At 34.5% G+C, this 107,995-nt stretch overlaps 1 protein-coding gene across 3 annotated transcripts; it reads left to right on the top strand.

Moving 5' to 3' along the window:
- Positions 1-42,368: 42,368 nt before the first annotated feature.
- ZC2HC1A (zinc finger C2HC-type containing 1A) lies at positions 42,369-101,594 on the top strand. 3 transcript variants are annotated; one of them, XM_036830481.1, is made up of 11 exons: positions 42,369-42,471; positions 52,037-52,075; positions 57,221-57,294; positions 59,501-59,617; positions 64,260-64,401; positions 66,523-66,671; positions 78,027-78,126; positions 78,753-78,852; positions 88,437-88,553; positions 92,169-92,276; positions 99,007-101,594. In XM_036830481.1, exons 1-11 carry the CDS (start codon positions 42,456-42,458, stop codon positions 99,170-99,172), a joined length of 1,128 nt encoding a protein of 375 aa, XP_036686376.1. In that variant the 5' UTR covers positions 42,369-42,455; the 3' UTR covers positions 99,173-101,594. The 3 variants fall into 3 exon arrangements, with proteins under 3 accessions (XP_036686376.1, XP_036686374.1, XP_036686375.1); XM_036830479.1 differs by lacking the exon at positions 88,437-88,553; XM_036830480.1 differs by lacking the exons at positions 52,037-52,075; positions 88,437-88,553 and having other exon boundaries at positions 42,394-42,471.
- The last annotated feature ends 6,401 nt before the right edge of the window (positions 101,595-107,995 follow it).

Below are 107,995 nucleotides of genomic sequence, written 5' to 3'. Positions count from 1 at the left end.
TTACACATTTCACTTGAGTAGGATGGTGTGACTATTATGACTGTCCCGTTAAATTTCTAAGTTTTCTTTTATCCCACATGCTTTTTGAAATCCATAAAACAATACATAACTGTGAATTTTAAGGGCAAAAAGTTATGTAAAAATAGCTATAGCTAGGGAGTGACAACTTAAACAGAACCTGCTTTCCCAGATGGTCCTAAATAAAATTCGGTAAGTCATCACATTTATTTAGGAAGTATTTAATGAGCTTTTAGTAAGTTTAAGTCTCTGTGTTAGGTGCAGTAAGGAGTAAAATTTTTAAAAAAGACCACAAAATCTTTGACCAATAGAAACTGAAATATATGATGGTGCCCATAGTTTTTCTATCAGTATTCCCAGCCTTCCCCATCACCACTCCATTCCTTGTTATAAGGAACTTTTCTTCTATTCCACTGTCTAATGAGAATTTATTTTTTGCTCAGCTGACTCCCAGGCCTTTGTAACACAAAAGTGGGAGAATAGATCTAGACACAGGTTAGAGTGATAAGAGGAAAAAGGAGAATTTTTTCATGAAGAAACAGGACCACAGTTGTTCTTTATTGGGGGGTAAAACAGTTAATGATTGAAGCAGACAAAAAAATTATCAAGCTAGCATTTTTAAGTCAATTTGTATAATGAAGAGCTAAGAATTAGAGGATTAGAAAAAGCTATGAAACTGAGTTTCCAAAAGCAATTTTTTGGGGTTTGACAAGTAAGAGGCTTCAATGAAGAAACAGAGAACTGTATCAATGCAGTGTGGACAGAAGGACAGAAAAGAGCATTCTTATAGGTTGTTAATTAGATATTCTTTAATATTCTCAAAGAGATACATGTAAATATTGGGAATACTTTTCAATTATTTCTGGTTTTTGGATGATACTTCTTTTGAATGTGGCTCCATACAAAGACAGGGCCACATGGGACCCTAAGGTTTATTAAAGTGTACTAATTTATAATAGTAATGGTAAGCCAAGTACATACATATCTATAAATATCTAAGTATAATGAGTAATAATAGATGAACATGGAATATCCCTTATAGATTCTTGGGGAGAAATGTCACTCAATAGGAAAGTTCATGGGGAACACTGGAATGATTTTTTTTGGAACAGATCTTTATTAGAGTATAATTGCTTCACAATGCTGTGTTAGTTTCTGTTGTACACCAAAGTGAATCAGCCATATGCATATCTATGTCCCCATATCCCCTCCTTCTTGAGCCTCCCTCCCATCCTCCCTATCCCACCCCTCTAGGTCATCACAAAGCACCGAGTTGATTTCCCTGTGCTATGCTGCTGCTTCCCACTAGCTAACTATTTTACATTCAGTAGTGTATATATGTCGATGCTACTCTCACTTTGCTCCAGCTTCTCCCTCCCACCCCGTGTCCTCAAGTCCATTCTCTATGTCTACATCTTTATTCCTGCCCTGCAACTAGGTTCATCGGTACCTTTTTTTTTTTTTTTTTTAGATTCCATATATATGTGTTTGCATACAGTATTGTTTTTCTCTTTCTGACTTACTTCACTCTGTATGACAGATTCTAGGTCCATCCACCTCACTAGAAAAAAATCAATTTTGTTTCTTTTTATGGCTGAGTAATATTCCATTGTATATATGTGCCATATCTTCTTTATCCATTCATCCCTCATTGGACATTTAGGTTGGTTCCATGTACTGGCTATTGTAAATAGTGCTGCAATGAACACTGTGGTACATGTCTCTTTTTGAATTATGGTTTTCTCAGGGTATATGCCCAGTAGTGGGATTGCTGGGTCATATGGTAGTTCTATTTTTAGTTTTTTAAGGAACCTCCATACTGTTCTCCATAGTGGTTGTATCAAATTAAATTCCCACCAACAGTGCAGGAGGGTTCCCTTTTCACCACACCCTTTCCAGCATTTATTGTTTCTAGATTTTTTGATAATGGCCATTCTGACCAGCGTGAGGTGATACCTCATTGTAGTTTTGATTAGCATTTCTCTAATAATTAGTGATGTTGAGCATCTTTTCATGTGCCTCTTGGCCATCTGTATGTCTTCCTTGATGAAATGTCTGTTTAGGTCTTCTGCCCACTTTTTAATTGGATTGTTTGTTTTTTTGATACTGAGCTCCATGAGCTGTTTATATATTTTGGAGATTAATCCTTTGTCTGTTGTTTCATTTGCAAATATTTTCTCACATTCTGAGGGTTGTCTTTTTGTCTTGTTTATGCTTTCCTTTGCTGTGCAAAAGCTTTTAGGTTTAATTAAGTCCTATTTGTTTATTTTTGTTTTCATTTCCATTACTCTAGGAGGTGGGTCAAAGAAGATCTTGCTGTGGCTTATGTCAAAGAGTGTTTTTCCCATGTTTTCCTCTAGGAGTTTTATAGTGTCTGGTCTTACATTTAGGTCTTTAATCCATTTGGAGTTTATTTTTGTGTATGATGTTAGGTAGTGTTCTAATTTCATTCTTTTACATGTAGCTGTCCAGTTTTCCCAGCACCACTAATTGAAGAGGCTGTCTTTTCTCCATTGTATGTTCTTGCCTCCTTTGTCAAAGATTAGGTGACCATATGTGCGTGGGTTTATCTCTGGGCTTTCTATCCTGTTCCATTGATCTATATTTCTGTTTTTGTGCCAGTACCATACTGTCTTGATTACCGTAGCTTTGTGGTATAGTTTGAAGTTGGGGAGCCTGATTCCTCCAACTCCGTTTTTCTTTCTCAAGATTGCTTTGGCTATTTGGGGTCTTTTGTGTTTCCATACAAAGTGTAAAATTTTTTGTTTTAATTTTGTGAAGAATGCCATTGGTAGTTTGATAGGTATTGCACTGAATCTGTAGATTGCTTTGGGTAGTATAGTCATTTTCACAATATTGATTATTCCAACCCAAGGACATGGTATATTTCTCCATCTGTTTATGTCATCTCTGATTTCTTTCATCAGTGTTTTATAATTTTCTGAGTACAAGTCTTTTGACTCCTTAGGCGGGTTTATTCCTAGGTATTTTATTCTTGTTGTTGCGATGGTAAATGGGATTGTTTCCTTAATTTCTCTTTCTGATTTTTCGTTGTTGGTGTATAGTAATGCCAGAGATTTCTGTGCATTAATTTTGTATCCTGCCACCTTACCAAATTCATTGTTTAGTTTAGTAGTTTTCTGGTGGCATCTTTAGGATTTTCTATGTATAGTACCATGTCATCTGCAAACAGTGACAATTTTACTTCTTCTTTTCCAATTTGGATTCCTTTTATTTCCTTTTCTTCCTTGATTGCCGTGGCTAGGACTTCCAAAACTATGTTGAACAAAGGTGACGAGAGTGGACATCCTTGTCTTGTTCTTGGTCTTAGTGGAAATGCTTTCAGTTTTTCACCATTGAGTATGATGCTTGCTGTGGGTTTGTCATATATGGCCTTTATTATGTTGAGGCTGGTTCCCTCTATGACCATTTTCTGGAGAGTTTTTATCATAAATGGGTATTAAATTTTGTCAAAAGCTTTTTTTGTATCTATTGAGATGATCATATGGTTTTTATTCCTTAATTTGTTAATGTGGTGTATCACATTGATTGATTTGCTTGTTTTGAAGAATTCTTACATCCCTGGGATAAATCCCACTTGATCATGGTATATGATTCTTTTAATGTGTTATTGGATTCTGTTTGCTAGTATTTTGTTCAGGATTTTTGCATCTATGTTCATCAGTGATATTGGTCTATAATTTTCTTTTTTTGTGATATCTTTTTCTGGTTTTGGTATCAGGGTGATGGTGGCTTCATAGAATGAATTTGGGAGTGTTTCTCCCTCTGCAATTTTTTGGAAAAGTTTGAGAAGGATCGGTAGTAGCTCTTTTCTAAATGTTTGCTAGAATTCGCCTATTGATATATTTATTCATTGAAGAAAGAGATATTAGACATTCTACATAGAAAACAAAATGACATAAACTGAGGTACAGAGGTAGGAAAACACGGGGTCATATATTTTAAAAGTTATACAAATTAGCTAGAGCACATTCTGAGGAGAGACACCAAGCCAGGTGGAGGAGTAGAAATCTGAGACCCTAAGGAAGGGAACCTGGGAGACCCAGAAGATTATGAAAGTCACTGAGAACTCATGGGTGTGTCTGACAGCTCCTCAGCAGCCGGCAGACCAAGCTCCAAGGGATCACTCATAGGGAAGAGTGTGGGCATTCGGGCATGTCTCAGGCACAAAGACCCTGAGAAACAGTTGGGGTCCATGCCAAAGGGCCTAACATAGAAACAGAAGAATTTTGAAAGTGAGAGTTAAGTTTTTAAAGGCAGGCTAAGGGCTTCAAGATGAAAGCAGACACAAGGACTTATACCAAGGTTAAGAATCCAGCAGCTGAAAAAAACAGACGTCAGAAGAAAAATGAGAAGCAGGAAAGATGCGTGCATCCTGGCAAAGAATCCTGCCTGGCAAAGCAGCTGCTGCTGTCCTTTATTGATGATTTCTACTCATGCCCTGATGTACCCCTCAGTTTCTATAGACACTATATCTCTCAGCTGACAACATGTGGTGCAAGTGTGAGGAAAAAAATGTCTTTTAGCACCATAGGAAGGGGGGAGAAGACTCGATCTTCTCTCAGGGTAATAATAGCTATCATGTTCCAAACATGTGTTGGATGCTTGATTATATTAACCCCATTTCTCACAATTACTCTGAAATATGAGTATACTATTTCCTTATAAATTAGCAACATAAGGCTCAGAGAGGTCAAGTGTCTTGTCCAAGACCACGCAGCTTTTGTGTTGTAAAGCCAAGACTGAAACCTATGTCTATCTTCTCTGACATTTCCCATGTTTTTCAAACTATACCAGAGCTGTCTAATAGAACAATAATACAAGCCAAACATGCAATTTAACATTTTCTAGTAGCCACATTAAAATAAAAAGAAAGCAGTAAGATAAACCAGTATATCTAAAAATATGTCCATTAATATGTAATCAATATAAAAATCAATGATACATTCTTTTTTCATTTTGTTTTGGTGCCAATTCTTCAAAATCCAGTGTCTGTTTTATACACATATCTCAAGTCAGTCTAGCTACATTTCAAGTGGTCTGACTACCATATTGCACATCACAAATTATATACCCTATTCTGCTTTCCAAGGATTAAGCAGAGAAAGGATTCACTTTGGGGACATAGGGGAATAGAGTGTGCCTATATGTGTATAGTTCTTTCTCAGTGATTCTCAAATCTGGCTTCTTGTCAGAATCACCTGGAAAACTTTTAAAACATATTAAGAATGTGGCCCTATTTCCTTCGATTTTGATTTTATTGCAAGGTAATGCCCAGGCATCAATATTCTTTTAACTTTGTTGAAGTAAAATTAAGTAGTAAAAAAAAAGTGCACATAAGTGTGCAGTTGTATGGATTTTTATTAAATGATCACACTCAGGTAACCAGCATCCAGATCAAGGATCGGAACATTCCAACACCTGAGAAACCCCAGTCAGGTTCCCTTCTAGTCACCATGCCCTGCAAAGTGTTACATCTCATGAGACTGATAAAATGGTGAATCCACATCTGCTCTTATAGAACCATCACCTAATACAGGTTGCTCTTCTGCAGGGTTCTAGCCTGGGGTTTGTCAGGTCAACTTGTAGCCCAGAAATAATAAACCTTGTGCTAACCCATCTGTCTTCTAGAGCAGCAGTCCCCAGCCCTTCTGGCACCAGGGACCATTTTGGTGGAAGATAATTTTTCCATGGATAGCGGCGCCGAGGGTTGGGGGGTGGGGATAAGAGGAGGGGATAGTTCAGGTGGTAATGCGAGCGATGGGGAGCTATGGGGAGCGGCAAATGAAGCTTCGTTTTCTTGCCCACTGCTCACCTCCTGCTGTGCGGCCCTGGCCACAGACCGGTACCAGTCCTCGGCCCGGTGGTTGGGGACCCCTGTCCTAGAGGATCTCTACCCGAGAAAACACAGGTCCTTCAAACCACTGTATTCCCTGGTCCATGCAGGTCCAGTTTCCATTCAGTCATGAACCACCGGCTCCGTGTCTGCTCAGCTCTTCTAAGTTGCATGATACTTGATACTCGGCATTTGCTCTTCTCCCCTCCTTTCCTGGATGATCCACCTATTTTCTCACCTGAGTTTCACCTCCCTGATCATCAACAGATCAAATGGACAGCAACTTTGTGAAGCCTGTAACAGTGATTTCAATTTCCTACTGAACAGGCTTAAGTCCCAGCAGGCTTACAACCTTTTCCTTGGTACTTAATTCCCCAAACTTTTGCTCCAGCCCTTCTCATTACTACACACACCCTCTGGTCCTATAAATTCAATTCTTTGGAAACAGCATTTGTTTTCCTAGTCATTTATCTTCTGCAGATTCAAGAGATTTAAAATACATTTCTAAGAAAATTCAAATTTTGTGTGTTCCACAGGTGTTCCCTCATTGGCTTAATCAAGAAAAAAAAAACCAAAAAACTCAATGAAGACATTTCCTAACTCCAGCCAACTTGAGCAAGCATGAAAATGGACTGCATCCTTGAGTCCCATGCTACAGTGAATCCTGAGTAAACAACTTCTTGATGTGTTAAACACCCAGCAGTATTCAGCCTGCTACTTGTTGGAATCACAATTGCTTCACAGTGTTGGGTTTTTTTCCCTGCTCTCAGAACAGTGCCTTGTTGTGCTTCCAGCCCATACAAGAATATTTTGAATGAGTCTGACTTTGCAAAGACAGCATTTGCAGCTGAAAATAGGAAAACATGACCATCTGTTCCTCCCTTCATGGTTCAATCTGACAATATCCTAACACAGCTGTCTTCCTCTTTGACTCCATCCTACTCGGCCCACCTGCCTCATTCCACCAGTTTCTCACTTAAGCTTCTTCACTTACATTTTGTCTCTCCACATTCCTCTCCTCCTACTCACTTATCACTACTTTCCTCTGTTTTATCGCTTCACGATTCTTATAATCTCAGGAGTACCTAATTAATTGCTTGCCATTTTCCATCCTCCCAACCCTAGCTTTTTCCCTCAATCCCTCTGCCTAGCTCTTTCTGCACTCTTTAGCCACTACCTAACTTCATGTGGGAGAAAGAAAAAAGGAAAGGATCTCCATACCTAAGCTTCTAGGATCAACATAAAGTTAGCTGGAAGTATGGAGATAAGCCCTAGGTCCTGGGGAGGGAGAGGGGCATAAGGAAAAGTGACGGGGAGGAATGCATAACTGACACTGGTGGCAAGAGTAATTTTCACCTCTATCACTACAAATTTCCAATGAGTCATATACCAACTATGGGAGAGGTGGTAGAGGATACCAACTGCCACCACCACCAGAAGTCAGAAATTTCACAAGTTCCCCAAATATCAGAGAGACACCTTGAGTTTTCATTTGTCCATTCAGTGGAACTCCCAGTGACTGACAATTTTAGGAAACACTTGGCAAATATACAAAGGAGAGACTGATTTTAATAGCATGGACCCAGAACCTAGACTTCTTACTAAGTAAATGTATGATTTTGCCCAATTTCCTTAACTACTCTGGGTATCAGTTTCTTGTCTGCAAAAGGAAGTAATAATAGCATCTCTTAGGGATGTTGAATAATAGTAGATAAGAAGAATGTTAAAAGGTTGAAATTAGTTAATACATATAAGGCACCGAAAACAGTGCCTGGAATTCAGTATAAATATTAGTTACTAATATTGTTGTTGTGTTGTTTTATGAAATATGTATTTATAGTCTTAGATAACTCAGAGAGAAGAGTTAAATGGCTTTTGCTTCTTTATGGGTAGTGCTATCCAATAGCACAGAGGTTTTACTTATTCACTTACTGAACAAAGATTAATAAGTCCCTTCTACATGAGAGGTACTTTCAGGACGCTTTCTATACAATGGTTTAACCATAGGGATGATCTCCAACCATGTGAAGCTTACAGACGAATAAAACCCAGTTCAGTTGGATGCTAGCAAGTGAAATACTTAGAACATTTACCCTAGTCTACTATAGGAAAGTCAAACTTTGAGGGGCAAAATTTGAACATAAGTACTCATAATGAAATAAAACACGAAGCCATCAGGGACTGACACTAGGAGGACAGGGGGAATCATTGGACAGGCTCAATCATTTGATGACGTTGATTTCTTACTGGCACCTCTGAGAGCTGTTTTCTTTTTAGCCTTCTGATTTAAGTGCAGACAAAATTCCTTTCTCTTGGTTCGCCTTGGTAAAACTGAGACCAGGCAAAGAGTCTGATAAACACCAAGGAAATCAAAAAGAGGAAAAACAGAGAGAGTATAAATTAATTGGGGCTTCCCTGGTGGCGCAGTGGTTGAGAATCTGCCTGCCAATGGAGGGGACACGGGTTCGAGCCCTGGTCTGGGAAGATCCCACATGCCGCGGAGCAGCTGGGCCCGTGAGCCACAATTACTGAGCCTGCGCGTCTGGAGCCTGTGCTCCGCAGCAAGAGAGGCCACGACAGTGAAAGGCCTGCGCACCGCGATGAAGAGTGGCCCCCGCTTGCCGCAACTAGAGAAAGCCCTTGCACAGAAACGAGGACCCAACACAGCCATAAATAAATAAATAAAATTTAAAAAAAAAAAAAAAAAACTGAGAGAAAAAAATAATTGATTTATTAAAGGAAGGTTTCTTATTTTCAATCTAGTTAACTTCAGTTCAAGATCTCCAGGCCCTCCTATTACTCATGAGGTCCTCCCATTACTTATGAGGTCCTCTAAAGAGAGATGAGACACTACCCCAAAAATTCTCCCTTTTCATCTACAGACTTTTTCTCCTATCCCAGTTTCAAGACTGAGACTCCTCTTCCTCTAGTTAGATATATCATGAAAGCTATCTTTAATAAATACCTATTTCCAGCATACAGTATTAATTGTAATATTGATATAACACTCACACATCATTCATACATACTAAAGAAGTATTTTTTGTTGATTTAAAAACAAAATGGACCCGAAGCCCTCAAAATCTCAGCCAGCATATATAGGGGATATGAAGTTATTTACTAAACCAGCAGAGCTGACTTTTAAATTTTTATTGTTGTAAATAATTTTTAAATAAAAAGAATTCTCCTCTTAATCCTAAGCAAGTTCTGTATAATAGACATTCTGATTAATCAAATGTTTTCTATAATTGTCCTTGAATAAATATTTGTGTTAAATAAGACACGTTTCTCAGATAGGAAAATCAAGTTATTTAATAATAATTAAATCATCATTCATCTATCTCAAGGGTAAAATAAAAATATACCTTTATATTTTTCTATATTTCTATTTTCTAATCATATTTCTGTAAATATTGATAAATAATAAGCAATAGATCTCTGCCTCCTGGTGGCCATATGCGGTTCTAAAAGAAAAAATAGCCTGTGTCTCTTAAAATACAGCAAACAGATTCTGTTTTAGAATTTTGTTTAAAAAGCTACTCACTCTGGAAAGCAATGGTGGATCAGCTTGGTACCAAGAAGGGAAAAAGTCAGCAGTGGCAGCCAAGGACATGAGTGCCTTTCAAGGACATTGTGGAGCACAATTCCCCCTGTTCACTCAACTGGCTTGTAAACCATAAATATATGCACATAAATTTGAGTCCTCAGGAAACTAGTTTTGATCAAACTAAAATGTTTGTCTGGTAATTCTAATACATTTGTCACAAATATCTTCCCCTAAGCCTCACAGTCCTAAGGTTACAGTATGATTTGCCTTTGTTACCGTTAGCCAAGTGAAATATTCTTTATATACATTCTCCTGAGGTAAGGTCTCTTGTGTCAATCAGAGATGGCCAGAGAAATGTATGCTTCTTTGTTTGGTTAAGTTCCTTTACTTGGCAATAGAATAAAACCCTTTGGGAAGTATCAAACCTGGCTTGACAGGAACATAGCATTGCTTACTAAAACTATACATTAGAAATGCAGGAGATTTTGTCAAAATAAAAATATGCTGAGGTTATTTTTAAAACTATGATTTAACAAAATCTGAGTCAATTTTTGAAATGTTGCCTCAGTAGAAATAATAGTAAAATATGTTGTATGTCATTTCATTAATAAATATTTAACTTAAATACTTATAAGCTCATGATAAAGAATAATTTTTGAATAGAAGGAGCATGTTTCAAAAGACAATCTTAGCTGCTAAGATTAATTTGTAAATATCTGTAATTCTGAAATTGTTAGATAAATTAACACAAGACTAATTAAGCACCTAAATCACTTTTTTTTTCCAATATGAGGGTTTAGTTGGGAAAGAAAATATTTATGATTTATTCTACATATCTCACAATGTTCCTTTGATTAGTGCTGGTCTGCAAAAGGGAAAGAATAGAATGGCTATCATTTAAACATAAGTAATAAACATAATAACTTAACTGAACCCAAATCACTGAACTGACTTGTATGTAAAATATTTTGTTAAACACTATCAGAATTTTTTGTCTTTTTTTTAGCTATTGTTTTGAAATATAAAAGGATTGCATTATCATAGAAGAATGCCCTCTTATACAATTGAAGAACAATGAATTCATGAGAAGAAATAATATATTTGACATATAAGGGCAAATATTCATTTACTCATGAAGCTCTTTAATATAAACTTTAATTTTAAAAAATGTTAATAGAAATATTTAAATATATATTAAGTAAAAAGTAGTATGATGAACTCCTATCTAGTCATTACCCAGGTTCAACATTATCAGTTCTTGGGGAATCTGGTCTCATCTACACTCCCACACTCTACAACCCAACTGGATTGTTTTGAGGAAGGTCCAGACATCATATAGTTTTAATTTTAAATACTTCAGTTTGCATTTCTAAAATATAAAGACTGTCCTATATATTATTACAGTAGCATTATCGCAACTAAAGAAAAAGAATAACGTCTTCTTATCAAATATTTAGTCACTGTTCCAGTTTACAACTATCTCACAAAATGACTCTATTGTTAGTTTGAATTTGAATTCATAATAGGTCTATATATTATAATTATTGAGAAGTCTCTTGAAGTTCCTTTTTAAATTAATAGCCTTTATTATTTAGAACAGTTTTAAATTTGCAGATTGAGCAGATAGTACAGAGAGTCCCCGTACAAAACTGGAACAGTTTCCCTTATTATTAACATCTTACACTATTATGGCACATTTGTTAGAATTGCGAAACAAATATTGATATATTATTAATAACTAAAGTCCATATATTATTCACATTTCGTAGTTTTTACCTAAAGTCCTTTCTCTGTTCTGGGATTTTATTCAGGATACCACATTATGTATATATATTGTCAGGTCTCCTTAGGCTCTTCTAGCTTGTGGCAGTTTTTCAGACTTATCTGTGTTTTTAATGACTTAATTTTGATGAGTACTGGTCAGGTATTTTGTAAAATATCCCTCAATTGAAATTAGTCTGACGTTTTTCTCAGGATTAGACTCAGGTTCTGGGTTTTGAGGAAGAAGATCACAAAGGTGAAGTGCCATTTTCATTACATCATATCAAAGATACATATTAGCAACATGCTATATATTTGATGTCATGTTGATGTTGACTTTGATTTCCTGGCAGAAGTTCTTTTTGCCAGGTTTCTCCTTTGAAAAGTTATTTTTATTCTTTTCCCTTTCCATACTGTACCCTTTAGAAAGAAGATGTATGATCTTTAGAAAGAAGATGTGTGATCATCATGCACAGCCCACGCTAAAGAGTGGAGAGTGATGTATCCTCTCCTTTAGGGCTAGAGTGTCTGTATAATTTATTTGGAATTCTGCATGGAGTTTTGTCTCTTTTCCCCCATTTATTTATTTATTCAGCATTCATGGACCATATATATTTATTTTATATTTTGGGTTATATTCTAAATAATACAATATATGATACATAACGCAAAACAATACTATTTAGTTTATTACTCAAATAGTTCCAGCTTTGGTCACCGGGGATTCTCTCTGTTGGCTCTTGTGCCCCTTTGCCCTATTCCCACCAATGTGGATTTTTTTTTTTTTAGCGCTTACTTACTTTCTGGGAGTATAAGATGATCCTGGGGTATTTTGTATATTTCCTGCCCAGTCTCAGAATCGGCCATTTCTCCAAGAAGCCCTGGCTCTTTTATTGGAGAAGGGGATTAGAAACTAAGATCTGGTTGCTAAATGTGCACGTTGCTACTATAGTCTCCTCAATTTGCAATAATATTTTTTAAATTTGCATACATTAAAGCTCAAACTTTGTGCTGTAAAGTTCTATGGGTTTTTACAAATGCATAGTGTTATATATGCATTATTGCAATATCATATAGAATAGTTTTGCCACTCTAAAAATCACCTGTGCTTCACCTATTCATCAAGTCCCAGCCCTGAATCCCAAGCAACCACTTAAGTTTTTACTGTATCTATAGTTTTGCCTTTTCCAGAATGACACATAACTGGAATTATATAGTATAGTATTGATACATAGCATTTTCATACTGTCTTCTTTCATTTAGCAATATGCATTTAAGCACTATGCAGTTATCCATGTCTTTTCATGACTTGATAGCTCATTTCTTTTTATAGCTGAGTAATATGCCATTGTATCCAGAGTTTGTTTATCCATTCACTTATTGAAAGTCATCTTGGTGACTTCCAGCTTAGGCAATCATGAATGAAACTCTTGTAAATATTTCTGTGCAGGTTTTTGTGTGGACAAAAATTTTCACCTCAAGTTGGTAGACACCTAAAATCATAATCACTAGATTATATGGCTAAACATACAAGACTATGTTTAGGTTTATAAGAAATTGCCAAACTGTCTTCCAAAATGTTTGTAACATTTTGCCTTCCCACCAGCAATGAATGAGAGTTCCTGGTGTTCTGTGTCCTCATCAGCATTTGGTGTTATAAGTTTTATGAAATGTTGTCATTCTAATAGGCGTGTAGTACTATCTCAACTTCCTAATAAGTTGCAATTCCCTAATAACAAATAATTTTGAGCATCTTTTTATATGCTAATTTACTATCTGTATATCTTCCTTGGTGAGGTGTCTATTCAGATTTATTGCCCATTTTCTAGTTGGATTGGTTGTTTTCTAATTTTTGTTTTAAGAGTTCTTTCTATATTTGGGACAGAAGTCCTTTATTAGACAGGTGTTTTGCAAATATTTTCCCCAATATTTGGCTTCTTTCCCTTCTCTTAACTGTGCCTTTCACAGAACAGAAATCTTTATTTTTAGTAAAGTCCAAATCATGCATAATTGAGTATTTATAATTCTTCTCTCCCCTCCCTTATAACATTGTTGTCATTCATTTCATTTATTCATATGCTATAATCACCCAAAAATTGTTGCTATTACTTGAAGCAGTTACCTATTAAAAATAAGAAAAGTAAAATAATTCTTAACAATAAGAATATAAGTAAAAGATAATATAAATACATGTATTTATTAAATAAATAAAAATAAGTAAAGGAAAATAACTCATTGAGAATAAGAAAAGCAAAAGATTTTCTTTTACCATCACTTATTCCTTCTCTCCCTCATGTTCTTCCTTTCTTTATGTAGATCCAAGTTTTTGACTTTTATCATTTTCTTTCTCTCTGAACTCCTTTAGCTACTGTTTTTCTGAGAAAGTCTTTGTCATTGATTTTTGAAGGATAATTTCACTTGATATAGAATTCTAGGTTAGTATTTGTTCTTCCAACACTTTAAATATCTCATACCACTCTTTTCTTTCTTACACTCTCACTTTCCCATTAAGTAAGATACAGGTTTTTGAATATATACGTGTATATATTTGTTGAATATATACATATATGTATGTACATATGTGTGTGTGTGTATGTGTATATATATATATATATATATACACATACACACCTTTACCTTATCATGTTAAGGAGGTAGCCATCAATTCTTATTTATTTCAGTTTTTTTTTTTAACACAAATTGGCATTTCATGGTTTTCTCAGTCTAAGAAGATGATAGTATTGATATTATTTTTCTCCATTGGGCGTTTAAATTGGTAGGTTTCAATTTATGGTTTTCTAATATTGCCTCCTCCTTACTTCCCTGTAACAAATCCCACTTGGTCATGGTTTATTATTTTTTAATGTGAATAGATTCTGTTTGCTAATACTTTTAAAAAGAAATTTTGGATCAATATCTTTAAGTGAGAATGGTTTCTCATGAAATCTTAATTTTCTGCTAAGTCTGGCAAGGATTTTATTGAATTTTAGAAAATTCACAGTTATCCATGAGTTAGCCTAAGCAATTATCTGAGAGACATGTTGGGCCTTCTTGAGTCAGACCTGAAGCATATCTCGATGAAGTAAAGAAGTTCCACCCACCCTCAATTCTGAGGAAGATTCCAATGTCCAGACATCACTTCCAGGGGTCCTCGTTTTGAAAAACTAAAACTCCCATTTCAAACTCTACAAAATACTGGCGTTTCAATTTCACAAGATATAAATAATATGAAATTATGATGTAAGGTCTGATAAAACCCTCCTTGAAAATAAGGCATAGAGGAGAGGCAGCTTCATGGCCTCACTGAAATAGTCACTCCTTATGACCTAAAAGCTTTGGCTGTGTGTGAAATTAAATATTCAATATGCAATACACTTGAACCACATTACTCAATTTCCCACTTAACAAACAATACCCTCTCAGAGTTAGTATTTGTCCTTAAACTCTCAGCACTGAGAGAACAGTATAAGAATTCACCCACAATAAAAATATTTCTCTATTTTTGTCCAAAATCACAGTTGAAAACACTGAGCAATGTTCCTTATACATCGGCCCTCAGAACAAATTCCTCCTAAAGTTAATATGAGGTCAGAAAGAATGCATTTTCTCAAAACATTAAATACAGTATCTGGTCTGTGGGAAATCTAGCTTGAGACATAAGTGAAACATACAAGACTTGAATAAAACAAAACAAAATAAAACAAGAGCAACAACAACGAACCAGCGATTCACGTAAAGCCAAATAGAAATGGTGAAACTGAAGGGACCACTCTCACCACAAACACGTCTGACCCCAACATTCAAACAACTTCTTTCCCTAATAGGATTCTAGAGTGCACAATTCTACTTAGTATCATTGGCCTTAACCCTAACCTGATTGAATATAAATTGTTTGACCCTTCTTGGGTGCTGCGGACAAAGAATGTCGCCTGCCATTTCAGTAAGCAAAGGATGTTGAGGCCATCAAGGCATCAAGCACTTCAGCTGCCTCTTGTGGTACACCCTGAGGGAAAAAACAGGTTTCCTGCCACCAAGACATCAGCCTCTGCAGTCACCCGCAAAAGTGCACCCTGAGGGAATTCAGGATGGAGGAAAACAGGATACTGGCCCTAGATAATTAAGGTGCATATCAAAAGATTAATTTCAATAAGCTCAGACTCTTGCATCTTCCCGTACATAGAAAAGCACTAAATTCATTAGCTTGAGATGTCTAGGGGTTTTTTTTGTTTTTTTTTTTTTGCAAAAACTCCTGTATATCCTGACTCCTCCCTTAAGTCTTCAGAACAGTCTCTCAGAGCTATCTGAGAGGCTGTATCCCAGGCTTAAGTCCTCGGTAAGTCCACCGAATAAAACATTAATTCTCAACTTTTAGGTTGTGCATTTGTCAGTCAGCAGCGCTCAATAAAGGTTTATTCGTGTCTTAACTGCCAATTAAACCTCCATTTTCCACTTGATTTTTCACTGCACAGCATTTGTGCCCATGGCAGCCGACATAAATAGAACCAAAAGTAGTTGAAAGACACACATCCACAGTCACGGACTTTGAAAGGTTCAAATTTATGGAGTACTAGTGAAATGCATTAAGAATTTTAATCTGAGATTCATAAATTCTCTACATTCTAGAATTTTAATACAGGGATAATATCTCTTAATTGTTCTTATCTACCGCTTCTGCCAGGTTTAAGAAATGTAACGGCTAAATGTAACGTGCTTTCTTTCTCTTCTCCTACCACACTGTACTTCTGTTACCATAATAGCAACATAGCCAACAAATCTCACATCTGAATATTATTATATGCCTTCTGCTAACATGAAAATGGATGCTACTGTACTATTGAAATAGTTTCTTCTTTTCAAATGCCAGGGTAAACTCTGGCTGATTCCAATAAAATGATCTGAATTTTCAAGCACCGCACATGTCAGCACTCCAGTGAAGAACTAGGACAGAAGGGAGTTGTTTCCATTCACACACAGAATCCACAGAGTTGAGCTGACTTGTCTTTTGTACTTAACAAAACCACAAGTGGTGCTATCCTGCTGAGAACCAAAATACTTCCTGCTATTCTTAACAGAATTTAAATTTGTCTCCTGGCTGTCCTGCAGTTATCTTTATCTGTGAGGCAATATACCAAATGGCCCCTGAAGTCCCAGTTTGCCTATTAGGATAGGCTATTTGCTTTGCGGATAGAAAACTGCTTACTTTAAAGAATAACATTATTATTCTTTCCAAATTTTGGTTGAGAATGACCACATTTATTTCATAAAAAAATAACAAAAAAGCATATGATTGAGAATAATATAGGGTTTAGTGAAAGTTTCAGTTACAAATCCACGGAGAATATGTCCCTTGGAAATAAACTCTTATCTACAGTTGCCTCCAAAGATTTACTATCCTGATGATACGGGATAAAATAATATTACAGGTTTGAGGCAATTATTTTGATTTCAATTGTGGTTGAACGTACCCTGTCACATTGCTCTGAAATTGTCACAGATTATTTTGGTAGACTAGTAGACTATAAAAAGAGCCATACAATGAGTATTGCTAGACAAATTATGGGGTATGTTCTCCTTCTTAGCCCCTAATATTATGCAGATAAAAATTAGGCTAAAATGAAATATCAAGGACAACTTTAAGAAAATAAGTGTGCTACAAATGGATAATTTTAAAAGTAAGGAAGCAGGAGAAGCCAGTATATGCTAAAGGTCTCTGTACCTGGTCCTCATAGCAGCCTTGAGTATTGAATCTAGGAGGAGACTAAGATGTATAGAGATTAGTTCTTCCTTCCAAAGCTATCAACTATAAATGGCCTACTGCACACTCAAATTCAGTTCACTTTGTTAGAAATATTCTTGTACATGCTCCACAGAAAGGAATGAAACAGATACTTCTACCCTTGGTATAACGGTTGCATAAGCATCAGGTTTATATTTAGCAGCATCTATTGCTATCATTTCTTCAACTCAATGTCCCCAGTGTCTCCACAACAAACTCAGGCCCTATTACAAGGAATCCAGGGAGGACACTTAAACATACAATAATAGTGCAATAATTTTGGCAATAGGAAACCAACATGATATCCAGTTGATGATCTATTCCTGATTTGTGAAGAATTCATATTTTTGTAGTAGATATATCTCGCTTTGATGGTCTAAAGCATATTAGGAAAAAAATACCCCAACCAAAACCCCCTCCTCTCTTCCCTCAACTTCCTACTGTTAGCATGTGTTTGTTTATTACTTTGTGCATTTGTGTATACATCCATCTTCCAAATTGTAAGTTCCTTTGAGGGCAGCAGCTGTAAAATCTAATTTTGTATTCTTTCTGCTGGAAAGAAAAATCTCTTAGCATACTGCTTGGTGTGTGTATATATATATATATATATATATATATATATATATATATATATATATATATATATACATACACACATATATATGACATTTTTAACATTTACTGATCTAATAGAGTTTAGTTGTTTCAATTTCTATTGCTTCAAAATTTTTGACTCATCTTTATACATACTTTTTTGACTACAACATATAGACTGAAGTAAAAAAACTTTCTACTAATTTTGATGTCTTCTCTTGTTTCTGACCAATGTGTGACATCATGCTTGCTCTTAAATCCTGACAGAGGAAGGATGGGACTTTTTGTGCGTGTGCAAATGAGAATGCTCTTCTCAATCTGAACATATTCACCACTGGTGGTGGTGTGCAGAAGGCAGAGGTATGTTCAATATTAAAAGAGATCGTATTATAGAAATGCAATGATTTCGGTCTAAAAAGTTCAAGGGAAGACCTGGTTGGAAGACATGGTGCTTCGTATATATTATGAAATTTAAAACAGTAAATTTAACATGAACAGAAAATGAATTGGTTCATATTTTCCTGTATACTCCAATTTTGTAAGTTATATTGTAGCATGATCAATGAAGCACATTAACATCCTTTGGGAGAGATACGGGAAGTCAATATTCAATCACAGGCAGCATGATGGATGGTGCACAACATAAGTGATGATACAACAAACTTTTAAAATCATATTTCAAAGCATAGTAGCAAAAAGATATTTTTCCCAATACAAACAGCTTACAAAAGCCATGGCACTGTAAAACTACCTTTTTACTGTGATGGGGGTTACGATATTAACCAAGAATGACACACTTGATAATAAGATACATGGTGAGACGGTTCTGTAACATGAATGGGAATAGATGAGTTCTGGACACTGCAAGGAATATTCATGTGCATTGACTATACATTAAACAAATAAGAAGGGCCTCTTCACTACCTATTATTCTAAATCTAGATCAATAAACCTCTATTTATCACATTGGTCCATAAATTTTATTACATATTCTCTAAATCAAATTGTTAGTACAGACCTCACTTTTGACCAAGATGGTGCAACAGGGACCAGATTACCTTCACATCTTGTACATAATGACAAAAACATTATAACTATTTTTATCCAAATATATTATGGATAAAGCAAAACATTTAAATAATAATCAATGAAATATAATTTGACATTATTATTCTTACCATAGTCTCCTATAAGGTATAATGTGTGTCCTTTTACCTATGTCAGCTTTTAGCAACATAGCTCTTGAATTTTGTTTCTTTCTCTTGCTTAGGCTTTTCAGTATTGAACCCTCCCAGAACCACTCAATTTTTCTGGTATGTTTTTAAAACTATCCTCAGAGCCACACTTATGGCATGTATCATTAAGAGAGAGAAGAAAACTTTAGTAGGGAGGACAAGCTTTAAATTTGTCATATTATTCTAAAAGATACTGCCTCCTGGTTTTCCTCCACGTGTCGAGATAAAGGGATTGTGGAAACATAATTAGGATTTTTATTTTTAAAATTTTAACTCAGTAACTTTGACTTTCCAGGTAGAAAAAGCAACTTTCCTTTCCCAGCATGAATTTTACTGCTAGTTACTGTGTTTCCTAGTAGTAATTCAAATTGATTTACTTAGAAATTTGAATTATCATTAATAACCATCTCACATATAGAATCAGTTACACATATTTTCTGAATCAAATGGTCTTCTTGTTATAAATGCAAGTTTATGTCAAGTGTGACTTTAAAAATACATAATCAAAACCTTTCACAGATTTGAAATTTTATTTTCAAAATAGTTTTACCACCAGGAATAAAAGAACAGATTGAAGTTGATTGTGGCCTCTAGCCTTGAAGAATGGTACTAATAACTGACAGAAATTGGGGAAGCTCTGAAAAGAGAAAGACTTTTGGGAGATTTTGATGCATTTAGTTTTAAGTATATTTTGTTTAAGATCATGATAGGATACTCCAGAGTAAACGTCCTACAGACCATCAGAAATGGGAATGCCTAGAGCTCTGTTAACTCAGCAACTATGTTGACCTTATGATTACTCTTCACATAACCCTGAGAACTAGGCATATGTAAAGTTTTAAAGAACACTTCTTAAATACCTTCTGTACCACCATTGGATTTCTATACTAAAAGTAAAGTATGAAATATATTTCTAAGATCTATCTATAGTCTTGTTAATACCAGGCTCCAATTTTTTTTGTTCTAAAGTAAAAAATAATGAATACAATAATGCTGTAACTATAGCATCTAAGTAACTTTCTCACTTTCCTTCTTCTATTACAAATATTGCCAAAGGTTGCATACTATTTCTACCACACTTTCCTAACATCTATAATCCTTCATTCTTCCTTCAAGTACTCTTTTTTTTTTAAAAATCAAATCTCCATTTCACAGAAAGTTCTCAGATTCTGAAACAACAGAGTACTTTTACAGACCTTAGAAACTCTAAATCATAGCAGAACACAAGTTATTCACTTTATAAGTATCTTTCATTGTTCTTTCTGGGCACAGGCTAAACAATGCTAATTAAAAATGAAAATCAAAAAATTAAAGAATTCTAAGGAACGAAACAAAACTCTTTGCTTAGAAAAAAAAAAAAAACTAAGCTCATGCTAATATGGATAGAAATACATTCAGGAAAAAAAATCTTAATATTACCACTTGAGCACTTGGTAACTACAAAATACTTGATCTTTATTATATTGGGTTGGCCAAAAGGTTCATTTGGGTTTTTCCCTAACATCTATACCTATTTCTCAATAGAGAAATGTATTTCTGTTTCACAAATGAGAACACAGACATAGAGAGATATAGTACTGTTATTTGTGCAAATCATATTGCTAAGTAGCAAAAACAGGATTCAAAAATCAAACCTTTCTCTTAACTGCCAATCATAAATGCCTACCAGAAACTATAAAGTGACAGATAAATGTAGGCACTGCATCCTAGAAACAATAGTAATAATAATTAAAATAAGTAGACACATGGTCCAACCTACAGTTTTTACTTCATTTTTGAAGCCTAAAAATTTACTTTAGCCATGTTTTATATCTTGATCAGAAATAAGATATGTGAAATTCAAATTTTACACGTGTATAAAATGATAATGAAAATTTATTTATTCATAAAAAAAAAGCATGAAAAATCAGCAGATCCAGTAAATAATGGCACTATCAACTCTGGTTACATTATTAAAATATAACAGATAATTCCTGAATATATTAATTTGTTAATAAAGAAAGTAAAATAAACATCCTATAATAATTGTAACTTTAGACTAATATTATGTCATTGCCACTAATAGCTATTTAAATACGTTTTATTTTCCAAAAGAAACATTTTAATTATTTTTTGAGAATCTCTTTTTAAATTATCTATTTCTACAGTCATTTACTTACATCTCAGAATATGATGCAGACAATATAATAAAATGGCCCCAACAGTTGTAACTATTTTACATATATATATAAATTTACATACATATTTATATATACATGTGAATACACATATAATTTCTTTTTGTGTAGTTCCCATACTAGTGCAGTTTCTCCTAGCTAAACCTTAATGAAAAACCACTAGGGGGTGACCAAGCATCATTTCCTTCTCTTCTCTTGCTCTGGTTAATAACATTATTTACATAATATTAACGTTGTATAAATGTTTCACTATAAATTAATTTATTGGTATTTCTGAAGATTTTCCAAGTTACTAGAAACGTTTGAACAAAACTGAATCCAATACAAGTTAGTCACAAGAGGTTTAAGTACTTCCAAATCCCCCATTTTGTTTAGTCTTAAAGCATTCGATTAAACGTTTGCAATCATCTTAAAATCTGAATAAACGTCAAATGTGAACTACGAATTGTTTACTCCACTAGAAGTGGATTTTTTATTCCCTCTAGGTTTATGTATTACTTAAATTAACTACAAGTTTGAAAATAAAATTTGTAACATGAAAACAATGAGGCTTAGGAACATTTCCTAGCATTTGAAAAATTATGTGCTAACATAAAGATAATAAACGATAATAAACAATCTGTTTTGAGAAAATCAATTGGTTGGCATACAGATGAATTTTTGTTTTATTCTAATTTTGACTGAAGTTTATCTTGAGAAACTTTAATAAAAAGTATATTAATAATCACAAATAGAAAAATTATGTCTTTAAAAAGAAATAGTGTTAATAGTTTCAAGTCTCAAAGGTCTGAAGCTTATTAAGAAATTTGGGAAAATATAAATTAAATTATCTATTGACATTTCTGAAACAATGAGCAACTATACAATAAAGAAATCTTTTATTTACAAAAATGGAACGAATATTTATTATTTAAATCAGTGATGACAGAAAGAGGACTGCTTAAAAAAAAAGTACGTACTTGTCAATTCTCCCAGTTTTTGAACCATGAAACAGGCTATTATAAATAAGCAAGCCAATGCCATCCTCTTATTTTCCAGATAGAATGTGCTTCTAGAGTCAAACTACTGAGATTTGAAATCAAGCTTGGTCATTTGCTAATTGTGTGACCTTCAGAAAACTAGTTAACCTCTCTAAGCCACAGTTGGGAGAATAAAGTGTTCCTCACTCATGGGATTGCTCAGTGGGTTAGCTGAGATACTGTGTACGATGCATTAAGCAGTATGCCTGGCACCAAGCTCTGGCTCAATAAATGTAAAATTACTATTACATGAGAAACTCTGCATCTTGATGAGTGGGTTGGACAAAATGCATCATCTTCACAGTACTCCTACCATTGTCTCACAGACAGATTAGTTACTGTTATATACCATCCCTCCTCTCGTATATATCGTATATATCATTTCCTCCTCCCTTAGCTTTCAAATTTTCCCTCACAGGTTCCTCAAAATATACCATTTCAAGGACTTTGGACACAATGTAATATGACAAAATTTTTTGAAATCATAGAATAGAATTGTAATGATTAGAAACCCACACTTAAGGCTTGGCACTATGCTGGATTCAATGAGGGATTGAAGTAGAATATAAAAACATGGTCTTTATCCTTGAAAATGAAAATGAGCTACAGTAGTTGATGGGAGGAGATGGGAGAAGAGGAGAGAGAAGGAGAGGGGAGGAAATTAAATTTCTGTTGTTTTAAGTCACCTAGTTTGTAATAATATTTTTACAGCAGCCCTAGGAAATGGATATAGAAGGACTTCCTTTCAAATCTTCACAGTTAACCAAGAAAGAATACAAAAACGATTATAGTTGGAAAACTAAAAGATTTAGGTAAGAAATGTGTGTACTGAGTGTCGCAGAGAAGAACAAACCTGACTCCATATTGGATCTAATCCTTTAGCTCTAACCTTTGTGCTTGCTCTATTGCCTGTGCTTAGTCATGCTGGCTCTGCACTGTTGTAAAAGAATGTTGCCTATAGCCTGAAATATACAGCCCTATCTCAATATTGGCCTGTTGTGTGGCAAGCAGTATAAGCTTGGACTCAGTAACATGAGTAATGAAAAATTTTGCAGTTGGATAGAGATAGCCTAATTGAAGTGTCAGTGACAGTTGAGTTTTTCAAAGTGCTCCTAGATTTTCTTTGGTTATATTTTTATGTTCACTGTTGGTGACATACAACAGGTAAAATTGTGATTTAACTCACAATTTAAGGTGTTGACTTCTTCACCTGATTTTTCTCTCAATTCCATCACATTTCTAACAGATATATTTGTTCTGGCCCCCTCCTCCCACAAGTGTAGAGGTGGTGGTACATGTGTTACCTGATGAGCCTTTGATCCTATGCTTCTTAGTCCTGTGTGCTGGAAATACAGAGTACTGTTTAATTTCAAGAAAAAACAGAAATTGGAGTTTACATGAGTCTAGTAATAATGAATTATTATGTGCCAGCCATTCTGTTAGGTATGTTCATGTATTGTTTGATTTACTCTTCACCACAACCTTTTGAATACTATTACCACCTCTACTTACAGGTGGAGAAACAGAAACTGATGAAGTTGTCAAAAGTCATTTGATGATAGGAGATAAGATTATGATGCTAATATGGATCTGTCCTTCTCCAGAGACTTAGCAATTAATCAAAATAGCCTTTTATAGATAATATGCCCAACCTTAACAATTTGGCTCAGAGTCAAGGTGTTACTAATAATACTTGAGAATGGCTTTATACTGCCCGATGTAGCAATAAATCAGGCAATATCTCGGTAAGTCTTCAACAAGATGTTTTTGGTTGGACCAAAGCCTAGCAGAGCTATTCCTTCCATAAATGGCTACAGAATACTGCTAGAATCACAAAATGTGATGTTTTCCAATGACATGGATCCTATAGTTAACATTTTTATTTTATGAAGGAAGAAACTGAAGGCAGAGATTGTTCAATGATTTGTTCAAGGATTACATGGCTAGTTAGTAATAAAACTTGGACTAGACTTACTGGAATTCAAAAGGAACAGGATCATTAATGTTGAACATCTTGGCAAACATTTTTAAAAAGTCAAGTCCAAACTACACAGGAGGAACCTTGCATTTATAAGAAATTTTTACTAAATTTTTTATAAAATATTTGAGTTGTGGTAGAAAAGAATATATACCAAGACACCCCTAAATGTAACCACTAGAGAGAAAATTTTATCAAGTAGAAGTTATTCACATGGTTTGTTTCTTCAACCATTTAAAAAATTCATTCTTTTTTTTTTTTAATTGGAGTATAGTTGTTTTATAATGTTGTGTTAGTTTCTGCTGTCCAGCAAAGTGAATCAGCCATACGTATACATATATCCTGTCTTCTTTGTATTTCCATTCCCATTTAGGTCACCACAGAGCACTGAGTAGAGTTCCCAGTGCTATACAGTCTGTTCTCATTAGTTATCTATTTCATACATAGTAGCATATATATGTCAATCCCAATCTCCCAATCTATTACACCCACCCCCACATACCCCCTTGATATCTATACATTTGTTCTCTACATCTGTGTCTCTATTTCTGCTTTGCAAGTAAGTTCATCTATACCATTTTTCTACATTCCACATATATGTGCTAATATACGACATTTGTTTTTCTCTTTCTGACTTACTTCACTCTGTATGACAGTCTCTAGGTCCATCCATGTCTCTGCAAATGGCACTATCTCATTCCTTTTTATGGCCGAGTAATATTCCATTGTATATATGTATCACATCTTCTTTATCCATTTCTCTGTTGATGGACATTTAGGTTGCTTCCAGGTCCTAGCTATTGTAAATAGTGCTGCAATGAACATTGGGGTGCATACGTCTTTTTGAATTATGGTTTTCTCCAGGTATATGCCCAAGAGTGGGATTGTTGAGTCATATGGTAGTTCTACTTTTAGTTTTTTAAGGAATCTCCATACTGTTCTCCATAGTGGTGGTATCAATTTACATTCCCACCAACAGTGTAAGAGGGTTCCCTTTTATCCACACCCTCTCCAGCATTTGTTGTTTGTAGATTTTTTGATGATGGCCATTCTGACCAGTGTGAGGTGATACCTCAGTGTAGTTTTGATTTGCATTTCTCTAATAATTAGTGATGTTGAGCATCTTTTCATGTGTTTGTTGGCTATCTATATGTCTTCTTTGGAGAAATGACTATTTAGGTCTTCTGCCCATTTTTTAATTGGGTTGTTTGGTTTTTTTTGTTATTGAGCTGCATGAGCTGTTTGTATATTTTGGAGATTAATCCCTTTTCAGTTGCTTCATTTGCAAATATTTTCTCCCATTCTGAGGGTTGCCTTTTCGTCTTGTTTATGGTTTCCTTTGCTGTACAAAAGCTTTTAAGTTTAACTAGGTCCCATTTGTTTATTTTTGTTTTTACTTGTATTACTCTAGGAGGTGGGTCAAAAAGATCTTGCTGCAATTTATGTCAAAGAGTGTTCTGCCTATGTTTTCCTCTAAGAGCTTTAGAGTGTCTGGTCTTACATTTAGGTCTTTAATCCATTTTGAGTTTATTTTTGTGTATGGTGTTAGGGAGTGTTCTTATTTCATTCTTTTACATGTAGCTGTCCAGTTTTCCCAACACCACTTACTGAAGAGACTGGTCTTTTCTCCATTGTATATTCTTGCCTCCTTTGGCAAAGATTAGGTGACCATAGGTGCATGGGTTTATCTCTGGGGTTTCTATCCTGTTCCACTGATCTATATAAAAATGCATTCTTAATTCCAACATTTTGTCAAATGGTCAACCAACTTGGTCTGTTATGCTGCTTGAAGAAGCCACAAGTTCATCTTTGACCTAATCTTTGCCTGCTTCCTAGTTTTTGCTATTCTAATTAATGAAGTAAATAAAGAAATTACAAACTGGCATTGTGGTTTGCTGTCATAATTTTTAAAAATTTACATGCAGTCAAACTTTTTTTGTTTGGTATACAGTTCATTGTGGTTTAACACATGTATAGAGTCATGTAACCACCATAACTATCAGAATACAGAATATTTCCATCACCACAAAGTACTCCCTTTTTCCACCTCTTTATACTTACACACTCTCCCCCCCCAACTGTTACTGGCGAGCAACCACTAATGCATTTTCTGTTTCTGTAGACTTAACTTTTCTATATAAAATGAAATAAATAGAATGCAACATTTTAAGACTGGCTTCTCTCACTCAGCCTAATGCCTTTGAGATACAGTCACATTGTTGAGTGTATCAATAGTTGTTCTTTTATATTGCTGAGTAGTATTCCATTTTATTGGGATATCAACAGTTTGTTTATCTATTTTAACTGTTGAAACTTTTGAGTTGTTTCCAGCTTTTGGAAATTATGAATAAAACTGCTACAAAATTCACGTGCAGGATTTTGTTTGAACAAAGTTTTTCATTTATTTAGGATAAATACTTTGGAGTGGGATTGCTAGTGTCAAATGGTTAAATTTATATTTAACATTATAAGTTAACTGCCTAACTTTTTCAGAGTGGCTGTAGCACTTTGCATTCATAAGAACAAAATAGGAGACTTTCCAGTTGCTTTCTTTCCATTCCAGTCCTTAGTAGTGTCGGTTAGTTATTCTTTTAGCCATTCTAAGAAATGTGTAATATTGTGTTGTGGTATCTCACTGTGGTTTGATTTTGCATTTGCCCCATGGGTATTCAGAAATGTATTGTTTAATTTCCAACTACGGGGAAGTGTTTCCATATATCTTTTTTAAAAAATTAATTTCTAATTTAATCTCATTATGGCAGAGATATACTTCGATGATTTCAATTCTTTCAAGTTTCTTAATGTTTTCATATATTGTGGAAAATGCCCCATTTGCCTTGAAAAGAATTTTTCTTTCTGCTGTTCTTGAGTGGAGTATCTACAAATGTCAATTAGTTCCAGCTGATTGGCTCAACTGATTGCTCAAAATTTTTTTTCTTTTTTAGTTTATTTATTTTTGGCTGTGTTGGGTCTTCGTTTCTGTGCAAGGGCTTTTTCCAGTTGCGGCAAGTGGGGTCCACTCTTCATCGCGGTACACGGGCCTCTCACCATCGCGGCCTCTCTTATTGCAGAGCACAGGCTCCAGATGCGCAGGCTCAGCAGCTGTGGCCCACGGGCCTAGTTGCTCCGCGGCATGTGGGATCTTCCCAGACCAGGGCTCGAACCCGTGTCCCCTGCATTGGCAGGCAGATTCTCAACCACTGCGCCACCAGGGAAGCCCGCCTGCTCAACTTTTTAACATTCTTGATGATTGTTTTTTCTACCTGTCCTATTAATTAACAGGAGAAGAAAGCTGAAATCTCCAACTCCAATTTTGAATATCTCTGTTTCTCCTTTCAGTTTTATCAGTATTTGCTTCGTGCATTTTGAAGGTCTTCTGTTAGTGACATAATCTAATTATTGTGTGTTCTTGATGAACTGACCCTTTGATTAATTATGTAATGTCACTCATTTTTTTGTAATTTTCCTTGCTGTGAAGTCTACTTTGCCTGTTGTCAGTATAATACTCAAGCTTTCATGTGATTAGTGTTTTCATGGTTTATCTTTTCCCATCCTTTTAAACTACCATCATTCTATTTAAAGTGGATTTCTTATAAGCAGCATATAGTTGGTTCTCTTTTTTACTGATTATAAGTCTATATTTTAAGTGTTTGTTGAAACCATTTACATTTAATGTAATTATGATATGTTTGTATTTACGTCCACCATTTTATTATTTGTTCTATGTTTGACTCCTCTGTTGTTTGTTTGTCTTTTACATTTCCTGTTCTCTTTTGGATTATTTGAATATTTTTTAGTAGTTCATTTTATTTATTGAGTTTTGACTATAATCATTTGTTCAGTTATTTCAGTTGTTGTTCTAGGCATAATAACGTAAATACTTAGCTTTTTACATTCTACTTAAATTTAATATTTTACCACTTTCAAGTGGAATGTAGAAACCTTACCACTGTAGAGATACCTTTATCCTCTCCCCTTTATGTTGTGATTGTCATTTATATCATATCTACAAACACTGAAAACCCCGTCACAATTTTTGTTCTTTTTTTTTAAAAGTTTTTTTTTTTAATTTTAATTTTTATTTATTTATTTATTTATGGCGGTGTTGAGTCTTCGTTTCTGTGCGAGGGCTTTCTCTAGTTGTGGTAAGTGGGGGCCACTCTTCATCGCGGTGCGTGGGCCTCTCATTATCGCAGCCTCTCTTGTTGCAGAGCACAGGCTCCAGACGCGCAGGCTCAGTAGTTGTGGCTCACGGGCCTAGTTGCTCCGCGGCATGTGGGATCTTCCCAGACCAGGGCTCGAACCTGTGTCCCCTGCATTGGCAGGCAGATTTTCAACCACTGTGCCACCAGGGAAGCCCCACAATTTTTGTTCTTAATCATCGTATATATTTTAAAGAAATTAAGAGGAGAAAATTGTTATATTCACCCAGACCTTTACCACATCTGTTACTTTTCCTGCATTCCTGACCTTCCAGCTTTCCCTCTGATATTATTTCCTTTAGCATCTCTTTTAGAGCAGGTCTGTTGTCCATAAATTCTCCTAGTTTTCCTTCATTTATGAATGTTGTTATTTTTCCTTTGTTCTTGAATAAGAATATTTCTGCTGGATGTGGAATTTTAAGTTGACACATCATTTCTTTAGCACTTTATAATTGTTTTTCTACTGTCTTATGACATCCACGGTTTCTGATGAAAAATCCATAGTCATTTAAATCAGTAGTTCATCTTTTTCTCTGGCTGTTTTCAAGATTCTTTCTTTGCCTGGTTTTCAGTGGTTTGATTATGATTTATTTTCTTTGTCTCTTCTACAATGTTCATTTGATTCTTTTCTATAGTTTCTATTTCTTTCCTGTGATTTTCTATTCTTTCTTTTCAACAGTGCTTTTCCTTATTTCTCAGGACATAGTTTAACAGCTGCTTTAAAGTCTTCAATTATTTTCAGCATCTAGTTCCTCTCAGAGTTATTGTCTGTTGAGTGAGTTTTCCCTTGTAATTTCTCAAAATGTCCCCAGGTTTTGTTTTGTTTGTTTTTTTAAAAAAAATTTATTTTATTATTTTATTTTATTTATTTATGTTTTATGGCTGTGTTGGGACTTTGTTGCTGCACACGGGCTCTTCTCTGGTTGTGGTGAGTGGGAGCTACTCTTCCTTGCGGTGCGTGGGCTTCTCAAAGTGGTGGCTCCTCTTGTTGCAGAGCATGGGCTCTAGGTGCGTGGACTTCAGTAGTTGTGGCACATGGGCTCAGTAGTTGTGGCTCATGGGCTCTAGCGTACAGGCTCAGTAGTTGTGGCGCATGGCACGTGGGATCTTAGTTGCTCCGTGGCACGTGGGATCTTCCCAGACCAGGGCTTGAACTCATGTCCCCTGCATTGGCAGGCAGATTCTTATCCACTGCACCACCAGGGAAGCCCTTCTCATGGTTTTTTTTTTTTTTTTAAATTTATTTATTTATTTATTTTAGCTGTGCTGGGTCTTCATTTCTGTGCGAGGGCTTTCTCCAGTTGTGGCAAGTGGGGGCCACTCTTCATCACGGTGCGCGGGCCTCTCACTATCACGGCCTCTCTTGTTGCGGAGCACAGGCTCCAGACGCGCAGGCTCAGTAGCTGTGGCTCACGGGCCCAGTTGCTCCGCAGCATGTGGGATCTTCCCAGACCAGGGCTCGAACCCATGTCCCCTGCATTGGCAGGCAGATTCTCAACCACTGCGCCACCAGGGAAGCCCTCATGTTTTTTATGTTGAGTAATTTTGACTTCAGTCTCCCCACTCTATCATCCACTTCCAGTGGCTAAGTTGGCCTCCAGAGCCAAGTGGCAAGTGGATAGAGAGAAAAAAAACAAAAGCAATGGGGATTTTCTCCATACTCTTTCAACCACTGTCCCTCTAGTCAGAGAGAAGGAGTCTCTCCTTGAGAGGTATAAGTGCTTTCCTGGCCCCTGCGACTGCCCTGCCACCGTGGAACTGTAGTTTCAGGACTGGAGCTTACCTGAGGGCAGGGCTAAGACAGAAAAAATACCAGTAAAAATAAGAAAGTAAAGTGCCCCCACTCTCTCTATTCCATGACGGTTCCCCTTCTCACTTCTCAAACCAGAAAGACAGTGCTTCTCTTTGTTCTTTTTTTGGTCCATGCTGGTATGCACTTCTGACATTTGGGCTGCCTTCAAGCTCAGGTCAGGAGGTTAAAAAACAAACAAACAAGGAAACCCACTGCCAAATTGCTCATATACCAAGTACTACCTTTCTTCTCTAATCTCCCCTCTGCCGTATATTTCAGATAGCTGTTCCATACCTTCAGTCCAGGGATTTTAGTTGCATTCAGTGGGAGAGACAGGGTGGAATATACTTACTCTATCTTAACCAGTACTGGAGGCTCTTCAAAGTGTTTTAAATCAGAATAAAGCTACTTGGTAAGAAAGATGATTATGTATGTTATATTAAATTTTATGAATGAATATGACTTTTTTTGTTTTAAAACATTCCACACAGGTTAACAACTTATTACTTATAACATTAGTGAAGATTATGAATTGTGTTGGTTAATGATTGAAGTATCTATAGACAAATCTATGAGATAATACAGAACAAAGTGTGGCTTGATTCAAGTTCATAATTCCAGCTAACATTTATTAATACCTACTGTGTACTAAGTGCTTCACCTGAACTTCCAAATTTAATCTACATAATAATTCATGAATTAGCTACTATTACCCATACCTTATAAGTGTGAAATGGGTGCCTCAGAGGAGCTCACTCTATTTTTCAAGGAAACAAAGGGTGCAAATCCAGGTTTGTGGTGCAGGGATAGACTGGCAAACTTTTTCTTAAAGAGCCAGGTAGTAAATATTTTAGGCTTTGCGGGCCATGCAATTTCTGTTGTAAATACTCAACTCTGACACTGTTGAGTGTCAGCTAGAAAATATTATCCAGGAATGGTCACTGATTTTACTACCTTCTGAAATTTCAAGTAATGTTCTTTAATATAAGTACAAAGTTACGTTGAAAGCTGATATCTAGCGAGCAGCCAAATAAAATTTCTGCCTTGAGAAATTGAGAAACAGTAAAGACAATTTAGAGAAGAGAAAAAAGTGAATTCAACTTATCTTTCCCTAGAGAAAACATTTGACTCAATCTGTTTATAAGTTTTTCTAAATCCTATTATTTTCAATGGTATTCATATCTAATTCTATCAATTAAAGATTTTTAGTGCCCTACAATTCATAAAATTTATTAAACTTTACCATATTACTGTGCCTTCTATTGTGTTTATCCTTTTACTTGGAAACATGGTATTATATTTCATTCAATTTTATACCCCATACTCCTACAAGTTAATGTAAAATTAATTAGATGACACTGCTGTTTAAGAGTGAACCATTACACTGAGATGTGAAAAGTCCTGTAAATCATCTGGATATTTTGAAAGTTCTATCCAGATATACATCTAAAACAATAAAGAGTAGATACTTATATTTTCATTTTTAAAATTTGAAGAAGTGATTTGATTTAAAATAGAAATTTCCAATGATAAAAAATGCTATTAATTTATGGTCAGGCTCAGATATCTATTTTAATTTCACCTGTTAAATAAGTTTGTTAAAAATTGTTATTTAAAACCAAAATTTAATAGCTACTTTGTATCTAAATTGGAGAGACTTGTAAAAGAGTCTTCAACTATATCTTTAATATTTTAGTTTCTAAGTTTAGTGACAAAAACTTGTGATTTCAGTGTATTATTCTTTCTTTTTTTTAGGGTTTTCTGGAAATTAAAAAAAAGTTTTATTGAAGTTGATTTATGACGTTGCATTAGTTTCAGGTATATAGTAAAGTCATTCAGTTATACATATATATAAATATATGTATATTCTTTTTTTACATTCTCTTCCATTATAGGTTATTACAAGATATTGAGTATAGTTCCCTGTATTATACAAAACGTACTTGTTGGTTATCTGTTTTATATATAGTAGTGTGTATTTTTTAATCCCAAACTCAGATTATCATACTAAGTGACGTAAGCCAGAAAAAGACAAATATATATTGCTTATATGAGGAATCTAAAAAAAAAAAAAAAAAAAAAGGATACAAATAAACTTATTTACAAAACAGAAATAGGATCACAGACATAGAAAAAAAATGTATGGTTACCAAAGGGGAGGCGGGAAGAGAGATAAATTAGGGATTAATTCAGTGTATTATTCTTTAGACTGGGTTATCATAAATCCACTATATTGTACATGCAGATATTTATGGGAATGGCATACAGGGATTCAAGGAAAAGAGTCTGATTTCCACAAAGTGATCACCATGGAGCATGGGGAAGAGACCCAGCACCAGGGATAAAGTTAATAATTCAGCAGAACTATGTCGTTGGAGTCAGATATGACCAAGAAAATATAAAATCTATAAATTGGCAAAAATCTTGGCCTTCCCACAGAAAAGAGTGTTCAATTTAAGTAAATCTCCAAAGGACAGATTGACTTCAAATAGGTCAATTCTGTTCTAAAGCTGTGTAAACACTGTGATGCTGCTGCAATTTTTAGCCAGACTTCACAGAATTAGTAGGCAAAGTGCTCATTATTCAGTTGGAGCACAAGAAGTAATTTTGAAATTTCTTTCTGTTTTTGTCCCTAAGGAAACACTATAAAGTGTTTGCTGTGAAGATGCTTCATTCTGTGTAAAGGAAACAAATTTTTAAAATCCCAACAAAAACAAAATGTCCCTTTTCATTTTTGCATTTCTAAGGTCCATTTGTAAATATTTAAACTTCATTTTAAATTTCAAAATAAATTTTACTTTATTTTAAATGTCTTGGCTACATTGGTACTACCAGGATATCTTTGTAAATGTTTGTTTGTTCGCTTAAGGTTGAATCTCATGTTGTAGAAAGGTGGTGAAATTTACCCACCAATCTTGTGATAATTAACTCAGTAAGACCTCATTATCTTTATTTTATAATTTCCCTGATACAAATGGTTTGACTTGTTAATAAGCACCAAAACTTTTACTGCTTCATATCTTGCCACAGAAACATTTGTAAAAAACATGACTTTAACAATTCACTTCTAAACAGCAACACAAACTAAAGTGTTACTTTGACAACTATATCTCGTGTATTATTGAAAATACCAAATTTAGCTTTATTTTTCGTTTTGTAAAATATCTTATCATTATAAATTACCAAATGCATACTTTTGTTTCCAGTGAACTTCTCTGCCAATTTCCCTTTCCTTCCATTAGAATTTCCATCCTTTTAATCCTCCAAACTAGTCATCTTTATTTTCTAATTTGCCTTCAATTCTCATGTCCTACCATAAATTGTTTTATAATTCAATTTTAGGAGACAGTTTCCTGAAGAGTCATAATACTTCTTAATATCTGATAAAGAGATCTTGTAACTCGGTTTATTTCTTCTAAGTTGAGGTAACCTTAACTGTCAGAAAGTCATGGAGTTATGGTTAATCTTCAATTATTATAGCCATTTTATTCTAGTCATTGTAAATTACAGTGCCATGCACCTTGTATGTCACATTTTAATTTTTTACTAGTATATCAAAAAAAATGCTGCTATAGACTGAATTGTGTCCCTCCCCCACCCCCAAATTCACATGTTGGAGCCCTAACCCCCCAATGTGACTATATTTGGATGTAGGACCTTTGGGAGGTAATTAAGGTTAAATGAAGTCATAAGAGTGCGGCCCTACCCCAATATTACTGGTGGCCTTATAAGAAGGGAGGAGATCTTTTTGTTTCTGCCATGTAAGAACACAACAAGAAGCTGGTGTCTGCAAGCCATGAAAAGTGTATTCACCAGAATTCAACCCTGCAACCACTCTGATCTCTGACTCCAGCCTCCAGAACTGAGAGAAAATAAGTTTCTTTTTTCCATAGTACCTACCCCAACTATGGTATTTTGTTGTGGCAGCCTGAGTTGACTAATACAATGCTTATACTGTGGAGTCCCACCAATAGTTCTACAATGGAGTTATTGAACCGATAATAAAGTGCTTTACATTTTGTTACTATTTTTCATGGATAATCTACTTAATGTAACCCACTGGTGGCTGGAGTAATTGACAAGGGAAGATTCATAAACTTGTGTCCTGGAGAATGATAATATCAAATATTATAAAACCACACCCTTGGATCTACCAACTCTGTTACCAACAATAAGCTAAACCATCATCATGTTAGGCTTGGGTCATTTCAGTGTCCTTCCAAAAGATCACTCCACTCACTGTCTCTACCAGAGATAGTCATCTTAAATTATACTTTAAAAAAATGTTTCATCCTGTTCAAAAATCATCAAGGCTGAAGAGCCTTCACTGTCTATAAAATAAATTTTAATCCAAAACCCTAGCACTCATGATCCTCTGTAATCTGGGCCCAATTTAAATTTCCCACATATAATAAATGCTCACTAAATACCTGTCTAATTAATTTTCCATCTTCACCATGTTCTCACTGTCCTCTGAACTTGCCCTTATCATTCCTGCTTTTCTGGCCTTGGTTCATCCTGTGATCAACTCCCTACCCAAAATATCTGTCATAATCCTACACATCTTAAAAGAACAAATACAAAATCTATTAACTACAATCCATTTTCCAATTCCAAACCATATGAATATTTCTTCCCTATAACTCCTCTGCCTTTTTGACCTAAACTTTTCATTCCAGCATTGTTCGTGTTCTGTGTGTGAGCATATATTCCTAGCAATTTTTTATATCTTATTAACCCCATCTAGGTTGTAAACTTCTGTAGGGTTTCCATTCTCAGTATCCATTCTTCTTCATTAATTGTTCCCTAGAAACTCAGCCTGAAATAATCGCTCTACTTTGACTATTTAGTACATATTTTCTATAGCTTTCATTTATCCCTTAAATTATATCCAATATGTTATTTGCTATTAGTCATTTATTATTATTATTATACTCTTCACATGTTCTTGCTCAATGAACTAGAATTTAAGTTCCTTGAAGTCACAGGCTTTTATGCTTACAATGCCTAGAACTGAACTATGTAATAATTTGTATAAAAAGAGACACAAAGTTACAGCCTAAAGGGCAAAGGGCCAGAAGTCAGAAGACCTGGGTTCTAGTCCGTGGTTTAGCTAACCAACCATCCATGTTGGGCAATCTTTTAATAAATCTTTCTGGGTCTTTCTAGAGTAAAGTTGTGGAGGAAGATTAAGATATTTTATAGGTTTATTTTTTTTTAATTGGGCCATAGTTTGCTTCTTTCTATGGTGTCCAAATTGAGACACAAAGAGATGAAATATCTACCTCTGAAAAGAGGATGGGAACAAAGGAGAACTCTGACAACTGGAAGCAGCCAATGGGGTATCTGAATAAGGGCAAAGGTTATATAAAGATTTGAATTCTTTCAGAGAATATTCTTGGTTTTACTTTGCTGCTTTCCAGATGTTGGTTACCCAACTACCTGGGTAAGCATAGTGTATTAATCAGGGTTCTCCAGAGAAATAGAACCTATCTATATCTATATCTATATCTATATCTATATCAAGGGAGAAAGAGAAAGAGAGAGAGCTTGATTGATTTTAAGCAATTGGCTTCTGTGGTTGTATAAGCTTGTAAAGGTCAAAATCTGTAGGTCCTTAGGCTGGAGACCCAGGGTAGAATTTCAGTTTGAGTCCAAAGGCACTCTGCTGACAGAATTCCTTCTTAGGGGAGGTAAGCCTTCAACTGATTGGATGAAGCCCACCCACATTATGGAGAGCAATCTGCTTTACTCAAAGATCACCAATTTAAATGTTAATTTCATCTAGAAAACACCTTCACAGAAATATCTAGAGTAATTTTTGACCTAGCCAAATTGACACATAAAACTAACCATCAGATGTAGATTCTGTCATTGAAGGAAATAAAGAATAATTCAGATGGCTTCCATTTACTTCATTCCCATTTATTTCATTCCATGGACAGTTTATGAGTCCTCTCTTTCATGATCTGAGACAGAACAGGAATCCAATGCTTTCCCTTTTGTCATTCTCATCAGACTCAGTGTCATTACTTAGAAAAATCAGTTATGCTACAGTAGATGGATCTCAATTTAGAGAATATATTTACATATTCTAACCCTGCCACTTACTCACACACTATAACTTTGAAAAAGTCACTTACTCTTATGGAATTTCAGTTTCTTTGACATAAAAATGGAAAGAATAACACCTACCTCAAAGGTAGGTTATGAGGATCCCATGAAACTATATGGGAAATGGTCTTCACAGTAACATATTAACCATAACCATTATGTGTTAAATAAAACCTCTCTGCCTACCTAAAAGAACTGTTTTGAAGACCACACCATTCACTCATATCTATTCACTCATTTAGCAAGTATGTACTGAATACCATTGACTGAAATATTAAACCAAGTTTCTCTAAAACAACGTCCTACAAAAATGTAGAGAATTATCAAAAGCACTGAATAAATAGTTGGTATTCTATATAGCTCTTATCAACTCAATTACTACTGGGCATGGGATGCAGTAACTTTTAATAATAGCACTAGGTCATTAAATTGGCATTACTATTTATCTACAAAGGGATCTTAGGTCAGGTTCCCTATAAGCAAGGACTGAGAGGGAGATTCTTGAGGCAGCGATTTGTTAGAGATGACTCCTCTTGAGTGAAGGAAGCAGGTAGGGCAGCAGGGAAGAAGAAAGGTAAGAAAGGATGTGGTCTTATCTGAAGACTGGCCTCAGCTCACCTCGAGTCAAAGGTTAGCCTGTTGTACCCCAGAGTCAGTCAGTCACTGGCTGTGGGCTGCTCCCTAATGATGAGGCCATAACCTTTCAGGGGAAGGAAGTAGCTATGGATTATCAGCCAACATTATTAACAAGTGGGGCTGGATGCACCTTCCAGTGTAAAGGAGATTTGAGAACAGGGCAACAATAACCTTCACTACAAAGGGCCAATGATGTTCATAATAATAACAGATGCACTGCAAAGGTGTTAAGAACTCTCTGAATCCTCTGAACTCTCTGAATCCTTACTGACATCCATATGGTCTTTTATAGTATTCAAATGCTCTGAAAACTGCTGTTCCTTGAATTATATGTAAATTAAATTCCTATGAATACTAAAATTTTATTATATGTAATTTCTCTTTCTTATGAAAATATACATTTTATTATGTTTTGAAAACAGAGCCAGAGGAGATTCTTATTTCTGTTCTGTTGATTATCTGTCAGCTGCTAAGAAACATAAATGTGAATAGGCTTAAGCAACTCTGTTTCTTGGAAACAGCAAGCAAACAATTGTTGGACTCATATGACAAAAGTAGATCAACAATATACCAAACTTACACTTTTGGTATGCATTCTAAGTAGCAAGTAAGTAAATAGAATAATATACTTTCATTGTAAAACTGTAAAAAGCAACTTTTCTAGAAAGACAGGATTGCAAATGTGGGCATTTGTATAAATAGTTAATGGCAGATAATTCTAATAACATGTGTATCCATGATGGAAATTAGAGCTTTAGTTTTTCATTTTTACCTGTTAGTTCTTTAGGCAAAACCAAGTAATCAATGATATTAGTAATTAGCATGTGTTTATAGGGTGAATTCTTATATAACTGTTTCCATTAAAAGGTAGCTGCAAAAACTATAGTATCTAATACTTGTTTTAAGAAACAGAGCCATAAGGCTTTTAAAATCATAAAGAAGTGCCAAGGTATTCATTTAGGTGATTTATAATGGTGATGACATCGTCATCAACGTTATATAATATTTATTTGCAATACTATACAGCATTTTAAAGGAAACTCTTTTAAAGCCTGTGAGAAGCTGCTATGAGTAATAATAAAGCAAGGGGGAAGGACTCAATATTTTTCACTTTTTTTTTTCTGTTTTTCTTCCTCCAGGTGGGAAAAGGAGCACCTAAAAACATTTTGCTTTCCTGGCGACAATAGGCAAAATTGGATAAAGCTGAAATTCACAACGTCTCAAAACATTCTGGGCATTGGTTCTTATCTGAATTTTTAGAGTTACCCCATAACATAAAAGACACTAGAAAAAAATGTTTTTGTTGTCCTCTCCAGTTTGAATCTAAATTGTCTCCATTTTCTTAGGATTTGGTTTGGCTTCACTAACAGAAAAACATGTAAACAAATACCCTCATAATCTAAAGGTGAAGAGAACTTTAATAAAAAATCAAATGCACAATTCATAAAGAAAATATATTGATGGACTTGACAAAATTAAAGTTAAGGATTTCTATGCAATGACAGGCATCATAGACAAAGTTATCAGATATTTGACAAACTAGAAAAAGATTTTTAAACTAATCAAAATCAGCAAGAAGTTAATATCTAGAATATACAAGGAATTTAAAAATCCATAACAAAAAGATGAGATCACAATATAAAATATGGATAAAACTAGGCAATTCATTGAAAGGCAAATCTGAATTAGCAAGTTTATGAAGAGATTCCCAACTCATGATTCCCAGCAGATTGGCAAAAATTAGAGCTAAGCCAGGTATTAATGAGATATAGGAAGATGGGCAGTCTTACACGCTGCTGATGGCAGTGTACAGACGTTGCAGAGAACAGTCTGGGCATACTTACTGGAAATGAATATGGCCCAGTAATCCATTCCACGGATGCATCCCAGAGGAACTTGAGCCCAGGTTCATAAGGGGACAGTCACAAAGATGTTCATTGTACCAGCCGGTTAGAGGCAGCTGGGTGCCCTTCACTGCAGGAATGAGAAAATAAACTGTGGTGTATGCATATGGTAAAATACTTTTCAGCATTCGGAAGCAATAAACTAGTGTTATATACAGCAGCATAGGTGAATCTCTAAATGAATATTTATTTAAAACCAATTACTCTTATAAGCTGTACCACAACATCTAAGACTTAATAATCCATTGAATATATTGTCCTCTATTGTTCTGTATTATGTCTTGCCCAGGCTTCCTTTACTAGATGTTAACTTCCTAGAGACCAAAGAGACTACTTTGGAGCTCCTTGTTGTGCCTAGAACAGTGTTACATATGTAGGAGTATCTCAATAAGTATTTGAACTAATAGATTTTCATCTGAGATTTGGAATTGTGGTGGCAAGAGACAGATAGATGGGATCATAATTGAAGGTTTAAGAAATTCATCCTTTTGCAGCTGGGAATTAGTTTTGAAAGTGGAGGAGAATAGAGGCTCCTTAAGGAATTGGAGTTCTTTCTGGAACTAGAGGAGAAAGAGGTAGAATAATCACTATCACACTGTGAACGGAGTAACCCTCCAATCAATGAAGGCAATGAAGTTTGCTTTAGGATCCTCTCTTTTTCCTTTTCTTAGTGTTTCCTTGTTCAGGACTATTACTATTTTGTCCCTGAACACTTAAAGATTTTGTTTTGCTTCAATCTACAAAATAAAACTAGTAAGACTTAACTCAGAATATGGTTCCTCAGTCTAGAACACTTGTTCGGCCCCTTCTCCCCATTTTTAAGGAAAATATGTCTCTTTTGTTTTTGATGAAAACTGTAATTTTTGTTATGATTACCAAATGTATAAATAAATTTTTATGTATTAAATTGTGGTGGGTCAGTCCCCTGGAGACTGTGGAGGGAAAAAAAAATACCTTACAGAGTGGGTTTAGAAAATGAGTTGGTTTTTCACTGAGATTCAGAATCTCATTTAGCTGTGTTCTGAAAATGATTTGAATGAGGGCCAAAGGATGTCTCTGAAAGGGAAATTGATCTTTGTGTAAGACCCAACAGGAGGTTGGAGCTTTGAAACAAGAAGATATAAGCAGCTTGCTCAGCCCTTTGGAAGGTGCAAATGAGATGTGGATGGGCTCCAGGGAATGGTGGTTGAAGGGAAAGTATTGCAGAGTGTAAAGAATCAGGGATATGATGTAATCAGACAAGTGTGCAATATCTATTTCAGCTACTTGGTAGTTTTTTAATCTGGATCGAGTCAGTAAACATCTCTGAACCTTTCCTTTCTTTTTTGTATGATAGGGAGGTGGGCAGATCTCTAATTCATATTCCTCTATGAATGTTACCATTAGCTAAAAAGATCACTGGAGAGCAAAAGAAAATTATGAACAGATAAAAGCTTAGGAACATAAAGAAGAAACTGAGCTTCATTCATTTTAGTAACTGGATAGTAATGAAATGGGCCTGAAACATAGTAGGTACTCAACAAATATTTGTTGAATGAATGCATCAGAAAAATGGAATAGATCAAGAGGAAGAAAAGCCAGAGGAGAGCATCAAGGCAAAGAGACTCTCAGGCCAGGCATGTAAGACATAGAGGAAGGAACTTAAGAAGGCAGTAAGAAATTGTCCTCTTCACCCAGGGATCAGGACCAGGAAAAGCTGAAGAAGCCAGGGTAGCTGGAGCATGAAAGTGTGGAGAGACCATTACCTGTAGAGATTGACAGGCACATTTTAAAAAGAATTAAGATTCACAGTAGTAATGCCTACACAAATACACCTTAAACAATGAATCTGAATATTTGGATTTACATTTAAGATAATTAGAAAGCAATGTGATGAGTCCCATGAAATTGTCATAGGTATTCAGACAGACTAGAGTTTAAATCCAAGCTACCATTCACTAAGAGTATAAAATATTAGCAAAAAAGTTAATCTCTCTGAGACATCTAGAAATTGAATACTTTAATTCTCAAAAATGAAAATTATAGTGTCTACTTGGTAGAGCTGTTTTGAAGATTAAATAAGTGAATATATGAACAGGACCTAAAACATGCCTAATATGATTTTTTTAAATTGTTACTGTTATTATTATTGTTTTTGCTGTTACTATAGCATTTATGCCCAATAGGGTGTGTATCAGCCAACTCCATTTTTTGGCTTGACTTCAAGAATTTGTGATTTGTAAAGTAAATTGTTTCTTTATTTTTGGTTTTTCTTCCAAGTGTGCTTTTTTCATTCTTAGTGCTCTTTTAAAGCACTTCAATGCCCCCACGAGTCTCACTTCAGCCTTAGCAGCACCAAGGAGAAAGGACCTTTCCACACTCAGTCCAGGGTGACTAAGTGGCAGGAAAGGCTGTGGGCTGGCCCATTAGGCCTAGGATCTCAGATCTCAGAGGAACAAAAGAGCCAGGGCAGAACCAGGGGTAGGGGAGGAGTTGAGACAGGGCTGTCTCATGATTCCATATAAGAGATGGACGGCACCACATTCAAATATACTTAGATCATCTTCCCAATAAGAGATGGTGCTACCCTCGAGCGCTTGTTTACTTGTTTAAAATGCCATCATTGGAGTGGAGAGCAGAACTCTCGCTTCATAAAGGCTACTGGTTCGTAAGATACCTACTTCTAACAGTAGACAAAGTTAGATATAATGTCAAAACTTTGTAACTGAACAGCTTAATAAGAAAATTAATATAAGATTTGTTATGGAAATTACAGTAATACTGATAACTTGCCGAGAGGTATACTGGAGTTACCCGACGATATGGCTTGCTTATCACTGCTAAAATCAAATTTCCAAAGACATTTAGTTCTGGTGAAATGTGTTAAGACTGTTAAGCAGAGGTTTTAGCTAGTTTTGAAGTTACCTTCATCCCCAAGAGGTTTTCACGGAAACAGGCCTCCTTCTGTCCTGTGTAGGTTCGTTCCCGCCTTAAACTCCCTGATCAAGCATAGTTTTGATGTTACCTCATCAGCTGCGAGACCTGCATTCTACTTTAGTTCAAGAATGCTCAAATCTGGGGCCAGGGGAGGCCAAGAGTAGCTGAAGATGAAGGGAGGGCTGGCTTTCACCTCTTTTTGGCCCAAGCTTTCATGCTGAGGAAATTGTTTCTAAGTACTGAGAGGAATCTCAGTTCTACAATCCCAGTTAGAAAGTATGGTTTCTGTAGGAAAAAGGTCCCTTAACTCATAAATCTGTGTGTGAAGATAAAGTCTAGGGAATACACTCAGGTAAAGTGTGACAGTAGCGGGTAACAGAGAGGGTGCGGCTCAGGAGTGTGTAGGACGTGGGCTCTGTTTGCTTGTTTGCCTCAAGTCCTCAGAGAGGGACAGACGGGAATTCAGAACTGCACTGACTGAGGGACTGCGGACGGGAACCCTGAGGTGCTGAGATATTCTGAACAGGAGGATAAGGCGTGAGGAAAAACAAGGCGGGAATCGAACAAAGGCGCCGTTGGACGGCAGGATGCAAACCGAACCGCTCTAGGATTACTCGGAGGACTACCACGAAAGCCTAGAGCCGGGAGGCAGCTGTGCAGCGGCAGCTGGAGGCACTTCACCCCGAGGCCCCGCCCCCCGGAGCTCCGCCCGTTCAGCTCCGGACCAATGGGCGCTCGGAATATTAGCGGGTGGGAGGCGCGGCCGGGTTGCTACAGCCCGAGCTGCGCGCGGCGGCGGCGGCGGCGGCGGCGGCGGCGGCGGCGGCGGCGGCGGCGGCGGCGGCGGCGGCGGCGGCGGCGGCGGCGGCGGCGGCGGCGGCGGCGGCGCGCTGTTGGAGGAGTCTGGCGGAGCTCGAGGCGGTGGCGCCATGGAGTCACTGGAAGGTGAGGAGGTGAAGGGATGCGGGCCGGGCGTCTGGGGGTGGGGTGGCTGTCACGAGGGGCTGCCCTGAACCTCGGTACCGGGGAGGCCAGGGCAGGTCCGGAGAGATGGACCCCGCCGCTCCTCGGAGGCCCGGGGAACAGGCGGGCGTCCTGCAGCCCCAAAGCGGTCGAGCTAATGATCCTCGGGCTGCCCTGGACCTCGGTACCGGGGAGGCCAGGGCAGGTCCGGAGAGATGGACCCCGCCGCTCCTCGGAGGCCCGGGGAACAGGCGGGCGTCCTGCAGCCCCAAAGCGGTCGAGCTAATGATCCTCAGGCTGCCCCTCCTCAGACGGTCTTCACCTGATGCTTACCCACCCCGGGCCTGTTGCTGTCTCTGGTAAACGCCTGCAAATCCCTTCCTACCATTTTCAGGTCTTGCCTGACTCCCTGAGGGTCTTGTTGGTAATCACAGCCTCCGGCCAGATTTTATTTTCCTTGCAAAGTGGACTGTCCGTTAATGTCTACCGTCTCCCCACCGCCAGCCTTTGCTGGAGGCCCGTGGTGTGTCTCCAACCTCGAGCTTCTGATAATTTTCTTGGCCACTTCCCTTGGTTTCCCTAGGTAACCATTTTTCCATTTCTACAGCATCTTCTGTGAGAGGGATGCCAAGAGCATCTCCCAAGGAAGTGTCACTGATCAGCTTTAGAGCCGGGACAATAGATTAACCGCAGGATTTAAGGGTTTATTCACGAGGACTCTGTAAGGAAGAGCCAGCATTGATTCGTTATCTTTAGGTTTATCTTTGTGCTGTAACCACGACTCCAGATTTTGCTTTGTTCCCAATTCTTTCACTTCTCTGTTCTCTTTACCCATTTTATCTTGTGTAATACAACATTCGCTTAGAAACAACAAAGGGGGGAAGAAAACCCAGCTAGCATTAGCAACAGCAGTGTCAAAATTCCTTTTCAAATTGTGGTCAATCTTTCTGATGAAGAATAAGCCTGCAGAATTGACAGATCCCGTTGTCTTGATTTAGCCTTGATTTTTTTCCTCCTCTTAATTTACATAGATTCAGGTGGAATTAATAAACAGAGGCATTGAGTCCTGTGTATTGTTGCATGCTAGAGAGTAAATTGTTTCAGGTTGTGTTATGAAAGGAAAAGTAATAACTGATGACTGTCTGCAGTGACCTAGGGTCACCAAAATACAAATGCGGTAATGAGTATGATAGTATTTCATGCTTTTGCTCCTAGGCGAAGCTCTCATAGTAAACACCTTGAGGATGATAGATAATCAAGAATTCTGATGATTTTCCACTTGTGAGCTGCTGCAGTGTACTACGACAAATGAAGTTCTTGTTCTTTGCTTAATTTTAGGCAGATCACTCAAGTTTCCATGAAATAGGAATTGTAATGAAAGTATTCCTTACTCAAGATAATTTTGTTTAGAGAACTCCTGGAGGCACTTTTTTTTTAAAAATAAATTTTCAAACGTGGTATTATAGCATAGTGGGTAGGATCATGGGTCCTGGAATTCTCATGAAATTATAATATACATAAAGTGCTTTAGAATAGTTGTTTTTCTGCAGATTTCTATTATTTTATTCAACATTTATAATTGAGGCAAAGATCTTCTGATTTTGCATTTATGTATTCTAAGCATCTAAAACAGTGTCTGACACAGAGTAGGTATTCAATAAATATTTCTTGTTAGATAAATGACTTTGTCTGTGAGAGGCTCTGGGGATGCAGAAAAAAATAAAAATTCAAAGCCCTGCTCTCATTGAGCCTACGTTTTAGGGAATCTTATATTTTAGCAGTGCTAAGACATTACTATTGAAATCTTACCAAGGATGCTTTTAAAATATAATGAAAACCTATTATAATACTCAATTACATGGGTGGAGGAAAACATGAATTCTAGTATAATATGGTATGTTATCGTGGGCGTGTTTTAGGGGGCCACCTTGTGATGTTTCATGTTAAACAGTACTTGTTCTTTACTCATTTTTTTTTAAACAAAATAAGTTGCTGTCATTAACTATGATGTGTTTAATTGTAATGAATTAGGTTAAAATATATGAAATTATTCTTGTAGGCCAAAACAGTTGAATATTCGAAACTTCAAATAGTAATGAAATAAAATTTTTTATTTTAGTAAAATAAAAACTCTAAGAGTCTTTTGTTGAAGTTAGTGCCTTTCTTTTACTCCTTTTTTAAAATTAGTCCTTGTTAGGTCATACTTTATAAAGATGAACTTTGAGTCTCAAGGTTACCATTCATTAATTCATTCATCTATGCCTTCGTTTAATAAACAGTGATACATTGGTACAGTGATAGTTAAGATAGTTTTTCCCTATTGGAAATTAAAACCTAGCACTTTGAAGATGTCTAATGAACATTATATTACAGCATCCAGTAGAAAATCTTTAAGAGTTTGCTTAATATATATCATAGTAATTGAGCAAATATTGTACTGCTTGGCATTAGACCCATGTTTTTAGTTGAAGCCAGTTAGCAGACTCATCTTGATTGTAAAACCAGAAAATATACGGACCCCTGAAAAATTTTATTGAAGATTATCATACTCTTTATTTTTAAAATTACTTGCTTGTAGATCATATATCGCTTACATTATTTTTGGTCTTTCTGGGACTTTTATATTTCCTGGATTGTCAGGAGTTGAGCTGTTAGGTTGAACACTGTATTTCAAAATCTAATATAAATTATTGCTCATGATTTTGTATACTCTGTATCTGAGCACTTCTGCATTGTGTGTGCAATTAGAGTAAAGCCTTTAATTCCTTTTCACCTAAAGCTCGTGCCCTATAGGTATGTCTAAAGGCAATAGAAGTATTTCTGGATTTGGGAGAGTTCAGTCTCTCATAAGCTTTTCATCTGTAAAATGGAGAGATGACAAACCCTAAGCAGATTTTATCCATATTATTTTCATTCCTTTCATAATATCTTGATAAACGGTTATTAACAAATATGACAGATCAGGCTGCCTATTCCTCTTTTGGACTGCTAAAATTAGTAGATCTTAGTGTACTGCCCTCTAAAACTTGATTAGAAGTCTGATTGCTCTTTTCTAATGTAGCTTGATATAGTTGAAGACAGCCATGGTGTCCCATTAGGGTTTTTTGTTTTGTTTTTCCCTAATCTAAGTAATGGTTTAACTGAATAATTCTTCACCTTTATTAATTTATCTAGATTCATTTTTTGTGTGTGTGCTGAATCTGTTGCTAGGTTATTTTAATAGTCAGTGTATTGGACAGGTCTGTGTTTGGATTCTTGCTTTGTTTGTTTTGTTTTTTCTTTAGCTCTGTGATTTGGTTAATCTGAACCTCAGTTTCCTCAGCTATAAAAAATGGAGCTAGTAAATACCAGTCTACCTGAACTATATTAAGAATTTAATGATGAAAACATATATAAAGCATTTGGCAAGCTGCCTAGTACATAGGAGGCCCCCTCCTGTACTTGTTTATTGGATGGATTAAAATCACAGGACATGTGTTAGGACCTTGAGAGTGGTTCAGTATAGGTAAAATGTAGCAGGCTTGGAAGGGACTGTGGGCAGTCTCACTAGATAATTATGGCAGCAGGATAGATTGGAGAAGGGAGAGGCTGGAAATACATATATGTGATAAGGATTTGAACTAAGGCAAAAGTAGCAGAAATTAAAAGGGATATAGGTTTAGAAGACATTTCTGAGATGGAAAGATGAAATAGAACTGCTCGAAGTGAGAGGGAAAAGGAATCAAAGCAGCTTTCTAGCTTGGACTTAGAGTTAACATTAAGATCTTTAACCAAGAGAAAAACAAGTTTGGAAGATGAGGTAATGATTTTGGCTTTAGAAGTGTTGTGTTTGTATGGTACTTGGGGCATATCTGGTGGAAAAGTTTTATAGCTACTTGTAAATATCTGTCTGGAGTTTTTAGTTTAGTAGTCATCAGCATATAAGTGACAGCAAATGGATGCGTTTGCCCAGGAAAGCTATATTTAACAAAACAAAGAAAAAAACTTGTGAGGGACTGATGCTTTAGGGTTGAGCAAGAAAGGAAGTTGGAGTGGGGAACAGTCTTTAAAAAGGTTTAAAATTGTCAAGTAAGGGAATTGGGGGAGAACAAATATTTATTGAGTCATGAATATGCTAGAAAAAGCCTATAGCACCTGGTATTCCTGGAGATCTAAGTACTAACTAGGTCAAACTCTGCTTAGTTGTGAAATCTGAAACACTTGGGCTTAGGAGAGAGAAATACCATTGAAGCCAAGAGAGAAAGGACTTTAAAGGTAGAAGGGATTGATCAGCAGAGCCTCATGATGTAGAAAGGTCCAGTAAGGTGAGGATTCAAAAGAGGGCTTTCAGTTTGACAATTAATAGATTAACAGCGATCAGTTAGTTGCCTCTGTTTCTTAAGGTCTTTACTCTAATGCCTCATTTTTTTTTTTTAAACAGTGAGTCTAAATTACTTTATTTTCAAATTTCTTCAAACATGAAGGAATTTGAGTCTATGCATTGTTCCCTGAATATAAACTCAGTTGGTGTAATATAAAGTATTAAATGTGAAGTGTTCTCCTTTCCACGCTTTCTAGACAGTATGTAATTTCAGTTTAAAATTTCTCTCTGATTCAGAGGTTATTTATGAGAGTGTTCCTTAACTTCCAAAATGTTAAGATTTTTTTTTTGTTAAGATGTTTTTAGTCATTAGTTTTTATTTACTTCTAATTTTGTGTGTTCTATGAGTAGTCTACCTTTCAAAAAGTTTTAAAAAGTTTTCTTTGTGGTCAAATACACCATCAATTTCTCCATGTTTTATAGTCATACAAAAATGCACACTCTGAGTTGGTAGGAAACAAAGTACATATAATTTTTTTTAAATAAATTTATTTATTTATTTTATTTTTGGCTGCTTTGGGTCTTCATTGCTGCTCGCGGGCTTTCTCTAGTTGCGGTGAGCGGGGGCTGCTCTTCGTTGTGGTGCGCGGGCTTCTCATTGCGGTGGCTTCTCGTTGCGGAGCACGGGCTCTAGGCGCGCCAGCTGCAGTAGTTGTGGCAAGCGGGCTCAGTAGTTGTGACTCGTGGGCTCTAGAGCACATAATGCCTCCTTATTAAAGAAGCTTTCACTCATCTTACCCACTTCTCAAACACACACATAGCAAAATATATAAAATGTCAGGTAGTGAAAAAAAGTCTTTTTTTTTTTTTTTTTGTCTAAAGAATAGAAGCTCCATAAGATCAGGGTCTTTGTTTTTTTATCACTGTTTGCCTAACTCCTAGAACAGTTCCTGTCTCATGCTAGGTGCTCAATAAATACTTGTTGAATCAACAAATGGGTCTATTTTAATGTAGTGTTTAGTCCTGATAAAGCTTGCCTGCAGTTCAGATAGGGGGAGAATGAGAGGTAGAGAGGAGCTAGTCAGTAAGTGTAAGCCAGTGTTTCAAAAAATATGATACTCGGGGCATCAGTCCTAAATACCTTTTAGGGGCAGAAAGGATTTCTGTTGGGGAAATAACAGCATACTAAATCTTTCTCTGTCTTTTTTTTTTTTTTTTTTTAAGACTTAGGAAGTTCTGTTCTAAGAAAACCTGTTTGTTTAATTTAGCATTTTCCAAACATTTGACCATGAGCAAAGGATTTGAGGGTGATTAGTAGAAGTAGTGGAAATGACTAGTCAGGTTCAGACTGGATAGGAAGGGAAGTGCAGTCAGGAATGGGCTATCAAGAAAATGCAAGTCACTCTGAGATCAAGAAAGTGATTTAGAGGTAGATGGTAGAAGCCTGTGGTTCCAGAGGGAGCTTGTGTATTTTAAGAGTCCAGAGGTGGATCTTTCTAAGTTGTTTTAGCAGTGGTTGTTTTTGCTGAACTGGAGTGCAGGTCACTAAAGTGGAGTGGAGGGTGCAGGTTGTGTGCTGAGTAGGTTAAGCATGAATGTTGAATCATTGAAATCTAGGATGAGCTGAAAAGGAATATCTTGTGAGATATTAGAGATTGTTGACCTGGAAGTAATTCGGTTTTAAAAAAGGATTGTAGGAGCAAAGTAGTAAAACAGGTGCCGTGTACTTCAAAAGAGAGGTTTGTTGAGTTTTAAAGGTTGGTTTCCAATAAGCAGTGACCAGTGGTGAAGGAATAGACATGAAACACAGAGCCCAGAATTGTTCTTGATTTCCAAGATTTTTCTTTTGGAAATGTTCTCTACTATTTCTTAAATATATACATTTTAGAATGTCATAACTATTTTAGGTAAGAGCATATTATTTCACATCACCTGTATAATAGTATTATATAAAGATACCATTTTAAGTCTTATTATCATGCAGATTTTGAAATTACTCAATACAGTAACTCATAACAGAATCAACAGTATGTACAGGATAAATTTTGTAAGGAGAGGTTGGCTTCTTTAAAGTTTTAGAATATTAAATACTTATTCACTTGGTTCTGTCCATCAATTTGAGTGCTTCTTTCTACAGTGAATTTCATCTCTCTCTACTGTATTTTTATAAGCCGCACAATTCTCTAGCATTCGCCACTCAGGAGAAAGTAGTGGAGTTTGCCTGCATGCCCTGGAGAGTAGTATTTTTTATTTCATTGGTTGTGAAACATTTTTATATATAACATCTCAGTTGATCCTGTTAAATTTTAAGGTGGATTGAGCGGATGTTATCTTCATTTAACAGATGTTAAACTTAAGGCCGCCTATATGATTAGTCATACATTTTCTTGTAGTTCATATAGTGAAAACTTTGCCAACAAGGAGAGAGACATCATGTTCTTTGCTATAGGTCCTCGTAGATTCTCAGTTCTGTATACAGACAAGTGGAAGTGATTTCCTCAGTATCCTGCACTACCTGAAACATTCATTCTACCGTCCACAATTGGTCAATTGGTTTAATCCTTCTTGTATGTGACCAACTTTTTCTTTTTTTTAATATAACATCAGTAAGGGAGGTGTCTTATCATCATTTACTTTTCTTATTAATGTGGTCTTAAGGTAGATTTTATTAAATAAATATGCTGTATTTATTATGGCATAATAGAGGTAGAAGCGGGCCACATAGTTCATTTAATCTAACTTTCTTATTTTATACAAGAGGAATGTGAACCTTAGGTTAAATATCTTGCCCAGCAAGTCATAGCTCTAAGTGACAGAGCTGGGACGTGAATTTAGATAGTATGAGACAAATTCCAGTGCCTTTTCTACTACACTCTCATGTCTTTTAATGAATGCCATTAGAACAAAATGTGGTGGTGTGACTCTAAACCCTAAGCTGCTTATTGTTACCTGTCAGTAGAAGTTCTTTTCAGGGGATGCTGATACCAACACACATGACATATTTTGTGGATTATAGGGCTATACTCTATAAGAGGAAACTGTAAATTTATTTATTTTATTTTGAATAAAGTAATAACTTAAAAAAATTTTTTTGTGATAATTGTTTTTAAATGTTTTCTGTTTAATGCTGTTTTCTCTTTTTTATGCCTTGTAGCTATAATAATTTTCTTTTCCTTTAAAGACAATCTGAACATGTTTGATGACTTGTAGGAATTAATCCCAGGAGTTGGATTTTATTTTATGTTAGTATTCTAGTTGCTGTTATATTAAGTTTTAAGCTTTTGTATTAAAAAAAAAGGAAGATGATTTGGCTCTTAGATATAGTGAAGAAGTAAATCATGTAGACTGTTGGCTTTATGAAGCAAAGATTGTGTGACTCCACCCTTCTGTCACTGTTACTTGGTACATGCTTGGCAAGTATTGATAGTAGGTACTCAAGTAGACACACATTATTTCCATGTGTTGAATTGATTTTTCTCAATAGTTACTTTTTTATAAGATTTCGCTTTGTTATCTATTTAACAAGGAAATACTGAAATATACTTTTAAGCAAGTAACATAGTGGTACTTTTCAACATTTCATATGGATAAATTTTTAAATTATTGTTTGGAATTTAAAGGAAGACATGAAAACTATAAATAGGCAAGCCTAATAGATTATGCAGTATGTGGTATCACTTTGACAGTCGTTATGAAGACATTAATCTTCATATACCTAATGGATTCCATCCAGCAACTGCTTCAACTTTTTGGATAGTTAATGGAATTAAGTGATCCAGATAAATGAAGTTGCTTTGCTCTCTCTCCCTAAATAACCTCATCTTTGCTATTGGAAAGGATGAATCAGGCAAATCTTGTTTTGCTTTTGTAGTGTTCACAGCTTACCCACCACCATACAGACTTTGGCCTCCATCTATCTACCACTGAAACAGTGCAGTAGAGTACTTGGAGAATGAGAGAACAAAACAGTTCTTCTGTTACTGTTTGATTGCGTTCCCACCAATGTCTTTTTTGATTCTCCTGATAAGTTTTCTGTGGACTCACTAAATGCCTTTGAACAACACATTACATGAAGTCCATAATCGTACTTTTTTCATGAGTTTGTTACTTCTAAAAGAAAATGTTTTTTTACTTGCCTTCCATATGATAAAAGAATTTTAACACAAATTCAGCAGAAGATACAAGGATATCATTTTTGTCATTTTTATGAAAATTACAGGTATGGAAATAAATTAGGTGTGATGTTTGGCTAGATAATAAAATGACAAATTGACTTAGTTATGTAGGATCCCAAAGAATGTAGTTTCTGTGTGTGTATATGTGATGAAATTTGTTATGTGCAAGTACATGATAGATGCATTAACTTCTGATTTTGTAAAAGTTGCAGCCACTTCTTCCTTGTTTAATCAGTTGTGCCCATAAGGTCAGATTATCTCAATTTGTTGGTCCAGTGAATCTTAACATAATATTATATTTATAAAATAATGAACAAGTCACATAATGCGTAGTAACTAGGTAATCTTTTCCTTAAAGCCTAATACTTCTGTTGTTGGGGAGGACAACATTCTTTTTATTCTAGACTCCCTAATCATATCAGGGAGCCACCTCACTGATCTCCAGGGTTATTTCTTACTTTTTTTTTTTTTTTAGTTTAAAAAAATGTTGTATTGTGGAAAAATAGACATAACATAAAATTCACCTTTTTAACCATTCTTAAGTGTACAATTCAGTGGTAATAAGTACATTCACATTGTTGTGCAACTATCATCACTATCCATCCCCAGAACGTTTTCATCATCCCAAATTGTAGCACCTGTTTTTATCTTATTTTTTTCTTCCAGTTTTATACATATAATTGACATAGAGCACTGTGTAAGGTGTACAGCATACTGATTTGATTTATATATGTCATGAAATGTTTACCACAATAAATTTAGTGAACATCCATCATCTTATACAGATAAAGGGAAAAAAACTTTTTTTTTCCTTGTGATGAGAAACTCCTAGGATCCCATCTCTTAACTTTATATACAACATAGAACAGTGTTAATTATCTTTATCATATTGTACATTACATCTCTAGTACTTGTTTATCTCATTACTGGAAATTTGTACCTTTTGATGATGTTCATCCAGTTTCCCATCCTCCCCACCCAGGTAGCCACAAATCTGATCTCTTTTTCTATGAGTTTGTTTAGGAAGTATATTTGACTACAAAACTATTTTTGTTCCTGGTACACAATTTAGTAATTCGATGCTTCTCTACATTTCAAAATGATCACCATGGTAAGTCTAGTTATCATCTGTCACCATACAAAGGTATTATTTACTATATTTTCCACACTGTACATTTCATACCTGTGACTCATTTATTTTGTAACTGGAAGTTTGTTTGTCTTAATCTCCCTCACCTATTTCCTCCCCCCCCACCCCCGACCCCTCTCCCTTGGCAACTACCTGTTTGTTCTCTGTGTCTATGACTGTGTTTCTGTTTTAAGTTTGTTCATTTGTTTTTCAGATTCCACATATAAGTGAAATTATACAGTATTTGTCTTTCTCTGTCTTACTTCACGTAGCATAATACCCTCTAGTTCCATCCATTTTGTCACAAATGATAAGATTTCATTTTTTAGGGCTGAGTAGTATTTGTGTGTGCATGTGTGTGCGTGCGCCCGCAAGTGTTGTCATTTTCTTTATCCATTCCTCTCTGGATGAGCACTGATTCAGTCTTGGGATATTGTATATTTCTAGGAATTTGTCCATATCTTCTAACTTGTCCATTTTATTGGCATATAATTGTTCATGGTAATCTCTTATGATCCTTTGTATTTGCATGGTGTTAAGTGTAACTTCTCCACTTCCATTTCTGATTTTTTTTTAATTTGAGCCCTCTCTTTTTTTTCTTGATGAGTTTAGCTGAAGCATTATCAATTTTGTTTAGCTTTTCAAGGAACCAGCTCTTATTTTAATTGACATTTTCTATTATTTTTAGTCTCTATTTTATTTATTTCTGCTATATTCTTTATGATTTCTTCTACTAAATTTGAGTTTTGTTTGTTCTTCTTTCTCTAGTTCCTTTAGGTATAAGGATAGGTTGTTTGTTTGAGATTTTTCCTGTTTCCTGAGGTAGGTTTGTATTGCTATAAACTTCCCTCTTAGAACTGCTTTTGCTGAAACCTATAGATTTTGGTTCATTGAGTTTTTCATTTTCATTTGTCTCCAGTTATTTTTTTGATTTCTTCAGTGACCCATTGGTTGTTTAGTTCCACATGTTTATGGGTTTTTTTGCAGTTTTTTTTCCTTGTAGTTGATTTCTGGTCTCATAGCATGTGCCTGAAAAGTTTCTTGATATGATTTCAATCTTCTCAAATTCACTGAGACTTGTTTTGTGGCCTGCCATGTGATCTACTGGAGAATGTTCCATGTGCACTTGAAAAGAATGTGTATTCTGATGCTTTTGGATGGAATATTCTATATTTATTAAGACCATTTGGTCTAATGTGTTGTTTAGGGCTAGTGTTTCAGTATTGATTTTCTCTCTGGATGATCTGTTCATTGATGTAAGTGGGGTGTTAAAGTCCCCTACTGTTATTGTGTTGCTGTCCATTTATCCCTTTTTGTTTGTTAATATTTGCTTTTATGTCTTTAGGTGCATCTATGTTGAGTGCATATATATTTACAATCGTTATAGCTTTTTCTTGGATTGATCCCTTTATAATTAGGTAAAGTCCTACTTTGTCTCTTGTTACAGTCATTGTTTTAAAGTCTACTTTGTCCAATATAAGTATTGCTACCTTGGTTTTTTTTAAAATTTCCATTTGCATGGAATACCTATGTCCATTCCCTCACTTTCAGTCTGTGTGTTCCTTTAGATCTGGACTGAATCTCTTGATTAGCATATATACAGGTCTTGTTTTTGTATCCATTGAGCCACCCTGTGTCTTTTGATTGGAGCACTGTGTGTCCATATACACTTTAAGTGTAATTGTTGATAGGTATGTACTTACTGCCATTTTGTTAATTGTTTTCAAGTTTAGTTTGTAGTTTTGTTGTTGTTGTTATTCCTTTCTTCTTCTTTTGCTCTCATTCCTTGTGATTTGATGACTGTCTTTAATATTATGTTTAGATTTCTTTCAGTTTTTTGTGTTTGTATCTGTTATAGATTTTTAGCTTGGTTACCAGGAGGTTTATATATAGCAATCAATATATATGTGATTATTTTAAGTTGATGTGATGTCCTCCTAAGTTTGAATGTATTTTAACAACCCTGAGTTTTTACTCCCCTTCTATGTTTAATGTTTTTGACATCATAGTCTACATCTTTTGGGTATTTCTTAACTATTTATTTTGTGTATAGAAGATTTTACTAGTTTTGTCTTTTAACCTTTCTACTAGCTTTATAAGTGGTTGGTCTACTACCTTTACAGTGTATTTGCTTTTACCAATGAGATTTTTCCTTTCATAACTTTCATATTTCTAGTTGTGGCTTTTTCTTTTTCACTTAGAGAAGTGCCTTTTCATTTCTTGTAAAGCTGGTTTTGTGGTACTGAACTTTTTTAGCTTTTAATATTTAAAATTTATTTATTTTATTTTATTTATTTTATTTTTGGCTGTGTTGGGTCTTGCTGCGTGTGGGCTTTTCTCTAGTCATGGTGAGCGGGGGCTACTCTTACTTGTGGTGCGTGGGCTTCTCATTGCGGTGGCTTCTCTTGTTGCGGAGCATGGGCTCTAGGCGCACGGGCTTCAGTAGTTGTGGCTTGCGGGCTCTAGAGCACAGACTCAGCAGTTGTGGCACACGGGCTTAGTTGCTCCGCGGCATGTGAGATCTTACTGGACGAGGGCTCAAACCCATGTCCCCTGCATTGGCAGGTGGATTCTTAACCATTGTGCCACCAGGGAAGCCCTTTTTTAGCTTTTGCTTGTCTGCAAGACTCTTTATCTTATCTTTCTGAATGATAGCTTTGCTGGGTAGAGTATTCTTGGTTGTAGGTTTTTTTCCTTTCATCACTTTAAATGTATCATGATATTCTCTTCTGCTCTGCAGGGTTTCTACTGAAAAGTCAGCTAGTAGTCTTACGGAAGTTCCCTTGTATGTAACTAGTTGCTTTTCCCTTGCTGCTTTTAATACTCTGTCTTTAATTTTAGCCATTTTAATTACGATGTTTTTTTGGTGTGGTCGGTTTTTGGTAGATCCTGTTTGGAACTGTCTGTGCTTCTTGGACTTGTATATCTGTTTCCTTTCCCAGGTTAGGGAAGTTTTCAGCCATTATGTCTTCAGATATGTTCTCTGCCTCCCCTTTTCCTTTTGGAACCCCTATAATGCAAATGTTAGTATGCTTAGTGTTGTCTCAAAGGTCCCTTGAACTGTCCTCATTTTTTAAACTCTTTTTTTTCTCTTCAGCTTGAGTGATTTCTACTACTGTCTTCCAGCTTGCTGAATCCATTCCTCCGTATCATCTAATCTACTGTTGATTACTTGTAGTATGTTTTTATTTCACTTATTGTTGTCTTCAGCTCTGTTTTGTTCTTCTTTATATTTTATAACTCTTTGTTAAACTTCTTACTGTGTTTTTCCATTCTTCTCCCAAGTTCTTTGAGCATTTTTATGATCATTACCTTGAACTCTTTATTGGGTAAGTTTCTTAGTTCTACTTCACTTAATTCTTCTGGTGTTTTATCTTATTCCTTTTTTTGGAACAAATTCTTCTGTCACCTCATTTGCCTAACTTGCTGTTTTTATTTCTGTGTATTTGGTAGGTTGGTTACATTTCTTGATCTTGTTGAAGTGGTCTTTTATAGGAAAGGTCCTGTGCATCCCAGCAGTTCACTTCCCTTTGGTCACCAGAGCTTTATGTTCCAGGAATGTCCCCTATGTGGGTTTCATGGCCCTTCTGTTGTGGTGGGCTGATTTCTATTTGTGGTCTAGTAGGCATGGATGGCCCCTGGTCTGATTGGTTGCCAGGCTCTGCCTTTGTGGATGCTGACAGCTGCTGGTAGGTAGGGCCAGGTCACAAGGTGGCTGATTGTGAAGGCTTAGGGGTCCCAAGGCTAGTGCTGGTCCACTGGTGGGCAGAGCTGGATCCTGGTGTGGCTGGCTGAAGGTGTCTCACAGATGGTCTGTCCACTGATCGGCAGCACTGGGGCCAAGGGAGTCCAGTGATTGGTGCCTGCCCATTGGTGGGTGAGGCCAGGTTCTGGAGTTAGTGCCAGCCCTCTGGTGGGTGGAGCTGGGTCCTGGGTTCTCTAGTGGCAGGGCTGGGTCCCTGGGTGGCTGGGGGAATCAAAGTGCCTATAGTCATTGCCAGCCTACTGTTGGGTGAAGCTGTGCCCCCACAGTTAGCTGCTTGGCCTGTGGGTCCCAAGGACTGTTGCAGACTGGCTGGTGGGTAGGGCTGGGTTCTTGCACTACAAAGCTAGAGGGAGGACTCCATAATGTTTCTTGCCAGCACGAGCATTCCTCATGGTAGAATGAGCTCCAAAAAATGGCTGTCATCAGGGTCTGTGTCTCCAGGGTGAGTCCCACATGCCTCCTCCTCTCTGGGATGCTCTCCAAGATCAGCATGTGTGTCTGACCCAGGCCAGTTTAAAATGACTGCTTCTGCCCTGGGTCTTGAAGCATGTAAATTTTCTGTGTGCCCTCTAACAGTGGAGTCTTTATTCCCCACAGCCCTCTGGGTCTCCCGAAAGTAAGCCCCCTGGGTCTCATCTTCTCATTGCAGGACCCCCCGGGTTGGGGAGTCCAAAATGGGACTTGGACCCCTTGCTCCTTGGGGAAAACCTCTGCAATTGTGATTATCCTCATGTTTGTGGGTAGCCTACCTGGGGGTGTGGGTCTTGACTGTACCATGTCTCTGCCTCTCTTGTCTCATTGTGGATCCTTCTTTATATCTTTAGTTGTGGAAGATCTTTTCTGCTAGTCTTTAGGTTGTTCTCATCATGATAGTTGCTCTGTAAATAGTTGTAATTTTGTTGTGCCCATGGAAGGAGGTGAGCTCAGGGTTTTCCTACTCATCTTCTCCATTCCACTAGCCACCAATGTTATTTTTTAATGCTTTGAAGATAAATAATGTATTTAACCTTCAGATAAATTTGGTTTTTAAACTTCAGTAATTTACAATAGAGACAGCCTATAAATTTAAGAGACTTATGACAAATTGATTTGGTTAAAATAGAAGAAAACCAGATATTTCCAACATTATCAATTTGGTTCTCCTTAAATTATGAATTCTGTATTTGGCATTTGCCTTTTTGACCACTGATAACTTTAAGTCTTCTGCCCATTTTAATTGATGATGTTACTTATTTCAAAATGACACGACATTTTTCACAAGAACTGACAACTTACATATGAAACTAAGTGAAGACATTAAAATTTGGAAGTTTCACAATTTGAGCCACTGAGTATACTGACTACACTCTTTTCGATTTTAGCAAATGGAAGTGTCCAAGTTGGAGAATTGTTACCTTGCAAGATTTGTGGAAGAACATTCTTTGCAGTGGCATTAGTGAGTACCTTTTTCCTTTGGAATTTGGTAGATCTTTAATTGTTTAATACTTCAGGACAATGGAAAGAACCTTTGGAATAATTTAAAGAGATACTGGCTAGTATTCATTGCTCAAGAGTATCAGTTCCATCTTTGTCATTCTTCCAGAGTGCTCTCTTTCCTTCAGAGTTTTATTGGTCTTCAGAACTACTCTCTGTTAAACTATTAAAGTGTTTCTCCCTTTGTGGGACTATTAACAAAAATAAAACCAAAATAAACTCTTAGAAATACTGTTAGAAATAATGTATTTAAAGAAGAGGAAGGCTATGATGTCTGGGATTTTCTTTAAACTTCAGGAAAAAGTTCTGGGGCTGGGATAGATGAAACAAGATTGGTAAAATGTTGGTAATTGTTGAGGCAGGGATGAGTAAATGGAGCTAATTACACTATTCTGTCCATTCTTATGTATGTTTGAAATATTCCAAAGGAAAAAGTATTTTAGTTAAAAATGCACCTAAAATATATTATGCATTTTTAGATGCTTAGTATATACAAATAGAAGCACATTTAACTGATTTTAATATAAAATCTCTAGCTAAATAGAGAATAAGAAAGTCAATTAGGGAATGTCAAGCAGTCTAATAAGCTTTTTTCTTTTTTCAATAAAAGGTTTATTACTACAAAAAAAAAAAAAGAAAGTCAATATGCCTTATGTAACTTCAAATATAAATATGTATTTATTAATATTTTGATGTGGAATAAAGATTTTTCTTTGAAAATGGGTCTGCTGATTAGAGTTTTGCTACATTTTATTTTGCATCCTCTCATTGTTTCCAGTTTTTCTTTAAAGCAGTGAGGAATTAATGACCCACAATGTCCATCTGACTGCAGACTCCTCTTAAATATTAACAGCTTTCTTTCTTAAATCTTTCTTGCCCACGCTTAATTCATCAATTTTTTTGTTGTTATTAATTAACTATTTTTCAAACCATTTTCAAAGCATTAAGCTGAGTTTTCACAGGGAAAAATTTGTCTTTTTTTGGCCCTCATTTATGTATTTATTTAATATTTAATTAAATGATATAATCATGATAACAACTACAATTTGTATACATCAGTTTTGGGAACAGGCACTACATACTTTTGACATATACAGCGCAATGTGAGAACAGACATCTCTAGAAAGTCGCCCGTTAGCCATCCTTTTTTTTTTTTTTTTTTTAATATTTAAGAGATTTAATTCTAATAGTTACAGTTACTGTGTTTGTTTGTCAGAACGATATCCAAAAACAAGTATGTAAAACAGTTGTGTATTGAAAATAGAGGCTCCATAACATTGAATCAGCCAGTTCTGAGGTTCCTATTTTCCCAGATAATGTTTAACAGTTCTGACTTGTTCATTGTTTATCAAAATACAAAAGAAAAAAAGGACATTTAGTATCCTATGTGTTATTAGTCAACATGTTTTATTTAGGGGAAGGAGAATTATTATTTATTCAGTAGGTTAATTAGAGGTCAGTTAAGAGAGCTTCCATTGTAATGTCTTTAAAATGAATATATGAATGACTGAATGAGCTGGCAGCCATATTAAAACAGCAACAGCAACAACAAACCCCCATCCGCCCATCCAAAAACTGTAGGAGTGGAACACTAGGTAGCACAAGAAAAATCCTTGGTAAAAAAAAGGTGGAAAATTTGAGTTCCAGAGAGGGGGAAGGGATGATAGTGGAGTAAGGACACAAACCTGACCACCTTGTCCTATAGTCTATGTTAACAAACTACTATTTTGTTAACTTGAGTAATCCCAACTATTATTATTATGTTAGCTTTTGTAATCCTAATGCTAATGTGTTTTCCATTTACATTCCTTTTTCTAGTATCTATTTTCAAGTATTTAGTAATAAAGGTAACTTTTTTCCCACTTCAATAGCTTTGACTTGCTTACATTAGTTTCCTTATTCTTAGCAGTGTAAAAACCAGGAGACTATTAAATAACTTTTAAAAAAATTTTGGGAGAGTACTTATCGATACTTTCGTGTTGTGAGAAAGATAACTTGTAACATGCGTTACCTATATTTTTTAACAATTTTAGATAAAACATTTCTTATTTATGGATTATTATTTATTTCATCTTTCAGGTTTTTAAACTGGTCTCAAATAACAATTTAAAGTTTTATAGTCTTTTTGTAAAAAGGAAATGACATGTTGTATTTCCTCATCTTGACAGAAAAAACATGGACCTATTTGCCAGAAAACTGCCACTAAAAAACGGAAGACTTTTGATTCAAGCAGACAAAGAGCTGAAGGAACTGATATTCCAACAGTAAAGCCTCTTAAACCTAGGGTAATTATATGACCTTGTGAACAGTATGAACCTTGCTGCTACGTGTAATGAAAAAATTATAATAATCTGTTATACTAAGATTGAAGAATAAGTAGAATTCTGTGTCATGTTCTCAGTTTAGAAGTGATCAGAAACTTGTTTATTTTGAATTTCAACAAAAGGGAGACCAAAGTACTGTCCAACTATTACAGGGAGGTTTTTGTAGCATTGGAGAGCCAATTGCTTAGCTATAGGCTGGAAATAACTGGGAAGTCCTCGTACATTCATTGTGAGTCATTAATTACTTCAGCTATAATTAGGTTTATGTCTCAATATGTCACACTATTACCAGTAGTGTGATCCCTGTAGTATACAAAAGGAAAGCTGTTAGTTACAAACATCTTAGCATAATAAATATTATTTGACTGATTGATTTGTCAGCATTTATCATCTTATTATGCTTTCTGGGGAAAAGTTTTATCTGTTGCTCAATTGTTCACATATGGTCATTGTCAGCTTATTTTCTTCTTTGTAACTAAAAGCAATGACTCTCCTATGCTAATCTCTCCTTAATACCACCTGTCATGATATGTTATTTGCTAAGAATAAATCACATAAATGCTTTGTCCAACATAGTTTTAAAGAGTTATTTCAGTGTAATAGTCAAAATTTGAGTACCTGATTTAAATAGGTTTTTGAAACAAACTACTTTCAGTGGTAATAACTTTTCCCAGTGGTACAGGAAAACATTTCCCTATGGGGCAATTAATCTTACTAATAAAATCCTTTGATAACAGAAAAGCCAGTTCATCTTTGTTTTTCAGTTTATGAATATTTAAGGGAAGGATGGAGAAGCTTGAATAAGGTACATAAATTATTATTTAAAGTTTTTCTTGGTAACCTGCCAGATGTATGATTGTATTAGCTTTAATTAGCTTAGATAAATTAATTAAATCTTGGTATAGCATAGTGGGTTTGAAAGCTGGCTCAAGATTCTGACCGCCTGGATTTAACCCTGGCTCTGCTACTTTGTTGTGTTGGGTGAGTTACTTAATCTATACTTCTGTTTGTCTGTAAAATGGAGGTATTAGTGGTAGTATCTATCTTGTGGAATTATTAGGGGAATTAAGTTTATCCATGGTGATCTCTCAGTAAATGTTATTTATCTTGTTTCTTTAAGGGAAGAGGTTTCTATGCTTAAAAAAATTAATCTTTAGGAAAAAGTAAAGTAAAAACCATTACTTTACATTAAGTAGTTTTGTTTTCTTGCTCCTTAAAGTGTGGTCCATAGAGCAGTTACATCAGCAGTATTTGGAAACTTGTTAGAAATGCAGAATCTCAGGTCCCACCCAGCATACTGAATTAGAACGTGCATTTTAACAAAATCTTTGGGTGAGTCATATGCATGTTGCTTGGAGAAGCAGTGTGTTAGAAGGTTTTGAACATCATGGTGTAGTTCTCAGTATCTTTACTTGTATCAGGGAACTCCTACAAAGTCACAAGCAGAGCGGAGCAAAGCAAATACAAGCTCCATTTTTGCAGAAAGGCAGGCATAATCCAGGGACTACAAAATATGTGTTAGAGCTGCCCAGAACAACTGAGATCCAGGAGAAGCTACCCATAGAGGAAGGGCAGGAAGTTGCTGGGGAGCCCATGGCCCAGAATCTGGGAACCTGCCACCTTAAAGGTGAAGGGTCTACTCACCCTTAAAGGTGACTCCTTAAAGATGAGGAGTCTTATCTGGAAGTATATATCTCTTGTTTATCGCAGCCAAGGCAGTAACTGGGGTGAGCTGCAGGAACTTGGAATGAGCCGAAACTGGAATGAGCCTGGCTGAAATTGGACAAAAGCCAGGAGGGAGGAAGTGGGGAGAAGAGGCACAGAGAGTTGAAGAGGCCTGAGCAGAGGCTCTCAGAAAGCACTAATGGAAAAGAAAATACCCTTTCTGAAGGTGAGGGGCCCACTTTAAAAGGGCTGTGTCCTATTTTGCAAGTGGTTAGTGTAAGAACTGAGGGAAGTATGGATGGCAGCAGCAGGCCTCCTGGACACCTACTGTTTTAGAGAAGCAGAAGAGGAATGTCTGTGTAATCACACACAGAAGCCTTATTTGTATCTGTATCTGGTACATCAGGGAAGAGAACTGTTTGGTGTAGCCTAGAAAGCTACCCTGGGCCGCTCCTTTCTCCCAGAACCTCTTGTAAATAGCTGTACCTGGAAAACCTAACTCATTCAATGATGGGTAATAAAAAGCATTAGCTAAGCATTAATATAATAATATATATAATAATACTTTGAGAAGAAAAGGTAGACGAGAGCAGCAAAAATTAGTAATACTCACTATGGAGCAGATGAATGTTGTGATCAGGAATCTCACTATAAAGTAAGAAACTCTAAAGAGTCAGTCATCTCAAACATCTAAATCTGCTTTCATTTAGTTAAGATTTTTGCATCTATATTCATGAGAAAAGTGGCCTGTGATTTTTCTTTTCATCAGTTTTGTTGCTCTCATAGGACTAGTTGGAAGGTTGTTCTCTTGTTTTCTATTTTTGAAAGAGTTTTTAAAAGATTGGTGCTGTTTCTTCCTTAAATGTCTGCAAGTACTCAACAGTAAAGGCATCTGGGCCAGGAGTTTTCTTTGTGGGTCTTTTAGTAATAGGTTCATTTTAAAAAATAAAAAAAAGTAAATATAAGACTAATATAATTTTTCTGTTTCTGGTATCTGTTTTGTGGTGTTTGTCAAGGATATTATCCATTTTATCTTAAATGTCACATGTATTACCATAAAGTTATTTTATAATATCTTCTTTTCTTTCTCATGTTTGTAAGAAGTGTTTTCCATTCCTTGGTAATTTTTGTTTTCTCTTTTTCTAGATTAGTCTTGCCTTATTAGTGTTTTTGAAGAACAATCTTTTGATTTTGTTGGCTCAACATAATATTCTTGGTTTAAAAAACAAAGACATAATAGGAATAATCAGATATTTCAACATTATGACAAAATAAATTTCTTTGTAGCACACAAGCCAGCATTATGTTTAATGGAAAGATACTTAGAGGTAGTTCCATTAAAGTCAGGAACAAGATTAAGCTCCAACCAATACAGTAAGTGCTAGTCAATAGAGTTAAATAATAACAAGAAATTAGATGCATAGGAATTGGAAAAGAGGGGGTAAAACTATCATTATTAGGTGATGATATACCTGGAAAACCGAAGAGGATCAACTGAAAAATTACTACAAACAATAAGAGAAATCAGTGAAGTAATGAGATGTAATGTTAATATACAGAAATTATCAGGTTTCATATTTCAACAAACAACTCCTTGAAATATAAAAATGATTAAAAGACCCTTATAAAAGAACAACACAAAATATAAAATATTTAGGAGTAAACCTTATAATAATGAAGGTGCAAGACTTCCACAAAGACTACTTTAAAAAACCACTGAAAGACACAAACGAACACTTCTTCAAATGGAAATATATCTCATTCTTGGATAGGTAGACTTAGCAAAATAGAGTACTTAAGTTCCTTAAGTTGTTTATGAATGTAACATTTAATTTTTCCAGTTAAAATGTAGTTTAAAAAAATAGACAAGCTGAATCTAAAGTTCATATGGAAAAATACACATATAAGAATAACCAGAAAAGATTGAAAGAAAAGCAGAATAAAGTAGGGTTACCTTAGTGGATATTAAAATATTATTATAAAATCTCAATATTTAAAACACGGGTACTGACACACATATAGTCAGAACAGTACAACAGAGAATTCAGAAATAGACCCAAATGCCAAAGAGAATATGATAAAGGTGTTCTCTCAATTCACTGGGGAGAAAAGTTAATAAAGGATGGTGAGATAACCACATAGCCATGTTAAAAAAACAGAAAATAGAGTCCATATGTCATAAATCAGGATAAATTCCAAATGAATAAATGATTTAAGAATGGTTCTAGGTAGCAACATGAAAAAATTTTATTTTACCTTGGTGTGAGGTTGGGCCTTGCTAACTGACTGCAAATCTGGAGACTATAAAAGAAAAAGTAAGTTAAACTACATTTAAAAATAATTCTGCATATCGGAAGACCCTTAAACAAGGTTAAAAGAGATGTATTGTGGGGGAGGGGTGGGGCTAGTCTCCTATAAAGAATTACTAGAAATTGTTAAAAAAAAAAAAAGGCCAATAACCCAATAGATACGTTGACCAGGCTTATAAACAGTTCACAGAAAAGACAATACAAATGATTCTTTATGATATGAAAAGATGTTCACTCTCGCTCATTATAGGAAAAAAGGCAGTTAAAATCACAGGGAGAACTATTTTTCACCTCTCTAATCAGTTAAAAAAAAAAGTTTAGTATCATACTATGTTGGAGAAACTATGGGAAAATAAGGAAATACACTCTTAGTGGTGGCTTAAGTGTTTGTAACACCTACAGGAGGCAATTTAGCTGTGTCTGTCACAATTACAATTGTATTTTAAAAATTGCATATAATTTAGTTGCCTAAAGTTTCTTTTTAAAATTATAAATTTGAGAGGGAGATCATTTAAGGACTCCTGATGAGGGAACATTTAAAATAATATGGCATTTTCTTGAGTTTTATTTTAATTTATTAAAAATTGTTTTGAAACTGTTTTTTGTTTGTCTTTTTAATTTGTTGGCAGCCTGAACCACCAAAGAAGCCATCTAATTGGAGAAGAAAGCATGAAGAGTTCATAGCCACCATAAGAGCAGCTAAAGGCCTTGGTCAGGCCCTTAAAGAGGGTGGCAAACTTCCTCCCCCTCCTCCACCTTCTTATGATCCTGGTATATGTCATATTGTTCACAGAAATTGTTCATGTGGGAAGAAAATATCGATAGTATTGATAGATTTCTTATAAATTTTAAGATATTATTAAAGTTAACTTATAATAATTGAACCTAATGAAGCATGATCTTTAAAAGTTTTCCTATAAAATAATGGTGACAATCCAGGCATTTAGGCTTATAAAGACACATCAGTGTTGAACATAGAAATACATTATCTTTTTATCTCAATACTTTATAAAGCATTTAATATCATTTAAAAATTATTGTAGTAACTATTAAATGTTAATATTCCAGGAAATATTTTAATCATGGATAATGTCGATTGTAATATAGTCATTCAGTAAGATTCAGATAATTATGTTGCCTGGTTCTTTGGTATCTTCTAATCTGGGAAGGGAAAAAAAATCATAATTTTGCTTCTAAAAATGTATTGTTCTAGTGGGGTAACCACCATATAGATGGATATACCTAGATTATGCCCTAAATTCATGTATTTTTATATTTTCTTCATTGGGTGGGTAAAAGTTTTTTGTTTATTGTTCCCAAAAGCAAGGCAAGATGCTGGCAACCAAATATGAGATAATTGAGATAATGAAAGATTTAAAATAGCACCGTTGACATTTTGACAGTGGTTAATGGAGTAGCCTCAAGAGGTAGTTATTTTAATATAACAAGTTAGCTGCATTAAAATTGTGTTAGTATTCTAAGTTGGGATTAATTTCTTAGTAAAGAGAAAGTTAGGTATGATCCTTTATAACATTTTATTGTAGAGGAGAGGTTGATAAACAATTTCTATAAAGGACCAATAGTTAATATCTTAGGTTTTGCAGTCCATAAGGTCTCTGTTTCAACTCCTCAACTCTGCCACTGTTGCAAGAAATCAGCCACAGAAAATATGTAAATGAATGAATGTGGCTGTGTTCCAGAAACATGCCGCAGGCAGGCTGGATTTGGCCCATGGGCCCTTGTTTGCCAACTCCTGTTTGAGTCTTAGTAATTAACTTTAATGCTATGAGTATTTCTGGAATGTTCCGTTTGGGTTTGCGTCTCTTCTATTTCTACCTTAATTTTCCCCATGAAGTTGAATTCTCTCTTTGTTTCAGAGGTATTTGTATATTGCATCTTATTCAACACAGCTATATTTCTCATGTTTACATAAGTCAGAGTGGGGGCGGGGGTCAGTTCTTCAGGATAATTTGGACTTCAGAAATTTTTTGATCGCTTAGTCCTGACAGAACAACTTCTTTGTTATTAGAGATTTTAGACCTATTTCACTAGTTAGCAGGACAAATTTCTGAGATTCAGATGAGTGTTAAATTCTAAAGGGCAAACTCCATCTCAAAAAGTAAACCTGTTGAAATAAATTGAAGATTTTTTTTGACACTGCTAAGTTGTTATATTTATTTCTTCTCTGTATCTCATAGAGTTGAAATCTTTCACAGTGCTATAAAATTTGGTTCTTTCTGGGATAACTTTAAGATTTATTTTGTAAGAAGTTTTGTTTGTACTATATATTGCATTTGGGGAGAATATATAATCTGCAACATTTGCTGTTTCTTAAATTTGAATTAATTATGTTAAGGAGATATATTTTTATTACTTATTCCATCTGTTGGGATCTCTAAGAGAAAATAAAACTGTATAAAGTCTATTAAATTATTTCTTGACAGCTTTCCTCTAATTGAAATGAAAGATTTTAACAGATGAGCCCAAATTTTAAAATTTTATGTAAATTTTTATTTAATGTAATGTGTTATTAACTACTTAACCTAGTCTACCTTATGAAAATATATATTTGTGATGAAAACATATGGTAATATAGAAGCAAAAAATAATTAACATTTTTCCTTTACTTATTCATTTTTATGTAGGGACGATTTATCTTTTTTTTCCCCTCAAATTCTAAGCTGGGAGAAAATTGTAGTTTATCATATACTAGCATGCTTTTTTCTTAAATGTCTTTACTAAGTTTAGATAAGTCAGATTGGGTGGTTATAAGAAAATGAGAGTTTTTGCTTAGCAATTGTTATTTATGTTATATGTCTTGAGTTACTGTTCATAAAACTTATAACTCTTTATGTCCCATTTCAAGTATTATGTTGCTTTTTTCTGTTTTAGATTATATTCAGTGTCCATATTGCCAGAGGAGATTTAATGAAAATGCAGCTGATAGACATATAAATTTCTGTAAAGAACAGGCAGCACGTATTAGTAATAAAGGCAAATTTCCTACTGATACCAAAGGAAAATCGACTTCTCGGACACAGGTAATCATTGTAGTCATTTCTACAAATAAATGAGAAAATGACTTTAAGTTCACCGTTTTGTGTTTATTCTTTACTGAACATTTAACTACAGTTTCCTCACCTGCTAAAATTTATGTATTACTGTTCAGGGATTTAGTAAAAAATTTGAATGGCTAGTTGAGAAGAAAATTTGAAGTGGACTTGAGTTAGTAAAGACTTAAAAATATACAGATTTAAAGAGGTATTAGGAAAAAAGGGAGAAAATTAGTTTAAAATAGATGCAGCAGATTCAGAGGAAACTAGAGGGGTTAGATGAGTGAGAAAATGGCAATAAAAATCCACATTTGAAAATCATGTAAGTTGTGAATGTTTCCATGTTATATATGAGTAACACATTTGAGGAAATGAAAACATGGGGTCACATCCAGACTTCTACTTTTGAACTTTTAGGCAAATGACATTAATGTATGTAAGCCTTCATTTCTTCATCTGTGAACTGGTAATCTACATAACTATAGTGAGAAGCAAATGAAATGATGTGTGTGAAAGCACTTAGAGAACCATAAACCATATAAGGATTTTGTTATATTAAATTTATTTTTACACTACTGTTGTTTTTCTTTGAGCATATTGTTACATAAAAACTTTGATAATATCATACTTTTAAGCAAATTTTATTTTTCACAAAGCTTTCATTTGTAAACTTTTTTTTTAGTACTGTAAACTTAGCAAACAGTAAATAATCAAATCTGTTTTTTTGTTACTTATGAATAAAATATTGGATTAAAAGACCACATTGCAATTGAGACCTCCTTGAGAGAATCCTCCTATTGAATTTTTGTTAATATTATTGGAAATGGAGCATATCATTATTACTATCATCATTGTGGGGAAAGAATAGCGAAGAAAACTCATTTAGAAGAATTTCCAAAACAGATGGCAAACAATGTATATCTTTTGAACAGTTAAGAACATCAATAGGATTTTGTTTTGTTTTAAGAATAAAATAGTAGAGCAAAGGAAATACAATAGAATGTGTGTATTCCAGCAACTTGGTGCCAAATGATTCGTAAATGTAAAATCCAAGTAGTTTTTAAGTTCCCACCTTAAATTTTATCAGTTCTGATACCATGCCTAGTCATATATATTTATTTCAGTCTGACCCCATATTTTCTCATCTGTATTCATTCAAGAAGTTTTTGAGTACTCTCTTTGAACCAGACACTGTACCCGGTACTGGATCTACATTAGTAAACTAAGTAGAGTACTTTTCCTAAACATGCTTAAATGCTTCCTTGTCATATTTAGCAACTGTAATCTGGCCTGATTACAGCCCACTTTTTGACCCTGCTCTAATCAAAATAATGATACAAACACAGTGAAGGTCAGGTTTCTATAGGTAAAAACAAGAAGTTCTACCGTTCAGTTAAGCTCTCATAATTCTTCTTCACTAGGAATTTTATCAAATTCAGGCATGGTTGTATTAGAGTAGACCTATGAAGACATAGCAAACCAAAAATATCATCTAATGTATGCTAAATTACATGTCTCGTTATTTTTAAAACAAATTATTTTGAAATAACTCATGCATAATTTAGATACTGCAGTACTCTTTCATCAGATTAGGCTAGGCTGAGTTACCTTATGAGTTTAAAGCAATACGATAAGTATTTTATGATTTAGGAATTTTCCTAATCATATTCTGATAGGAAATCATATTCTGATTTCCAAATCAGTATTCTGATTGATTCTTACCCTACTTATTCTAAAGTAATGAAGTTTTAAGTCTGGAAAGATGATGTGCAATTTTTAATAAATTTTTTTCTGATTATTAAAGGGATTCCTATTCTTTATGGAAAATTTGAGAAATATATATATTTTAAAAGTTATCAACATAGTTAACATTTTAAATATTTATCTCTAAGCTCTTATTTTTTACAACACTTTTATTCTAATTTTTTCTTACAATTTTCCCGTTATTTTTTTTGTAAATTATACACATAGAAAAAAAAGCACAAAACATAAATACATGCATAACCACAAGAAAGTTGAGAAATAGAATATTGTTAGTCTTACAAAAGCCTCCACTAGTGTTTCACTCCCAGAATGTAATGTTCTCTCACTCCTAGCCCCCAACACCCATGAAGTAGTCACTATTTTGACTTTACATATAATCAATTTTTGCCTTTTTATATAGTCCCCAGACCACAATAATTTTTTATTTAGTATAGCTTTATGAAATTTTTTTTTAATTGAAGTATAGTGGGTTTTATAATATTACATTAGTTTCAGGTATATAGCATAGTGATTCAATATTTTTACAGATTATACTTCATTTAAATTTATTACATAATAATGGCTATATTTCCCTGTGCTGTACAATATATCCTGTTGCTTATTTATTTTATACATAGTAGTTTGTATCTCTTAATCCCTTATGTCTATTTTGCCCCTCCTGCCTTCTCTCACTCCACTGGTAACCACTAGTTTGTTCTCTATATGTGTGAGTCTGCTTTTTTGTTATACTCACTAGTTTGTTTTTTTTAGATTCCACATATAAGTGATATCATACAGTATTTGTCTTTCTCTGACTTCACTTACTGTGATATTCTCTAGGTCCATTTATGTTGCTGCAAGTGGCAATATTTAATTCCTTTTTATGGATGAGTAATATTTCATTGTGTGTGTGTGTATATATATATATGTATATATATATATATATATATATATATATATACCACATCTTCTTTATCCATTCATCTGTCGGTGGACATTTAGGTTGCTTCCATGTCTTGGCTATTGTAAATAGTGCTTCAGTGAACATTGGGGTGCATGTATCTTTTTGAATTAGTTTTCGTCTTTTTCCAGATATATGCCCAGGAGTGGGATTGCAGGATCACATGGTAACTCTATTTTTAGTTTTTTAAGGAACCTCCATACTGTTCTCCATAGTGGCTCTACCAATTTACATTCCCACCAGCAGTGTAGGAGGTTTCCTTTTTCTCCACACTCTCTCCAGCATTTATTATTTGTAGACTTTTTGATGATAGCCATTCTGACCAGAGTGAGGTGATACCTCATTGTAGTTTTGATTTGCATTTCTCTGATAATTAGCAGTGTTGAGCATTTTTTCATGTGTCTGTTGGTCATCTCTGTCTTCTTTGGAAAAATGTCTGTTTAGGTCTTCTGCCCATTTTTTAGTTGGGTTGTTTGTTTTCTTCATGTTGAGTTGTATGAGCTGTTTATAAATTTTGGATGTTAATCCCTTATCAGTCACATCATTTGCAAATGATTTTCTCCCACTCAGTAGGTTGTCTTTTTGTTTTGTCAGTGGTTTCCCTCGGCTGTGCAAAAGCTCTTAGGTTTAATTAGGTCCCATTCACTTATTTTTTCATTTATTTCCTTTGCCTTAGTAGGCAGATCTAAAAAAAATATTGCTATGACTTATGTCAGAGAGTGTTCTGCCTGTTTTCTCTTCTAGGAATTTTATGGTTTCTGGTCTTACATTTAGGTCCTTAATCCATTCTGAGTTTATCTTTGTATATGGTTTGAGGAAATGTTATAATCTCATTCTTTTATATGTAGCCATCCAATTTTCTCAGCACCACTTAATTAAACAGACTGTCTTTTCTCCCTTGTATATTCTTGCTTCCGTGTTGTAGATTAATTGACCATAGGTGCATGGGTTTATTTCTGGGCTTTCTATTCTGTTCCATTGATCTAGGTGTCTTATTTTTGTGCCAGTACCATGGTATTTTGATTACTGTAGCTTTATATTATAGTCTGAAGGCAGGGAGCATTATACCTCTGGCTTTGTTCTTAGCTTTAAATCTTGATATCTGGTAGAACTTTTTCTTCTACCTTCTGTTTTTTAAGGTTGTTTTAGCTAATTTTGGTCCTTTGCATTTTCACATAAATTTGAAATTATCTTTTTAAGGTCATTGCACACATGTGCACATACATACACACCTTTATTAAATTTTTGATTAGGATTGCATTGAATCAGGTGGGATTGAGTTTATATCTTCACTGTCTTAGGTTTTCCCAGACTCAATATTATCAATCTTTTTCATTTTAGCTGTTGTAGTGCGTGTATGGTGGTGTATTGTTGTGATTTTAATTTACATTTCTTTGAAAACCAATTAGTTGTAGTATCATTTTGTGTTCTTATTGGTCATTTGTGTCTTTTGTGAAGTATCTGGAAGGTTTTTTTGTCCTTTTTTTAGGTTCTCTTATGAATGAAAGCATGTGTTAAATATTCTCAGTCTTTTCTCAAATGTATATTAACAATATTTTCTTCCCTTCTGTGTCTTGGCTTTTTTTTTTAAGGATGGCTTTTGAAAAGCAAAAGCTTAAAAATTTGATAAAGTCTAATTTATAAATTATTTCTTTTATGATTTTTTTTTCTTCTTGGTTCTAAGGAATCTTTACCCTTTGCAAGCTTGCAAAAATTTTTCTCCTTTGTCTTCTAGAAATTTTATAGTTTTAGCTCTTACATTTAGATCTGTGGATTATTTCAAGCTAATATTTGTATGATGTGAAGTAAAGGGCAATTGTTAATTTTTTTCTATATGGATAATCTGTTGTTTCGGCACCATTTGTTGAAAAGACTTCTTTACCCAATGAATTGGCCTAAGCACCTTGTTTGATCATCAGTTGAATGTATATTTTTAGGTCTATTTCAGGACATGCTGTTCTGTTCCATTGATCTGTATGTCCTTTTATCAATACCACACTATTGCCATACTAAATATTATACCATATAAGTCTTAAAATCATGTAGTCTAAATTCTTGAACTTGTTTTTTCTTTTTAAAATTACTTTGGTTATTCTAGGTTGTTTACATTTTATATAAATTTTAGAATTGTTCTGCTAATTTCTACAAAAAAAGTCTACTAGTGCTTGATTGAAATTACATTAAATATATAAGTCATTTGGGGAAAATTGACATCTTAATATTGAATTGTCCAGTCCATGAATTTGTTATATTTCTTGCTTATTTAGGTGTTCTTTTTTTTTAATTGAATATAATTGATGTAGAACATTATATTAGTTTCAGGTGTACAACCTAATGACTCAATATTTGTTTATATTACAAAGTGATCACCACAATAAGCCTAGTTAACATCCATCACCATACACGATTATTGAATTTTTTTTCTTATGATGAAAAAAAAAATTTATTTCAAGAGTGTTTTCCTTATCTTGTTTGATCTTGACGTTGTTTCTAATCTTGCACCCTACTATTTTGCTAAATTCACTTATTAATTATAATAGCTTATTGTAGATATCATAGGGTTTTTCTATGTACACAATCATGTCATCTGTAAATAAGGACAGTTTTACTACCTCCTCTTCAATCTGTATCCCTTTTTTGCCCTGTAATAATTTATTGCACTAGCTAGAATTTTCAGTCCAATGTTGAGTAAAAGTTGTGAGAGTGGGAGAGTTGCCTTCTTCTGTTTTTAGGTGAAAACCATTCAGTTTTTCACCATTGAGTACGATGTTGCTGTGGATTTTTGTTGATTCCCTTTGTCAGGCTGAGAAAGTTCTTTTCTAATTGCTGAGAGTTATTTTTTAAACCAAGAATGCATTTTGCATTCTGTCGAGTGCTCTTTATCTATTGAAATAAGATAGTTTTTGTCTTACCCTGTTAATGTGATGAATTGCACTTATTTATTTTCAGATATTAAACCAACTTTGCATTCCATGAATAAATTCTATTTTGTTAAGAATTATTGCCCTTTTTATAAATTATTGGATTTGATATGCTAAAATTTAGAATCATTGCCTCTATGCTTGTGAGAAATATTGGTGTGTAGTTCTCTTCTTTTGATGTCTTTAGCTGGTCTTGGTATCAGGGTAATGCTAGCATCATACGGATTTGCAGTTATTTCCTCCTCCATTTCCTGAAAGAGTTTTTATAAATTCTTTTTTTGTAGACTTTTACAGTATTGGTATTATTCCTATTGTGTATGTTTGCTAAAACTCACCAGTGAAGCCATCTAGGTATGGGTTTTTCTTTTTTTTCCAGAGCTTTTCATATACCTCATTTTCTTGGGTAGATATAAAGCTGTTCAGATTTTCATTTCTTCTTGGTGTCAGTTTGGGCAATTTGTATCTCTTAAGTAATTTGTGTAATTGGATTTATTGACCGAAGGTGTTAACTTCTTAATGTAGAAATTTGTAGTGATATCCTCTTTTTCATTCCTAATAGAGGTATTTTGTATTCTCTTTTTTTCCCTCTGATTAGTTTTTTTCCCTTGATTATTCTGTTTAGAGATTTATCAGTTTCATTACATCTTTTCAAAGAAACAGCTTTTGGTTTTATTGCTCTAGCATTGCTTTAGCTACATCTCAAAAATCTTAATAATGTGTTTTTTTTTTTTTATTCAGTTCAAAACATTTTTAAATTTGTGACTTCTTTTACTCAAAGTCTAGTCAAATATGAGTCATTTAATTCCAGATACAGTCATCCCTTGGTATCCTTGGAGGATTGGTTCCAGGAACCCCACCCCACACTCCCTGCCCCACCAAGGATAAGTCCCTTCTATAAAATTGCATAGTGTTTGTATATAACCTATATCCTTCCCACATATTTTAATCAGATCATCTCTAGATTACTTATAATATCTAATACAATGTAAATGCTATGTAAATAGTTGTAAATACAGTATAAATGATATGTAAATAGTTGTATGCATGTGGCAAATTCAAGTTTTGCTTTTTGGAACTTTTTGGAATTTTTTTTGACCTGTGGTTGGTTGAATCCATGGATTCGGAACCTGTAAACGTGGAACCAGTGGATATAGAACCCATGGATACAGAGGGCCAACTGTGTTTGGAGCTGTTGTAGATGTTTTGTTGTTGTTGTTTTAATTCTGTTGTGGTCTGAGAATGTACTTGGTAAGACTTTTATCTTATTGGGATTTGTTTAATTTCGTAGCATGTGGTCTCTTTTAATGAATGTTCTGTGGCATATGAAAAGCAGAGTGTATTCTGCAGTTGTTGGGTATAAAGTTTTATAAATGTCAGTCAGGTAAGGTGGCTGGTAGCTTCATTCAGATCTTCCATGTTCTTTTGCCTTTTTATTCCATCAGTTACTAAGAGAAATGTGTTAAAATCTTTATGATTGTGAGCTTTTCTATCTCTCATTAATTTTGCCAGTTTTTGCTTAAGTATTTTGAATTTCTCTTATTATTAAATGTGTTTTACATTTATAAATGTAGTATCTTCTATATTTATTGATTCTTTTATCATATGGAGTGTCCCTTTTTGTCTTTAGCAGCATTCCTTGTGTTGAAATTTGTTTCATCGATAACATCGCTGTTTCAGCTTAATTATCCTAATTTTCTTTCTATTCTTTAACTTAAATTTGTGGATTTGCATCTCCTGTAGACAGCCTGTAATTTTCTTTAATCCATCTGACAACCTCAACCTGTTTGTTGAAGTGTTTTGGCATTTACACTTAATGTAATCATTGATATGTTGTGTTTAGGTCTGCTATGTTGCTATTTTCTTTATTGTCTTTTTTTATTTTTGTTTTTATTCCTCTGTTACTTCTTCCTTGCCTCTCTTGTTTTAGTAAAAGACATTTTATTTTCTCTATTGGCTTTCTAGCCATAAGTCTCTGTATTTTGTAAAATCGTTACTCTAGGAATAACAAAATGCATCTTTAACTTAACCCTGTCTATTGATATGTTTATATGCCTCTCACCAATCTTAGTGCTGTTGTTGTATATATGTAAAACTCTGTAGACATTATAAAGCCATCAATACTCTTGATGTGTATTGTTATAAGTGTTATACTTACTGCTTTAAAATCTGTCTTTTAAAGAAATTAGGAGAAAATAATATGTGAACATATATTTATACATATATAGGCACACACTATATATATATTTATGCATACATGTATATACTCTGCGTTTTATATTTACTCATACATTATCATTTCCAGACCTTTCTTTTTATAAATCTGTGTTGCCAATTTTGCCATTTTCCTTCAGCCCGAATAAGTTTCTTTAGCCTTCTAATAGTACAGATCTGCTGGCAATGAATTCTGTGTTTTTGGTTATCTGAAAAAATGCCTATATTTTACCTTCATTTCTCTGTTGAGATTCCCTATATGTTCATTCACTGTTACCGTATTTCCCTTTAATTCTTGTGTATATGTTCCTTTACTTTTTGAACATATTTATAATAACTGTTTTGAAATTCTTAATTACAAAGTCTTACACACCTGTGCCCACATGAAGTCAGTTTCTGTTGATTTTTTTGCTGAATATGGGTCATGCTTTCCTGTTTTCATTTTCCTTTCCTTGTCTCCCCTTTCCCCTTCCCTTCCGCTTCCCTTCTCTTTCTCGTTTCCTGAAATTAAACCCAGAGATACACAGTTTCCAGAAGGACTGGTTTTGGATGATTTCCAATCTCTTAAAATCCTTTTTTTAAATCCTCTTTTTAAAATCATTATCTATAGGAGGATTATACAGCTGCTTCATTTCTCCACCATTGAATTTGTAATCTGTTATTGTATTTTTAATTTCTTCAAGTTGACTGTTTTTCTAACTTTCTATGTTACTTTTTATAGTTTCCAATTCCCTGTTGATATTTTCAGAGTCGTCTTTTATATCTTTGAATGTAGTAAGCATAATTGTTTTATGTTATGTGTCTGATAATTGTTATGTCATGTGACCTTTATGGATATGTTTTTGCTTTCTTTTTTCATTTGTGGTTCCTTATATCATTATGTTTGTAATTATTATTGACCATTTTCTGCTGTTGCGCTTAAAATGTTATTCACGAGGATTGATCTTATGAAGTGCCTTTTTCAGAGAAAATTTGTACTTGTTTCTTCCAGGTATCTACCAGTCTGGAGACACATTAAATTAAATTACTGGCTTTAGTTTGCTGTACCATCTAGTAATGCATAATCATAAAACAAATCCATGTGATGGCCAGACCCTGTTACAATCTCACATGGTGTTGGCCTGGCAGTTCTTTTTCCTCTCATCTGACATTCAGTGCTTTTAAAATGATTTTTTATACTTTCCTGAGCATTTTAAATTTTTAGTTGAAGGGTTGGTACAAATAGTACCTTTTACCATTTTATCAGAAATGAACATCCTCCACGTTCTTTAAGCTTTTTCCAATTTCAATAAAAAGTCTTCGTAAATATGAATATTTTACTAACAAAATTTATTAGATTTGTGATCTGTATAAAAACACATGAAATAATCACCTAACAAATACTTATATGATGAATGAAATATGTATCGAGTATAACTATAAAATCAGAGTTTGTTCTTTTGATCATTAAAGTAAATTTATACAAAATTGTTGCTAGCTAGAGTCATCCTGAAAGCCTACCAGTAGAATTTCAGCTTGATGTTGTAGAATAGATAAAATACAGGTCAGTAAGGAAGGAGTCATATTATCTAGGTCAGGGGAACAGCAAGTTACTGAGAGACAGGTGAATATGTTTTAAACAAGAGGCATTCCGAGTAGTATGAGGATTCAGTAAGGAATCTAACGTGACTAGTTTGGGTTGAAAGTAATAGGAAATATTATAGGAGATAGATTAAGTTGGGCTAGGTTCTGGTCATCTCAGAAGATCTGACCAAAAAATTGAGTAAAATAGTAGGAGGTCTCTACAGAGGGGAAAAGCAAAGCACCTTTTGAAAGGAATATTCTGCCTTTTTCTGTTTGTAAGCCATTAAGTTAATAATAGTAATTCCTAATATGTGAATAAAAATTTCTAGTACTGGTATATAATGCTGCCAGGGCCCTTCCTGCCTAAAATTTGACCTCTCAATGTGTAATATGCTATACCAGTATCTTTTATTAATACTAATCATTTTGCTCTGTTTTTGGTAATTAGCACAATATGAGTGGGTCACCAATCCTGTTTCTTAATCCAATTTTATTGACCCTATTTTTAGTAGACATGCCTCTGATATTTTGACAAGTCTTTGTTAGGTCTTTTTTTCCATATTGTTAGTTTTAAAATCTTGCCTAATGTCTTCATTAGCATTGGTATTTTAGTAGGAGAGACTGACACTAACCAGAAATACCCCTTAGGTTTTCAAAGAAACAGTATATTTATATGGCTTATCTCCAAAGTCTCCTAGTCATTTGTTCATTTGACAGACAGTTATCGGAGGTTTTCTAGTTGCCAAGTGCTTAATAAATTGCAGTTTCTGGCATTATACTGCCAAATGTCCGTGTTATTTGTGTGTGTGTGTGTGTGTGTGAGAGAGAGAGAGAGAGACCATTTTACCAAGATTTGTTTTTGTAAAAGGTCAAATACTGAATTTTGAAGAGAGATAATATTTGACTTCAAAATTTGTGCTTAGCAGTTTTCATTAGTAGCACATCTTAAATTTTATACTGATTATAGGTTATAAATATGATTTGATTTTTGAAAATTAGGTTTAAAACCAATTTTTCTCATTAAGTCCAAAGCAATCTAAATAATGCATTGGGCTCAAGTACACATACATGCAAGCACAGTAATCACCTTATAGTTGGAGTATAGGGCTAGAACTAAGGTGGCGTGAGTCTTAATTCCTATTTTGTTGTTAAGTTGGGTTGTAACCCTGGGCAAATTCACTTCTTTCTGTGGGAGTGGGTGTTCAATAAGATTCTTTTAAATTCAGTAACAGAGCAAAATTTGGCTCAAGTAAGAGACAGTAAAATAAAATTAATGGTGATATCTCTAGAGAATAGAGAAAAAATGAGAATAAACGAGATAAGCTAAAATACCCTATCTTTCTCAGCCCACATTCCATTCATCTAACATGGTCTGATGAGGTTAATAAAGCCAGAATTAGCTCTTTCTCTCCACATTGGGGCAATAATCCATTAAGCAGCTATTGTAAAACTTGTTCAGACTGATAGGTACTCTTATGAATTTTTATCAGTAAGAAATATGACTGGATTATATATATGAAATATAAAACCATACCCAGGAACATGTAAAACTCTTGACCGTTAAAGCTACACCACTGAGTGAGCATCATTGGGCATTTTGAAGTTTTTCTGTTATTATGGTTGGCATTTAAAATCTTAACATTGAGGAAATATTTTTCCATTTCATCCATTTTATTTTCTTTGAACTGGGAAAAGTTGCTCTTAGTTTATTTTAGCAGTACAACATCTGAGCCAAACTTTTAGTACTCCAGTTTTGAGAAGAAACATATTTTGGGAAACCTCTCTGTGAGGTGATATATTTTAACCTACACTTTCTAAATTTGGATAATTCAGTAACTAATAAAAAGATTGCTCATTTAAGGTAATGTATGCTTTTGAAACACTGGTTTACAATCCATAATCAAAGAGTGATGTTGATCAAATATTTTATTTTCATTATTTTAGTATAAGCCTCCTGCACTTAAAAAGTCAAATTCTCCTGGAACCACCTCATCAGGATCTTCACGATTACCACAACCAAGTGGCACTAGCAAAACTGTTGTAGGTAATGAGATCCATAAAATAACTTGATTTTTTTTTTTTTAACAGTGTTGGTACAGAAGGAAATGAATATAATATTCTGGATTATTCAAAATAGATTTATAATTAGGACGAGATGTGGAGGATAAGTAATTATTTTGGGTTAGAAATAAAGTAACTTCCAGTAGCTTCTACTTTAGATATTTTATAGTCCTTTTTTTTTTTTTAGCTATATGTCTACCCTCATTGTTGTTGTGATATATCATCTCTTGAGAATACTCAACCAAGTTCTTTTCTTGATTCTTTGACCACAGTGTTTTTCCCCTCGTTTCTACCTATCCCTCTCTGAACTTGACAGTTATCCTTAATAGACAAATATTTAATGGTTTGAAGAAAATATTGATTACTGAAGTGTATCTTTATTTGTATATAAATTGTAAGAAAGAAATACAGAAATTATAAATGAAGGATGTATATGTTCTTCCCTGGAAATTTTATTTAATTTTTTTTTCTTATTTGATAACTCATTTTGTTCTTTTGCCACAAAGATTTATTGCCACTAAAGCATTGTTTTCCTTGTCAGATGCTCTGTTTTATGTGATTTTTGTTTTTCAGACTGTCATTAAAACTAATACCCTTTTTTATTATAAGGTGTTCCTTCAGGTAAAGTGTCTTCAGTTAGCAGCTCTTTGGGAAACAAACTTCAGACCTTGTCTCCCTCCCATAAAGGGATAGCAGTCCCTCATGTAGGGTAAGTCTACATTGAATTTAATTTATTAGTGATACATACATAAACATATACACACACGATACTAAGGTTTTATTTTGTTTAGGTAATTGGCTTTTTCATTAATCTTAATTTCTAAGTTTGTCTTTTAACATATTGCTCGTCAGGAGCTCACACACTGCTATTGAGAATCTAAATTAGTATAACCAGTTAGGAAGAAAATCTGGTGGCATTTATCAAGAGTCTTAAAAACATTCATATCTTCGATTGAATAATTTTACTTCTGGGAATCTAGTCTAAGGAAATCACTTCAAATATGGTAGATTTTTATAATCATTATTTTTTAAGCATGTATCAGGCACTGTGCTAGACATTTTACATTATTTTTATTAAAACTACCCACTGCCATAGGATGAGAGGATCAGAGAAGCAGAGTAATTCACTCAAAGCTACACAGCTGTTAAGAGTTGGAAGCAGGATACAAATTGGAGTCTCTTTGGCAGTAAACATTAGTCTCTTTTCATGTTTTTTTTTTAAATTCTAACTTTACTTCTTTAGTTTTATCTTATCAATCTTTACTTTTTTTTTTTAATTAATTTATTTATATATTTTTATTTTTGGCTGTGTTGGATCTTCGTTTCTGTGCAAGGGCTTTCTCCAGTTGCGGCGAGAGGGGGTCACTCTTCATCGCGGTGTGCGGGCCTCTCACTGTTGCGGCCTCTTCCGTTGCGGAGCACAGGCTCCAGACGCGCAGGCTCAGTAGGTGTGGCTCACGGGCCTAGCCGCTCCGCAGCATGTGGGATCTTCCCGGACCGGGGCACGAACCCGTGTCCCCTGCATTGGCAGGCGGATTCCTAACCACTGCGCCATCAGGGAAGCCCTCTTTTCATGTTTTTATTATAAAGTAAAAAAAAATAAAATCACCTAAATGTCTAGCTTTGTTTGAATAGCAAATTGTGAAAATCTACAAAAGGATATTATACAATCATAAAATATATATAAATTTAAAAAGATGATCCTGCTATTATAGGAGAAGTATGTAGGATACAAACTCCATGTATACTTTGATAGAAGCTATAAAAATTTAATAATTTTAAAATACGTTTTATCTTTCTATGGTTTTATATACATGGCTTTTAATAAAGTAGCATAATTAAGCTTTCAACAATTATTTTAATCTGGGAAAATTTGTTGATAACACTAGAGTTTTTAATAGAAGTCTTTCTATTCCAGTAGAAACTCACTTTCCATTTTGATTAACTAGAAAATTAAGGAATTGCCATATGATTATTAGAATGCGGCCTTATTCTTTATCTTTACAGATACTGATAAAGTTGATTTAGGAAACATAGCATACATTATTTTCAGATCTAGGTTCTCACTTTGTTTTTTATGTAGGAAATATATATGATGGTATCTATCAATAGAGACTAACTGCCTTTTGTTTCCTAATTTGGACTACATAGAAAGTGTAAGACCTAAAAAAAGTTTGATGTAATTATTGTAGAAAAAGAACAAGATCTGATTAGTTAAATGTCTTTCCTCTTTGTTGTGCTTCCAGAAAGAAGAGACAGGCTATCCTTAAGAGACAGGTTATCAGTAGAACAGGTGGTTGAAAAGTAAAAAGTTCTCATCTTCCAGTGCTAAAAAAAACTGATCGATTTATTTTGTTTGTTTGTTTTGCTTCTCTGCTGAGTTGACCCACTGGATATTTAACTAAAGTATAGACATAGCAATATGTTTTAACTTTACAAACAGTAGTTTCATTTAGTTGATTAGGAATTAAAGGCTGGTATTTTTTTAGTACCTTTCCTATCATACTGGTAATTTTAAGAGTTGACACTATTAAGTTGTACTGACACTGTGTTTTTATTTATTTATTTATTTTTTATTTTTATTTTTAAAATTTTTTAACATCTTTATTGGAGTATAATTGCTTTACAGTGGTGTGTTAGTTTCTGCTTTATAACAAAGTGAATCAGTTATACATATACATATGTTCCCATATCTCTTCCCTCTTGTGTCTCCCTCCCTCCCACCCTCCCTATCCCACCCCCGCTATCCCACCCCTCTAGGGGGTCACAAAGCACCGAGCTGATCTCCCTGTGCTATGTGGCTGCTTCCCACTAGCTATCTATTTTACATTTGGTAGTGTATATATGTCTATGCCACTCTCTTACCCTGTCACATCTTACCCCTCCCCCTCTCCATATCCTCAAGTCCATTCTCTAGTAGGTCTGTGTCTTTATTCCCGTCTTGCCACTAGGTTCTTCATGACCTTTTATTTATTTTTTTTTCCTTAGATTCCATATATATGTGTTAGCGTACTGTATTTGTTTTTCTCTTTCTGACTTACTTCACTCTGTATGACAGGCTCTAACTCCATCCACCTCACTACAAATAACTCCATTTCGTTTCTTTTTATGGCTGAGTAATGTTCCATTGTATATATGTGCCACATCTTCTTTATCCATTCATCCGATGACACTGTGTTTTTAAAAGAGGACATGTGAAGCTGGCTGTTAAAATGAAAAGGGTTACTGACTTTGGATTAGAAAGCTAGGCTTCTAGATCGTACTTTGCCCCTAAATACCTATATGACTTTGTGCATATCTCTTTTCTCCATCTCGCTCTGACAACTTTCTGTGACTCTGCTTACACCTTGACAACTGATCTATGAAAATCTGACCAACATTTATTGATCTTTAGGAGAAAATGTTTTTACTAACAAGCAAAGGCTTTAGGCACAAGAATTTTATGTTATGCACTGCTACAACGCTATAAAGGTTTAAAATTTTTGGTGGTCCCATATTATATTAAACTGTCAAACATAACTGTTTAAATCCCAATTTTATATATGATCCTTATGTGTTAAAGGCGTTGTTTCCAACTACTGGAAGGAGAGTGGTGATGTGTGCTTCTGACCAATATATTACTGTATTAACTGGAACATTACTGTATTACTATATTGAATAGAATCCTTCACGACTATTTAGTGGCACAGCTGGTTATTTTTTTTAGATTATTGAGGTAATGATTTGTCTCTTTCCCTTACTAGATTATAAACTCTGTGATAGCAAAGCCCTGTGTCTGCTTTGCTTACAGATAAAACTACAAAATGCGAATAGTATAATGCTTGGCATATAGGCACACGAATTTTTGGTGAATATATGAAAAAAATAGTGAATCAATAAATTCCTCATTTGTCAATTTTTTGACCCATCACAGAGTCATGGTCTGGTAGTGGTAAGAAAATTACTTGAGGTTTGTATGACAATAATTACTTTTATTGACACAGATAATTCAGGATTGAGTAAAGGTAGAATTAAGACATCTGACTAGCTGTGATGTTCAAGCAGTTGAGCATCTTCTGAGATTAGTAAAATGAGTCATTTTAGTGGCTTGATTATTTAGAGCCTGGTATATATAATCTTTATTTTGGTCAGCTTTAATCATACATATCAGTGGTCTGTAATGTTTAGCATATATTGGAGTCATACCACAGAAAAGTTTATCTTTTTACTTGGAAAAATTCTCATATGTTTGATAATTCTAGACAACCTGTGGGTTGACTGATTTAAACAGAATTTTTATTTAAGCAAAACATATCCCTGATAGAAAATTTTTTTCTTAGCTAAAAGATGATTTTCTTTACTCCTAGAGATTTTAGACGTATGATGAAACACAGAGCTTTTAAATAAATATTGCCACGCTTGAATTGTGTCAGAGAGTTTACATAGTCATGCCTTGAGAATTGTGTTTTCTTAATGGTTAATTACTAGCTTAACTGAATACTTCAGCCTATAATTTTCAATAGCCAAAGTATCAGATTTCAAAGATTTACTTCTGTTCAGTTACTCTGAAAAACAGGAGTTTACTTTGGAGATATAATGTAATAGATGTGGTAAAACTAGAGAAACAGAATGCATGTAAGGAGCATTTTTTAATTAAAAAAAAGAAATTGGTTTCTCATACTTTATATTAACAAAAGTGAGAAATAAATGTCTAGTTTTTAAGTATATTTTTGTATGAGTGGAAGCAGGCTTTTCTTATAAGCCAGTCTTTTGATGTGTGTGGTTTGTGTGGATCATTATTTAGATTTTTCTGAATTTCTCTGTCTTTTATTATTGATCTAGAAATGCCACAACCTAGAATTTCAGAGTTTGGCTTCTTTTGTGGATAACAATGATTTAGGCTGTTGGACTAGGGAAGCTCACTTTGCCATGGAATTGAGATACTACATTATCTGTATAGGATTGATGAGTTTAGGATTAAAATTAATTTGTCATTAATTTTATGACAGATTTCAAAACTTTGAGTGCCTCAAAGTATCAGAGCTATAGATGTCTACAAAGATACAAAATACCACTTGATAAATTTTTTCCCCAAATTATTTCAGACATCATTTTTTTATTTTATCTATTCTGCTTTGTTACAGTCGTACAGGACTGAGTGGCTTATTTTCTAAGGGTTCATTCTAATGGTATCAACAATAAACAAGGACCTTCCCTAGGTTAAAGTTCATCTCAAATTAGAAATAGATTGATACTGTTGCCAAATATTTTTTAAAATGCTCATTCAGCTATGAATATTTGGAAAGCCTGCCAAAGTATTGTTCCTTTCTAGATATACTAATCATATCATAGCAGTTACATGCAACTAGAGATAGTCCTTTTAAAAAGTCTAGGTCAAAATTGAAGAGTTTATCATCTATAGAAATGTATTAGCTTGACAAAAAGTTAAGTGTTTTTGTCTAGGAATACGGGATAATCTAGTGATATTTATCATAACTCTTTATAGTAAAATTTTAAAGATCCTAATTGAAATCTGCCTTTCATTTAGATTTTCAAAATCTTAAAATACTGGCATGCTCTCATGTATGGAATTTTGATATTTTGGAACAGGTGATCTTTTTGAACTATGGCCCGAGGGCCAAATCCTGCCCAACAATTGTTTTTATTGGAACATGGCCACACCCAATTGTTTATATATTGTCTGTGGCTGCATTCATGCTACAGTGACAAAGTTGAGTGTGACAGAGATGGTGTGGCTTACAAAGCCTAAAATATTTACTGTCTGGCTTTTTACAGGAAAAGTTTGCCACTCCCTTTTTTTCTGAATGAGCGAGTTATCATAGGAATTAGATATTTATAATTTGAAGGTATGGGTTTTAAGGATTCTTCATTTATTCCCAAGGATGGAACTGTTTTTAAGTCATGTGGAATACCTAGGAAGTTAGGCCAAAGATTAGTGTTCCCGTGAACCAAAGGGTTTTTTTAAAAAAAACTTTTATTAATCCATTCAAACACATTTCTGTGGTTGAATTGAAAGAACAATAAGGGATTAAAAATACACTTTCATGTTGATTCTGACCAAGTCTAGGTGCCAGTTTAAGGACATATCCTTGAATTTCGTATGGGATTCTACGTTATGTGTAGAATTGCTTATTCTGCACCAAATTTACACTGTGTAGATGTGCTTGCTTGGCTTCAAAATACCTTCCTTTTTTTCCTTAGCAGTAGCAAGACTTCTTTTACTGCTGAATGGATTTGTTTATTCCTGCCTTAATTTCTTTCAGACCTTGGGTGTGTCACTGTCGTTACTGAATTGGATCCTTTAAAAGAAAAATAGCATAGAGGCACTCTAAAAACATTGATATTGATAGTCCATAATTATTACTATCAAATTGAAATTTCTCAAACTTTGTAAATAATGTAAAAATACATTATAAAGTAGACTTCTTATTGTACTTTTTCAAAATTTATTATCAAAGTAACCCCCGATGTAGATAGGTGTATAAATTCAGTATTAAAATCAACAAAGGTGATTTTTTTTTTTTTTTCATAACTTGAAACATCTAAGGCCCCTGAGGGCAGGCCAAAACATGTAATAGAGAACTCCTGGTTCCTTTACTTGTTTTATTCACTTTCTTAAGTCAGTTACTGATGGTGTGCAAGACCAAGAAAGACATAGAGAAGAAACTTTGACCAGAAAGCAATCAGTTGGATTTAAAACTTTAAATTCCTTTTGAAAATATGTCACTACTTTTGCAAAGATTTCAGTTTCTTTTCAAATATCCCTTTATCTTGTTCCTGCTTTGACTTATCTTTAGTGCTACTGAAGGTATAGGGACAGAAAAGAAGGGGTTTAATAGAAAAGGAGACATGAGCAAAGAAGTGTTCTTGTTCACTAAAATAAATATGAAGATGGTAAAAGGTCTGGATCCGAGTCAGTTTAGGGAACGATTTAAGTATCTGAAAGGTCTTCTTTCATAAACTGATGATTTTACCTTTTAAATTTTTTATTGAAGTATGGTTGATGTACAATATTATATGTTTCAGGTGTACAACATAGTGATTCACAGTTTTTAAGGTGATAATCCATTTATAGTTCTTATAAAATATTGGCTATATTCCTTGTGTTGTTCAATATATCCTTGTAGCCTGTTTATTTTATACATGGTAGTTTGAACCTCTTAATCTCTTGCCCCAAACTGTCTCTCCCTCCTTCTGTCTCCACACTGGTAACCACTAGCTTGTTCTCTATATCTGTGAGTCTGTTTCTTTTTTGTTATATTCATTAGTTTATTTTATTTTTTAGATTCCACATATAAGTGTTACCATACAGTATTTGTCTTTCTCTCTCTGACTTACGTTCACTTAGCATAATAATACCCTCCAAGTCCACCCATGTTGTTGCAAATGGCAAAATTTCATTTCTTTTTAAGGCTGTATAGTATTCTGGGGGGGGTGTGTGTGTGTGTGTGTGTGTGTACTCAATACATATGTGTGTGTGTGTATATATGTACATATATATGTATATATCATCTTCTTTATCCATTCATCTGTTGATGGACACTTAGGTTGTTTCCATATCTTGGCAATTGTAAATAATGCAACTATGAATATTGGGTGCATGTATCCTTTTGAATTAGTCATTTTTTGGATCTGTACCCAGGAGTGGAATTACTGGGCCATATGGTAGTTCTATTTTTAGTTTTTTGAGAAACCTCCTTACCGTTTTCCACAATAGCTGCACCAGTTTGCATTTTCACCAATAGTGTACAAGGGTTTCCTTTTTTCCACATCCTCACCAACATTTGTTATTTGCGGTCATTTTGATGGTAGCCTTTCTGACAGGTGTAAGTTTTGATAGCTCATTGTGGTTTTGATTTGCATTTCTCTGATCATTAACAATGATCATCTTTTCATGTGCCTGTTGGCCATCTGTAGGTCGTCTTTGGAAAAATGTCTATTCAGGTCTTTTGTTTGTTTTTTTTGATGTTGAGTTGTATGAGCCGTTTATATTTTGGATATTAACCCCTTAAGCGTCGTACTACTTGCAAATATTTTCTGCCATTCAGTTGGTTGTCTTTTTGTTTTGTTGATGGTTTCTTTTGCTGTGCAAAAGCCTTTAAGTTTAATTAGGTCCCAGGATAATTTTAAAATTTATTTAATTACCCCAACATTGACTATTATTTCATGGTATTTAAAATATATATGTAAGCAAAATTTATATGTAAAAACACTTAAATATATAAATTCATTTATATAAAATTATATTTATTAAAATTATAAAAAATACATTATATATAAATTTATGTATCATGTAATCTTGATTACATTATGAAATTTTTAAATTTTATTTTTGTACGGTTAGACCTTGATAATAACATAGCATAACAGTAGCACATTTTACTGGAACATAAGTTTAAGTGATTTGAGCTTCATACAACATATACTAACATTTAGCCTAAGTAACATTTGAACACACACATACATATACATAGGTAGATATATCAGTTGAGTTGAATTTCATAACACAGGTATGTGGTACGGTAAAATCATCATTGGAACTGCCTTTTAATTATGTTTTTAAAATCTGAAAATACTAGCAGTTTTTTCACATATGGAAAATATGTAATACTCCCACTAGATAATTACCTTTAGATTTTTATTAGATTGTACTCATCTCCTTTGTTTTATCATACATAAGATTTTAATAGTTCTTATCATGTTAGAGGTATCCATTTTTTAAATGTTTCTAAATTTTTAAATTTTAATTGCAATAACTTTTTTCTGAGGAAGAAAGATCTTTTATTTCTTTTTCCAAATCCACAGATGCCTTTTGTGAGATAAACACTGTTTGGAACAATAATGTTTTGATTGTTATCAAGTAATTTAAAGAAAAATCTGATTTCTTAATTAAAATTCTAAATACGTGAATTTTCCAGTAATCTCTCACAAATAAAGCCCATAAAATTAATATTCTGAGACTTGAGTCTCAGAATTAATGTTCTGAGACTAATGTCTTGGAAATTTTAGAAATTTTGATATATATACATATATTTAATGGAGGCATCTAAAAAATTCTTTAAAATGTTTTTAGGAATATGATGTAAACACCTAATTTAAGTATCACCACCAGCAAAATATTAATATCACCTTTTACAACAAAATGCCTGCTATGTATAGGATACTGAAGGAACAGAAAGTAGACAAAATGTGTCCTTCCTTAGAGACCCTTATTATCTAGAGGAATGAACAAATTCTTTTTAGACACTAAACTCCTTAGTAAGAACAAAGCATCAGGTGTGTCTTATTTGCCACAATATCCCCAGAATTTAGCACAGTGCCTGATACATAATAGGTGCTCAGGGTTTAAATGAGTAAAAAAAAAAAAAAAAAAAAATCCCTTTAAAATAAACTGTACTATTTAAGTTATCAAGCAGTGATGTGTCATTCAGTAGTCATTTAAGATAGTTCTAGTTTCCTAATTTAATTTTCCCTGCTCCCTACTATGAATGGATATTGGTTGGTGATAATATAATTTGGTTGATGTAAAACAATGAGTTCTTTGCAAACCTGTAGTTTTTCTGTTATTCACTAGCTGGAAATCCTTTATACTTCTGGTTAAAAAAAAAATTAGTAAGCTTCAGATGGCATGGCCACTTAACATTTTTACATGTGATTTTTAGAATTGCCATCTACATTTTCATAGGATCATGTTTTACATTTCTCTGGATAAATTTTAGAAATAGTCATTCTTTGTTAGAAAGTCAGATAGGAATAAAGATAAAAATACATTATTTGATTCATTATTTTATATTTGGAATTTTTAAAGGTAGGGGAAATCATAAAATAAAATAATAAAGAAGAAGACAGAGAAAGGGTCTATGATTCAAGGAAGGGGAAAATTAGATTATTTGTGAGCTCCACAAGAACAAACGTCAAATCTGTCTTTATTTACCAGACTAACAACTTTCAGTTCATCTCTGGCTTCACGAATTTTATTTGAAACAAATCCTTCTTAAGTTTTTTTTTATTGATTCCATTGCCCTGCTGTGTATAAGTATGGGATTTGTTAGGATGTTTATCAAAACTGGCAGGGTGGCCTGCATAGTCAGAATATTCATATCTAATAATGGACATTGTATGAACTGTCTGAGGATTCTTTTTTGACATTAGTCCTTACCCTGGCAGATAATTAAGAGCTTGGGGGTTGGATTTCTGATGAACCAGAATAATGTCTTAAAAATTTTTTTTTTTAATATAAAGAAACAAGCAGTAGCATTCTCCTTATGGGTACACCTTTATATATTTTAATAGTAAGATGGACAAGTTAGGCCCTCCACTTCGAACTGGAAGACATGTGCAAAGGTTTCATGACAGTGATACAAAATCAGACAGTGCCATCAAAAGACATGAGTTATTACCCATTTACAAGTAAGTATTTGTAACTCAGTTTGATTCATCATTTTCAGATATTTCCTTAAAGGGTTTATGTAATGGAATGCTGTAAATTTGTACATTCCTATACTTAAAATTTTGTTTATTTTAATCATTTTTAAGCCAATCCTCTTCTAGGATTTATCACACTTTGATTTTTGATGAACATTTCTATTGTCCTAAATCTGTTTTTAGAGCTTTCATTTTATTCCATTAAATTTTAATTTTTAGGGGGTTGAAATAGGAGTCACCTTCAATAATTGTTATTTTTATGAAGCTCTTTTTTAGGAGTAACATTTTTTAAAGAAGAATATGGGGAATATTACATCATATATAACATTGTTAGATTATCTTTTAGTTAAGCAGATGATAAAAAAGCTGGAAAAAAAAGAAATCTTAGAAAGCATTCAATCCAGGGATCCTCAGTCTTTTTGTTAGATGGTTACAAATTCCACGTAAAACAGGGAAAAGGTTATGACACTGCCAAGCACACTCCCCTCTGTGTACTGGCCTAGCAGACTGAGGAGTGAGGCAAGAGTGGCAGTGGCAGTCTTGGAGCTCTCCTGCACAGGCCTTCAAGGTTTACTAGTTTGGGCCCCCAAACCAAGTCTAGCCCTCTCATCTTAAAATGATGAACTTAGGGTCTCATAAGTTAAACTACTTATTAACATTGAAAAATATGTTGTTAAATAGAGTTTACTTAGTTGAATTTTAAACTAAGGCCCACTACAACATTCTCTTAACACTAGATTATAATAAATTTACCTAGATATACAATAAAGCAAAGATGGGAAAAGTCTTTGATACATTAGCAGCCGTCATGTTTTATTTTTAAGTAGTTAGTGATAAATCCTAGAAGGAAGAATTTTCGCCCTGAGCCTTTTTCTTTGTACTCCAGCTCTCTGTACCCTCTGAAGCAGATCTCAAAGAAACAGTGATTAGCAGTGAGGTAGATTAAGTGCAGTTCCAAAATTAAACCTTCTTTATTATTGCTTGAACTACAGCAGGCAGACTATAGATACATAATATGGGTAGCACTTTTCAGACTCTAGCCAGGAAGAAAAATGTGTTGACCATGTGAGACTGGGGTAACATGTTTTAAGTACTGCTCAGAATGGTTCTAGTTCTCCAGTCTCTTAAGAATGGTTCTCAACATTCTGATTCTACTTCATAGATGTTAACTAAAAGTACACAATTGGCATTGAATAATGGCAGCTGTAGTTGATAACCTTATATTTTCCTGTAGTTGATAACCTTATATTTTCCTCTAATTTTTAAAATTTTCTAATTATTTGAATAACTCTTGATAATGAAGTTGTGTGTGTATATGCATGGGTTTGTTTGCATTATCTATATATCTCATGTACATATTATATGAAGGTGATAGGATTTCTAACAAGACTTTATTCTAGAGCCTCCAAAAAAAGAAATGTGTCCTTCCTGATTCTCTTATAACTCTTATTACTTGGAGGAATTGCCATCCTTTGGCAATGAATTTTCAGAGGTTGAGTTCCTAAAAAGGCATGTGATAGTTCTACAACATCCCTAGAGGGGCTGTATAAAAGTAGAGTAGAATACACCTCATGGATGGACTTGCATATTGAATATAAGATTTGTAATAAGACCCACCTAAATTCAAGTTCAAACACTCTGGCCATGTAATAGCTTTGCACTTTACTTAATCTCTCTGAATATGAGTTTCTTCAACTTTAAAATGGGAATAATATCTTCTGAGATTTTTGTGAAGATTAAAGAAGCAGAGTATGTATAGTACCTGGTGTCATATTTGGCATGTAATGGGCATTTGAAAAATAGTAGATGTTGTTATTTCCTGCATGTATTTTGGAGATAGCCCTTTAAAATTTTGGGAGACTCTCTCCAACTTTGCTGTATAAGTAGAAAAGGAAGAATTTCAGCCAGTTTGAGAACTTCCAATATAAAGGCATTTTTTAAAGTATCCTACTTGATCATATAACACAACATTGCTTATCTCTGAAATGAAAAGATTTGACTAAATTGCTAAAGAGTGGGAGGGAACTAACACTTTATTGAACATCTTACCCCTGGTTCTGCAACATACTGACTGTGTATGTCACCTTGGGTAAATTACTCTTTGCCTCAGTTGCCTCCTTTGTAAGATGGAATTATTAATCCTTCCTACTTCATAGGATTATTATGAAGATTAAATAAGTTTTATATGAAGGCAATTAGAAATGTAGCTATACCAAACGTAGTAAGCACTGTTATATAAATGTTAATTTGTAGTAGCAATAGCCATAGTAGTAATAGTAGTATTACCATCATCACCATCAACTATGCTAAATGTTTATAAAAATTACAATTTATATATCTAACTTTCTGTAAGATAAGCGATGATGGTCATATTTTATAAATGAGGGAACTTGGAGAGGTTGCCACTACCACAGAGTTGTTCAGAAGCAGTTGGAGTTTGAATCCAGATTCATCTGAATTCCAAAGCCTATACTTTTACCATTATTACCTCATATAGTTTACAAGCTTTCTTTGATTCTGAAAGTTTCAGAAAGGGAATTCAGTTATGATCCAACCAAAACTTCTTCTTTACTGGTAACAGGTAGCCCAGGCTGTATAGTTGGTGAAATTAAATCTTTATATTAACCCACTTATTTTGTTGCTCTTTCCAACAGCAGACTTTTGTAAATAGAATATTATCCTTTTAAAATGGTTAGCTGATTTTTTTAACCACATCTCATATGCTTTTAACATTATTATTTAACAGTTATTCATAGACACTTAACAAAACACATCTCTATTTTGAGGGAGCTATAGATTTCAACTTTAAAAAATTTGAAACCTTTTAGAATGATTAACTTATAAATTTCATCTAAAGAACATATACATATGTCAAATGATTTTATGTACCATCAAGATAATGTTAGTAAATGCAGAATGCTTTGGCTTATCCTTAGTATTAAGGATTTCAGGTTTGAAATAATCATTTGGATTTTAATCTTTTGAATTTACCTCTCTACAGCTTCTAATTATTATTATTTTTTATTGGAGTATAATTGCTTTACAATGTTGTGTTAGTTTCTGCTGTACAATGAAGTGAATCAGCTATATGTATACCTATATCCCCTCCCTCTTGGACCTCCCTCCTACCACCCCCTCCAACACCCTCATCTAGGTCATCACAGAGCACCGAGCTGAACTCCCTGTGCTATACAGCAGGTTCCCACTAGCTATCTATTTTACACATGGTAGTATATTTATGTCAAACCTAATCTCCCAATTCGTCCCACCCTCCCCTGCCCCCTGTGTCCACATGTCCATTCTCTACGTCTGCATTCCTGCCCTACATATAAGTTCATCTGTACCATTTTTCTGGATTCCACATATATGCGTTAATGTATGGTATTTGTTTTCTTTCTGGCTTACTTCACTCTGTATGACAGACTCTAGGTCCATCCACATCCTACAGAAGACCCAATTTCATTCCTTTTTATGGCTGAGTAATATTCCATTGTATATATGTACCTAATTATTTTTCTAATCATGTAAATAAGCAATTCGAGAAAGAAATGCTTACTATTCAGTAGGTTTTTCATTATGCCACCTGTTTCTCTCTTCTAGAGCTAACATCAAACCTCGAAATTCCACACCACCTAGTTTGGCTAGGAATCCTGCCTCAAGTATGCTTGCAAGCAAAAGAAAAACATATACTGAGAGCTATGTGGCCAGGTATGTTTAGCTCTGATAGTCTAATAACTAAAATAGAAATGAGTATATGCTGTTTTCCAAGGACCATATACAAAAATTTCTATCAGGCTATTTATAGAAAATCTAATTTTTCCTTTGCTATATGATTTAATTTGGCTTTTATGTTATACACTAAAGAAATAGTTTGGGCATAAATAATGTTTTCTTATACCTTATAGTTATAATTTTTATGGTAAATACTCAAGGATGTTTGTTCAGTTACACTGGATGCATTTGTTTTTTATGTCTTAATTTTAACTGCAACATGCTTATTTTTACCTCTAGAAATTGAATAATAGACCCTTTACACCACTGCTATTATAATTTTCAGCAGCATTTTAATACATTTAAATTCCCCTGCTGAGATTGTGATTATCTATGTACTTCCCTTTCTAATCTGTCACAGTATTTGTACAGCTCCGACATTCATTGTTTTTAAGCATATAGTGAAATCATTTCAGTTACAAATATTTATTTTTTATATGTATCCCAATTTATTCCAGAAAGTTTTAAGGAAAGGTACAGAAGGCCATGATGTATAGTGAGATACAGCATTTTTTTTTAAAGGAAGGAAGAATAGGAAAAGGAAAGACGAGAATTAAAAGATACAGTGGAAAAAGGAATGGGGTTAGTCCACAAAATGTGTGTCATGAGACCCTGTAGATGGACTAGCCCTGGGCCACAAAGTGGAGTTTGAACTTTGTTTTAGGAGCCAAAGTACAGGAGAGGATAGGAGTAGTTACATGATTCATGATGTCTAAAACAGAAAAATAAATCACTTTCTCTGTGAAAGTACAACTAGTTCTGAGACCTCAGAAGTTCTCCTTTGATTTCTCGTAAGGAGACACTGGATAACTTAATTGTTAACTTCTTAATTAACATCCCTACTGAATCCATACTAAATATGGCAGTGGATTCCATAGGGTGTTTTTTTTAAGATGCCCTCAATGCAGGCCTGTAACATGACATCCTGTGATTCACCAAAACCAGTTGTGATATGGGTGTGTTATGTGTAACTGTATATATTGTCTGCTTTTGTTGTAAGTATGTAAAATTTACATAGTCATTATTCAGATTTAATCCGGGGATAGATTTTCAAGTATCTAAGATGCTAGCTCTCCATCCTGGTTGCCCATTAAAAAGAAGCATCTGTGGAGCTTTCTGAAAATGAACACATCAGGGTCCCTCCCTGAGATTTTGATTTCTTTAATTTGGAGAGTGGGATCTGGGCATCTGCCATTTGGAAAGTTCTAAGAGTGATGCCTATGCATAAGATGAGGACCGTAGAGGAATTGATGAGTTGCTGTCTTTTCAGCTAGATTCTTTAATAAATATTGTTTGTCTCACCTGAGGTTTTAATACATGTTAAATATCAAAGAAGTGAACTTATGTTTCTTAGAGTCCTGGAGTGTGGTTGTACTATGTTGTTGTATATGTGTGGAACCATGTGTTTTGAATCAATGCTGAGTATAAGATTAACGTTCTTATAAAATGGAAAACTTAATATAAATACATATGCTTGAATAAAAGGATCATTTTATCTTTCCAAAGAGGTGGACAAAAGAACTGTCAACAGGCAGGAGCAAAAATCACATTAAAAAATGTTTGGCTTATTCTTTTTTTTACTTTTTAAAGCTTTATATGTGATAGGAAGGCCTGAGCCTTACTCACTTGACTTATACTCTACCGTCCCAGACAGAAATAATTATAACCATAACAGATAGAGAATTCTCAGAGATTTACTTTTCTGGCAGTGTGATAGACTACATTTCCAGGACAACCCCTCCCACCCAAAACACCTAGAAATGCTGGATAAAAAAGAAAAAGTATCTTTCTGAATGTATAGCTTAGCTCTCAGAAAAGTAAGGGAAACTTCTACAGAACAAAAATATAAAGGAAGCTAGAGGTCAAATTATAAATTAACTGTGACACTGCAGCTACATTTGAGGTTTTCAGTGATCTTCACTATGTAGAGACTTGGGTTTTAAGGTCATTGTGGGAGAGAAGAGTTGACTTCTTGGACTTGTACAAATGGAGTGTTAAAAACAACTTTTCCTTACCCTTCCTGCCATGCCTCTTGCTCTAAGCCAAGACTCCTGAAAGGTTCAGTAAGGAGTCTTCTTAGACTCAGCCGGAGATACTTATATGACAGTATATTACATTTGTCACTGGAATTGTTTACAGAAATATAGGATAATAACGGGGCAGTGTCAGGTGTTTGTCTTTCATGGGAGCCCTTGCAGCGGTCCTGGAGCTCGTCTTCCTTGGCTGTCTAGCTGACAGCTTAGGTGTGAGAGAATAAGTTCTCATAGGTGGGTGTAGGGACAGTTTAATGAGAAATCCTTTGTCCCCAAAGGGAACCAGTATCTCATATAACAGTTGCATAGGCATAGCTTCCAGGTTATCCTGAGGGAGATATCCAGTTTCAGTGGACTGCTTATAAGCACCGTTGCCTAGAAACACAGCTGGCATTTCACCTATGTTGGGTTTTCATTAAACAGAGCTAGGAAGTTATCCCAAGGTCAAATATGTCCACAGAAAAGGAGAAAGTGTGTTAACCCTTCTCTCACAGTATTCAAAGGGTTATCTCTCAGTGAAAGGATGGACTAGGAAAAAAAAATTTTTTTTTACCACCCAGGAATAAGAGACTCCAAGGAAACTTGTCTCTCTCAGCCATGGCTCAGAGGGATGTGAGAATTCCCACCGATAATTCATAACTATAGGCGCATCTTCCCATGAGTTTAAGGTTTGAAAGCACAACATCTGCATATTCTAAGAAATTCTTAACTGAAAAAATAACTTAGATACTCTTGGTTTAAGAGCTTCCTCGGAGCTTGTAAAAGCAAAAGCAAAAAGAATCATCTCTGGTGTGAAATGCTGTTAACCCGGGCCTCCTGATTCTCACAGGTAAACAAACATGAGCTTGCAATTCTGAATTACAGAACACACATGGAAATTTCAAACTGTACAAGGAAACAAGGAATCAGTCATGAATGAGAGCAAAAAAACGAACACATGTGCCCATGACTTATGATACTGAAATCATCATAATTATGACTTATAAAATAAGTCAGTTTGAAGTATATAAGGAAATAAGGCAGGGAATTGAAGTCATTGACAGTGATAATATACTATCAAAAAAAGATTAGAGCATCTTTACAAAAGAACCAAACAACTCAATATAAGGGAAAAAACCCTCAAAAGATGGTGTTTAAATTGTAGATTAGACTCAGCTGAAGAAGAGAGGAGTGAACTAGAGGAAAGATTCAAAGACATTATCTAGAGTGTAGTCCTAAGAGAGAAGGAAGGCGTGAGAGAGATTAAAAATCATAGGTGGTAAAATAAGGTCTAAGATTTGTTGAGTCAGAGGTCAAAAGAAGAAACTGGAGTGAGTGAGAGGCAACATTTGAATAGTTTATACCTGAAAATAATCCAGAATTAATGAAAAACATGAGTTTTCATAATCAAAGAACAACAATCCCAAGCAGGACAAATAAAATTAAAACAACATGTAGATGCATTGTAATGAAACTTGGGAAGACAGACCATGAGAAGGTCTTAAAAGCAGCCACAGAGAAAAGACGTTACTTAGACAACGTGAGGATCACCCAGCTAGTACAGAGCTCACTTGCAACACTTGGAGCCAAAAGACAGTGGAATCGATGGACACATTCAGGGTGCTGAGGGAAAATAACTGTGGACCTTTGATTGTTCACCAGCTGAACCAGTGGTTCTCGAGCTTTAATGTGCATCAGAATCCCCTGGAGCACGAATCTCAACACAGCTCGTTGTCCCCACCTGAGGATTTCAGATTCAGTGGGTCTGGAGTGGGGCACAGGTTTGCATTTATGGTAAATTCTCACGTGATGCTGATGCTGCCAGATTAAGGACATCACTTTGTGAACCACTGAGCTATACTGTCAGTCCAAGAATGAAAATGAAATAAAGCTATTTTCAGACAAAAAATATTGAGAAAATTTACCAGCTATAGACCGTGACTAAAAGAACATTCAAAGCCAGTACCTTGGGAAAGAGTAAAGTGTCCAGAAGAGGAGGAATTTTGCAAGGCGGACTGGTGAAGAAATCACTAATTAAGTAAATCTAAACTAATAGTGAGTACATGAAATAATAAAGATAAAACAGAAATTAATGAAATAAAAAGATTATAATGGAGAGCATTAAGGAAAAAAAACTGGTGGTCAAATAGGAGCTTCCTCCCAGATGGTGCTCAGCAACTGCTAGAGATCCTGATTAGACCAGTAGATCCGAATCTTGGCTTCTGTATCTTTGCTGGCAGGAGGTAGAGAGGGAGCTTCAGGATTCTGTGTGGTACTTCACCTTTAATTAATTCAAATTCTCATCAACCTGCTGTCATCAGGTTGAATTTTGTCAGGCCCTTTGTTCTAATTTACTTTGTTGTCACAACATGCTCCAAACTCTTTCATTCTTCATCCCGTCTACTGCAATCCTAATGGCTCTGACCAATCTCTGCCACCCTGTACCATGTCCTCTTTGCTTTATTGCTTTCTAGCTGACATGCTATATATGTTATTTATGTTGTTTCTTGTCTTCTCCATAAAACTAAGCTCCCTAGGCACAGGGATTTTTATCTGTTTTGTTACTGCTCTTAACTCTAGGATCAAGAGGAGTACTTTACATAAACTAGGCTCCCAGTAAATATTTTTAAATGAATAAGTGAATGAATAATACATGATGAAGACCCATAAAACGAGAAAGTTGGTTGATTTAAAATGATAAATCAAACTTCTCAAGATGGATCAACAAAAAAGGAGAGACGGTACAAATAATATGCAGAATGAAAAGAGGAATGCAACCACAGATGCAGCAGAGATTTAAAATTATAAGAACAACTTTTTTGCCAGTAACTTGAAACAGATAAAATGCACAATTTCCTAGAAAAATATAACTTTTGAAAACTGATTTCAAATGAACTAGAAACTATAATCATTAAAGAAATTGGATCAGTAATTAAACTATGCTTGCTTCCTCACTACACGAGTGCACGTACACACATACGGTACACACACACACACACACACACACACACACAAAATGGGCTCATGATAGTTTTATATAGTAAGTTCTACCAAACTTTTCCAGGGGAGTGAGGTGAAAAACAACATTCTTCAACTTCTTTTCAAAGGTTAGTGAAATCTTGATATCCAGACTAATGAGAGAATGCAAAATTATGATCAAGCTTACTTATAAACTTGAAAATACATATAAAAATCTCCAAGAAATTTATCAAACCCAAGCCACAGATGTGAAATTCATGACACTGTAGATTCATCACAGAAAATGATTGATTTAACATTAGAAAGTCTATTAATATAATTTTTCACATCAACAGATGAAAGGATTAAAAAATATTCATCAAATAATAATATATGATTTACCACCTATTTTTGATTTTTTAAAAAAAAGCTTTTAGAAAATTGGGAATAGAAGGGAATGTCATTAAATTGACAAGAACGCTAGATTTACTAGAACCCTACATCACTCTTCATATTTAGTGGTGGCATGTAAGAAGCATTTTCTATAAAAGAAATAACACAAGAATGTCGGCTATAATTTCTATTTTAATCTAGCTAGTGTAGTAAAAAAAAAATTAAAATTACAAGACATGGAAATAAGGACACAAAACTGTTACATTTACATATATATTATGGTTATATATAGAATACCCAAAAAAAGACAATGAATAAATAATAATGAAGTCTTTTATAAATTTGCTGGTTTTGTTATCATTATATTGAAAGTTATTGCAGTCTGTTTATCAGCAACAAACAGAAAATGCAGTCTTTAGAAATACACACACACACACACACACACACACACACACACACACTCAAGGTATTTAGGAATCAATTTAAAAACCAAGCAAGAAGTTTAATTTTTTTTTTTTTTTTTTTTTAAATAATTTTTATTTTTATTTATTTATGGCTGTGTTGGGTCTTCGTTTCTGTGCGAGGGCTTTCTCTAGTTGTGGCAAGCGGGGGCCACTCTTCATCGCAGTGCGCAGGCCTCTCACTATCGCGGCCTCTCTTGTTGTGGAGCACAGGCTCCAGACGCGCAGGCTCCGTAATTGCGGCTCACGGGCCCAGTTGCTCTGCGGCATGTGGGATCCTCCCAGACCAGGGCACGAACCCGTGTCTCCTGCATTGGCAGGCAGATTCTCAACCACTGCGCCACCAGGGAGGCCCAAGAAGTTTAATTTTGATGGAGAAAATTACAAAACTTCAAAGATGTTAAAACCTAAGTAGAAATATACCTTCTTTATAAAATAGAAAATTCAATATTATAAAGCTATCTCTTCTCTCCTAAATCAGTGTATAAATTCTGTGCAATTTTCAAACAAAGTTTATGAATCCTGACATGTTCTTTTCATATGAAAGAACAAAAGCCTAACATTAGCCAGGACAAGTTAAAGAATAATGCATGAATGATTTATGAAGCTATAGTAATTAGTGTGATACTGATTCAAGGGTAGACAGATAGAACAATGGATCATGATGTAGTGGTTAGAAAAAGACCCCATGGATTTTGTTTAATCTGAACTAGAAGAATATTAACAATGAGTTTAAGCAAGCTTTTAGTTACACTTAATATTATGTTCTGTTTCCCAAAGCTTACAGATTGAAAACTACTGACATGAACTTTGTGTTTCTACTTTCTTTCTGTACCTCTCCAGGCCAGATGGAGACTATGTCTCTTCACTTAATGGCGGAAACATTAAAGGCATTGAAGGAAATTCAGTGGTACACTTACCAAAATTCTGCCATGAGTGTGGGACTAAATACCCTGTAGAATGGGCAAAGTTCTGCTGTGAATGTGGCGTTCGAAGAATGGTTCTGTGAACAGAATCCAAAAAGAAAAAGAGCTAAGTCCAGAATTTTATGACTGTTGCTGCTTGGACATCTAGAGCACTTCCTCTAGTGATTTTGTGCTAAAATCATTCATAATACTTTTTTCAACAGTTTTTGGAGCATAATCCTTTGGCTGTGTAATGTGTGTGTGTATAGATGTGTGTGTACATATACTGTATATAATAAATACCTGACAACCTAAACTGTGCCACACAAGGAGATATTCACTTATCAGTCAGAAAATAATTTCAAGTGGAATCATTAACTTAGGTATTACTTTTCTGTTGTTGTTAAAGCACATTAAGCATACCTCCACAAACTCTCAAACGCTAGTGCTTAGCCCTTTAAGCTTTAGGATGATCATTACTTTGAGCAAAAATTCAGAATAAACATTTTTATTATTGGTGCCTATTTTCAGATAGTATCATTTAGGATGGGATGGTTGGAATTTTGGAACTGAAGAGAATATTTTTAGTTACAGTTAGTTAGGTGAGGTCATTTTCCTGTAGAGCTCTTTAATAATTAATTTTATAAATATTTTTTAAAAAGAGAGGGGAAAAAAACCCCTATGGTCTCTGTTGCCCTTTACTCGGTGTATTATTGATTATATAATTTAGAGATCTTTACTCAGTTCTTTAAAATGTAATTATGCAATTTTTGTTTTCAGAGACACAAGGCTGAAAATACAGAATCTTATTCTAGGTATAGCTGAATGATTTTTTAACTCAGTGTGTATTAGTTGAACATATATTCTTTCTACTGCTAATTGTCTTCAAATTTCACTTTTTTTCTTTCTTTTCCATAAACTCATGTCTGAACAGTAGTTTTAATTTGCTACTTCATTTTTGCAAAGTTTGCATATTAATTATTTAATAGAAGATGCAAAAAATTCCTTGCAAAATCTTGCATTTATATCTATGTACTTGATTTAGAAGAAATCGTATTAATGGATTTTAAAACAAAACCATCTCACCTAATAGACAGTAACTTCAATAATTAATCATTAGTGCAGGGCATGCAGGTTTAAACAGATTTGAATTTTAGTCACTTGAAGTGTAGTTATATGTAGTTATGGGTAGGTTAAGAGAACATCTAATTTTTCCTACTCGTATTTCCTTTCTAGTGTTTAGCACTGAATCACCATTCACATCACAATAAAAAGCCACTGAAAATGCATTGCTTTAATGGATAGCTGATTTATTATGTAATTAAACATTCACAAAAATGTAATTATACTTCCTCTTTAACTTTGACTAAAATACCGCTTTTAATCATTGTCACTTTCAGTGTAACATAGTATTTAGTAGTAGACATCTTTGATTGCTTGTGCAGCCATATTCAGTAATTCAGTAGTAGTTTGTCGAATCAAACCTAACAGAGCCTTGATCTTATTATAAAGGTACAAGCAGATCTTTTATAGGCAATTTCTAACTTCTTATTTATGATTCTGTTCAGTTGTAAGGATCAGTGTAGAAATTTGTGGCTTATAACTTTCTCTGAAATTTATTTATACATATACTTTATAATTTTATTCATTAGTTTTTTGTTTTGGGGTTTTTTTTTTTTGTTTTTTTCATTTGGGCAGGGGATAACTTAGTAGTAATGGGAATTATTTACCTTATAGTTTCTTTCTATTAATTTTTTTTCTGGTTGCCTTTATTCAATCATACTGGTCAAAAGGAAGGGTCAAAAGTCAAAAAAATTTATTGCAGCTTATTCCATCAACTAGAATAAGCTGTAATAAATTTAGAATAATGTACATATTAGGATTCCATTTCAATAGTTTGTTCTTCTAATTATTATAAATCATATGAAGAAGAACTTCAAACTCTTGTCTTGATCTAGAATTGAGCACTGTCTTCTTTCAAATATATTTTTAAACATCACATTTTTTGTCTGCCCAAGGAAGGGATAGGTGAATGAGCTTAAAGTGGCACATGTTTGTTTCTCACTGAATTTTACTGTGGCAAGTAAATGTTATAATGTACTACATGGAAATGGGTTGGTAAGAAATCATCTAATTCCAGAACCCAGAGATTATTATAAACAGTAAGTAGGTGAAATATATTTATGAAATGAAACATGATGCAGTGTATTTAAATGCATTTTTATATTACTTGCATATATTATTCTCATGTTGATTTGTTGTGCAATAGTTCAGTTTTTAAGAAATTTTCCTTGATCTATGCATCATTTATTTTATTTTTATTTATTTTCACAAGCATTTTCCAGTGTGGTAGGATAAAAAGATGATTGTAAGCATAAATTAAAAATGTAAAAATTGCTTATGTAATATTCTGAAAGTTATTAGCTTAGAAAAGTAAGATTATTATGGCTGCTGTTGTCTCTTGTTCACTGTTTTTTAATTACAAATAATGTCTTCATTTTTGAATCTATTCAATAAAGACATGAAGCAAAAAAATGCCAATTGGTATTCATTGATGTCTTATCTTTTATCCAGAAACAGGTAGAAAGATAAGAATGTACTGAAACATAAAGAAAATGTTCGAAGTCAGAATATAGACTTTTTAATGAGAAAAGAGTTTTCATTGGCAGTTTTTTTGTGCTGTCAGCTTTTAAAGGAATTATTACCATTTTATTGAATTGAAGTGTTTTATAACTTCAAAGCATTATAAACATGTTTCTTCACAAGATTTTTAAGGCATAGAAACATTCTCTTCATAGCCAATAAAATTTAGCAGTTGAAAACATTAGGGAAATCAAGGTTGATAGGAAACATTATGTATATTTCTAATTAGGTAATATACAGTTCAATGGCAGAAAGTATTTGTGATGAATACTTAGTGATTTAGATCATCATATTTAAAATTTTAAACAGGAGCTGTCTCTAGTGAAAATATGATCAGATTAGACATGTTTAATTTGCACTCAATTTTCCTTAGGCTAGAGGTGGACACTTTCTACCATGAGTAGAAGCTCAGGGAATGAAAAAATAATAGAATAGGTACATAGCTACAGAAAGTCAGCAGAACTCTTATGTCTTTATTAGCATTGCAGATATATGTATTTTTATATGCTAAGTATATTTTCGTGTTTTTAATGGTAAGTGTATCTTTAGTACTATGATAGGTTGATTTTTCCAGCTGACTATGTTATTGTGTAGAGCAGTGGAGAATCATTGAAACAAAGTTTATGGTAGCCACACTCATTTTTATTTTCATTTAGAAAATTTTTAGTTAAATATTATTGTCATGATAATTCATTATTTCTATACAATTTTGCTTTTATATGTGAATTGCTTTTTTGCCACTAGAGGGTGCTTTTGGATAATTTATATTGCCAGCCTCCGGTTACTACTTGAAGGCCTCTCAGCAATAAGTATGATTTTTTTTTGATAATGTGAAATTACAGAGATTTATAAGATGTTTTTTGCTGTTTATTTTGTCGTGATTTTAATATCCTATATGCTTTTTGTTTGTTTGTTTGTTTTTAGGAAACCTAGTGTAGCTCATTTTGGGCACCAGCCTGGCAGTTTTTGATAGAAATATTTCATATTAACACCTCACATAATTTTGTTAGCAAAATTATGCATCTCAAACATATTACTTATGCACATTACCAAGTAATTCTTGTACTATTACTTTAACATTTCATCTTAATTGTATAACAGTTACAATCTCCTTTAAGATGGGGATTTTTTTTTCCTTCAGTCAGCTAGCCTTAACATTATATCTAACATACGCAAGTGACATCGATTTAGATAGGAGCTAAATAAGTGGTTAGACCAACTAATGTAAGATGCACAAAGCTGAAACTTTCCAAACGGTTAAAAAAATGCTTTACATGTTCTTAAATCTATGAAATGCTAAGAATCAAGAGATATAAGTAAAATGTGATTTAGTCCGTGTCCTGAAGTATTTGGAAAAGCTGTTATATAAACAGACAATTACAACTTAGGACAAAAAGAAGGATTTTTTAAAATTGAAGTATAGTTGATTTACAATGTTGTGAAAGGATTCATCTTAATGGAACTTTTCCTTGTAAAAGTACCAATAAAATGCTTTATTAAGTGTTGAAGCTTCTTATCACAAGTCATACAGTTCACCATTTCCTATTTTCTTTTTTTTTCCTTCTTTGTCCCAATGCTTAGGAGAAAACTTGGTAGAATATAAGTGAGAGCTGCACCACCTTTTAGTGGGGAAAAGGCAAGTGGCAGTGGAGAAGGATATGTGTGTGGTGGGGTTTGTCAGAGCTGTAAAATGTGAAGTACGTGGACTGTCCTGAGGACTGAGGAAAATCAGTGTTGAGTAAAAGTTACTGACCATTCCAGCTGTTCAATCTTATCTCACGTAACTCTTCACTTTCACTTTCACTGTCCTTTTTTTTTTTTCCTCTCTTTGCTCCGTTTCTATGCCTATTTTGAATCTGCAACAATAAGGCCGGGGATAGGAGGCTGCCAGTAGTGGTGAGTAGATTATACTTGACAATGAAATGCTGATTTTCACTCATCAAATCAGTGATCTTAAATTATAATAAAACTGAAAACCGTCTGGGGCATTAAGATAAATGTCCTTACCTACTGATGGCGGAGATATAAATTGATACTTTTTGAAGAAGTTGACTAAATTTACTTTAAAAGCCTTTAAAATACACATACCTCATAACCCAGTAATTTTATTTCTAAGATGTATTTCTTCTTGAAGGAGTAATCTAAAGAAAAATATTTATGCAGAATACATTTAATAGTACTATTTGTAGTGATAAAAATTAATTTAGTAAGTTAATAAATCACTTTCAAATAATTTTTAATGGCATGATGAGGTTATGTTTTATTATTAGGACAAATAGCCTAAAATAGGGAATGTGTGTAAAATATGATTCCAGCTATATAAAAGATTGCACAAATAAAAAGGCTTGAAATATATTCCTCATCATATTTTCCTTGTTTCTACTAAGTATTTGTGATGTTACATATTCTTTATATTTTTTGTATTGTCAATTTTTAAATGAATATATAATACTTTTTTAATCTTTAAAAAATGAAGAGGGTTATGTTTTTCAGAATCACTTGTATGTGATAATCGTTTATTTAAAATCACTACCTCATCTTCATTTGTTTTCCGACATTCACAAATATAGATGATAGCCTTGTAATATAGTTAAGCTAGTTTGTTTCTGATACCTCTGTTGCTGAAAGTGGTTTGTGTCAACTCTATGTATAATATTAATATGATAATTTTTCTTGAATTTTAGTCGTATTATATTCTCGTATAGCCCTCCCTCCCTTAACTGTTTATCACCTGTGATTTGAAGAGTCCAAGGAATACAAGTGAATTTTTAATTTATAGAGCATAAAGTAAAAATGAAACCTTGTCTATATATTTTAGAGGTTTATTCTTTTTTTTGTTTTTTGCCATTGTGTTGTTGAGCTGTGGGAGCAAAAAATATATGTGCGTGTATGTGTGTGTATGTGTGTGTGCGTGTATGTGTATGTACGTGTATATGTGTGTATATCTGTGTGTGCTTGTATGTGTGCGTGTGTATGTGCGTGTGTGTGTGCGTGTGTATGTGTGTGTGTATGTGTGTGTGTGCCTGTTGGTGTATGTGCGTGTGTGTATGTGTGTGTCTGTGTGTGTGCATATGTGTGTATGTGTGTATGTGCCTGTTGGTGTATGTGCGTGTGTGTATGTGTGTATGTGTGTGTCTCTGTGTGTGCACGTGTGTATGTGTGTATGTGCCTGTTGTGTGTGTGTGCGTGTGTGTATGTGTGCGTGTGTGTATGTGTGTATGTGTGTGTGTGCGTGTGTATTTGTATGTGTGTGCGTGTGTACGTGTGTGTACATGTGTGTGTGTATATGTGTATGTGTGTGTATATGTGTGTATGTGTGTGTATGTGTGTGTATATGTGGGTATATCTATGTGTGTGTATATGTGGGTATATCTGTGTGTGTGTATGTGTGTGTATATCTGTGTGTGTGTGTTTGTATATGTGTGTATGTGTGTGTATGTGTGTGTGTATGTGGGTATATCTGTGTGTGTATATGTGTGTGTATATGTGTGTATATCTGTGTGTATATGTGTGTATGTGTGCATGTATGTATATGGGTGTGTGTATATGTGTGTGTGTGTGCGTGTGTGTATATGTGTGTGTGTATGTGTGTGTGTATTTGAAACATTCACATCTATTTTCACATACCTACTATACTTTAAAACTTTAAAGATTTTTTTAGTTATCTTTTCTTCTCCTTGTTATTTTAATTAAGAAGAATACTTGAAAAACCAGAACGTTTTAAAAATAGCTTTCCATTTTTACTAATTTCCCAAACTTAAGAGTCCTTATAGGGAAAACTCATATGTACCTCACAAGAAACATCAGAAATTCTTTATTTTGAACACTTATTCTTCAAGGGTGATTCTCTTTGGAAACATGCTATTCTAACTGTTAAATTGAAATTTTAAAACAATAGGTTTGTTTTTCAATTTATTTCTTACTATAGACAAAATCAAAACACCATTTGAATGCGCAACACGTCTGCTAGATCACCTCTGTATCCTTCGTGAGGCACTGTATTCTCATGGTCTTTGCTTTTGATAAACAGTGTTATGATTCTCCCTCAAGTATTTCTAGAAAGATTGTTTCTCAGTGATGCCATTACCAGAAAGCTGATATGAGGAGGAGGGGCACTTATCACTCACTGCCTTAGATATTTTACTATAATTTAAGTAGAAAACTTTGAACAATACTAGAAGTTAAACACTGCTCAAAACATAGTAGTGAAAAATTGTCTTGATCTAATTTTAAACCTAAATTTTCTTACTATCTGTAATGGGCATTTTCCCTGTTTATGGACAGCATCTTTTGAAAATCCTGTGTTTGGTGAGTTTGCTGTATTGAATCCCACTGCCTCAAAATCGTAGTCAGAGTTTAGTTTTCCATCCTTTCTTGTGGCTAGGGAGTAGTCATGTGACTTGGGAACTACCGACCAGACTCAGATTCTGAAACAAGTAATGCAGACGCTGTATAGCATCTTTTACTATTGAGGATGGTGGGGAGACACTGGGCTTTGAAGGGAACTGTGGCAGAGTCAAGAAATGGCACCCTTATTGCAAGATGTGACTTGTTACTCTTTAACTCTGAACCAGTGACTATGCCAAGGGGAAAAGCAGGAAGAACACACTGATTCATCTGAAGAAGTCAAATGACATCAAATGCATTAAAGGGAATGGGTTATTAAAATATCAGTGCTAAATGATGCTTTTTCAAAGGCAATTGGGAATCTTTCTTTTTACATTTGTATACACAATATCGGTGACAGCAGCACTAGAATGTGAGTCCAGAGCTTCAGATCTCAGTCCAAATGCTAAATGATTTAAAGTTGTTTTACTTTTAACTTGAAAATTTAAAGTCACATGTCCCCATGGTGGCACTTCAGCTGACTGTCCTCCACTGGAGTAGTCTTTCATTATGATTTGGGCATTGTTTCTGGCTGAACAACTGCCAGACTTGATTAGCGGGCTCTTCCAGAGATTCTGTGGGTTACCCAATAGCTTTTAATAAATTCTTTTTTGCTTAAACTAAGTAGACTGGCATCTGTTATTTGAACTAAAAAACTTTTCAAAGGTAGAATTTGTTATGACCTTGTGCTTCCCGTTTGAAAAGTGCTTAAAACCATATTCTACAGCAGGTCTCTTCAATGTACTGAGTTAAGACACCTTTCCTCATCCCAAGCGTGGTGTTAGATAATCACAAACTGAATTTTAAGAAATGTACTTTAAGTTAATGTAATTATATCCATCTGGCAGGGCTAATTTTAGGATTGTCAGTAATGTGTATAAAATCTTTGCCACAAGGTCTGACACTTAACAGGTTCTCAATAAATGATATAAATTGCTTATTATATAATTTTGGATATATGTACATGTTATATGTTCCTCAAATATTTATTTAATTCCTATTATGTGCCAGGCACTATTCTAGGGGCAGTGAACAAAACAGTCAAAAGTCCCTGACCTTTTGAAGTTTACATTCTAGTGGAGGAAGATTGAAAATAAAGAAGCTAAATCAATAAATATATGTTGCATTAGAATGTGATGAGTGCTATGGAGAAAAATGAAGTGGGGAAGAGATGGTTAGAATGAGATAGGAGGGAGAGTGGACATGAGTTGCAGTTTTAAGTAGGGTGTTGAAGGATGATGACTGAGAAAGTGACATTTGAGCGCACAACTTCAAGAGGGGTGAGCCCTTACTGTTTGCCCTTTTTGTTTACTGTGTTGAATTGTTTGTTGGATTGTTCCCCCTAATTTTAAGTGCTTTCTGTTAAGAGTATTTAATATCTTGAAGCATGCAGGTAGACAAGAGAGAAAAGAGTATTTCATGCAGAAGATAAAAAAGAACAAAGGCTCTGAGGTAGGACCCCTGGAAATGTGGAATGGTGTGAGCAAGGAACAGAAGATTAGAAATTTAAGGTAGCCAGATTGTTCATGCTGTAGAGGCCACCAAAATGATTTTGGCTTACTCAGAGTAAGATAGGAATAGGGAGTGACGTGATCTGCCTTAAACATATACTCTGGATATGTGTTCTTTGGCCCCTAAACGAATGAGAAATAAAAGGCAAACGAAAATAGTCGTCACCCATTCTATCCTAAAATGTCCGTGTGTATCGATTAAATTAAGTTCTCTTAACACTCAGCTTTCATGAAAGAATTACATGATGCAATTTAGAGTTGAAACAAACTGAAACTTTCCAACCCCACCTGAGTATAACACAAAATGAGCTGCTTCTTCATTTCACAGGTTTCCACTCACTAGAAATGAAGCCCTATTTGTTATTGACTCAACTATTTTGTCTTACT

Source organism: Balaenoptera musculus, chromosome 17 (assembly GCF_009873245.2).
Source record: "Balaenoptera musculus isolate JJ_BM4_2016_0621 chromosome 17, mBalMus1.pri.v3, whole genome shotgun sequence".
Lineage (NCBI taxonomy): Eukaryota > Metazoa > Chordata > Mammalia > Artiodactyla > Balaenopteridae > Balaenoptera > Balaenoptera musculus.
The sequence above is the reverse complement of the archived record's forward strand: the minus strand, read 5'-3'. Positions and strand labels throughout refer to the sequence as shown.

What these genes read in the sequence shown, in the direction of transcription:
- ZC2HC1A (XM_036830481.1), top strand. An exon ending in TAAAGCCTCTTAAACCTAGG is followed by an intron (nt 59,618 to 64,259) that starts GTAATTATATGA and finishes ATTTGTTGGCAG; the next exon opens with CCTGAACCACCAAAGAAGCC. An exon ending in TCCACCTTCTTATGATCCTG is followed by an intron (nt 64,402 to 66,522) that starts GTATATGTCATA and finishes TTTCTGTTTTAG; the next exon opens with ATTATATTCAGTGTCCATAT.